Genomic DNA, 106,750 nt, shown 5'->3' on the forward strand with positions numbered 1-106,750 from the left:
TTAAAAGTCTGGAAAATCAGAAAACTACCCACAATCTTCAGTGCTGAACATTGCACAATAGCGTAGAATTCCTCTTGGAGTTTCAGATGGCTGTGTTGTGTTGTTGTTGCTGTTTATAAATTACCACAGGAGCCACCAGCTGTCATCATATAAATTTTATTGGCACTCTGCAAATATTAAATCAGCATGCTAAAATCAAGCCATGTGCAGTAACAGCTGATGCTCTGTTATGGAGAGCACATGCAAGAGAGAGGTATGCACTGTGTCTCCCGTGATTCTTACTGCTTACAAGCCCCTTGCTTCATGAGACTATTTTCCAGGATTCATTTCGAGCCCAATTGTGCCCCTTGATCGATGTGCAGAAGGGGTGCTGCCTGTGCACAGATACCTCCTGGGTTGAGAAATCAGCCTTCTCAACAGTACTCGTCTTCCTGGGTCCTTCTAAATTGTACAATTTGTTACTGCCACTTCTTTTCTGCAGCACCGTTGCGTTGCTCACTTCCTTGTAAACCTTGCTGATGTACATAGGAGACACTTCTTAACTCTAGAATGGGAGCAAAATTCTTCATGTCAGGAAGATCCATGTCATGAAGACGGAGGTCTGTGTTAATGACATGCTGTGCTGAAACAAAACCTGTCCTGGCCCAGAAGTTTTGCCAGTCACAATGTCACATACTGAGGATGAGGCAACAGATGTTAAAGTAAAGGAAAATGTCCCTCGGGCTCCACTTTCTCTCTGGTCTAATCAGCAGAAAAGTCAAAGGCAGGATAAGTTTTCTGATCTGTCTGCCTCAGTAGTAGGCATGGTGAAATCTACTGATCCCCCAGCCCAGATATGTTACATGGGGGCTAAGCTAGACCAGGCAGTAGTCTAATTTAGGGAGTTAATTTTCATCCAAGGCACTTCAGTGGTGTGAGGAGCTCTGCGCAGATAACGTCCAGCTGCAGATGTCCTAGCATTAGCTCTTGCAATGCCTTTCTCCCTCCAGGAGTTGCTGCCTGAAGTCCAGGCAGGGCAACAGACTGCTTGAACGCTTCCGTATCTATTGCAGTGCGAGTTGAGTTTGAAACAGCTGCAGCAGAGGGTTAAGCAGAGGTACTGCCTTGTTCTGAAGGGCAGCTTAGGTACATGCCTGCTCTGTTTGAACACCCTGACTGCAGGCTGCAGCCACCAGCAGAAGATCAGACGAAATGGCTGGTAATAGCAATACCCTAAACCAAGAAAATGAAAATGCCTCAGGAAAGGCCTTAGAGAAACATAAGGCTGGCCCTGACTTTTCTTATTATAGTATTCATTTTAGTTTTTGGTCCATTCTTTGTTTTTCAAGTTGAAGTGCATTTTGCTTCATGCCACGGAGCATGAAGCACTAAACAGGATGATTTTGTTCTCAGTGTGGACGATCAACATTTTTATCAATATTGCAGCGGGCCAACTACAGAGTCTTCTCATCCCCATTCTTTCTTATCTGAGCAGAGGGAGTGTGCGCAGCTGTCAGGGAGACATTTCAGAGGAGCTGAAGTTGGTGGCTGCATACCAGATATTCAAGGAGTTAGGTTTAGCAAAACAGCAAATGCAAAATATTTATAATTCAGTATCAACGTTTCCTGTTTCCACTGGCAAGCTGCCTGATGGAGGACCTGAGGTAGCCTCAACCCCACACCTCTTCACATGCACCATCCTGCACCGCACACGCTCCCGGACATGATGTGATTGTGCAGCAGTACAGACTGGCAGGGAGCTTCTCTCTTGAGTAGGGAATCTCGTCATCTTGCTATTGCGGCAAGGAGCTAGTACATTTAGGAGAAAGTACTGCAAGAGATTTCACCAGTCAGTAAAACACGCTAAAGCTTGTTAGCTGACAGCCATGAGGTTAGCTGTGAATATTTCGTAAATGGTGAATGAAGTACCAAGCACAGCATCAAGTACTGAGTGCAACTTCAGAGACTTTTCCCTGGAATACATGGTTGCGCAGAATTCGATAAGAGTTTGATTTAACTCTAGCGTTTGATGTAATTACAGGCATTAAAGCTGGTTGCATAAAATCCTTATTTAAGAAAATAGCCTGTACTGAAGATTTGTTTTGCTTAAGCAGTTAGAATAAACAGCACTTCAATTATTTTCAAGGTAAAGCACACTCATTTGGAAGAGAGGCAGTAGGTCAAATAAAATGGCAGAAGCACACAAACTCCACTTGGGATTGAGCTCAGTTTTCAGAGAGCTCTGCAACTATGGCTTAGTCTTGTTCTGTAAGATAGGTTTGCACAAGGAGTGCTCTGAAACAGAAGAGATCACATTAACAGCACTTCCATTGTAAGCACAGTTACACTGGAAAAGCTTTCGTTACAGAAAGCATGCAACCTCTGAATGGACACAACTTAGTTGAAGTCATGCAGGTTTGCTGCTGTAACGGCATTACTACTGGAAGCATCCATACAGTGATATGGATCACACCCCTCACCCTTCTGACCCACATCATTATACTAGTAGAGGCCATCATAGTTGTGCTGGGAGCACAAAATCCTGTTAGCCCCTGGGCACAACTTATTCCTAACACAGAATTTTTAAAGGCTGAGAAATCTGATCCAATTAACACATTCTTGATTTTGCAGAATACTGTGCTAATTACATGCAACCAGTCATTGCTGGGTTAATTAAACATTCATCCAACAGACCTACAGCACTAATCTAATTAGCAATTACTACAGCTGTCATTACCTCTTTTCACCTACATTTAAGCTGTGCAAATTCACACTAAGAATCTGGTCCTGCGAACTCCTTGCATGAATAGCTTTCTTTGACTGCAATAATGCTTCAGCACACAGAATGAGCTTTAAAAATTAGGCTGAATACTTTACAGTCCACAATACAGCTTCAGTTCTGCCATCCTTATGTGCAAAAGTCACAGTTTAGCAGTCAGTCATGTCAAAATTACTGGAAGATTTTTCTTTTTAATTGACTTGTGATCTTACTGGGAGTGTATGTAGGTCCTACCTTCAAGTGGTTGTCTGCAAGTGTCAAACCTAAAACATACTTGCATTTCAGAAAAAAAGAAAATGTAGACAAACATTCTTATATATTCACACAGCTTTAAAACATCAGTGGTTAGAAGCCTCAGAAGATTCAGCTTTTTCAGATTAAAAAATAAAGTTGAGAATAAAGAGAAAAAAGTTGGGAACTTTGATGCTTTGTGTGCTTTTATTCCTTCGGCTTTGATTAGAAATGAACACTAATAATCACACACAATAACTCACAAAGGTTTGATAAGGTGCCAAGGTTTGAACCTTCTGGTAAGGCAGGGAGTTGTTTCTTAGCTTTTCCACTTGCATACAGCATGCTTTAACAAAGCACCAGTCATTAGGGCTGACTGTGCAATCGGACATGCCCGGTGAGGAGGAATTGGTACTGAAAAAAGCATGAGCTGTAAAGAATTACTTTGTTCTCTGAAACTATACGGTTGCTAGCTGGTGGTACTTCGCCTATTAGAAAAGCTTTTCTTTCCTTGGTCGTAACCTGAGCCCATTCATGCTCAGTGCAGCCTAACACATGAAGGTAAATTTCTGAATCTGGGTGCTAGTTCATTGCACTAGCATCCTGAGAATATCGATCAGCATTATAAAGCTAGAATAAATATTAAGTTAAAATAAGTATTTCCTTTATTGCATTCAATACAGGGATGATAAGACCTTGACAGCTTGTTACTTGGAATGACATCATATATCATGCCAAAACATACAAACAGCCTTACACAGTTTGCACATCAGTCCTTAGTGTAAAAGGATAGAGAGAAGGCTTTCTTTAGTTTTAGTATACAACTTTTATTACTTAAAAACAGGTTTATATCTAATGAAAGATAACTATATACTAATCTTCAGTTTGCTCACTGCAGGTGACCTGCAGAAGCAAACAGCTATTGCAGCAGTTCAGGTCCAGTAACAGAATTATCATTCAGATGCAATTTTCGGTAAATATTAAACATGGGCCTTGCACTCCAAAGCCATGCTGAACATATTTTTTGACAGGATATTAAGACACTTCTGATCACAGTGCAGTTCAAATACAAGGAATCATTTACACAACCCTTGAATTGACCAGCTATATCAATACTGATTTCCAATACCCCAAAAAAGAGCTGTGGATAGTTTAACAACAGGGGCCCAGGTCTGAGAGTTTGGTAATAGCCATGGAGCCGATTCCTAGAGGACTGAAGGAGCTGGGTTAGACGTAGGCTGAAGTCGAGTTGCTGGAAGCTGATCACTGTCTGGTGTGCCAGGCCTGCAAGACAAATTCAGGGAGAAGCAGCTGGAGAGAGCAGAGAAGCCAGCAGTTCGGCTAACAGCCACTGGTGCTGTGTTGGCTGGCACTAGACTCAGGCCTTTCCTAACAGAGAGTTTTCTCGGCTGTTCCTATAAAGCTATACAGGTATTGCCATGCTGATAAAATCCTTCTGCAGATTTTCTATCACACCAATGCCTTTTCTGCTTCAGTTTGGGTGTTGAGAACATTACTTAAACTTTATCTTGGTGTCACTGACAATGTTAAAATTCATCAGACTGGAAAACATGCATTGTCTTTCCACAGTAAATTTAAATAATAACAATAACAATCCATTCATTTATGATGTTTTCTGTGGGAGTATACCATTTTTTATATTTTTTTTCTTCTTCTACTATGTAACATTTCCAATTAAAAAACCAAGTAGAGCAAATGCAGGCATGTAGGAGAAGAGTAAGTGGTTTCTATGGCAAAATATCCTTCACAACCACTATCTAAGTGTGTAAATTGTGAGGTATATTAGTTTTCACGGGGAACTGAACTCCAGCTGGGAGCAATCAGAATGACCTTAACTAGTCACAGCTCTCTATATGCCTTACGACCATTTATATTTTACACTCTCCAGCCACTGTCTTGATGTAAAAGTAGACCTGTTTTTGCAAGGAAGAGACTAAAGCCTCATCTGTGTTGCCAATAGAGCTATACTGGCAGTCCCTGCAAGCAAAGGCAATGTAAACCAGCCAATACATCAGGGCTTTGCACAGATAAATCATGCTAGTTCTTCAGCTGTTGTTTACTAGCATCCTATAAACAGTGATAGGAAGGGTGGAAAATTTTTTAAAGTTTTCCCTTGTTAAAGTAAGAACTCTACACATAAGCCCAGTAATCTCGTCTCCATTTCTTTAACAGCTGCAAGGAAACATCTGTTACACTTTAGGTAAAGTTATTGTTGAAGCAGAGAAGCAGTTCAAGTAGAAAGTCTACATCTTTAATATTTTTGTTTGCCAGTGTGATGAAAGCTTTAGTTCTTTGGTTTTTTCATTGGCAAATTCTTATGATCAAGGAATTAAGAAGTACTTTGCACAGGTTAATTGTGCTCATGTACATTTGCATGCAAGTCTGACCATAGAGACACAATCGCAGGGTCTTTAATCTTCTGAGTCTCACATTTACACTCTTCTACAATCATGACTTCTTTGACCACTGGGACAGAACTGGTGCAGTTGAGATCCAGGCGCTTCATGGAGAACTTGCTGGGCAAGCAATGGGAACAAAAGGTATAAAGACGATCTTCTGGACCAGGAACATGAAAGGAACTACATTTTCCAAAACACAGATTATTCTGTACCGTCACCTTCTCACAGCTCTCATGAGTAACACCCTGAAACAGAAAGCAGTTTGAAGTTCCTGGTACATGAATGGACCATGGACTTTGCTAGAAGGCATGAAGGAAAAAAAAGCCCCCAGATACTTTATTTTTTCTTCTCAGAACATTTACTTTAAATATGTTTATTTTTTATGTCAAGCAAGTGGTAAAACATAAGAGCTTTTAAAAGCAAACTTTAGCGCTCCTATGGGCAATTCTTAGATTGAACAACAAAGGCAAAATCTGCTTCAATCAGAGCCTTTATGAGCTGAGAGGGGAAAATCCAATAGGTGGTTTTTTCATATTTACCTTTTAGTTGCTCTTTGAGTTCTACATTTCTGACATGGTTAAGCAGTCTTACCCACTTAGCAGGACTTAAAACATCATTTTGGCGCAACGTTCTTGTATATAAACCACAAGCTGGAATCAATTGTAATCCTGAAGCTTTGTCTCCATGTAGAAGAGGCATAATGTTCTTTAGCAGTTTTTTTTTTAATGAAAATCTTATAAGTGCAACGGAAGTTCTGTAATCTCTTGGTTTGCAAGAACAACAGTTTCTTGTATCAGGAGAGCCTATGTCAACTCCCAAGCCATAAAAAGCTAGACTGAAGTTAGCACTTTTATATTGGCATAACTGCAGCCATCCTGGAGAAAGCTTGCCATATTACACGGCACAAAAAGTAAAATGGTACAAGTTTCTAGACCACATTTATAGTTACATATGTCTGCCAGTGAAATAAATTTAGTGAGGGATGTGAAAAAACGTGGTCCTTGATGGACTGATTATAGAAACACTGAGAATAGATGTTGCCTTATGAGGAATATAGCACTTTTATCTATACTATTTGCTTGTCTTGATGTTACAATATGACAGAATGGCTTCATCTGTGCATGGGACAATTTACCAGTTCTCCAGCACTCTTAGCACAGAATTAGATATATGCATCAGTCTTCCAATTAATATAGCAGAAAGGAATCCTTGCTTAGCTGTAAGAAAACAACAAGCTTCTCCTGTAAATACTTGCCCCGGGACTCTTTTGGTATATACGCATATGTGTATATGTATATACATATATATATCTAGGTAATTCATGTATACAAACTGTTTAGATGTATATTCATTGAATAGATAATTACTCACCACTGCCCTGCCTGCTCAGGCTAGGTCAGAACATCTTTGCATAAAAAGAATAAATAACTCTCTGAAAATTGAATGTGTGGCTTTCCAGTGCTGCAATTTAGCAGTTTGCCTCATCAGACTAAAGCTTTTTCAGCCTTTTTCAGCGGTGTTTTTCAGCAGCTTACCGTGTGTGAGCGTTCTGAAGTGGCCCTGTGACTTAGTAAATGAACTAACCCATGTGTCTTTAGGTGCTGATTACATGAGGCAGCGGAAAGGACATGTTTATTGGTCTTGGACACCTGTTCTTACCTGGGAAAAAGGCAGGGTTCTGCAGTTTTCTTGGTGCATTTCATTGGTCTTGATTGGCAGGACAACCTCTTCAGATGCTGAATTTTTCTTTAACATGAAGTGGTCCCAAAATTTCTTGGCATCTTTTCTATAGGGAGGTTCAGCCTCCCTCTTGCTGGAAGAGTGGGATGGAGAGAAGTTTTCCACAGGAGAGATCTCTCTGGGTGCTGCCCAGGTTCTCAGATCTTGGTCTGCATGGAGTTCTGCATTGGGAAGGATGAATCTGGACATTTTTTTCTCCTCTTGCTTCTCACTTTCAGATGCCATCTGTGGAATTGCTACAAAAAAGCTTGGTTCTCCCAGGGTTTCCTCAACACCTACTGGGTTTTCCCCCACCAGTGCATGGAAACTCTGACTGTCAGGCAGATTTTTGTCCAGATAGAAAAGGTGCTGAAATGGCCTTCTGCTTTTCCGTTGCGGTGAATCTCCCTGTGGCTCTGTGGCTCCAAAACATGAGAGCACTAACAGCTGAAGAAGCAGCAGTGACATGATCCTGTAAAGTGCAACGCTGTAGACCTGCTGCTATTGCAGTGAACGTAGTGTGCTAGCTTTATACAAGAGCCTGGTGTCAGCTTATGGCTGCTGTCTGTGTGCAGAGGAGGGGAGGGCTCAGGGGAGACCCTGGTGTGGCTAATTGCATTCATTTACTGTAGATTACAATTATGATAGGGGAGTTTGTGCTAATGAAACTCTGCTTTCAATCTGGATTATGTGTATTAGAAGTTCCTATCTAAAATCTATTAACCCAGGATGTCGTGGGGGACAGAAGGAGTCAACAGGAGGAAATGTTTGGATAAGCTGTCTAGCTTAAGGCCTAGGAATTAAGGAAACATTTGAGGTTGTGTATTAGCATGTTCAGTGTGGTCTTCCTTGTTTATTTTGACTTTCCATTCCACAAAGCCAGAGACTGTCAAAACAGGGAGTGTTATTTCATCACAACAGGAAAAGGCAAGCTAATTAAAGTTTGCTAAAACATGAAGCTGGATCTGGAGACATCAAATCAGCCCACGTTTTTGAAAGTTGAGTCTAATTTTTGATTTGGGATATGACCCAAGGCCTGCAGCAGCACCACTGGAAACTGGCAGACTGATGCTCACACACCCAGAGGAATCTGGCAGAGAGCACTAGCCCTCGCTTCACCTCCTTCACAGCAGGTTTGCAGCTGCTGGAGTGCAGGCATATCACTAGCCCAGAATAAAAAGTCCCAGGGTGAAGAAACTCTGCGCCCCAGATTCTCAAAGATTAACTAACACTGCTACATCCTGTTCAGGCACCAAAGCCACTAGAGCATCCTATAAAGTTGGTAAACAAAAAGAGGATTTAAGCAAAACATGTTAGAACTGACATATTTTATGATTCTAGACATCAATGCCTCAACAGAAATACCTGAAGACTCCTAAACTGGAGGCATCTTTTGCAAAATCATCATGCTATGCAACATGTAAGAAAAAAAATCTGATAGAACATCATACAGAGGAAAGTTTTGGGAGAAGGAAAAGATATTTTCAATAAATGTCACAAACATTGATGCTGAAAGTACTAAAAGGTATTTGCCATTTGATAATTTACCATTAGGTACTCTAATCTCTACACACTCGTGTTTCTACCAGGAAGAGTCTATCAATAGACTCTTAAGTTTGTAGCTAATCTGTTCATTAGTCTTGAAAACTCAGGTGGTCTGTACTAGATGTATGGAGTTACTTGACTTTCATTCCCAGGGAATTAGTTTATTGCCTGATAATCGAAGTAAACTATTTGACTAGCAACATCCTTGTGGGGCACTGACTTACAGCTTTAGCACAAAGTTAGTGGAGATCTAGAGCTTTTCCTTACTGCATAATTCGCTCGAGTTAAAATTTATTCTAATCTTGAGGTCCATCCTGAGACAGAAGTGCATGGAGCTCCAGCAAGAATGGGGTTCACACACCAACATTAGAGTGTATTTGTGCCTTGACCTCAGTGGGATGATCTCATTAAGGGAAGCACAGCCCTCAAGCACAAGCTTTATTGCTCTGTAATTTCAGCCGAGAGCAATTTAATTCTGCCACTGGTTTGGTGCCTTTCTGAAGTGTCAAGGGTGCCCCGGGAGGGCAGATTCTCCCACAATCATCAGGAGTGAAATCATAGAAAATACCGGCATCTGCAACAAGATCGGCTCTGAGGTGTGCCTGCAAAAAGTCCTTGCATCGTATTTACACAAGCATGTGCAGCGTTAGGCTGGAGCAACAATGAGTCAAGAGGATTAATCTGATGGTAGATAGTTAATTAAGTAGCCTAGAAGTGCAATTTGAATCCTCACATCCTATCTTTATTGGCCAGCAAGTTGAACTGAAGCAGCTGACCTTTGGAACTACAATTCCTTGTATCGGGTGCATGTTGGTACTAGTCATTCAAAATTGTTCAGCAAAGATAAGGACATTACATTTTGAGTTTTCCTTTTTTTTTTCCTCTTTATTTTAGTTGCTCAGAGAGTTACAAGACTGGGCTGATACTCAGACCTATGTATTATATTGTATTATATTGACACAAAAGAGTCTGACACATTAGGCAATGTTTTTCAAACACAAGATTTGACTGTTTGAAGCAATGTATATTTTTGCAGCTCTTTGCTTCAGAATTTAAAAATATAATGCTAACTTAAACAATTTAAAGATGATTCCTTCTGGATTATAGCAACACAACAGAAGTGTTCTTTCTGTTTGCTTTTATCTGTTTCAGTTATTTTTCACTACCTTTGCCAGGAAGTGCCTTTGCTCTAAGTCTAGACCAATGGTACACCAGCTCTTTCTATTTAAAAGTTCCAGCTGTGGTCTTGATCCCGTAATGTCTGTATTTAACTGTATCCATATAAGCAAAATTGCATTAAATTACTCACGTGTATGTTTACAGAATTGAAAACTAAGTGCCTGAAAGACCCAATTTACCTCCCTTCAAAGCCTGCTTAAAAAATCCCACCACCTTCAAGGTAAAAGAGGAAAGGCTTTGAGTCTCAGTTAAATTTTACCCCAATCTGCCCTGAAAGAAAGAAACATCTGTGTGTGTGTGAAGGTGTATTCTGCCCTTCTTATCTGATGTGGCTGAAGCATGGTTTGGTGCCCAGATAGCATCTTAGTTTCTGCTGGAGGGTTCTCTTTGTAGCAAGAATATGAGCAAAATAATTTTATTACTGCTGTTTACAGAGGGTTCTTTCTGCAGCTCTTCACGAAGAATAAATCACATTGCAAGCAGCAAATATGGTGCAAATGATTTAAGGATGTCTCTGTCAATGCGCAGATAAAAATTAAGTAAATGGTAGTACGGGAATGATTGGGTTGCACAGACACTTCTATTTGAACTAAACTGGTATGGGTTATTGGCGCAGTGCAAATATTTAACAAGGAATGTATAATAACCTCAGTATTGGCATATATGTGTAGATGTTAAGCTGTTAGTGGTATATTTGCAGTGCAATGGCACTGAAAAAAAACTGCTCAAGATCAGGATCCAGTCATGGTACATACCGTTCTGTCCCATAACATACAGCAAGAAAAAAGGCCTGCCTTAGAGGGCTTCAGATGTAAAAGCACAAAATATTATTTACAGAAGGGTAGGAAAGAAGGCTGAAGCAAAGCAGTGTCAGCAAGTCACTCCACAAGTCACTCTGTGACCCAAAGGCAGAAAACAGAACTCTCTTCTCCTCTAGGTCAAGCTAGCTCTAGTTCCTGGGTTTTCTTGGAGGGTTTTACCTAAGATCTGATGAGAGCCAAAAGCAGCATGCCAGCTCTGGTTCTGTCAGGCCAGTCTAATACTGTTCCTTCATGCCTATGATAGTAAGCTGTGGCTGCTTTCGAAGAGACAAAGTTGGTAAGAAATGGGACGTGGTACATCTGGGCACACTTTGTTCTGCTAAGAAAAAAAGGAGGGTAATTGTCATAGGCGATTCCCTTCTGAGGGGAACAGAGGGCCCAATATGCCGACCGGACCCATCCCACAGGGAAGTCTGCTGCCTCCCTGGGGCCCGGGACAGAGACATCACTAGGAAGCTCCCTGGTTTGGTACGGCCTTCTGATTACTACCCGCTGCTGGTTATACAGGCTGGCAGTGATGAGGTTCCAGAGAGAAGTCCTGAAGCGATCAAAAGGGACTTCAGGGCACTGGGGTGACTGGTTCAAGGATCGGGAGCACAGGTAGTGTTTTCCTCAATCCCTGCAGTGGCAGGGAAGGATACTGAAAGGAACAGGAAAACACACCTGATCAACACGTGGCTCAGGGGCTGGTGCCATTGGAGGAATTTTGGGTTTTTTGATCATGGGGAGGTTTACACGGCACCGGGCCTGCTGGTGACAGACGGAGTTCAGCTGTCTCACAGGGGGAAAAGAATCATGGCTCATGAATTGGCAGGGCTCATTGAGAGGGCTTTAAACTAGGTTCGAAGGGGGAAGGGGATAAAACCAGGCTCACTAGAGATGAGCCTAGGGGTGGCGTGCCAATGCCGGGGGCGAAATCGATAGCCCAGCTCAAGTGCATCTACACCAATGCACGCAGCATGGGCGGCAAACAGGAGGAGCTGGAAGCCATTGTGCAGCAGGAGAGATATGACTTAGTTGCCATCACAGAAACATGGTGGTGCGACTCTCATGACTGGAGTGCTGCAATGGATGGCTATAGACTCTTCAGAAGGGACAGGCGAGGAAGGAGGGGCGGTGAGGTGGCCCTGTATGTTAGGGAGTGTTTTGATTGTCTAGAGCTCAACAATTGTGATGATGGTACAGTTGAGTGTCTATGGGTAAGGATGAGGGGGAAGGCCAACAAGGCAGATATCCTGCTGGGAGTCTGTTATAGACCACCCAACCAGGATGAAGGGGTGGATGAAGCGTTCTACAAGCAGCTGGCAGAAGTCTCTCAATCGCTAGCCCTTGTTCTCGTGGGGGACTTCAACTTCCCGGACGTCTGCTGGAAATACAACACGGCAGAGAGGAAGCAGTCTAGGAGGTTCCTGGAGTGTGTGGAAGACAACTTCCTGACACAGCTGGTAAGTGAGCCTACCAGGGGAGGTGCCTCGCTCAACCTGCTGTTTACTAACAGAGAAGGACTGGTGGGAGATGTGGTGGTTGGAGGCCGTCTTGGGCTTAGCGACCATGAAATGATAGAATTCTCCATTCTTGGTGAAGTAAGGAGGGGGGCCAGCAAAACCGCAACCATGGACTTCCGGAGGGCAGACTTTGGCCTGTTCAGGACGCTGGTTGAGAGAGTCCCTTGGGAGATGGTCCTGAAGGGCAAAGGGGTCCAGGAAGGCTGGACGATCTTCAAGAAGGAAGTCTTAAAGGCGCAGGAGCAGGCTGTCCCCGTACGCCGTAAGAAGAACGGGCGGGGAAGACGACTGGCCTGGCTGAACGGGGAGCTCTTGCTGGGACTCAGGAAAAAAAGAAGAGTTTACCGCTTGTGTAAGAAGGGGCAGGCGACTCAAGAAGAGTACAGGGATCTCGTTAGGTCGTGCAGAGAAGAAATGAGAAGGGCAAAATTTTGCCCAGCTAGAACGCAATCTGGCCACTGTCGTTAAAGACAACAAAAAAAGCTTTTACAAATAAATTAATGACAAGAAGAGAGCCAAGGAGAATCTCCATCCTTTATTGGATGCAGGGGGGAACATTGTCACTGAGGATGAGGAAAAGGCTGAGGTACTCAATGCCTTCTTTGCCTCAGTCTTTAACAGGCAGACCAGTTATCCTCAGGGTATTCAGCCCCCCGAGCTGGAAGACAGGGACGGCGAGCAGGATGAAACCCCCTTAATCCAAGATGAAGCAGTCAATGACCTGCTACGCCACCTGGACGCTCACAAGTCTATGGGGCCGGATGGGATCCACCCGAGAGTGCTGAGGGAGCTGGCGGAGGAGCTCACCAAGCCGCTCTCCATCATTTATCAGCAGTCCTGGTTAACAGGGGAGGTCCCGGACGACTGGAGGCTTGCCAGCGAGACGCCCATCTACAAGAAGGGCTGGAAGGAGGATCCTGGGAACTACAGGCCTGTCAGCCTGACCTCGGTGCCGGGGAAGATTATGGAGCGGTTCATCTTGAGGGCGCTCACAAGGCATGAGTGGGACAACCAGGGGATCAGGCCCAGCCAGCACAGGTTCATGAGAGGCAGGTCCTGCTTGACCAGCCTGATCTCCTTCTGTGACCAGGTGACCCGCCTAGTGGATGAGGGAAAGGCTGTGGATGTGGTCTACCTGGACTTCAGTAAGGCCTTTGACACCGTCTCCCACAGCATTCTCCTAGAGAAGCTGGCGGCTCACGGCTTAGACAGGTGGACTCTGCGCTGGGTCAAAAACTGGCTGGACGGCCGGGCCCAGAGAGTTGTGGTGAATGGAGTGAAATCCAGTTGGCGGCCGGTCACGAGTGGTGTTCCCCAGGGCTCAGTACTGGGGCCGGTCTTGTTTAATATCTTTATCAATGATCTGGATAAGGGGATTGAGTGCTCCCTCAGTAAGTTTGCAGACAACACCAAGTTGGGCGGGAGTGTTGATCTGCTCGAGGGTAGGAAGGCTCTGCAGAGGGACCTGGACAGGCTGGATCGATGGGCCCAGGCCAACTGTATGAGCTTCAACAAGGCCAAGTGCCGAGTCCTGCACTTCGGCCACAACAACCCCATGCAGCGCTACAGGCTTGGGGAAGAGTGGCTGGAAAGCTGCCTGTCGGAAAAGGACCTGGGGGTGTTGGTCGACAGCCGGCTGACCATGAGCCGGCAGTGTGCCCAGGCGGCCAAGAAGGCCAATGGCATCCTGGCCTGTATCAGAAATCGTGTGGCCAGCAGGAGTAGGGAAGTGATTGTGTCCCTGTACTCGGCCCTGGTGAGGCCGCACCTCGAATACTGTGTTCAGTTTTGGGCCCCTCACTACAAGAAGGACGTCGAGGTGCTGGAGCGTGTCCAGAGAAGGGCAACGAGGCTGGTGAGGGGTCTGGAGAACAAGTCTTACGAGGAGCGGCTGAGGGAACTGGGGTTGTTTAGCCTGGAGAAAAGGAGGCTGAGGGGAGACCTCATCGCTCTCTACAACTACCTGAAAGGAGGTTGTAGCGAGGTGGGTGTCAGTCTCTTCTCCCAAGTAACTACCGATAGGACGAGAGGAAATGGCCTCAAGTTGCGCCAGGGGAGGTTTAGATTGGATGTAAGGAAAAATTTCTTTACTGAAAGAGTGGTGAAACATTGGGACAGGCTGCCCAGGGAAGTGGTGGAGTCCCCATCCCTGGAGGTATTTAAAAGACGAGTAGATGAGGCGCTTAGGGACATGGTTTAGTGGGCATGGTGGTGTTGGGTCGACGGTTGGACTCGATGATCTTAGAGGTCTTTTCCAACCTCAATGATTCTATGATTCTATGATTCTATATTTACACATGGTCGAAATCTGTTTTGGAGTCAGCTGCCTGGATAGCGGTGCACAGGTAGTAGATCTATCCTCAGCCTCTCAGCTCAGCCAGGAGCCTGCCTGCATTACGGGAAGGCATCCCAGCTCAGATAGCAAATTTGGAGAATCATTCTGAAGTTAGAAATAGTATTTCTAAGTCTCTTTGTGGTGACATCAACTGCATAGACTAATAATTGACAACAGAGATTGGACTGGGCACATTATCATTATCTTCCAAATACAGCTAATCTCAGATTTCTACAAAAAGCAATGCTGTATCTTTTATAAAAACTTGTTTTCCTGCCTGATTACCCTTTCATATAAGCGTTGCACATGTTTTCACCGTATTTTGGTTGTTAAATCTTGTGGCTAAATGCAGTGGTGTCTTTCAAGCAGGCTTTGATTTGCCTTCATAGCAGCAATGTATTTGGGACATTCTGTTTTCACTAGAAATAGTCACTGTGAATGTTTGCCCATCCTTTTAAAACTGTCAGGTCTATAGATGACAAGTGCTATGCAAATGCAAAGTGGTATTATTCATTTGTTTCAGAGCCGTAGTTTATACAGTCATTATGGACATAAACTGAGTAATTAGTTACACTGCCAGTTGATGCCTAAAAATAATTCTTAGGCAGTGCTTGAATTACTTGCCTTCTGTTGAGCTAAATAGCCTCATCATAGCATGATTGATGATTAAATCATTAAAAATGGATTTTATGTATTATAACCCAATTCAATATCCTATCCTTTTCGAAACACATCCTATGTAGACAAACTCGTAGCCAGATATATCTTTTACAGAACCCATATGAAGACCTCAGAACTAATGAATTAGCACTATGCAGTTTATTCTCCAATTATTGTACTTATCAAAGCAAGCCATCTGTGGTCTTTGTTTTACTGAGTTTTGGGGAAACAGATCACATACAGGCCTCATGGGAAAGTAGTAGTTATGAAACCAAAAGGCTTTTTACAAGGTATGATATGAAAGAACGGACAATAAATGTATAGTTTTGTACCTTCAACAGTAGATACTGTACATCATGAATTCCCCCTTTTGCTATTCAGTTTCATGTCCTTTGTTGCATTGTTTCTTTCTTCACTCATTTTATACCTTCCTGTTCACATTTCTCTGATTCTTTTCTTTGTGCTGTAGCAACAGAACTGGAGTCTTAAGTTTCAAACTGCTGCCAAAATGTAGATGCTCACTCTTGAAAATGTTCGCATGTGTGACCAGCGGGGCTAGGATAAGTGTCCTTTCATGTGTATTGGCCCATGTTCTCATGACGGCAGGTATGTACCCATGATGTACTGGATGGCTTTCTTTCTATTACAATTCTCAGGCTGGTAGATTTTGGACAGGTGTCCACCTCCTGAAGCATCTCCTGAATGGTACTGGCACACATGTACTGCCTAATTGAGAGCGTACCCAATTCCAAACCCAGCCTGGGGAGTTATGTTGGTTATGTACTTGATTGCTTCAGCTTGTTAAGCTGTGGGACAGTGAGCCAGGGGAGAAAGAGTCTGGGCAAAGAGGCATTTCAGTCTTCAGGAAGACACATCTTTCTTAGATTGCCGTGAATAATTTGAGAGAGCAGTGGTGATTCACTGAGGAGTTTGACACCAAGAAAATTTTTGTAGCGTAATCCAAGGAAGAAGATGCAGATAAGGTTTCTTTTATTAAAGTAAAAATATATTTAGACTTATCTGAAAATTTCATCTGTATGAATAAAATTATATTCTTTTGCTTACTGTGCTTATATCCAGTACTTCAGATACCAGATTCCTATTCATTACGACTACTTCTGACCGAAAAAAATACATTATCTCAACACTATAAAAATAAATAAACAAACCCTATTGTGTTCTTGTCTTCTAACCTTATACTGCTTGTGTACTGATGTAGAGGACAGTAGTTAAGCAATGGAATTAGAGTAGCAGAGTTCTCCATATTACAAGCAGCATAGCTTCTTAAAGGGTAATAAGAGAGGAGAACTGTCATTTGCATCTCTTCCATGAAGATGACCGAGGTTACTGAGGGACAATGACTTTTTTTCACATTCTCCTTTAAGTCAAGAATCATATTAAAATTTTTTTTATGGGCTGACAGTCTTTCTTGAATTCATTCTTCCTCTTGTATATCTGTTTGCAGATCTGTAACTTTTCTTAAATTTACTTCTCAAAATTAACAGCATTTTCTCTTTTAAAAATGGTTTGCTCACAATACAAATGTTGTTATAGAATTAATTCAGGAATGTACTCATGGAGAAGAAGAAACAGAATTCAGAAAATGCATAGAGTAAACAGTAGGTATATTATGCTTAACTATAAGTACATTTCTACTATGCCCAACACTGTTTTTTATGACTAGGAAAAAAGCTTTTGTGAGATTATGAAACTGAAGAAATACGTATTCACCAAAATATGTTTCAGTTTTGTATTAACACACATTACAAAGTTAAACATAACAATATATATAGTGTTCTGGATACAAGAATTACAATAGCACCAGTCTTGTGATGTAAATAATGTAGAATCACAGTATTCACTGAATTATATATATAATTCCCTCAAAGCTATTATTACAATTTTAGAATGAGTGAATAAAGACTTCAGTAAGTTTCAGTGTGTACAAAAGAGAACTGGAAAACTTTCCTGATTTTTTTCAGATTAAAAACTTGTTCTCCGTGAAGTTAATAACAACACAAATGTTTTAGAATATTTTAGTTTGGAAGAAGTGCTCCTGTGGCCAGCTGCCTATCAATTTTTTTCATAACCAATAACCACAATCGTTTTTCATAACCATTGTCTTTGAGTCAACTACTTCTTTGTCAAATTTGTTTGAAATTAGTCAACAGATTTAAAAGATACTTGACAGAGAGAGAAGGTGGTTAAAAGCGACAGACACACAAAGAGCTCACATTGCCCATCCCTTTATAGAAAACTAGGATAACTGCTGGGTTATTTTGACTGAGCTGCTGTGTCTTGGTTCTGTTGCTCTTAAAAGGCATATGGATAGTTCTGGTGAAATAAATCCTCTGTTTATCCAGAAAGTGTGGCATCCATAGGTGAACACCAGAATTTACATGCTCCTTGTTCTTACTTTCAGCCTCTTGAAATTCCCCTGCTAATGCTGACCCTCTGAATACTGATTTTCCCCTGAGTTTACTCAGAGTCTAATTCAAAAGTATTGAAGACTGGAAAAATTCAGAATGTCTTCTCAGGATTTTAGGCCCTTTCTTTACTAAACCTCTTAAAGACAACAACTTCCTATGGCAACAGAAAAAGTGATTTATTTGTGCTTTCCCTTGTTTGAGTATGTCGTATTCTTTGAACTCCAGTATTCTAATAAAAGCTGTAAAAATCTGTGAAAAAATACTTCATTTTTAAGGACAGACAAATTAAAATTTATGAATAAATATTTGGAACAGCCTACTGTATTGAAAAACAATTCAGCAGCCTTTCAGGGCAGAAATATCCTTGCACTGCAATATAAGAATTTTAGCTTCATTAGTGTATTGTATTAGATCTAATGAAACCAGTAAACAAATACAGTTTGCACAACTAACAGTCTGTTGTGTACTGAAATCTTCATACTCTTCAATCACTTTAAAGTAGTTCAAATGAAATACAGAAAAGGGAAATTCTTCCCTCTTCTCACAAAAACAAACCTCTGAGATCACTGTTGTCTCAGACTAGGCATGAGTCTTTTATTAGTTACTGATCAAGTAACAAGCACCTTGGTCAAAATTCCCTCTCTGTTGATGCCATTCATTTATTAAGTAATTAGGAGAGGTATTTAAATAATCTCAACAGGTTTTATCAAGATAGCACCAATAAACTCAGTAGTTTTTATAAAAAGAAGGCCCTAAAGAAATAAAAGTTTCATGTCTAACCAAGCTCTCTTAGTTAATTTTCCCTGGAACTCCAGAACACAACAGCAAAAGATCCCAAGAGTGCTTTTTTAGATCCTAATTTTTTTTGCAGTGAAAACTATCGGAAATAAAAACAGGTCTAAATGGGTACTCAGAGGTGCTTGGTTTGGGGAATTCTTGAAACAACTAGCCTACCTATGTTGATCTAGAAAAGTCCTTAAGAAAAAGTGTTAGTGTCTAGCAAAAGTGTCTAGAAGCTTGGCAAAAAGATTACCATGACAAAAAAAAAATCCTGGAGATATTTTTGTCTGTATCTGTTGATACCAACAGTAAGGGTGATGAGGTTCTGTCCACAGTATTTTTCCTCCAATTCTGCAATGCACTCATGCTTATCTGCAACAGTCCTTTCAGAAAGGTTCTCTCCTTTATATAAAGACTGTCCAGCTACTCACATGCATATTCATTTAATGTGTCCCAGGCAAGGAGGAAGGATAAATAACCCGCGCATGCCAAAGGCAAGGAGGCAAGGAGCAATAATCCCTGGAACAGCATCCCTCAGCCCAGAGGGGAGAGGTGATTCTGCTGCATCGGTCCCTCACAGGACTGAGAAATTGCTGTGAGGAACCCCAGAAGGAGGTTTTGCACCTCTGGTGCAAATAGTGTACAGATGCAATTGATCCAGAGGCTGGCCGAACAGACAAGCTGACAGGGGACAAGGGGAGAATCGACCGCTGGCAGCAGGCAGGCAGATGGGAGGGATGACAGTTCGAAAGGTACAGGGCAAATTCACCCTACTCAGTGCCACACCAACTGTCACACACTCATCATGGGCAGAGGGAGGGTTTGAGAGGAGCTTTAATTTTTTTTTAGGAAGCTTATGACTTGTTTCTTTTTTTAATTTTAAGGCTGGCAGTAAGAAGGTCCTAAAGCAAGATTTTTGCCAGGTCAAATATAAATTTACTATCATGTTATGAAATGGTAACACTGCAACTGCATATATTTAAAATAAGTTAAAACTAAGTTATGGGCAGCTGTTTTTTCCTATTAAATGCTGATTTTTAAGCCTTTCTCAGAACTAAATCTGGATTTTTCATTATTATTTTAAAAAACCTCAAATCCCTAATAAGGACTTAGATTAATACTTTTCAAAAGCCATAGCTGCTTTAGTACAAAATATGTCTCACGATTACATTGGTTTATACACACATATAAATCCTATTGATGTTCATGTATCACTGAATATCCCAAGATAATATTCTAGGATTAAGCTTCAGTATTAATTTTTTTGTGTAAATCATCCTTTGATACAGCATTTGATTTACAGAGGTCCCATTATTTAATTACACTAAAAATTACAGCACCGTCCTGCAACTCCAAAAAACACTGAACAATTTTGGTTAGGAATGTGAAACAATATGCAGCTCTGTGTGAGCAGATCTACTAGGATCTGAAGCTGGCCTTGGGAGGTAGAAAAAGAAATACAAGGCTTTGCTCCTGTTGGTACTCTGCCACTAAATCCTGTTGTTGGTATTTTCGTAAGACACTGTACTAGGGCATCCACCAAAGAAGCCCCAGTCTCCTCACATAATGTCCCTCCCCTCATCACCCAAGAGGACCTGTTTTTAGCCAGCAGAGTCTGCCCTCATTTCCACCCGCAACAGTCATCGTCTTTTTGTGACTGCAGGGTGAAACTGCAGTTTTTATTGCAAACGAATTAAAGCAACCACCAATTCACAACCCCTCCTTAAGAGTGAAGCAAATCAACTGATGTGCTACTTTTTTTTTTTTTTTAAATAGGTATTTTTACACAGAAATGTGATTAAAGCCTTCAGGCCTAGCTCTTTGGTGTAAAAGTACATTAAAAGTCTGCATTTAGTCTGTGTAATACTGTAAAAAGTCTTTGGGGAGAGTTCACAACCTTAACCTGGACTTAATCTTTGCAACTGACCCCTATTCCTTGGTTAGAGTCCAATGCATCTGCATCTGCACCTCTGGCAGCATATAAAATAAACCTTGCTGATAATTAGGACAGTTTTCTAACTGCATACCCTCACATGTCTGCAGATAAATAAAACTGAAACAACATGAATGTCCACATGCTTTCACTGGGATCCTCCATTCTTTACAGCTTTCTTGAACATATATAGCTGTTCCGTTTGACCTTCCTGCAGTCAGTTGCTTGCCATTTTCCTCGCTTCTGCACCAATACACAATTTCTTCCTCTCTTTGGAAAGTGGTAGGAGCCTCTTCTCCAGTTTATGTAGGTTACAGGTTCTCCTCCATTCCACTCCCAATGTCCAGGATTGACTTGGTCATTCAAGCCTGTGTGAAATCGGTAAGACCAAATCAGTGATGTTTGTCATGTCTGGAGCCTGATGCCAACAGAAGCATGTTGTTCTGTCCCTTTGTTAAAAAATGCATACAACATTGTGCTGAGAGAAAAAGCCCATCTGGAAGAATACAAGTAAAATACAATTTAATATTTCATAAGGCAATTAGTGCCATCTGAATAAGAGAAAATATACTTTTCCTCATTATTGCCTATCTAAAATGTTTTCTCTCTTTCCATCTATTGCATGTCTATCACCTCCTAGGTTTCTCTTTTGATACTTAGATGCCAAGCAGAATGTTGTATTCGAATCTGGGCAGCCTCAGATGCCTTCAGATTCCCTCTGAAAATAATTACCCTGCAGATCTTTGCAGACCTTGTTTATATGTTGAAATTAACAGTTGTAAAATTAGATTGTGTTAATTAATACAAACTAAAACATGTCTTTTCACTTAGCCTCTGAGTTACTAAGAGGGTGGCACATTTTAGACATGACCTGTCTTCTTCACTGGAAGAGACCACGATCAGAAAATTGACACAATGGTCTTGTACTCTTTATTCTTATCAGAGGAGTTTATTTCTCTCAGGTTAACAATATCATGATACCATTAAACATGATCCCAAACTAACTGTAGTTTTTAAAGTTAATTTAGTATAGCTAGTAAATCCATCTCAGAAAATTACCAAGAGCTGAAAATTGCAGTTCACAATTGGAAAAAAAGAACTTAAAATGTGGACAGTGTAGCAGAAACAAGACAGGTTAGAAGAAAGCAATAGCACTAGTCCATGAGCTAAGGCAGTCGTTCACAGAAAGGGATCAGGAGGTACAGAGAAGGTCTGTCTGAGTTCTTTCCATTTCTCATGAAATGAAAGGTGCATAATAAGAAATAGACAGTTAAACCTAAAATGACGTGATGAAATCTTCTTTAGCTGAGCATCTAATTAATTCACAAGATTTCTGATACAAGATGATACCATTAAATTAGCAGTAACATAAATAATTATTTAAAGTAAAGTTAAAAAAAAAGTAAATTAAAGATAAATGAAGTAACAGTCAAAAGAAAGGTGAGATAAACAAAAGAGTAGGAGCTCCACCAGAACTTATTTTCCCAGCTAGTATTAAAACGGGGAAGGTTTCAAGGCAAAAATAACCCAGCAGTAGGCAACACAATGAACTCTTCTTTTTGATAAAGACATAAAATTAGCGAGGTAAATTACGGCTTTCAGTTTAAAGCCTTGCTCTGAAATAATAAAAGCAGCAGAAAGTTGAGGACAATGCCACATTTGAAAACGGGGCTGGAACTGCTGCAAGCAGTTTCTGCTTTCCAAGGTGCACAGGAACTGTAATCCTCAGAGGGGACAGGCAGCTGATGTACTTGCCTATCCAAAAGGGCTTCCTCCTACTGAAGTCCCACAGCCACTGCATGTGTTGTTCATTAGCCACACTTGCTAGACTCCCCAGGTATCTAGGCTCAAGGAAAGAGGACAGGGTAATTAGCATTCCACAGAGTGACAGACATCTCCCATCGACTTATCAACAAGGGGCACTGATTCTAGTATAAAGCATATAACTAATGTTTCACAGGAAAACCACTACTTAGTGGCATGAAAGAATAATTACATGAAGACAAAGTCTAAAATTCTGGATTACTTGGAGAGGAACCAAAGTCCTAGTCTGATTTTTCTAACAGAAGAATTAAATCAGCTGGACAACTGAAAGATGTGTATACAGGAAATGTGCACCTCATACTCACAAACTGTGTTTTAAACCATTGACACAATCATTGATACATTCCTTTCTTTAAAATAATTATCTGCCCACACTAAAATCCAAGCCATTGAAAGATACAGTTTCACCCATTTGGTAGTAGAGCAGACTACGTGCCCCTGTACTCGACACTGGTGAGGCCGCACCTTGAAATCTGTGTTCAGTTTTGGGCCCCTCACTACAAGAAGGACGTTGAGGTACTGGAGCGTGTCCAGAGAAGGGCAACAAAGCTGGTGAAGGGTCTGGAGCACAAGTCTTATGAGAAGCGGCTGAGGGAACTGGGGTTGTTTAGCCTGCAGAAAAGGAGGCTGAGGGGAGACCTCATCGCTCTCTACAACTACCTGAAAGGAGGTTGTAGCGAGGTGGGTGTCGGTCTCTTCTCCCAAGTAACTACCGATAGGACGAGAGGAAATGGCCTCAGGTTGCGCCAGGGGAGGTTTAGATTGGACATGAGGAAAAATTTCTTTACTGAAAGAGTGCTTAAACGTTGGAACAGGCTGCCCAGGGAAGTGGTTGAGTCCCCATCCCTGGAAGTATTTATAAGACATGTAGATGAGGTGCTGAGGGACATTGTTTAGTGGGCATGGTGGTGTTGGGTTGACGGTTGGACTCGATGATCTTAGAGGTCTTTTCCAACCTTAATGATTCTATGACTCTATGATTCTATGACTATATCTTTTTAAAATCGTGTTCTGACAAAACTAAAGCTTTGAATAACCCAGTTAACATCTTGGCCATGTTTCAAAACAGAACTAAGTGTGTGTCATTTAGGGGTCTGGCTTAGAGTGGTAGTGTGGTTCTGAGAGGTAATGTTGGGTTGTCTGCAGTGACTACACATTTAGTTCAGACCAGAGAGCAGTTGTGGTGTGTATTAACCAGACTATTTTAGAATGAAGCCCTGCTCTGTGTTTGTACTTAAAGTATGCCAACCCCAAAGGAGGACTTGCAAACCCTAGCCACTGAGTGGCCTTGCCACTGTGAAGTCTTCCAACTGGTACCAAGCATGCAAGCACCAGCAGGCTGCCCTTAAGCCATTTAGAGATCAGGCTAAATCCTGAAGCATTAAGAGACAAACGGTGTCCTTCACATTTGCCAGGAACTGTCAGCCATCAGTGGCTCCACTTTCTTATTTATCCATCTTTTTGCCTGCCTTGATATCGTGTCACCATTTTACCTGTCACACCTGCTGTTGCCTTCCCTCCAATGCTGAGCCTCTGTCATTTCTGTTGTCCCATATTTCTGACTGCCACTCAGTCTAACAGTGATGCCAACCCCACCCCTTCAGCCTCCCAGAACATCCTGGATGGTGCTTGATAGGGCCTAAGCAAACAACACTGCTCATCAGAACATGTTTTAAGAGAGCCAAAAAGTTTTCTAGCAGCAGAATAAGTCAATGGCATTATGACAATTTTGCTAATTTCATGACTGTTGCCCGACAACAGAGACAGACCAGTATTGCTCCAAAGGACGTAAAGACTGTCTTCTTTAAGAGCTGGGACAACAACCAGACCTCAAGGGTGGCATGGCAGACTTGAATCCGCTATGGACACCATGAACAGATCTTGGGGTGCAAGCCCACCACCAAGCCTGCTGCCCAGTTAGAGACCCATGCCTGGAGCTCCATTCTTGTTTGCTGCCTTGTATCTCTTCTAACAGTGCTGATCCTGTGGAAGTCATATCATAATGCCACACAAGATAGGGAAGCAGGCAAATTTTACATCAGGAGGAATTCAAAGTAGTAGCCCACAATATTCTACACAGTCCCTACTGCACAAAATCTGGACCATTCCTTTATCTGGGCATACAGGGGCACGGTATGGAACAAATTCGTTGTAATGTGGATGGGATGCTCCTGCTGCAATGGCCTCCTCCATTATCCCTGCAGTCAACCAAAGCAGCAGGGGATTTGCCCTCTGCTCCACCTTGGCACGGTGGGTCTGCCAAGGTCTGCAGGACAGCTGAGTGTTAGCCCTCACAGTCTCTGTAATCATGGCTGCCCTAGACCACCACACAGTAATGTAGGTCCCATCAAGGGCCCACTAAGTTCAGGGGCTGCCAGAGAACAAAGTGTAAAGGATCTTGTTGACATCTGTGTACGCTCTCCTCGGGTAGAGGTGTGGCAGGATGGCCTCAGAAACATTAATCATGACTTTACAAATGGCAGACTGTCCCAGCACAAAGTGGTTAGCAGCTGTCTGGTAGGGGTCAGGATTGTGCACCCACTTATGGTACAGGCTCCCAAAACTTCACCCTGTGAAGTTCCCAGCAGAGGCTTTGATTGTGCTCTCATGACAGTAAAGTTTCATGCATGGTGTTGGTGCCTGTATATCCCCAGGGTGACATGCTTCCATATCTCTGGGCCCATCTACCAGGCAGCAAATCTGCAGTGAACCAGGAACAAAGCTGTTACACTGACAAAAGCTCTTGGGAAGTTTTGTACTCCATCTTCTTCCTCAAACAAAAGGTCCAGGAAAGTAGGCTCAGTTAATGCAGGGTGTCCTCCCAGGGTAACTGATTCAGCGGCAGGATGCCATTCCCCCTCAGGACAGGCAGGATGCCTGTGGTTGGCCAGTGACCAAACTTGGGGCTAAGAAGAGATTTGGGCAGCAGTCTCTGTGGCATCACTACTAGCTGAGCAAGAACAAAAATACGGCTTTTTATCTGGCTTCTGCTTAAAGACAATCAAAGCCCTGGAACTAAGTCATTTACTTTAAGTAAACATAGCTTACTCCTGTTGTTTCAATTGTTTTAGAAAATGTGAAAACAAAAAGCATCAATGTGCATCAGTAACTGCTATATCATTTATGACATACAGGGGTGGTCTGAGCAATAACAGTTTCAGACTTTTACTTCAATCCAAGTACCAGGGAGAGACTTCAGTGCTGTGAAAGGAAAGCACTGCAATAATTATAACGTTATCTAATCTTTTCTCCATAGGAGTGCTTTCTAAATACAACCTGAGAAACACACATGACTGAAGAGAGAACAACAGTTCTAATTGTTACACCTAGTCAGGGGTTTTGATGTATTGTAGGGAAATGAGAACAGTCCTGAAGGAACATACCACTTACGATAATATTGCTAACTGTACCTCTAGGCAGAGCGCCAGACACAGGAAATGACAAGATAATGTTATTTATGGAGTTATGTAAATTTAGCACTTCCTAATTTAAATTACTCTAGAGAAGGGGTCATAATGCCTTATGGGGGGGGGGAGGGGAACCACACATCACTGATTTCTGTGTTAAATAAGTCCATTTGAAATTATTCCTGTGTGCTTTAAAATTTTTGCTATCAAGTCAAGAGCATCCATCATCTTAGAGCAGTTGCCCAAACTAAGGAAATATTTTAGGTAGCCATTGACCTTGAAGTATTATATACAAAACACTTAGCACAAAGACTTTGCTGATCTTACATTAAATTATCCAGTACATTTAAAGGAGCTTTGTACCATTCTGAGAAATTTAACTTCAGCAAAAGCACACTTGACTAGCTATGAAGGTCTCCACAGTACAGGAGGACATTTAATTTGAACTGCTGTAGTAAATCCATGTCCTATACTGACAGTGAAGGGGGGGAGTGACTGAGAGGCTCTGCTTATCCCAGGCTTTCATTTGATCACCTAGGGAGTAATCCTGGTGCCTTGAAATAGGTGTCTAGTGTTGCTTACGATGCCTCACGGTATTCAAAACATTCAGGCAAGGCTGGCAGACATGATGCAGAGCTTACAGGAGCCCTGCACTTCCAGAGTGGCAGTAGAAAGTCAGACAAGGTACTCTGGGCCTTTAAAATGACTCTAGGTACCTGAATCCCTATGCTGGAGTCACTAGCAATAATATAAGTTAAACCAGTCACTTACAGAACTGGCATAGCATTAGGAGAAGAGGGCAGCAGGGTCCATCCTGCTTTGCGCTAGGCAACACTGAGCCATCATGAAGGATCTAACCTATTATTTTAGATGTGGTTCTGCCTGTGATTCCCAAAGACTGAGGCCACATGCTGCTAATATACAAACACTGAACAAAATAATAGCCCCTGCCTTGCAAAGCCGGCAGTAAAGGAACTGAAATCTGACCATATTTCGCCTCTAATTAAATGTTCAACTTCAAGAAGATGAAGGTATAATCTGACTAACAGAGCAAAAGATGCAACTGTGGGTTCTGTCTATCCAGTGGAGAGTCCCTTCAGTGCCAGCAGCGAAACCATCTCACAACCAAGTGAGCCCGGCTGCACTGACCCTTGGGGAGGACATGTTCCTATGGGATAAACAAGAACTGTAACATAAATCACCAAAATTGCTGCTAAATCAGGCTGCTGTGGGATCACTCAGCCGTAATATCCCCCAGATGCTTCTCTTCATGTTGCCAAGGGCCTCTTCATGCATACAAAACAAAGCTAGAGAAATGAGTTCTTAAACTACCTTTCTCTCCAATGTATTGGAGAAGGATTAGAAATGGTGCAAGATTTTCACAGCAATTAGCTGAGATTTTTTCCACCCGCACTATCACCATGGCATACACAAACTTGCGTCAAGACAAGCACATTTTTGTGTCTGCTTCTATCCCTGCACATGGAAACTGAAGAAAAGATTGGTATGCCACCTGCAGCAGATGGATGCAATGTATGTCAAAGCTCATTAGAAGCCCAAATAGGTTTGCATAAGCCCGTGTACATATAGTTATGTCCAGATAGCAATTGCTTCCGCAATAAATTGATAGCATTGCTTTGATGGAATAGCTAGATCTCAAGTCCATCATTTCAGGATAACAGTGTTTTCTCTAAGAGGTTAGGAGGTTGGTTAGTTGGAGACTGTTACTGAAACAACTTTAACAATGCTTGTACTTTTTTCCTGTTCTATATAATAGAAAAAGTGTGGCAAGAAAATTGAATAGAAGTTTAAAATAATGCCATTTTTGTAGTAATAAAATTGATTCTTATTTTTCAGTGAAATTGGCTAATTTACTGAAAGTCAATTCTCATCTTTTCCTTTAATGTCTAATGTTTGTTTGATCTATTAAAAAACTGAAGATTGATTTCCATGCTGATTTTGTTTGCTTGTTGGAAATATCAGCTATTTAAATGTCAACAGTAGAAGAATTAATAACAGAAATACCACAATTGGTGCTGGTGGTGATTGCCGGTGGGGGGCTGGGCAAAAGCACAAAATAAAATTTATTAAGTTATCTTCTTGTACCACTTTTAAGTGTGTGCCTGGGGTCGTACTTTTGTAAATCAGTTCCCGATGGAGGCCAGGAGTACTCCATTTACCAGGATAAAGCTTCCTTAGTCTGCGGTAGTCTAACATTAATTGAATCATCACTGCCCTAGGATTCATTTGCTTGTGGATTCAGTGATATGCCTTGACTTTTTATGTAGGTGTTTAACACTGTCATTAATTTACCATTATTCAGTTTAACTTCTACATTGCACACTATAGCCTTCAGCAAGAAGTTACCGCCTACAAATAATATGGGTCACCAGGAACATGCTCTTTTAGGAAATGGGGAACACCTCCCAGCAGTGACATACGTTCCCAAGGGATCAAATGAATGTTGAAGCCTTCAGAAAAAAAACACTAGAATATTCACAACTTACAGCTTTGTTTGGATAAGTAATAAAATAAAAGCAGGTGATAGAAAACCATTTCAAGGAGCTGAAATTTTAAGTAAACCAGTTAACTGTGAAATTTGTGGTGAGCTCACAAAAGCAGGTAACATTTACGTTTTAGGAAAGAGTAACTTCCATCATCTGAGAGGTATTAGAACTAAGACTTCCCTTTTGCATGTTACCAAGACAATATAATCTGGCATAACTGAGTGGAATGAGTCAAGGTTTGTTAAGCATGCTTGTCCACGTTTCATGTTTCCTGCATGTCCTTCAACCACTTATTGAATATATTCTTTCTTTCATCTCCAACTCTTCCCTGTTTCAATTTTCATTTCATGGAGTAATGGAGAGGTCTGTTAAAGCCCCTCCTATTGTTCAGTTTGGTCTTCAACCTGGTGCTCAGTTCAGCACAAGGTACAGAACATGCATGATCCCAGGGCAAGCTCCATGTTACCATGGCTAGCATTTCTTCCGGTCCTAAGCTATCACTCCTAAAACCAAAATCACAAAACAGGCCTCCAAAGAGCAAGACTGGCGAATTTTCTATTTGTCTCCTACTTTGGGACAACTGTTATTATTGTTTATTAGCTTTTATTTATGCCTAAAAGTCAGAAATTTACTGTTAAATTGAATGTCAAAGTTTTCAAGCAGTTACAGAATCTGAAGAGCTGCATCTTCAGAAGAAATGGTGAGGCACACAAGAGCTGGCAACATTGTACTGGTGCTATATCGAGCGAAGGTAGAGCCAAGGAAGCGGTGGGTCAGAGAGGATGAATGACTGAGTCTTTGCTCTATTCCTCTGCTCCCAAACCAACTCTCCCATTAGGAAAGCATCCTCACTGCAGATGGACAGCTTCGGGAATTCATGTTGTGAATAAGGTAGCATCACCACCTGAAACATTATGAGACTAATAATATTTCTATCCTCCACTGGGTCTGAATCCCAGGGCTTGTTCTATTTTTGGGGAGCTGTGGAGCACAACCAAAGTGGGGTTTATCCAAATGAACTTGGCCTCGACAGCAGCATTCAGCTCAGGGCAACAGCAGTGCACAGCAAACATATTCACTTGGAGAAGTCTCTTACTGTTCTCTGCAAGCCCGAGCAGCAGTGTTCCAGGTGACCTTGTGATTCACTACCAGGAAGTAGCAGCTGCCCTCGTGATGACTCCATCCGGAGGGACATTTCTTTGTGCTTACCTCCTAAAATAAAAGAGGAAAAGGCAAAACAGACTCCTGCTCATAGTGATCTAGGTCTGTGCGCTAATAATCACACTGAAGGCTGGAAGTGCTACTTATGACCTTCCCAGAATTAAACTGAACATGAACTTTGGTGTGTATCAATGAAGTTACAGCATTGCTTAAAAGATGTAAAGAAATAAATGCCTGCCAGAGGAGCCTACAATTTATAATGAGTAGCTTTAAAGGTGACACGAGGTTTCAGCTCCAAAGACCTTCTTAAGAGAACACATTGGTTTGCACACCATTTTCTGACTCTTGCAGTCTGTGTAGGGAATGCAGTGCAACAAAATTCACCATGACATGTTATGTGGCAGAGGGGATGTATGTTTACAGAATACCTAAGTGAGCTAATTTTACTAACTCCCACTCATTCTCTCACAGACTTCATTCACTGACTGTCTCATGCCCACATCCCCGCAAGCACCAAGACATCAGTGCTCACGTAGTTTGTCCAGGAGCACCTGTGGGTGACAGAGAGGAAAGGCAATCCCAGCAATCAAGCCCTCATCATGTCTCTGGGAATCTTTTTGTCTGGTGACAGCAAACTTGACTCTGGACAACTCTTTTATTCCCTGTACAAGTCAGTAGTTGTTACAGGAAGGTCCTTTTCTTGACAGTCTCACTCATCGTAGACTCCATGCTCTGATTTAGATGCATATTCACAGTGACATTTTTACCTTGCTTTGGGAATTCCAGAATTTCCATATTATCCCATCACACTGAAATAACTTTTGAGTGCTTTCTTCATAATGCAAGAGCCCCTTTAAATCTGGTGTACAGGCCTTTGGAAAAGAGTAAAAGTCCTGGAAAGAGAAATGTCATTTGAACATTTGAAGGAAAATGATTACACAAAAGAAACAAGCTACATGAAACAGATTAAACAGGTCATATTAAAATTTTATGACATGAAAACTCTTCAAGGGCTGAGCTGTTAATTTATCAGTGTATTGGTTAAACTCAGCTTTGGAGTGGGAAGGGTTAGGCTGCAGATCTTAGAGGTGTTAAATCATTTTGGGAAACAGCATGACTGAAAACAGATGGTGAAAATGCCTGTGAAACAAAAGGTTTCATACCTGATGTCTTGAGCTTGGTTCAGATGCCAGTTCTGCCTTATCAGCTTGTGGGATTTCTGTCTTCCTAGAGGAGACGACATTTGTCTGTGATTGTGCTTGGTTAATTACTGACACTTGAGCCTTCTTGTTTGCTTTAGCTGATGAGGTGTCATCCTGTATTTTGAGTGATACCATCCCGTGATACTTCATTTTACAGTATCACACACACACAAGCAGAACAGGAGAGGGAAAGAGAGGGTTAGCACATGCAAGCAACTCTTAAATAAACTCTAGGAAAAAAAAAAAAAGGTCTTTATAATACAAATTTTTGCAAATCAAGGGGAAGTGACACCAAAGAAAAAGAAAGATACATAGAAAAATAAGTATTGGTCATAATGAATTATTAACAGTGATAAAGCCTGCAAAGAACAGAATCAGAAAGAAATCATAGAAATGTCTGAGCAATACTCATAATACTCTTACTTTGAAAACCACATCGGTTCCATTTCTAAATACAGATGAAGGATGAACCTGGAAAAGGTAGAACAGCAGAATGAGATGCGTATATTCATGCATTATAGAAACAAAAAGACTTTATGCAAGATTTACTACAAGATCTATGTTACAAATCATGCAGAACATATCTTGGGTTTAGTTCTTTTCTCTTTCAGAATGGAAACTGATCACCTCTGAAAACAGCCATTAAAAATCACACATTACAAGTGTGTTTATAAACAGATCCCATTAACTTGTAAGATCACAATAGCAGAATGTTACTAAACCACCTAGTTAGACTGATGTACCTTAAGCAGGAAAAGCAATGGGCAAGTTTTAAGTAACTGTTCCCTGTTTAAGGTAACAGTATTTTCAGCATTACAACTTCAGGAGCAGATGCACAGCTTCTATATATTGGCCAGGCTCCAGTGACTTCTTTCTTCTAGCTGACCCATAATTTAAACAAAAGATTACAAGCTGCATAATTGCTGAAGTTGCTTGATGCATGTTTCCTCCCCCAGCTCTGTTTTTCTTCCTTTCTTGCATACACGGATCTTCAAAATCAGGAATTTATTTTTCTTTCCCCCAAGTATTTTTAAATAGCTCTCAGGTCTGACTCAAAGCAAACTCAAGTGGTTTATGGTTATTGTATGGTCAGGTAGGATCACTACAAGAATATGACAACTGAATGAAGATATCAAATCCCAATGAATTCACAAATCAGCCCATCACTGCGCTACAGAAGTGTCTTACTATTCTGCCATTTCCAGTGACTCTCAGGCTGGTCCTTGACTGATTCGCCAAGTTGTGTTCCTCTCCATGCGGGTCCTCTCCATGTTCTCTCATCCCTTTGGAAGGAGACGGTGGGATCCCTTCCAAGGGAGCATTGCCAGGCCTGGGAGGTGATGAGGAGCCCGAGGAAACTGGAAACAGCGTGCCTCTCCCCAGGAAGTCATGCTTGCTTTGGCCAGAAGAATGGGAATAGCTGCACTGACCTGAAAGCACAAAAAATGGCAGATGGTCAGTTCTAACTGCATGAGCAGATAACTGGTCACGTTGACATGGGTACATAAACAGCTTGTCACTAAAAGTTGGATGATTCTTTCACTTGATGTTGTTGATTTGCTGTTTGTTCAGCCATCCTCATTTGTGGGGTTTGCTATGACTATGACTGCAACTACTACCTGTATATGTATGTTTTTATACGTAATGAATCTGTCTACCCACAGATCAGAATTTCAACCAAGCATCTGCTGAAAGTACCTGTTTTCATGCATAGATTGGGGTTTGGAGTGCTGGTTTTTTGGTCATGGATTGGCAGGTGTCTTTAACTAATGTTGATGATACTTCCATCATGCCCAGACAATTTTCTCTTCAGAAATCCAGGACACTATTGTTCCTACAAATTAGTTGTGTCAGTTAACTCCTGACTTACATTATGAATGTTAAAGAGAAAACAGATCTGAAATTTTAAAAGGAATTTTGTAAAATGAAGCCTAGCTCATTGCAACACAGGTATTTAAAATACTGTTTCACTAAGCACCAGAAGAAAAAACACTCTTCAGCTTCCAGAGGACTCAGCTGCTTTGCTAGTTATTTGTATTTTTCTACATTTTAGGCACACCACATTTGATCACTGAAAAACACAATAATAATGCAGACATAAAAGCCTAAACTCTGTAATGATCACTGCTGTGTGCTGTAATGTTGTGGACTGTGTTTGTTAAGCATTAGAAAATGTATTTCTAAGAGCTGGGTTTAGTAGTTAGGTTTATTTTTTGAGAGGAAAATAAATCTTTTTCAGAGATGTATAACAACTGTTATACAGTAACTGGGAAAAAAAATCTAATGGACCTAAACCCCATTTTTTTCCCACTTTAATAAATGAGAACTGAACTCATGTTGTTATGAAACAATATAAAAAAAAATCTTTCCTTGCACCCTTCTCATTTTGTACATGTTGCTTTCTCCATGCTGTGTTTCCTAAGAGGATGAATATGGTTGTGTGAGAGAATAAAGGGTCTGCAACTGTCAAGCCTGTTTAAAAAGAAATTAAGCATTTTGATCTGAAGGTGAGTGTTAGGAACAACTTGTGGTTGAAAATAAGTAGCTACTCAGCCAAGATTGTCCCACCTTCTTAACGATGAAGATCAAAAGAGAATACCTCCTTTTGAGTCCAAAATTTTCACTACAGCTTTTGTCCGGGTGCCAAGAACAGCATTCACAGGGGAGTTCAGAACTACTTCAAAGACTTCATCATCTTCCTCTAATCCATCATAGGTAATTGCTATATTCCACATCTTGGTTGACATTCCTAACAGAAATAAACATTTTAATTACTCTTTAAGTGCTATTTCAGTCAATCAGAGTGTCAAAGAAATATATTAATTAACATGTCTGCAGCTAGAATGAAGTAGCTGGTGTATGCTATTGTGCTCCTACCAACTGACTGGACTCCTGCTGTTCTCCTGAATAACATTAAGTTCGAATTTTTTCCTGGGCAATGATGATTCAGTTCAAGTGCATATACTGTAAGAAAAAGCTGCTGTAGATGTGGGAAATGACACTACAATACATAGATTCAGGTCTTCCATTGCAACTTTCAAGAGAAAATGTATCAGATGCTTTTTATCTTGAAAGTTTAATTTTAGAGATGGAACAGTTATTTAAAATACCTGCAAATGGATCAAAGACTATGTTAGATTCAAGTACAACCTTTTAGGCAGATTTTATACTTGGTTACAAAATTTTTACTTGGTTGCTTGCCTTTACTGGGTAACTTCAGGCTTGCATTATGGGAATGAGAAAAAATCATTTGGTTATTACCCAAAAGGCTACAAAATTTGTTGAGGAAAAGTCAGAGGCAGCAGGACAGAAACAGATCTCAATGTGCATGTTGCTGTCAACAAAACATCTTGGGAACTGTTTCTGCATCACAAAGTCAGTGCTAACATCCAAAATAATGAATATCAAAGATACATGTGCAACATTGTCAAAAAAAATCTCTCCATCCTTATGACACTTCGCATAACCTCTATTTCCTTCCTCCTTTCCAGTATGAATCCTCTAGCCAAGAGAAGATGTCAGTACAAACAGACCCATAAACTTGGATAGGGTCTTCTTCTGCTCCTTTGCATTGCAATTTATTGATTGCAGTCTAATGTGCCAATCAGTCCAGTCAATTAGCATAGTTGAGGTTTGTTTTTAAAATAAACCTACCAATCAGCCTTAAAAAATAATTAATAAATACTACTAATTAATACATATCAAACATCTTGAATTTAGAACTAAGAAACTGATGCCTTGAGTGTAAGAGTTTGGAGGGTCCTTCCCTAAGGTTAAGCCTAAGCAAAGGACTTTTGAAGAGTGCCGCCCAAAAAAGACTGTGTGAGGGAGCTCTGCTGGCTTCACTGAGAAGCTGGCCAGAAAAGGGCAACAGTGTGCATATCTCCTGTCCATGTTCACAGCTAATTTTCATGTGGCTTACCACCACATTCAGAAAGACAACAGCAGTAACTCCAAACTGTCCCATGCTTGGAGAATCTGCATGGACCAGCAAAAAAGGAAAATTCTAGTAAAGGGCCTTGCACTAAAAATCTCTTTGCAACAATCTCTAGCCATTTCAGTCCAGAGGCTGTTAAGCTTGACTGCATAGTAGATTAGAGGAAAGAGAGCTGGAATCGTGGGCAGCACAGTATGAAGGACTTTTTACACTGACCTCTCGAATCTTTCTTCCATCTTCTAATTTAAAACTAAAAAAAAAAAAAAAATAAAAAAATCTAATGCTAGATGAAGGGTCTCAGAGGGTGGCTCATTGGTTTCAGAGGTTTCATGTGTGTTCCAGAAACACTGGAAATCAGGGCAGATTTCCACCTCTCCACCCAGGTTTGGTTTTTTTTTTACTGCTGTCTGCTGGGTGTCCTTCTTTATCCACCTCTGAAAACTAACCAGCAGTTGCTCATTCTACACCTTTACATAAAATTTGCCTTTCTCAAGATGGGCTGTAGTGGCACATTTCCAGAATAATCAGATTTGTGACTCTAACTGAACTTAAAGCTACAAGTTTTCCTATGGGATAGCCAAGCAAAGCTGGGGTATATATGAGTTCATCCATGGGATGCAGTGCTATATAATCTCTGTAGCATGCAATGCCTTTTTTTCAAAATAAAAAGTTTAAGTCCTAAAGTAAAAATCCCCAGGCTTTGGCAGGAACTGACTTACTATATTCCCCATATCTGTTTTTCAAATGCAGGTAAGCACTTAGACTAATTTTTACCATCAAATACATGCCATTTATTTCAGCCTTTCACAGATGATATATTTTGCCTCCTCTGTAGTCACTGTGACTTTCTGCCATTGAAATCTTACTACTGGCAGTCTTGGGATAACCTCTGCTGGCATTGCAGGCAACATCCTGGGAGGCCTGTGTGGACCCCATTTTCTAAACTCAAATAAATCCTGGACTATGCCAACAGGATGTGTTCCAAAAAAACTCAGACTTGCATATGCAAAGGAAGTGATTACAATAGCAAATGGTTTTCATTCCCAGATAATCCATTTATATGGGCTGAATTTCTGAATGGTAAATTGTGAAACTCTCACCTAGACTGTTTTTTCCTTAGACCGAGGGAGACACCCAAAGCATAATAATAATAAATTGTGCAGAACAGAGGAAGCTTTTTTCAGTATCTTCACATTTGTATTCATTTTTACTATTGATTCTCACCCAGCAAAAAAAATTCAAGCTCCTTTTGATAATACAGTTGCTATCATTTCTTGCTATTTACAGCCTCAGCCAAGGTCAGACTGCTGTTACGATTACAGTGCAAGCAGAGATGAGGTCTGACAATTTCAGGCTCTTTTGCACCTTTCTGGTCTTGGATACCTTGCATAACTTAAGTTGTACTCAGTTTTGTCTAAATTTGACCCGCGTCCTGGTCAAATCTTTAAATCTTTAAAGCATCTCACAGCTCAGCTCAGGGTGAGTCCTCCTCAGCCTAGCTGTGAGGAGATTAGGAGACATCATTTCAGCACTTTTGGTATTTTAACTGACATAAAGGGACCATACACCATCTCACCCTAAGTAATAAGGATACTAATTCACAAAGGAAGCCCACTGCACTTCCAGAAAATGAGCCCAAGTGTCTTTAATCCTCTTCAGCTCCTCTAGCTACAGATATGTAATAGGCTTCATTTTCCAAAATGAGAGTTTACACTTTCAAAATCAGTGAATTAATTTTAAAATTATTCAGTGCACTGGTTCATACCTGGATCAAACTGAACAAGCTTGGAGGGAGTCACTGTAAAGTCCTTTCCCAGCATAGCAGATATTTCGTTGACCTGAGAAGAAATCAAACAGTAAATGCCATGCTGTGACATATTTCACCGAACTGCTGCATTCTGCTGTGTGCTGAAGCTACTGTGTGCCTCTCCATGGAGTCTCAAAAAGACATGCCAACCCATACATGTGCTTAGGCTGAAAAAAAAGATAAAGGCCTAAAGAATAAACCTTGTGATGTGCAACTGTCATTCTGTCCTTGCTTACGGTTTAAATCTCATAATAAAAAAAATTTGCTCATCTTAAAATTTTGCCTCATCCCCTCGCAAATTGCTATTTGACAGCATCACATAACACTGCTGTTCACCATGCCTTGGGGACCCAGCCATACCTGGCTCCTGGACAGGCACATCATGGCGTCCTGGAAGAGCAGCAGCAGCCTGGCCACGTTTGACCATTTAGCCCTTTGTGAGGTCTTGGAGGAAGCATTTGCATGCAGAGCTGTCTGTCAGCCCCACAGGCTCATTGGGGTAGGCATGAACCCGTACATACCTAAGTATGGGGACTCCACCGACTCCCTGAATTTTCACAGGAGACCGACAGAAGACACCAGTTTCCACACTGCGTTCTTGACGCTGGGATCAATTTCACTGGTCTTTTTAGCTGAGTGACAACCAGAGTAGAGTCACGGGAGTCCGTGAAGGATAGGGCAGGATAGCCCCTGACAAAGTCAATAACAAAATTCCCACTAACTTCAGTGGAAGAAAAATCAAAACTATGTTTTCAATTAGGGCTATAGTCCTGGGAAACTGAGAGGGAAACTTAGTATTTTTCTAGCAAAGGCAGCTGGTAAAATCCTGGAATTTCCGTTTTACAAGGAAAGATAAAATTTATGAAGGCAAGTTGCACAAAACCTGTTTTACAAAATTGTAACCTGCAGCTTTCAGTCTAATTTTCTGACATAAGACAGAAGCTGTTACTGAAGATATAAGGGGTTCCTTGGGCTATTTCCTAGGCTGATGGCAGTGGTGGGGGAGCAAATGGGGGAGGCTGCCATGATTGTGGAGTCGAAGCTCCCATAGCTTCTGGGCTCCGCCAGCCTGAGCAGGGAAATGAGAAGTCCCAAGGCCCCAGGTTGCCCAAAGCCTGAATTTTAAAGTGGCAAATCCTGGAAACGCAGCTTCTGAGCACAGTGACAGAGGAAACTGCCTGCTCTGTCACAGAAGGTCATCAAAACTGAAATACTGCAGTTTTGATTAATCAGCATTTCTACTTAAAAATCAGAAAGTTTTGTCAGAAGTTTTTCAACCACCTGTACTAGAAAGGACAATGTACCAGTAAGTCTGGTTTGAATTGCATGGCCTCTTTGCTGACTACTGAAATACCTTTTAAGTCTGAGGAAGAAATGAATGGGCTCCACTATTTATTATTAAGTTTCACTTAGGAGCTTGTCTTTTAGCTTTACCTTCACTGCAATAAAGGCAGACTCCGCAGAGTGTCCTGCCCTGGTGATTTTCAGAGACACCACTCCCACGCTCTCACACACTTCATATTCAGTCTGTTGCATTTCAATCCGAGACCACCGTAGCTCCAGCCTGTGGGAGAGGGGGGAAAGCCGGTGTGAAGCAAAGCCACCTCCCCTGCTGCCCCCACCCCCTGCTGCTCCGAGGTTCAGTGAGGAGCCATTTCTGTCCTGACTGCTGATTTAGCCAATACACATACTGAGTCTTTGTTTCCAAATCAACACATTTGTGTGATTTGGCTGATTAGAAAGTGCGAGAGGCGGTTAATAAATCTTCCGGTGGAGCCCTGGTCTACCCCAAACCAAGCCTGAACCTTGTTTCAGAACCAGAGGCGTTCTGCAGCACCTTTGAGAAGAGCAGAGTTTGTTCATAACACCAAATAGGCCAAGACAAGCTATCACTGTTTCTTCCTACTTCCCTTTATCCCTGTTGTTTTATTTTACTCTCACTGCCCAGTATTTTCTCAGCAATATCCTCCTTTCTTCCCACCTTCCTTCATCTGTCCTCTAACTCTCCTCCTCTACAGTATAGGGCACGCTCCAGGACTTCACCGCCTCTGTGCGAGTGTCCTCCCCACTCCCCTTACTTTAATACTCTGTGTACTTCGCTCTTCAGCCATAGAAGTGGCTGAGTCCAGGTGTCTCATACACTGAATATTAGAATTGTTTATAGGGGATGTGACCAAGCCTCGGAGGATCGCACGCTGCACAGGGTAGCCAATAAAGATCTAGCCTTTTTAAAAAGTGTGATAAAAATTAGTGAGAGTCAGAGAGGAATGAAAGAGAGCAAAAAGAAGGAAAATGAGCCGTGCTACTTACAAAACAATTTGACCTTTTCTAAAACAAACTTCTAGACCTTTCAGGGTTGATTAGCTCTAACACCTCCTGTCGTATATTCTCTGATACTTATGGTGTGGGCAACCCATTCAGAAGCTGATTTGCTTTCTTTTTGCTAAAGAGGATGCATGTGCCAGATGTAGTCCAGCAGCATTCAGATAAAAGCTGGGATTCAATCTGAATAATATCAACGTGCAAATCAAACTTGTATTTTGAACCAGTGACCATTAGGTGACAAATTCTTTTAAAAAAACCCAAAACTCTCACAAGCTTTTAAATCCAATATTAAAAATATTACTTTTTCCTTAAAAGCCAAATTCCCCTTTGTTCTGAGGTCCCATGCAGCTAACCGAGAAATTCTACTTCTCTGAAACTCCTGTTTTCCATACAAAAAGTGGCTTCTCTTTGCTCTCTTCGTAAAGCTATGATGTTACGCATTTCTATTTATGTACAAGAACCCATACTTTCCCACGAGGAGTGGCAGCGTTTTGATGGCGGTTTTAATATCAGTGCACCTGTGAGCCGGCACAGTGCGGCTGGGAAGTGCTCAGGCTGGCTGTGTTCAGATGTGTTTGTGTCTGGGGACATCTTTTGGCATAGCGCGTAACTGCCGAAACGCTGTCTCCAGCTCTGCTCAGTCCCCGTCCTCTCTCTAGCGTGCAGGGAAGTGCTCTGCAGAGGAGCTTGGCCCTTGGAGCCAGGTCTCTGCTCCTTTTCCCTTGCCATGAGTCCTGGTTTGTGAGTAGCCACTTTAGCCCAGGAAAATAGCGTTAATTATTTTTCTCAGTTACTTCAGATTAAATAAATTGAACATTCAGCCCTATTTTCAGAAATAAAGAGAAACGTTAGTCCTGCTGTAGAGCTACTCCCACTTTTGGCCTTTATCATGAAAGCACAGTCCAGATGATACCCCACTCTAATTTTTGTACATTAGGCTTATCATATGTCACAAGGAAATTTTGATAATATGCCTAATATAAATTTTGGCAGTGGATGACAAAGAAGATGCTGTGTGCCTTCCACCTTCTTTCAGTGCTCTTTTGCAGAAGTATGGCTCTCATAGCTTTTACTGCTTGAGACCATCCCCTCCATCGTGATCTCAAGCTTGTAAAAAAAGTGTTGCCGTCAGCACAGGGCAAGAGTGACCTCCAGCTGCAGGACCATATACATGAAGCAACGGTCCTGTCCCTCAGCACCTGGTATCTCAGATCTCCAAATGCCCAACCACCACTTAGAGTAAACTCCATTATGTTTTTCTGTGGGGCCCCGAAGGCCCTTGAGAACTGTGCCCCAGTCTAACCTGGAGCTAGCCCTTTGTATTTCGCCTCCCTGAGGGGAAGAAACCTTCTCGACTCTTCAAGAAAAGAAATGGCAGTTTGAGTCACATCTATCTTCACGTCTGCGCGGCTTCAAGCCCTGCACTAGTTCATTCGCCCCAGGGGGTAGTGCGCGGAGTGCGCCACAGCACACACCACCGAGGGTCGGAGCTACCTTTGGGGCACTGCGGAGTTTCCACTGGCATCTGTGACTTGAAACTCCAAGTTGTCTGAATTCACTTCCCGCAATGGATTGATGACATAAAGAATGATTTTGCTGTTTAAATCCTTTTGGCTAAACCCTTCCTGAATAAATCCACCTGGGAAAGAAGAGGAACATTCAGGTGAATCAAAAGACTGTTAATGAGAACCGCGGAGCTCATATAGACTGTTTTCAACTTTTCTTTTTGTTGAACACTTAGAAAATTTGAACTTACAGAAACCTGGTTTTATAGCTAAACAGCAACATCCCAGCTTGTTATAAGCCCCAGCCAATTTCTTCCCATGTGCCATGTTTATCAAATGGCCAAGTTCAATATTCATCTTTTTTTTTTCTTGACACAAACAAAAAATAGTTTCTCAATGGCAGCTATTAACAATCACCTCAAACTCCTTGAGGATTCATGGTGAACGTGAAACTCAGGTTTTAGTGTAAAAGCCTTCTTACTACATTCAAACCTTGCCCAAAGTTTGCTAAGAAATTTTTATTTCCTCTATCAAGCAAACATTAACAGGGTAGGTTTTGGAATCTGGTCTGGTATGTCCCAAAACACAGAGATTATAGAAGACAGCACCTGTTGTTATATTTTTCAGGTAGCCATAATGAGGACCTTGTAAAATCTTAAAAATTATTTTGTCATCTTCTGTATTGGGGTCAGATGCCTTCAGGGACCTGGCAGTAATATAGATCCCGTAATTGCCATTCTTCAGCAGTTCCACATCAGAAAAGCAATGGAGATGAATAATTTTTGGTGCCATTTTGTCCAAATGATCCACCTAAATCAAAGTTAGAGAAATGTATATTCATTTTACAGCATCAGGATATTCTCAGGATATTTTGCTAAAAGCACAGTAGCCTGCTGTGGCAATAGCCACTTTGACTCACAGTCTGCTCCAGAAGGAGTCTGATCTCCAGTTAGATACTACTTCCCATGAGAGGTTTCCAGGCCCAGATTGCCCAGTCGCTTGCTGCATGCAGTGGGATACAGCAAACACTTGGGAGGGCAACAAAAATTCTGTGTACCTCTGCCCTGATATGCCACACTCCCCATAGTCCTTCTCCTTTTTGATGTAATTTTCTTCATAGCAAATGAAAACTCCAGCAAAGGTTTCTCACCTCTGTTTTACAATAACAAGCATGGAAACCTAAGGATTATGATGATCACAGTCATAGACCTGGCCAATTCTGTGCCACCTTTCACAACTTCTGATGAATCTTCTAGCACTCCGCAACGGTTGTTGCTGTTTCCATATCTCATCTTCCGCTGAAATGGCACTCCTCGCTCATCATATAACTTCAAACTTTGTCATCAGGAAAAGTTAGGGGCCTCTTCCTTAGTATCAGTGTTTTGAAACATACATAACTTTGACATACAATGCAACCAGGCCTGCTTTGCATACTGAAACATGCCAGATAGATACATACAAGAAGTCATAGCAAAGCCATCTGAGCGTATGACACAAAGGGAAGAACTTGAAAATGAGGGAAATGGGAAGTGAACAGAAAGATCCTGGTAAAGGAAGGAAGAATCAGAGCAGGCATCTTACAAAGACTCCCAGAAAGAAGACAGGTTGTCCAGTTGTGAGAGCAAAGTGGCTGTAATTCAAGATTCCTGTGACATGAAGATCAATAGTCATCCTAGTATCCCTCACATGCAAACCAGTGGGCCAGGTACCAAGTGGGAAAGCAGGAGGAAGTTCATTCCTCCCCGTAGCTGGTCTGAACTTCAGGGTTGAGATTTCTATGTAAAATATTTTAGCAAGTATAAGTATAAAAGTATATACTTGCTTGTATTTATATAAGCAGGATGTCTTTCTTCTCTTAAATACAGTCTCTCTCTTTGCACTCTATAAAATTCTTTGCCTGAGTAATGCATTGTGGCAAGTAGTTAATTTTCCAGGTTAATTATTCACAGAGCACAGAAAGCAAACATTTCAGCTGATAAATACCTCAGTTAAATCATAGACTGCAGCAAGTACCAGTTCTCATCAAAATTACTACATTTTCCACTTTATCATGCTATATATCTCTCTTAAGTAGGCCTGTGGTCACACTTGCCTGAATGGTGAATGCCACTGGCTCGCTCTGCACCCTCCCATTCACGATGAAGCCTTGATTAGTCCTATCTGTCGCAACAAATGTAAATCTGTCAGTCCGGGAATCCCCACCTCGGTGTTTGTATGCAACATCCCTGTTGTCCACATCTTGCTGGGTGAAATTGTACTGCAGTAGTACAGCCCCTCGATAATAGAGATGACCGTACTGGGGGAGCTGATCCAAGAGGAAGGTAAGGTTTTCTTTGGCAGTGTCTGGGTCTGAAAGCCGCAGGACATCAGAAGAAAGGACTGCCATAGCACCTTCCACTAATCTTAACCCCGTGTTCCTAGACAGAGTGGGCAAAGCTTGGTCGACTGCCTCCAAGGAGATCACGAATGTCCCATGCTTAGTTCTCAGTCCATTGCTGATGATGAATCTGGCAAAGAGAGGCAAGGTAGTCTTCAGCATGTGTTCTTGATTCACCATGTACTGAAATGAAATGATAATACACACCTTTACTACAGGACTTGCCTGTGTTGATACTGTAAAAGTAGTAGACCTGGTCTGAGCTCAAACCCAGACTGTGGGTGGGGTGGATGTATAACTTAAAAACATGGAAGCAGATGGCCAGGTATATGGCAAGAGTTACAATGCATCTGCAGGAATCTGAGTAGATGCCAGAGGAATGGCTTTGAGGATGTACACATCAGTCTCAGCAGTCATAACAGCTGATTTAATCTTCTAGCTCAGATACAGATGGAGCAGATCTAAAATGGCGGGCTGGCCGGGGGTTTATTGCACCCTCTGGCATACATACACGTTTGTACACAACCTTAAGTATATCTTCACTTGGTTACCTGACAGCGGCAACTGCCAGTGAAAAGTGCTGGCTTTGTCTATAACTTACAGGAAGAGGTGTGTAAAGTGCATGGACAATGTTATTTTTCTGTTCACTGTTACAAGCCTTTTGTACCAAATAGCCCCAAAACTATCTAAAAAAGCAAGCTGGAAAAAGATCCATCCTCATCTCAATTTACGGGTTTGTTTAGGCACTAACTGTATTTGTAAATTTCTGTATATTCAGAGGAACTGATTTATGTTTCTTTACAAAACTCAAGTAAGGTTTCACTGAAATACTGAGATTCTGTGGGAGATATTGGGCAGAACTATACAAGTTGCTAGGGTAATTTTAAAAACGTAGATGTCCATACCATGTATTTATCAAAGGGTCAGATCTGCAAAGTTCCTATTCCATGCTGGGAATTTCTATTAATAGCAGCATAGTTTCTTATAGTTCTCTCTCAAGCAGTAATATATCTTTAGATATACTAAAGATTTGATTATGCTCTACAGTTAATTTTCCTTTCCTAAAGAAGAGAAAGATAAAGGTGCCCAAGGCTGGAGAAAAAATGTGTTGGAAGCCTACCAGCTGGGTATGGGCTTTTGCCATACAAGTGACAGCATGTTCTGCAGAAATTTATTATCAAATTTAGTTGTGGATAAAACCAAAGAGAAAAACAATCTTTTAGCCTTCAAAATTCATCCTAGCCTTCACTGTCAAGATTATTACTTAAGTATTTTTTATGAAAGCAATTACACTGGACTTTGTCATGCCTGTAACAAAAGCTTTTGAGGTTATATGAAACTAAAAATTGCTTTGAAAATGTCTCACGATCCTTTGTGTCCCATCACCATATAGTATGTAAGAGTTACCTTTCTTTCTACAGAAGTTTCTGTGGTTATGCAAAAGCATCTTGGAGAGTGGTTTTCACCCAGGTTTGTTCTGCCTGAGCCAGAACAGAGTCTGCTTTGCAAAGAAGTTTGCTTGTGGTAGACTATTCATATTCCCTGACCTTCCTTTTTCTCCCACCCTCCAATGCCCAGCACTTTGAATGCACATACGGTTACACTTACGCAGTTGATCTTGTATGATGGGCTGGTTGTTTCAGACAATATGAGGGCCAGCCTAGCTGGCTGCTTTCCACCTAGCGTGCTTCTACCATACATAAGTGAAATGGGGACTGGTTGACATTTCGACTAACTGCCTCCTCTTGCTTTCTTGACTGCAGACCTCAAAGAAGTATTTAATTAATTACAGGGTCAGAATCTGGCCTATTGTTGCGTGCCTTGAATGTAAGTGACCTTCAGTAGGTCATGGAGTAGCTTACTGTGTCACACAGACTGTCCATCTAAAACTCCTCACTGCCTTCACCAAAGCTGGATGATTAGGGCTTGATCAACTTGTAAGCTGGCAGTATGCCATGAAACAGATGGGAATGAGCGTAGGCAGACCAGGGACTATATAGCAGTTAGAAATATGTTTACTGAGGATGGTATTCCCAGCTGGGAACTTAGAGACATCTGTCTGCACTGACCTAATGCTATTGTGCCAATGGTAAAGGGGTTGTGCGATTAGTAATCCAGCTGAAATCAAATACAGAACTAAAATAATGATGATAAGTACTATGCTAAGGAAAAAAAAGGTGAAACACATTCAGTCACGACCTTAACCACGTCTCAAAAAGTCTGGAAGACTGCAGCGGAAGTGAGTTTCCTCTGGTTCTTTTGATGGCTGTAAAATCATTTGGATGATGTCTCAAACAATATTTAAGTGAAAGACTTAGATAATTCAGTTCATGAAATGGAAGATTCATCCGGTCTTCTACAGAATACAGATAGGAGCAAACCTCCTGGTTATATACATCAGACTGAAATTTACAATGCAAATGTCATACACCACTTGATTTCACAGGTGATGAAGCTGCCTGTGTCCAAGATGTCCTTTTTTCTGCACTTTGGGAGATTTTGGTTGTTTATGGCTGCTTCATCTTTTCCTTAGGAATGGAGAGCAGCCAATATTCTCCTCACTCTGATGAAATTTAGGGGACAACTCTCAGGCACAGTTAGGAGGACATGTTGCATGGTTTGATTTCACCATTACCAACATTTCATGCTTTCTGCAGTTTGATGGCAACAGAGTTGGCTGTAGGACCTAGCATCTGTCATGGCATTTAAAAGATAAAAATGGAATCATAAACAGTGCCAGCTCATTACAAAATCAAGCCAGCATGTCAAAATGGAGGACATTAGCATGTTCTTTTAGTATCCTGCTGCCAGCATCTGATGTCAGGTTGCTAATCACTTGAAGTCATCTGTCCAAACAAGCACTGCCAAATCTTTCTTCCAGGCCAGCAGCACCAAACAATACAGGCAAATTTATGTCTGAAGGAAGTACTTCAGTGGAAAGTAAAAACCTCATCAGTTAATCCCCTCCCTATAATTACCCATATAATTAATGTAACCATTCCTTGTTTAAATAATAATAATATTCTGCCACAATATTTATATGTCTACACAAAACCAAATTCTTTTCCAAATTATAACATCAAGGAACACCAATTATTGTGATTAAAATAGTTATTGAATATCAATATTTATTAAAGCATCATAACCGTACTTTTATAAGGCTGACTTTCTAGTTTGGTTCTTAGCCATTGGCCTAAACAGAAGACATTGGGTTTATCCACATGCACTGTTTCCCTAGAATTGTTTGGTCTGCTTTCATTAGAGTGGTATAGAAGTCATATTGATGCAAGCCACTCCTACACTGCCCAACCTAGCGGTGGTATGACTGCAACCTTACTTGTCTAAGCTAATTCTAGTTTTGGTCATAGTGTTTCACAACTGAGAAACATAAAGCCAGAGAATATTTGTTCACTTTTTCTGTTATGACTACAAGTGCATCAGACAAATCTAACTAGAATTTCCACCACATTGAATTTAGTGGAAGGGATAGTTTAAAATGTTTCAACTGAGGAAAGTCCCAAAATTACTTTTGGCTTAACTCTAGATAATGTCACCTGAGCTGCCCCGGTGTCATAGGGAGGTTTATTTGATGTCTCCATGCCCCACTTGCTTGACTTCCCTGCAAAAAAGCTCTCAAACTGGACGATGCAACATGTCCTTGAATCTTCATCATGCACCATGGAAAATGTCATTCAGATCAGGAATCTATTCATAAGAGAGTGTAAAAAGGGGTCTTTTCTGAATTGCAACTCTTAGGAGCTAAACTCTTCTGTTTTCTTAGACACCAATGAAAAAACAATAAGCTTTTTTGTGTGTGTGTAAAATTGGAATTTTACAGAAAGTCCATTTTCTGTCACAAGCTGTTTTCAGAGGCAATTGCCAATGCTAGCAAGAAGTTAGTGCTCTTCTTTTAGAAACCTTTTCCTTATTTCTGAGCTTTTTTTTTTCCTGAATTTGCTTTCTTTTACAAAACTGTACCGGAGACTTTGAGCAACAATACATCTACTTTGTCTTTACCTGATGGTAACTCATTACATCATTCCACTCTATAACCAAGGGAGGTTCATTTAAGAACAAAATAAGGAAATATTCACTTTAGGAGTGCACCTAGTCTAAGCTGATCTAAGAGGAATGTTCAGAACCAGGTGAAAGTAAACTTAAATATCACTAGGCTGCTGAAATGGGCCTATAGGTAACCACGTTTACCCCAAAAATCCAATTGTCTACATGAATTTCTGAGCTATTTTGGTGTCAGAATAGATAAGTAGACTGGTTTTCAGTATGTTCAAGAGCTACTTATGGATTCAAAAAGCCTGGAACCAAATGAATGTGATAAGTAAGAATAGACAAGAAAGCAGTTCTTTAATACCTGGATGGACCAGTATTTACCAGCTGTAGCAAGAAACCAAAGGAAAATTCCACAATGTACGTTCTTAGTCCTTTTCCCCCACTTAAACCTTAACAGCTGTGTATGATTGGGTGCTATAATAATATTGAGGCTAGTATCATTGAGTGAATGTGTCTCTGGCTACAGTTTCAGCATCAATTAGAAAATCTATTACCAAAGCAGCCACAACTACATGTATTATAGTAGAAATATCTTTGCTGAGAATTTCCACAGAGCTTCCATCTCTTTTTAATAATTTGTTTTGGGTTTTTTGTTTGGTTTGTGTTGTGGTTTTTTTTTGAATACCCAAGAAGTCCAAGGGGAAAAGTTTGGAGGGGGGAGGAGGTGTTCTTCCTTACCTGAATGTATCTTCAGGAGCAACTGCCTTTGTGTTGTGAACATAGCAGACTATCTGTCTTGCTATATCCATTTGACTGAAGCTCGTAATGGGGATGCCAGGATAGCCAATATACTCTATTTGTCCATACTGGGGTGGGGAGGTTATCACATAGAGGAGCTCCTCTGGCTTGTCAGTACCATCCAGTGCAAGGAGGACATTGGTTGTAATGTAGCCCCGATCCCCTTTTGGCACTCTAAGAGGTTTTATGAAAACAGCAATGTCTCCTGCAGGATAGACAAAACAACACTAAAATATTCATATTGAATTGCAAGTTGATCTCATGCATTATTTAACCACATGCAAGTCAGTGAAAAAGCAGGAGAAAAATCATAGGACTGTAGGATTATAGGGAAATTCAGGCTGGAAGGGACTTCAGGATGTCTTTAGTCCAACCTTCTACCCAAAGCAGGGTCAGCCATGAGATCAGCCATAACCAGGTTGCTCAGGGCTTTATCCCATCAGGGCTTGAAAGCTGCCAAGGATGGAGACAGCACAACCTCTCTGAACCCTTGTTCCAATCTTAGCAGCGTCAGGTTAACTTGGTCTAATTTAGGTTTCTAATAGGGATGCAATAAAGGAAGCGAGACTGTAAGACTAGAGCGTAAACCCGGGAGGCAGAGCTGTTCTTGAACAGTGTTTTGCCTACCTTATTATATTCTTGCCATTTGTCTGTGCTTTGATTTACTCAGACACAAAGCTAGTTTCAGAAGGATATTTTCAACTCTGTTTGAAAAGTAGCTGGGAGTCCTGGGAGGCAAGGTGCAACACATTGCCTTAGGCAGAGCCTTTTTGAATCCCAGGACCACTTCTTCACCAGCAGGAACATCAGGGCTCTGGCCAGCAGTGAAATCCAAGCAGACGGACTTTCAGGATCTGCAGGGAGACTTGCCAAGGGCCCATATAGCACTCAGGGAAGGATCAGGACATGTTCTCAGATCACCTTTGTTTCAGAAGCAGGCACTGTAAAATGTCAAGTCGGGCAGATCTTTACCTTTTTCCATGTCCTTGATATTTATGTAGAAGTCCACAGCTGGGGATCTGTTGTACCCATCCCACAGGTAAAATGTGAAGCTGTCTTGGTTCTTGGACCCTATAGCTCCTGTATGGACATATCTCACAAGGTTCATATCCAGTTCTTCCTGAGTGCATTTCATTCCAGTTTGGAGAGTCATCCAGCCTTGCCCTACCTAGAAAGAACAAACATCCTTCATTAAACAGACAGTCTCCCTTGCATCCTCCCCAGTTAATTGTGTTTCTTTGCAGTTATGCAGACTGTTAGTGGCAGCTACCTGGCTTCCCTTCTAAGATATAGACTTATATCATACTCTTTCCTCACAGTATGTTTTGAAGGGCAGTAAATAGCTGGAGTTGTTCCCAAGCAGCTATAAGGCTGGAGAAGATACAGTGATCATGAATAAAATGGAGTAAGTGGAGTTTAGCCACTTCTACTCCAGGAAATAAATTTCTGCACACTTCTCAATGAGACACCAACAAGATGAAAATGAAGTTGTTCCTGACCCAGCTTATGTTTTCTATTTCTTAATTTCACAAAGCTGCTCTGGTTCTATCCGAAACCATATCTAAAAGGATATCAGAAATGAACCTATGGGGAACTTCAGGGAAACACAGAAATTTAAAGCCCCAGAGGTCCTCTGATGGAAAAATGTGAATTGCCCAATAATATTTCCTGCTTTTCTGAAGATAGCATAGTACCTTATATTGGACTGATCTGTGTATTTGACATTTAGCCTGCAGTAACTGTGTCACTAGCTTTGGAGCAAAGGTTATCAAGGACAGAGACCTCAAATACACGCAGGTACCCTATATGTTCAAACTGTCAGACTCCAGCCAGTAGCTGTCTCTAGCCCCAGTGTGTGGGACCCCTTTAATTCACAAGTCTCATGTGATCCACAGATTCTTGCAGGGATCCGGCATCAAAATACTTTCCACGCTCAAAGGTCTTAGAAACTGATTTCTTTCTATTATATATGCATGCAATTAAAAAGAGACATTTTTTCTGTTTGTTCCTGTGGCTTATCTTTGGTCAATAGATGGTCATCTTTCCTTCCATTTCTAATCTTATTTTCTGCCTTTCCTCTTGCTATGTCCTTTCCATCTCCTCCTTTTTTTCCCTTCCTTCCCCTCATCTTTTTCTTCTAACTCATGATTTATTACTCACTCTTTCATGCAGATCTCTGTCCATTCTTTCTGAACCCTGAAGTAACTAAAGTAATGACTTTCTTGTCACTTTTTTTTGATCAAGGACTTCCCCCTCCCGAGCTTTGATGCTTGGTTTTCCCCCTCCGTGGGCTGCTTCTCCCAGCACCTCTCTTCCTTGTCACCTCAGGTAATCTGCCATGCTTTTCACCCTCCCTCTCCTCCTGTTGAGGACCTGGCCTTTAGTGTCAGAGCCTCTGGGACAGCATCATTGTTTGGTTCAACTCTTTCAGCAATCAAACTGGCCACAGCCATCTACTTCAAAACATGACAGACATTTGGGAGAAAAGGAAGATGAACTTCATTCTACCCTAAAAAGAGAGAGTTCTTTGCATGCCTGCTTTTTGTTGAAGTACAAAGACTAACCTTGAGCTGCAGCTGGCCATTTTCTGGAAGTCTTTCAAAGAAGTAGTAAATTCTTTCCCTGGGGGTATCTTTATCTTTCGCTGACAGAACAGCACTAGAAATGATTCGAGTTTCACCCATGTTCACCTCTATATCATCCTTCCTGCAAAAATTAAAAGTCATGTGTTGATGCAATAAAAGAAAAGTAACCTTTCCAACACGTAATTTCTCTGCCAGGAATATGGCTTACCCAGATGTTGACAGAAATGACAACTGCAGAAAGAATGGAAGGAGGGTGCCTATTTCAGTTCAAAACAGAAAAAAAGCAAACAGGGTAGACCAGCTTCTCCTTACAAAGGTGAAAAACAACAAAGATAGATACCTACAAAAACCTGGGATTTACCACGTCTGTCTTCTTCCCCTGGGCCCTATTCCGCTTACCTTCATACAATTTATAAGAAGAGGACAATGTAAACAAATAGGCTGTATTATATGTTACTGCCACTACAGACCATAGCAATACTGGCTCTAATGAACTGATTATTCATTAGAGAAAAGACTGTCTTTCAAATGACTAGTCTGTCACTGCTCACCTTAATCTTTAAGAGACACTAAGAAGACATAACTGGCTGCTTCTCTATGCTCCCCATTGCAGAATTTTCCTGGGTTCTTGATTCAGAAAAGTAGGTTAAGGCCACCTGTTCCTTGGCTGAAATGGCCATCACTAGCCACAAATAAAATTTGAAGCAGCTCTGGGGAAAAAAATCCCACATAGTTTGAAATTCATGCAGAGTCTTGCTCCAGGATGATTCTCGGATCGTGTCTCCTCTGTTTCCGTTCTCAGCTAGTAACCATCCTCCAGTTTGCCTCTGCACACCCTGCTTTATCATTTTTCTGTTAACTGTCTTACGTTTTTGCAATGTAGCACCCGAACAGTATTATTAGACTATACAAAAGTTGCAAGGAGGTTGAAGGGGATTCAGCCTATTCAGTCACCCCAGGGGTGGGACCTGCTCAAGCTAATCTGCCCAGGGGCCTTGGAGCAGGTTGGAAAAGGACAGACTCCTTAGGCATTTGGGCAGCTAAGCTCTGGCTGGATGCAACTGAGCATGTGCAAGCCATGCTATTTCAAAGGCCAAATACAGATAGATTTTTACAAGAATTGCTAAAGACATATTCTTCATATAACAGCCCTTTCCTTTGCCAAGCTGCAAGTGCCTGCTCCAAAGCAGAGTGACAACTGAGATTTCCAAAGAAGTTGTCACAATTATTTAGTGATTTTGGAAAATACATTTATTACTCTCAGAAAGAGTGGAGATTTTTTTTCCTGGAGTTTCATATTCAAACTGATATGGATATGAGGCACAGAAATTTCATGTTTGGCAAAATGAGAAGCAAAGAAAATGGAGTCATATGACAAAGTACATTAAGTCATATTAATGACAGATCAAGCAACCTTAATGATTTGCTCATACCAGCAATAAATGTGCTGGGACTATGCAAACAGAAAGACCAGGTGTCTGACCCAAAGTCTGTATGAGCCAGGAAGAGAAAATTCAAATGAAAAAATAAGTGAAGATAAACACGTTTAGCTACACCCTGAATGCTGTCTAATCCCAACTCATTTTTCTGCATAGCAGTTAGTTGGTTAAGTCCTTCTAGCACCCATATGTCTCATCTTGAGAAGAAGCTTTCAAGGGGAGTGTCTGAGGGCCTTACATTCCCCAAAGGCACTCCTCGCTACAGGATGCAATCCAAGAGGTGACAGATTGAGTTTTTGGCAATCACTGTGACTAAGAGCCACTGTTTGCCAGCCAAAAACATCCCATCCCAGATTTTTCAGTCTGTTGACCATAGCTGACAGAGAGCTGAAACTCCATGGGGTGGAAAGGTGCCCCCAGATCAAAAGGTGAGAAAAAGCTTACATGTATTGTCAAATGTTCATCTGTAAAACACTGCAGCGGCATAAGGGAGCTCCTACTCCACAGCAAAGACATGGTGACTGAATGTGGCAGCTAAACCACTTCAATGCCAAACTGAACATGTTTGCTTAAATCACTACTGCTTAACTGCTGGCAGCACACTGCATCTCAGTGGAAGAGTAACAGGCAAGAAGCAGTAACTTCTTACAATGAAACAGTTATTTTGCAAGTAGATGGCTCACTATGTGCTACTGTTCACCACAGGAACGGCAAATGGTGAGATCTAACATCACCAGACAAGGCAGCAACAGTTTTTGGATTCAGCTGGGCAAAGCTAAACACACTTGACTTCTTGCACTCCATCACCTTCCTTCAGAGAGAAAGGGTGGAAAATGACATATCAATCTTCACCATGTGAGGAACAAATAGGCAATTATCAGTAATTATCAGTACATGATATGAATACGTAAACTATACCCTTTATTCTAACTAGAAATGGACTTTCTCTCTTGTTAGCATTATGTGGTCCTTGATAATCTTTCAACTAGAACACTAGTATTTGTTAATGCAGGAAGCTCTACATGGTAAACAACACATTCAAAATTCTCTGCAATGGGAAATGTAGGTCTGATCTGAAGGTAGGCCAAATATCCTGAGGGATCAGAAATTCCCACTTTAGTGGCAGCCTGCTTAGCAGGCTGTGGGTCATTTCCGAAATGCAAACTTTAGAGGTTTGGAGCTATAGCCCCAAAACTTTCAGGTCCCCAGGTCCCCATCTGCCTGGCTGGGGCTGGAAAGCAGCCAGGAGGAGGGAGGCCCTGATGCTCTGTGGCAGGTTGTCGGCTAAAAAATGGGGATCCCAAGGGACAAGCTTCTTGTTAAAATGTCCGGGAGGTTCAGCTCTCTTGCAGCCAGCTGCCTATCTGCAAATGGTCTGCCAGGCAATTTCTGAACACATCTAATTCATTTATGACTCCTAGTTTTAAACTGTAGGGGAAGTTAGTATGTACCTTTTCAGAAGTTGAATTATGGTGGAGCAGTGGAGTTTTATAATAGAAAAGAGAAGAATCATTAAGCTGAAAGGCTTTCCCCCATGAGGCAAGGAGGCATCAACTTTGTGGATTCCCTCATGCCAAAATCCAGAGCTTCTTTCACAGAGGTGTTTTAGACAGGCGGTTGCCCCAGGGAAGGGGAAAGCAAAGTAACTGCAGTCAATACCATGGTGGTCAGTGGCCAGCAGAGGTGTGCAAAGATCAGGGCTCTCTGCAAACATCTTGAAGTAAGTTGTGAAAGACAAAACAAGCATGTCGTGTGTCCCCGTTCCCCCCCTCCCCCCCCCGTTTTTTTCTCTATTCTTTTAATATTGAGCAACATTAAAGCATGCCCTTCTTTCATTAAAAATATTGTTGTTAAACAGGCTGATAGAGACCCACATGGAAACATCTGTATTGACATTAATCTGTGACTAGCTGTGGCATCCTCTCCCCATCAGTCATTGATTTGCTGTTTTGATCACTTTTGGATCATTTTGTCTGAACTCATCCCTCTGTCAGAGACAGGAACATGTGGCTTACTTGCTCAGCACTGGTTTCTCGTCATTAACTGGAATGACCTTTACTGAAATGGTTCTGAGGACTTTATGTTTCCCATCTGATAGCTGGATTTTAAAGCTGTCAGTGAGGTTTTCCGAATTGTCATGCATGTACAACAGCTTCATTCCTATGCAGGGGGCAGGGGGAAGAAAAAAAAAGGGGGGGGTGGTGGAGAGAGAGAAATGGAAAGAACAAATAAATCTGACTTCTGCAAAATCTCTCACATCATTTTACTCTGCTTCTGTCACCCTTCTTCCACCTCCCCTCCCCGTATGCCCTGGTCACAGCAAGCTTGTTTCATCTACCAGAACATGAGCTTGGTGAGCCACTGCTGTTCATTAATCTAACAACATACTATTGACTCAAAGACACCAGCCTGACCTGAGTACGGAGTGACTCCCTTCACAAAAGGGTCTCTGTCAGTCTGAAAAAGGCACATTTCTTCTCCTCTCCTCATTCCAATTCATTTTAACAGGGACCATAGAAAGGGTGACACTATCAGGCAACACTTTTCCGTGCCTTAAATAATCCTCAGGCAGCTTTAAACAAGGCTTGGGAAGGACAGCTGGCCTTGTGGCTATGACCATGGACAATCAGAAGATCTGGGCTGGAGGTGGCTTGGTCACCGTTGTGGACAGGAAAAGAGAAAAGCCAAGCAATTGGAAAAGAGTCAAAAATAGGACTTGGGAAGGCTGAGGAATTTGGGGTGGGGACATGATATTTCTGAAGGTTCATATTAGACAGGCAGAGAGAAGAAAAATCTTTCTGTGGGTTTTGAGGGCTGAACTGCAGGATTGAATTCATATCCCTCTTTATATTGATAGATCCCATATTTCACTAAATGGCCACAGTCTGGAAGAATCCACCGTATTCTTGGCAGTGTTAAATACACTTTTTGATTACATGTACTTGAAAGAGCTTTGCTGATTCAAAGCAGGTTAACTGATCATGCTAAGCTATAGAGCCCCAGTTCATACCTTTATCATTAGGCATATGAAGGTATGATGAAGATATGTGTTGCGGCCTTTCAATATATAAAGGAGGCTTATAGGAAAGGTGGAGAGAGACTTTTTACCAATGCCTGTAGTGACAGGACAAGGGGCAAGGGTTTTAAACTGAAAGAGGGTAGGTTTAGATTGGACATAAGGAAAAAATATTTTACAGTAAGGGTGGTGAGACGCTGGAACAGGTTGCCCAGAGAAGCTGCGGATGCCCCATCCCTGGAAGTGTACAACATCAGGTTGGATGGGGCTTTGAGCAACCTGATGTAGGGAAAGATATCCCTGCCCATGGCAGGGGAGTTAGACTAGATGATCCTTAAAGTTCCCTTCCAACCCAAACTGTTCTATGATTCTATGATTCTGCGATCATTTAGAGCAATATTTAACCCTATGATCAGTTAACATGTTTTTAAATCAGTGTCTTTGTCTCTGTTCTAGGTGCTATCAAACTTTTTGAAATCTGTTTGCTGTTATATTACAATATTCCCTCTATTTTTTCAGGGCAGATGGCCTCCCTAGTCAAATTACTACCCTTTCAGACAGGTAGGCCTCTCAGAGTGATTCTATTGACAGTTCCTAAAATCAATAGACAACATTAGCATTAAATATGTTAACTTCTATTCCTAAACATTGTCTTGGAAATACACATAAGGCAGGTGAATAAATAAGTGGTGAAGGTTCTTACTGTGCCACCTTGCCTCATTAAAGGAATGAAAGACCAATGTCAGAAGAATGCTGCACCTACCATTCTTCAGTAGCTCCATGGAAAAGTCATGAACAAGCAACCCATGGCTGTGGTGGTTGTGGTTAATTAACTGTTTATAGTGTAGAATATCATTACCATGAACTCCATTAATAAGGAACCCATACCAGGGCCTCTGCACAACCCCAAATACCAAATGATCTTGAGGTACATCCAGATCAACCGCATTGATAACAGAGAGATCCAGCTCTTTCATCTCCCCCTCTTGAACCTGAACATGAAAGAAAAAAATGTCCAATTCTTTTACATAAAAAGAAATTACAGAATTTTAGCATAGTTTCCTAAGTAGGGTATTTTTGTGTATGAGTCTATCTCTTTGTTTCTTCCACCCCTTTCCCAGTAGCTGTTGAACCAGCTACTGATTTCAACCAGTTTAAGAGACATAGAGTAGTAAATGGTTAATGATGAAAAGAGAAGGTGAGATAAGGAGTTCGCATCTGCCCCAATTAATAGAAAGTTAATAGTTAAGTAAGCAAACTTCGTATTAAGTGCTAGGGAATGCACAGAGGAGAAAGCCTTTAAATAGATAAATATGTATAAAAATATGGATGCATATAAATTCATACACATACATGCACTTTCTACTTTACAGTAAGATAAGCTTACACTGCCCTAGCATGGTAGTCACAGAATTATTATTTATATTAAAAGCAGTCTTCAGAGGGGAGAGGCTATGCCAGGAACATAAAAAAAAACCTCTTCAAAAAAATTATAAAAGCTCTTGAGAAACCAGAAGAAGCATAAAGATCCTTCTGCTTTCTCAATGACTTATTTGTTTAAAGGTTTTGAACAAGATTGTTAAAGATTGTTTACGTGGGATTTAACTGGGCTGTTATGTGAACTAGGCTGAACGACACAAAGTAAGGGAAAGATGCAGAGGAACAGCTGTCAGAGCAATGTTCCTATTTATATTAAAAAGTGTTTTCTGGTATAAAATAATTCCATGACAGGTATTTTGATTCTTTCCTTACGGTAATATTCCTTGCTATGAATTCTGGGACTTCATCATTGGTTGGGTTGATCAGCACGAAAAATGGAGTCTCTGCCGAACGATGCAGCCCATCAGTGACATAAAGTACAAAGTGGTCTGCTGTTGGCTCCATTCGCATGTGCCTGGCTTGTACATAATTTATGTTCAGGGCTTTCAGGTGCTTCAGCTGAAATGAAGCTAGAGATTTTAAAGAAATTATGAGTTAGCACAATCTCGTCCTGCCTTCTGGTCTCACGTATCATAAAAAAATCTGAAACTATGTCTTTCTTCAAAGAACAAATAACTTGGATTTTATAAGTTCTCAGTCATTTTTTGGCTGAAAGAGTTACACTGCACATGTTACCACAGGACACATGCCCTTCCCCTGAAACAAAAATGCATCCTTCTGCTTCTTGTGGGACTGCGTAACTTCATACTTCTCAGTTCAGTCTGCAGAACTGAGCCCAAATAAAAAGACCCAAATAACAGGTAGGAAAAGATCTGGGATCTAAGTAATTACATTGATTGTTATTTGACTGACAGACCAGGAAAATGGGACCAAAAGGCTCAGTGCTTCTGGGCGTCCGACTGGAGACACCGGTAAAAGCTGGTAGCATTACAGATCGTGCCATAATCTGTTCTGCTGAGGATGAAACTGCCTTACAATGTTTAAAGGTAGACAAGGGAAGAGATCCAAGTCAACCACCACCTCCATCGCTTTTGTAACTTTGCGTTGGAAACTAACATGGGACCCAGGTTTTTCAAATTCTCTGCTACAGCATTTAATTGAGAGAAGTAGAGGTGAAGGGAAGTGCGGGAGCCTTGCATGGGAGAGTGAAGGGGGAGGCAGAGAGAGCAGATTAATGTCTCATATCACCAATTCTAATAGATTGCAGCTGGAATGCATAAAACAAGGATTGGCTTGTTTACTTCAAGTGCCAATTCTTTACATTTGCAGAGCTGCCGTCTCCCTTTGAACTCCTCCCACACAGTCCCACTGCTCTTCATTTGCCAGCACCTGCCTTCCTCAATAAGCCCGTATTAATGCACACACCTGCAGCTACTTAACCAGAGCCCACCTCACAGCCCTTCACAAGCCCTCTGTATTTCATCTGCTTGATTACCATACCTCGTTAAGACTTACCTATACTGATACCAATGTTGCTCTTCTCAAACCCAGGAGAAGGCAGTATATTTTCAATATAACCAAACTGGGGAGGAGAAACCAAGACAAACTCTAAGTCATCTGCAGTGGTGTCAGGGTCAGTGGCAAACAAGTGGTTGGTAGTAAGGGCTGCTGAGGAGCCCTCCTCCACCACAAACCTTGCACCTGCACACAAACAATATGACAAGCATTATTGCTTATTTATCTCATTTTACTGTTGTTTTTGGTAACAAGAATGGAAATAATAACTAAGGGCAAAAAGACAACAAATACTGAGTTACTGAGGGCTTTTGGTTTAGGGTTTTTTCCTCTGCTTACACCATCAACTCTACTTTTGCCATCATGTAAGTAGAGAGGAATGGGATCGTGAAATTTTTTTACTGGTAAGTTATTACGTATGGTTTATGTGCTGCTGAAAATCAGTTGTTATCTCTGTTTGTCAGAGCATTAACTACACAAGAGCTGTTACGAATTGCTCACAATGAACAATTTTTCATGCATCACTGCTTAATTTACGTGCTGGGACAATGCTTCATTTCCAGAATGTTACTTGGGTGAGAGCCTGCAAATTACAAAACTACTCATGCATATGCTTAAATATTCTCTGAGGTACAGAACATGTATGTGATGCTTACAAAAAAATGATACTGAAAAAGATAAGCATACAGAAAGCATACCTTTAACATGTATACTACAGACCTCATCCAAAGCCCAGGAAGTCAATGGAAATTTCACACATTGGGCTGTTGTTGGACTAAATGTACATTACTAACACTATTTCCATTGTAACTGAGTATTTCTGATCCTGAAGAGTACTAGTGAAAATGTGGCTTCACGTCTATTAATTTGATCCATTACATATATAGCCTAGATTTGTCTTTATTCACTAGCAGAATTAAATATAGGTAATAAAAGATTCCCTCCCTTCATAGAAGAGCTGGAGTCTAAATTTCTGTTGTATACTTTACGTGCAAAGGTAGATAGATATTTACATTTATGTTTTTGCATTGTATAAACCTGACAATTGTCTGGACCTAAGCTCAGTTCAGGGACAAGATATCGATCACTTTTGCTCAGACATAGCTTACATGTGCAGCAATGGACATGTATAGCTGCAGGGGAGCAGATCTGAGCACTCTTATCTCTAACCACATGATTTAAACATGCAGCTGAAGAGCCACAAGCAGTTATTCATACTTGCACCTGCAGCTGAATTTGGTGGTTACACTGTACTAGCAAAAGAAAAAAATATTGATGGAAATTCTGATCCAAAACTTTTGTATGCTGATCTCAGCTGACTCTTTCTGATACTAAAAACAAACAAAAAAACAGACAAACGCCCTGAGTCTTTAGCCATTACAGTACTGCATAGCCCACATTATAATGCTATAGTGAGAGGAAGCTTTCACCAGTTGCAATTGATGGAGGCTGGTTGTCCACTGGAAGTACAGTGATGTTAAGGTCATACACTGGAAATGGATCGTGAAGCGGAACTGGAGGAGGAAGAGGTCCATCATAACAGCAGTCTTTCACATCTAGGCCAGCCTCACCATCAGAGACAACGAAGGTTAAGATCTCAATGGAAGGAGTCAGGCCAATCTCCCCACCTGGAAAAAATGTTGCAGTTCAGAAGAAATGTTTTACCAAAACTTCATGAAGAATAATTTTGTTTCCTGCAAGGACAGTCTGCAGTATTCAAAGTCAGAAGAAAACAACAGCAAAATTACTAGAATTCTTCATTCTGGCTGGTGGGGGTGCTGTTTGGTTAGGGATTTGGTTTGTTGTTTGTAATTAATTTTAACCAGCTTACTTCTATTCTAGAATAAAAGGGTGTAGAAAAGTATATAACGAAGTTAGTATTACTAATAGTTATAATATTATTATTGCAATGTTATAATATTCTATTGTAATTGTAATAAAATGGCTCATAGTCCTCATGATTTTGTTCTTTGTGCACTAAGGCATGTGCAAAATGTACCTGTGTGCAGAAAAAGTTTTTTTCTGCATTCCTTCTCAAAGAATGTAGGAAAAGATCTTTCTTTTATTTATGTACTCTCTGTATGACAAGTGGTAATACCCATGCTCTTCCAGAAGAAAACATTTTTGCATGCCAAGAAATGCATGTATTCATATATGCCTCTTATCCCTACAAAATGGACTATAACAAGGGCTGTGCTTTGTTACTATACTGTATATTACACCTATATGTAATCACATTCAAAATGTGGGCTGATACAGCACAGGACTGGGAACTGCCACCCCTTGCAAGAAGCACCTGTGGCTGAGTGTATTCCAGTTCTCAGCACTTCTGGTGGCCTGTGCCTTGCATTGCTGCAAGGTATTACTAATAAGCTGCCTGCAAAGGAAAGGCAGTGACTCCCACTCTCTCTTGTGATACCTACTGGCAGCACATTTAACGTGTAGAAATTTGGGAATGAAAAACCCAGGCACTGCACCCTTGAAGGTCAGCTTCTGCCCTTCATTGTGTTCTCTGCAAAACACTCTCATTGAAATAATGTTCCTGATATCTTGAGGATGCTGAAGAAAAGTTTGTTATGGGTGGCCATAATCAAGTACTTCCTTCTCTTCTGAAATACCAGCTGTTCATTTTAGACAGTGCCAAGCCTGAAAATATCACATATATTCTCCATGCTAGTACAAAATTACAGACTAATTACACAGAAAACGAGAGCCTTTGAAAAAAGAAGACTAAAGCTGTCATCAGAGATGTAGAAAAAAGAACCCCTTTAATGCTAATGAAAGGTCGAAATTAAGTAGGAAAGGGGGTTAACTGGCCCTTGGTTTCTGTGAGTAGTTAAAAAAAATTTGGATTTTAAAAGTAAAACCACAAAATAACATCTTTTTAGCACTGTGGTTCTCTTGAAGACAATCTGAACATTATTTATCTTGTGGTACAGAAAGACTATAAACTGTCCAAAAGTGGATATCCATCTAGATTGGAGAGGCAAGCAAGAGGTATCTCAGGTTGTTAGCAGTTTTCTATTAAAACTCAGCATCCTCATTTACAGCATTACATTATTTTGTCTAAACAAGAATATGGAAAAAGTTCAAAGTTGTTTTTTAATGTCATGAAACAAATAAAGAGACTCTATTTTGTACCTAATTTAATACTAATTTTACCAAAAAAGCCCAAGATATTTTATCAGCAACAGTGAAAGAGATCCTCCGGGATTACGATGCTTTCATGTACTTGTTCTAATATAATTTTCAGTTCAAACAGGGATTTGGAGAACACATTAAAACATTTGGTAGTTGTATATCATCAGCCCTCTTTCAAAGCCAGCTTACTTTTTTCCCTAGTCACAACACATGGTTTCTCAGCAGTTCCTGCTGAGCTTCTGCAAAGATTATATGGATTCAGGTTAAGATTTTCTGCCAAAAACTCTCTGACCACCTTCCAGTCTAATTCTGCCCTTAACTCACTTACTAGTGTGCTTATATGTGACTAAACCAGAGATGACATCAGCTTGGGAGAAACGATCCACAGCAATACCAGCTTTCCTCACTACCCCGTGGTAGGGCTGGCGAGCCAGCATAAACATCAGTTTCATGTCATCACTGTCTGCATCTGTGGCATAAATGTACTCCGAGGAGAGGACCACTTCTTCACCCTCCAGGCAGTGGAGCACAGGAACAAGGCCTGTTCGCATAACAGGTGGCTCATCATTCACAGGCAACACCTAATCAGAAAAATAATTTGAGATCTTTTATTTTTCCTTTCAGTGGAAACCCATTGTTTTAATACATTTCTTTCCAGCCCAAACTAGCAGTATGGTGTCAGCGTCAGAGTACATCGAGCTGTCTCTATCAACGAAATGAAACCAGCTGAATTAGAGTCACTCTTAAAATTCAAAGACAAAAGTAAACCAAACTAGATAATTATAGCTTGAGAAAGAAAATTCACTCCCCATATTTAAGTACAGAGAGAATAATTCCAGACAGAAGAACCCAAGCTAGAGCAAGCACAAATGCCTTTCAGCTAGTACAAGCCAAATCTCCTCTCAAATTTGTCACATAAACCTGAAAACTAGGGTCGAAATGGAAGCCTAACAAGTCCATTATCTTCTGATTTCCAAGGGAATGCGAAGACTTTCAGAAGTCAAGCTTTGCAGTCTTCTACACAGGCAATTGCTCTCAGAAATATGCAACACACTGACCTTGACCTGCAGGATGAACTCTACAAAGTGGATGCCATCTGTGGCTGCAAAGAGGACATCATCAGTGACAGTCTCAGAGCCATCATGCCGATACCTGTGAAAAAAAAAAGAGCTACACAGATTTCACACAGAAAAAGAAGCTGTGCTTTCTGGTCATGCCAGACAATGTGGATCCCCTCCAACATAAAAAGCCGATCCCTGTGCAAGGGTGTCCATCTAAGACTGCTGATTCCGGATCAGAGTGTCATCAGAGGGCTTGTGGGGTCTCCCACAAGAAGAAAACCCCCAAGATAAACCAGACATCAGCTGGGAAAATTGTTTCGCTGAGGCCTTGTCATCTATGTTCTGGCTGCTTGTGAGGTGTCTACCAACCACACATGTCCTTGCTGCAGTAGGTGCCCTCTTTGACTAACAGATGGAAACAGAGTCAGGGAACTCTAATTCTGCGTGCATGTAGAAAGTCGAGTCTTGTTCTTGCCACAAATAAAGTAGCAAAATTTTCATCTCTAGGTTAATCAGTGTTAATACAAGTTTTCTTGTAAACTAACCAAGTTTAATAAACACACAACTTCCTTAAAAGAAAAAAGCTGGCAACATTGCCTTCTTCACAGGAACTGCATGGCTGAATACAGAATTTGCCTCCTCATCTGCACGGGGCAGTGCTTTATAGAGAAACCTATCTACATCAAACATGGTCGCTAGCTCCCACTTCCTGGCCACACAACAGCTCAGTTTCCACAGTGACCATTGCAGTCCCGACTCTCAGCCAGCAATCTTGGCCTGGAGCAGCTCTGCCAGAGCTGTGCTATGGTGAGTATGGCTAGCTGTAGCCTCTGCACCTCGCACCACTTCACTGCAGGGCATTCACTCCGGCTGAGAGACTCAGCCACTGCAAGAGGAAAAGACATCCACTCTTCTAACCTGACTGCCAGGGTACGCAGGTCCCCACAGGAAAGCCTGTCACCTTCATTCATGGGAATGCCATCCAGCTCCACCACTCCGTGCTGAGGCTGTCTCTGCAGGAGGAGGAGGAGACGCTCCTGTTTCGTGTCCACGTCAGAGATGAGAATGTGTCCCTCTGTGACAGGGCTCAGGCCACCCTCTTCCACTCTCAAATGGCTTGTTAAAACCTGCATGGAAGAGAAATGCTGAACCCTCTTTTCTACTGCACCTCCAAACATACACCAAACAGGGCAGTTTCAATTTGCTCTGGTATGAGGACGTGTGACACCTTAAAAACCGAAATGCCAAAGGCTGTACTCTTTTCTGCTGCGTCAGGAAAACCTAAGGAATTTACTAATAGTAGGCCCTAATACGTGCAGCCCAGTCCTGATCCCATTCACGGAGGCTCCTGGCCTTCATAGGCAATAGGCAGCACAAAGAGGAGGGATGCAGTTTTGCTAACCAGAATGTGACATACGTATTTTTGTACAGCCACTCAGACTCTGAAGGTAGCCCTCAGCTTATTTCACACAAAAACTCACCCTGCACACTCACCAGACTTTGCCTTCCACTTCAGTCCCAATGCAGGCTACGTGCAAGACACTGAAACCCTGATCCCATGGAAGACTTATTTTTTTATTTCAGTCAGATCAGGACATCTCTCTGCATTTCTGTTTCTACCCAAAGCCATTTCCAAGTCCTTCCCTCTCACCTTCACCACCACCCTACCTCTGGGGCTTGATTGTCCACAGGAAGAATTGTAATATTGAAGCAGATCCCATACAAAGTGCCACCATGCTGATTGCTGACGGAAAAAATAAACTGGACTTGCTGAGGTTCAGGCCCGATGTCCTGCAGTGGTGGCATGTAGGCAACTTTCATATAGTTCACAGCATGCTGCAAAAAGAGAAGAGGGGTGCATGTAAGAAGAGATAATGGGAGTAGCCATAATTCAGGACATTAGGGACCTTTCTCATTGCCTGATTAGATGTTTTCCGAACTGTCAAAATTAATTCCAGAAACTTTGCACGTACTCTTTAGCTACTGGCAATACTTTGATCAAATGCATCTTTAGCTACAAATCAGGTGAGTACAGGTTCAAATTTCCAAACCTGCAGCAAAAAATACAGACACGGTTTATAAGTGGTAACAGAGGCAATGGCCTTACCTTCTTGATGGAGCCCTTTAAGAATGCTGGTCCCAGGGCCTTTTCTAACTGTGACTTTAAAATAAACAATTCATCAAAGCATAGCTTTTAATGTAACATCTCCCATGGCAGCTGAATTTGCCCTCACCAGTATGAATGAACTGCACACCCTGCCTCCCCAGGTGAGGGCAGGCCGGTGAGAGAGGCTAAAATAATCACCAAAATCTTGCATCCAGATCATATTAGGCATGTGATTAAGGATTTGGAGGCTCAGAGCTCTCTTTGTGGTACTGCAATGATCACCATTATGCAACCTTAACCATACAGCAGGATATAAAACAGGGCACTTTACTGATATTCGTAAGACATCTGTCAAACTACAGAAGCGTGAAAACTGAACAACAAAATCCTGAAAAAGGCCTGTTCCAGCCTGTACCATATCTATTGGTGGAGACACTGAGAAGAAGCAGGAAACTGTCAAGGCCTCATTTCCGCATCTTGTGTATTTTTTCCTTCCTCTTAACGTCATGCTGGAGCCAAATTCAGCCTGCCCTGAGCAACTGCAGCCCCTGCTGGTTTCAAAAGGCAAGTTGTGTTTACATGTTGCAGAACTGAAGTATGATGGAAATTTGTTTAAAAGCTGGAATTGAATTAGCAAAGTTTTGAGCTTCTTCAGCAGAGCTCATGATAGTACTGCTCCTCATTTTTCACGTCTTGTTTTCCTGTCAAAAAGAAGCTTGTAACTTTTTAAAATTGTTTAGAACTGGTTATGGTATAAGATAACATAACAAACCTGAGTAAATGACTGCAGTGCAAGAGCAGCAGGATCCTTGACCAGCTTGGGGATGGTGTCCACCATAAATAGCTTCCCAGCATCTGAGTGGCTGTACAAAAATACGTATGTCACATCCTGGTTAGCAATACTGAAGAACAGCAAAAACAAAAGTCACATAGCTCAATCTTGCATTTCAAATTAACTTCCCACTCCCAACTGCATTGAAAGGAAAGCCATTTTTCTTTCTTCTATCCTCGTTATTCATTTAAACATTATCACAGAAAACTGACCACAAGAAATGTTTTTCAGGATGGTCTCGAAAAATCATTGCATACTTTATAAGCAAGCTCTGGGTTTGCTGCAAGTGTGTCTCTGCACACCCCAGGTATCATTTACACCACCTGCAAGTCTAGTCCATCACATTCTTATTACTTACACACCTGCATTTATCTTTACATAGAAAAATAAATTATTTCTGGTTTTCATGCATCTTATAAACTCCTGAAATGAACCAGTTTCCAGCAAGCCAGCTTTCCAACAGCAGTAACCAGCAAACTGGATAACCATGTGGCTATTTGACTGAAGAGGGGAACAGCCTAAACAACCTTCTTCCCCAGCTGTGTACTGATCCTCTGTTGCTTGAGGTCAAAATTGAAAGTGTTGATCTTCAACTTAAACCGTACAATGGCTGGATTTTAAACTTTTCTATTTAGCAGACTGTTGCCCATGGTGTCACGAATTTACCAAATGGTAAAACAGCATCAGTGTCATGTAAACTGCTAGTACACCCATTCATCCCATACCCCTATTGCCCCTATAACCTGTTCTACCTGCATTCTGCTCCACAGGTTCCTGGTCCAGGACTGGGAGTCCTTCACAGTGCCATGGCAATAATACATATCCCAGAAAAAGCTGTAGCCCCTCATCTTCTCAGTCTGGGGCAGTCCCAGGTCAGCCCCACTCTAACAGTTAGGAGAGGGGCTGTGACTTGTGCTCAAGACTGTACAGGATCCCACAGGCCAGTGTAAAATGCAAGTCCAACAAAAGGAGAGAAAAAATTTTAGGTGCTTTCCTCCTTCTTATTTCTTGCTAAACTATGCTTTTTTTTTATTACTCTCTCTATTAGTCTGTTGCTTTCAGCTCTGGCTCACCCTTAATCATCAACAGGAGAACTGCACCCAGCTATTGTCACCTGCACTTTAAGCAAACAGATGAAGAACCTGAGACACAAGCACACTGCTGCCACTGAGGCTGCAGGTCATTGCCCTGTCCCACCTGAAAGGTATGGCAGGTCACACCTACCCGTGCGTGCAAGAGAAAAATGGGGAAGTGGTTATGGTGTATGTTAGTTCCCTGTCTTGCTCTTCCACATCTATGAAGTGGAGATGTTTCTTAGTCAGGTGAGCAATCTCAGTCTCCTTAACAGCCAGGTGACGGGTCGCTCCCGGGGCTTCTCTGGGTAGCTGATCGTCCACAGGGATAATGTGCACCATCATCACCTGAAATCAGGAAGACAGTAAAATCAGCAGCCATTCCTCTCAATAAGAGTGTCCAAGCAGCTGTTTACAAACATGCACATACAGAAGTAAGTGGATCACTGGAATATGAGATATAGGATGTGGCTGTCATGCCATATCATGAACACACGAGTAATGGAGTTACACAACAGTTAAATGCAAAGCCTATGAATCTTAGTGGTTTCCCTTTAAACTAATAGCAAAGTTAAATTCAGTATGTTGGACTCCTGGGTGAAATAAACAGTATCTTCTCAGTTGACTTCAGAAGGGCTGTTTAGTTTGTTTGTACTGTCTCCAAATCTAATTTGTTTTCAACATTTCATTTTACAGTGTAGGAAAAAGTCTTTGCAATGGACTTGTCTCTCTGCAACCAGGCAGAGAGAATTAGCCTATGGAAAGCAAGAACAAGAGCTAGCTCTGAAGAACATTGTTTGTGCTGATGAGCGTGGTGACGGCAAACAGAAAAGATCTATACCAGTTTGATTTGAAAGTCTGTCAGAAGGTGTAAAATCATCAGCCACTTGAAGGAAAAATGCAGGACTCTGCCAAAGATGCTTCATTTTCATACCTGTGTCTCTGAGAGATTGGGAGGGTCATGGCTATCACACAGCACAAACTCAAGGGAATCTTCAAATACTTCTCCTCCCAAATGATGATAATAAATTATTCCATTAAATAGATCCCTCTGAAGAAAACTGCTGACAGAATACCCTGTTGAATTGAAGGATATATCTTCTATTGAACAATGCATGATTTTAATAATTCATAAAAGTTATCCATTAGCTGTGCAAGTAACTGGTGAAGCATAATGTCCTCTTTCTCACCCTAACTAGGGCAGGCCCTTTGAAATGTTATCTCACTGTCTTCCACGTTTCCTGAAGATCATCCACTTCTTTTCTATGTCACTTAAAGATTACTCAAAAAAATGAAGCAACACAGCAAATGGGCCTAAAGCCCTGTTCAGACAACAAAAGAGAATTTACAGGACTAGCAGCCTCTTCAGCCTAGCACAGGAATTTCTACATTCAGTTAAATGGAAGGAGAGCTTTCTTGCTCTTTTAGCACCATTAGCATCATCTAATAGCTTTGAAATTGTCAGGGATCCTTGCAGATAAAATAACTCCTGACTAGCCCAACTTTTCTGGAGGAGAAAAGTACAGTAAGGAAATAGAATGGAAGAATTACGGGATAAATTGTGTTCACAGGTATAGTTATCCTGGTGCAGAGACCAACACTAATTAATGATGGGGATTTACACTATAATGAAAGAAGTCCAGATTTGCCATGATTTGTCCTGAGCCAAAGTAAATTGTCTTATTGTAACATTTAATGTAGTTGAAAAATCAGGGGACAAATAAAAGCATGCTATTGTGGATGTGTTTCATTACCTATAAAGTTTTGTCCTGGTTTCTTCATGATTTCTCCAGCCTGTGGTGCCTTGGTAATATTGAATAGTATGTAATCATCACTGGAATCCATGTCAGAAGCATGAAGCATGGAGCCCTGAATCAGGATCGTCTGTCCCTCATGAACTTCAATGACCACATTGCTGATAAGAAATGGAGGGCTGTCATCTTTAGGGAGGATATTGATTGGAAACTTATGGCGAATACTGTGGGGGCCATCAAAAATCCTAAATACCACAAAGTCCTTAGTAGAATCACTGTCATCATGATGGTAGTGAACAACTCCAGCCTGAATGTCAGAGACTGTGAACATGAATCCTTTCCCTCCTGTCAAAACAGTGGAAGAATACGCATCAAAGACATGCAGTTCAGCCTGGAGGAGAATCCTTCCACCAATAAGAATGTTATTAACGGGGAGAGAAGGAGAATGCATTTCTAACTAGAAAAATCAAACATAACTTTACCTACTGGAAACAAGTTTGTAAAAGTTGGAATAGTTAATAAAAATGCAGAATTTGCATCTGTGGTAGCAGAGAAAATCCTCCAAATGTCCATTGCACTAAAAGACAACTAGAGATATCAAGGACTTTTAACTGCGACTGCTTCCACTTTAATTTCAACTTCTGCTTTCTTACCAGAACATTTTACAGGTATTTTAAGCATCAAAGAGAATATGCTTTATAATTACAGCTCAGCATTTCATTGCAAGTAAAAAATAACAAGTGGGTCTTTTTTTTTCTGCATATTGAGGTTACTGTCTATAATAAGACAATTTTACAACTCTGCTTCACTAGACATGTTATGCACACACACAAATATTCAGGCAGGTTAAAGGTTTCAACAACTGCAAGCTGGTGCTGGAAGAGATGATATCCCCAGGGCCTCCAAGGAAAATATTTTTGTGCCCTCCATGCTGTGTAACATCAGCAGAGACACACACCCAATCCCTTCGCTCCTTACTTCAAGAGAATTATGGACAAACTTTAGGATGGAGAAATAACTGCCTCACCACCAAACAAAAACCTGTTAAAGGTGACAGAAGGCAGGAAACAACACCATACCTACCTCCTTCTTTCAGGGCTTTCCTTTAGCTCTAGGACTGGCATTACCAAACCCAACAAAAAAGCATTCAAAACATTGGGTGGATTCACTGTTCCCTGCAGTTAATTGGAATCCCTCCACTGATTCAGTAGGCAGTGGCTCAGACCATTTGCCAGCAGCATTAGAGCATCTGGAGGGCTAAACCCGAGCTTTCCTTTAAAGTTGGAACATCAGTTGGTGCTTGCTAAACAAAAAAGACAATTGCCAAAAATTGTGGTGATGGTTTCCTTTGCACGTGCTTATGCAGACACATAAAAGGGAATAAGGCACGGCCACTGGAGAAGAAATATCCACCCCTGGCTGGCCTACGAGAGGCTGAGAGACCCCAGGGGGCTGCATGCAAGGATGGGACTGCCACCACGAGATGTGACCTGGGCTCTGTATGCACCTGCAGGCACAGCTGGTCCGCTGCTCCACAGCCTGCAGCCCACTCCTTGTCTGGCTGCACAGCCCTCCGTAACACCATTTCTGGGGCTGAGCCTATCTAACACTGCTGACGCCACAGAGTTTGTTTGTAGTATTACAGGAGGATGATCTTGGTGAAGTCCTTGGCAGTAGTTTCCTGAGATGAAACAGACTTCTGAATAGTTTCTGTTTTCACTAAATTCCAAATACCACTTTCCCTTTTTCTTTAAATACTTGCGTTATGTCTCTAGGTGATGCATTTTGCATAAATATATTTAACTATCAAAAAATCCAGCACTGATAGTGGCAGCATCTTTCCACCATGCCAACAGCAGAGTGACTTTTTTTACCTAACCATTTTCCCAAAGAGAGCAGCACTGTGCTGACTCATGAGATTCCAAAGCAAAATTAGTAATATTGACAATGCAGAAGGCTAACAAATTAGAAGTCTAATTTAATTGCCACTTTTTGAAATAAACCTTAAAGCTGCCAGCAAATAACAACCATATCCAAATGTTGTCTGTATTTTCCAACAAATCAAAATCACTCGGCATTCTTTAGCATCTTCAAGCAAAAATGTAAGTAGTGAAATATAGTGACTGCATTTTGCCTAGGTCATGCCAGCTCAATGAAAGCATAGCTGATTTCTTTAAAATTTCAGCTTTGGGATGTAAATGTATGTTAAGAAAGTAAAAGTTGCAATACCAAATTTTTCAGTACTCTTGTTTTAATCCCCATGTCTAACGTGGATGTAGCAGGGGAAGCCAGGGCAAGAGGGCAGAGCCAGGCTGGGTCACGGCTTCTGCCCATTAGTGTGCAGCCATGCCTGCTTCCCTCGGTGTGAGTCTTGCTCTTCGCACCGGAGGGGAAACCTGCAGAAGATGCATTCTCATGCCCTGGGTTTTCTTGTTTCCTTTGAGTGACACAGAGCAATATACGGGTATTCTGGCGTTTCTCTTTTTTTTGCAGTGGCATCGCAGCACTGTCTTTCGGGGAGTTACCCATCCTCATTTAGCCTTGGTGAGACAGGGCAGCATCAGGTCTGCTGCACGCCGTTGCTAGCTGCATTAGCTCACTTGGGCTGAATTCACCTCCAGTGGAGAAACTAAGAACCAATTTCATTTTCAAATGAAAGTGGTGTGTAGGCAAAATGCCAGACTTACAAGTCTCTCCCCTTTAAGGATATGGACAGCATAAACACACTATTTGCAAAAGTGTCTAAGCTATGCAACTGACTTTCTTTATGAGCTTGTAGATTTTTTGATTGCTTACTATGCATCCAGGTATTTTCTTTCACACCTTCATTCCCTTGTAAGCCTGTCTCTTATGCTGGCAGCCCTCAGCAGGGACCGACATACGACAGACTCTATAAACACCTTATTGACTGTCACATTATTGTAGCCAGTTGTCACTAGAGACCATAGTTCTAGGCCCTCAAGTTGAAACGATTTACCTCTCACTGTGAGCCGCCCATGCTGTAAGCCGTCAACGGTGACCAAGCGAACATTTTGGATGTCATCGTTGTCTACAATTTGGAAGTGTTGCCATGTGATCGGTCGGGATTGCCCTTCCAGGAGGTTGAGGCCTGCAAAGAGCAGAGCATTATTTCACCAAAGCGTCGGCAACATTCAAGGCTGTCAGCATCTAATCTTTATGAAGGTTTTTGCAGTCAGGAAAAAAAGCATGTTTAATTCCACCTACATACGTACCTGTGACAGACATTTCAAGGCCAGCTTAAACGCTCGAGATCAACTTTTATTCTGACATTGCCTTAGTCAACTGTCTTTAAGGAATTTTTTCAGAGAAATAACATATTCTGGTTCAAAATGATAGACTAGCTAGGCACATTTCTGGACATTTGCACAAACTGGAGCATTGCACTTGCAATCTCACAATGTCTGAAACTGGGCACTCAGCTTCCTTAGAGAGTCTGCATTTAAAAATATATATTGATCTTCATGACAGAGGGCAGTATCTCCTCTTTTTACTCAGACAGCCGTTTCAGGTGGGGTTTCTCTGGGAGACATGAGGCCTCCGCTCAGATCCTTCCCTTTTCTACTGCTCTTTCTCTGGTGTTAACTTCAAGACTTGTTTGATCTTATACCTTTGCCTTTTGATGATTAAATATCAATGTACATTTCACTTTAGATGGGAGAGCCTGTCCCCTCTCCAGTGCAGGCATTATAAATCTGTTTGAATTAGCCTTAACCCTGTAAGGTTTCCAGGCTTCAAATGGCTGGCGGTGTATCAGGACCTCTTTTTCTAGTTGTTCCGTTTTTGCAGACTTCCACTTTAAACGATACCAACAAGCCTTGGTCTTTCCCACAGACTAGCCTACTACTATTCCATCACATATTTGTCTTTATTATTTATACTATTTTATGTCCAGTTCGTTCTTGAAGAAAATGCTATATACAGAAATCCTGATTTTCCTGTAACTCCCTTTTTTCTTTTTCGTTCCAGTTAAAACTTAAGATTTTTTTCAAGTAGTTGTAACATGTTCCCCCCAAAATGGATAAAGGGAAAAACAGATTTACACTCCCTCAGTTTAATGATCCTTAAACTCTAGGTGTAAATCTGAATTTTAGAGCTTTGTCAAATATCTGTGTCGAAGTGTTATAAATTCTGTAGCAAAATAAACTGAGGAAAAGAGATCTCACCTGTATTCCATGAAACCCGAGGAGCATTTGTATCTGTTGTTCTGATAGAAAGATGCACAGTGATCGGTGAACTCCTTTCAAAGTAGAAGTCATGAACCTCAAACTCCACCTGTTGTGAAAACAAACTATTTACTGAAAAAAACCAGCCTGAAAACCAGCTGTACCTCAAAACACATATAGTGTGTTCTTACCTGAGAGAGCTTAAAGTCTTCTAATAATATGTTGACAAATGAAACTTGATTTAGCCTCTAAAAAGAGCTTTTGAGGTTCTGCACTAAATTAAGTATCTGCCTTTTGTGCTCTTCGCAGTGAATGCTGGGAAAGCTAGTTGGGAATGTGTGGAAATCAATGAGAAAGATAAGTATTTTCACTGTTGTTTGGGGTACAATTAACACAGCGATCAACATAGGGCTTTTTTAATAGTAGTAATAATAAGAGGGGGAAGGGGCACTTCCCACTCTTTTAACATATGTAAGACCAAAAAAGTTATGCAAGAAAAGATATGGACTGGCACAGAAAAAATAGTAAAAAAAAAAGAAAATGTCAAACTCCTGAATTGTGAAACTCTTGAATTGTCAAATTCTTGAACCTGTGATCAAACAATGCTGAAAACAGAACAAAGATGCACTTAAGGAGCAGACGGTTTGGTAGGATGACTGATCCTCATACTAAGGAAACAGAAAGAAAGAGGGTTCCTGTGACAGCCAAGGTTAAAAAAAGACAATCCTTGTCAGCATCAGGTGCCAAAGTTCCTGTTACTGTTCCTCTGCTTTCCAGGCCACCCTTTCTCCAGCTTACCTTGCTCTGATTTTCCGTCCCTTCAGTTTCATTACTTTAGTACCAACCATTTTGTTTTGTTTGGGTTATTTCTTAACTATCTTATCAGATAGTTATTTTATAACTATCAGCATATTTATATACTCCTTTACCTCATCTCTCTTCCTCTTATATCTCCTTTTTAAGACTACTGCTTATTTCTCACAGTGCTGACACACTGCTGAATTACACAAAATATCTAGCAGTACTGGTAACTGAAAAAATAAAGTAACACTGTACCCAAAGTAGGAGGCATTCACTGACAGCACTCTGTGACAGATCTGGAGGGAAAAACATCGCTAGCAGCCGACATGGAAAAGGTGGAAGTGGTGCTCTGTTAGCTCCCATAAAACATAAATGTATTCCTGCAGCCTTGGTCTCATAGATCAGCACCGCTTATTTACTCGCTTACTCCAGACCCTGCAGATACCAGCCTGCTTTCATCATTTGCATCATGTTCTCTGTGTTAGTGACGTGCTTTTAATCCTCCCAGCAGGAACTGTTGAGTCCCTTTTTGTTATCCCTATACCACTATTGACGCATTAGGTAGGGTGCGAGATCAAATGGCAATCCTGACATTTAGCTGGTCCGTCTTTCATGGCTTTAAATATGTCACCTGTCCACAGGTCACAGGGATCAGTACTGTCACATTGAGATAAAAGCTATGTGGAAAAGGCACCACTGATCCTTCCAAAGGCCTTTGGTTAGATCTACAAGTAGTGTTATTCCCCTATTCCTGTCATAAAAAAATAAAAAATAAATTAAAAAAAAAAAAAAGAAGAACCAAAACAATCCTGTTTAGATATTCGTAGTCAGAGGGGATAAAAATCTTTCAGTGCAAAGAAATTTTTAAGTAGTGAGCAACAAATATCTGATTTGTGTTAGACAGTTAAGCTGATGAGTCATAGGAGAAAGTGGCAAAAGATTTTACCTCTGCTCCTGCATTGCATATGGTTAGAGAAACACCTTTTTTTTTTCTGAAAAATATCCATTACAAATGAATGCATTTATTTACAGCTTAGTGAATCTTAAGGAGATGAAAACCAGCAAATGCTCATACATTACACTTACCTCATAATTCCTCCTCTCTGTGTGGCTGTTATTTGGAGGCTGATAAGCAATGAGCATGTCACTGAGATCTTTCCACGTGAAGGAGCCAACAGCTTTTGTATGGTCAGATAGATGAGTGATGAAGCCCCGTGGAGGTGGCTTGGTAATGTTGAATACAAGCAGGGACTTTGGAGTTTCATTGTCTTCAGCATCAACGGTTGTGGTTGTAATGGGGGTTAAAATAAATTGATCTACTTCCAGGATGAACTTTGCCATCGGGGCAGCTTTGGGTATTTGATTGGGAATAGCACCTTTAATCTGAACAGGGAGCCATGCATATTCAGTCTACAACAGGAAAAAATGAGACAACTGAAAGGTCAAAGTGAAGCAAACAAATTCAATTTCCATTACCTTCACATAGCTAATTGGGGTACGTGTTAAAGCAATAATTATTTTGAAAAGAAAAATTGAAACATTTTAATAAGAAAATGCCTGAAGTAAATATTTAGACCTCATGAAAAAGTCTTCCAGGTTCACTAGTCTTATTTGTGTCCTTCATTTTGGGCTGAAACAACTTGCTTAATTTGATGTGAGTTTGATGAATAACTTTACCTGACAGAAACATGCATGAGTCATTAATTATTATTAACTGAATATGTTCACACAGCTCTTAATTTGTTAATTACTATATATGTCGAAGTCAGTGCAGTTCATGCTCTATAAAAAAGGTGGAATTATGCCAGAATTAATTTTGTTCTCAGGCTAAACTTCTTATGCCTGCCAGTAAACAACCACAGGTGTTTCTCTGTAGCCATAATGGTCTAAGCATAGAGGCATGGAGATAATGCATTTCATTTGCCCAGCTGGCAACATCGTAAGAACTGAACAAACTTTCAGGATTGCTGTCTCTCTTCAAATGTGAAAAGGAGCAACGAATTTAAATTTTTTGAAAACCAGGAAGACAATCAGACATTGTAAGGTTGCGTAAAAGTCTACCTTGTGCAGAGTTTTGCTTCTGCTGTCTGTGAGATCCAACCTCACAGGAATATAGTCGGTGTCAGGCGAGGGAGGGTCAAGGTGCTGATATCGAATCCCCATCCTCAGAAATTCTTCACAGCTCATTTTTGTGTTGTGAACGACTCCCAGTTCCAGCATGCAGCTCCCGTTTCTGCACTGCTGGCCCAGGCTGTGCTCTGTAACCCAACAGAAGCAATAGTGAAACAGTTACCAGAGCAGAAACCGCCATCGGAAGCCCATCCATATAGCTAAACTAACCCTGATAAAAAGCCAGTGTGATGAGAACTGGGACTCCTTTCCTGACTTAACTTTTCCTACAGGTTTTTGTTTTCATCTGACATCTTCCAACTCCAACCTCCCTTGGTCTCTTGGGTAGGTGCTGCCTCCAACAACTCCCTGTGCTGTTTCTACCGAGTCTTGGCACTCCCAAAGCTGTCACATTGGTCCGCATGTCTCGGAGCCAAAAACAGACTCCAATCAGGGGGGATTACTGACCCAGATCTGTGATCTATGTTGTGCCCCACACAAACTTCATGTCCCTTTCAGTTTCCATGATAGCTCAAGCTGTTCATTAAACTTCACATGACCCACTCTTACCCAGCACGTCTGAAGCAACCCACTGCTGCAGACTTAATCTGCTGGGTCTCTTTGAACTGGCTAATACAAACAACTAAAGCACATCATACTAGGGCCTGGGAAGAAGCTTTGTGGCTGATCTCCACGAAGCTGCTCTTGCTGCACTTCCCCGGTGATGAGCTGGCCATGAGCAGGCAGGTGGGTTTCTGAAGAGGCTATGGAAATGGTGCAATCCAGATTTATCTTCCTGTCATAGTCAAAAGCGAGGATGTTCTTGTCAATCACCCTGGATAGACCATAGTACTCAGGCACCTCCAGGGCACGGGAGCGCATTTTGATGATGTTACAGTCTGGCTCAAGTAACTGCACATGGAGGGTGAATGTTTCTACAAACGTTTCAGTTTCTGTAAACCTGCAGGTGGTAGAAGGAAATTAATTAATTATGCATCTTCACATCTTCTGGCACTCTGTGAGTTTGGCATTGGCCTCAGCTTCTAAATTTAATTACTTGGACCCCTTTCTCTCACGTGCCCTCCAACCCCAAAGAGACCATGAGGTGCCAGACACTGCTGCCCACCTCCTCATACTTGTAAAAAGGGTGTTTGTGTGAAGGAAGAGCTTACTCGCTGTGTTTATACAAGACTTTGTGTCCCTATCAGCAGGACAACACAGAACATACAGTAGTCTGAAAGTACTGTTGTCACTTTCAACAATAAAAAGAAAAATCACTGGTTTTCTGTCATAAACAAGCAATACATAATATTTATTAATACTAACAAACACATTATTTGAGCATATCTGAAATACATTTTGGCAAATGTTTCTGTAAGCAAATGGTCACTTGTTGACTAATGATGCTGCTACTGGGTCTAAGTAGTTACGGTATGTGCAGCTTTTACCGTGAAAAATGAACTGCTTGCTCTTCCTGAGGGCAGCTGTTCTCCTGGTAACAATAAAGTGTGATCTCGCACCGCTGCCTACCTGTACAGCCTAAGCATGACCGTGTCTTCATCTAAGATTGGACAGCCATTGTGGGTATATTTGACTTCATTAGGAAGGAAGTGACAGTCAAAAACCTATGAAGGAGAAAGAATAGACAAGTACAACACCGTCAAGGATGTTAACTTCGCGGCTTCTGTTCCACTTCTCTCTGACTGTCAGGAATGCATCAGACTAAGGAGATTTTTATTCTGTAGTTTATTTCTATGAATAGGTATTCACCTGTTCTGTGGTCTACCAGTGAGAGCCAGAGCAACCACTTTAATGTCAGGTTGCTGGCACTCTACAAGGGAATGGGCATGTAAAAGTGGTTGTTTCAGGCTGCCAAGTCCCTCTTCCAGCGCAACAAATAGTTTGAGTGCACGCTCTCTACCACTGCAGCCTGTGGACTTATGGATGCATTTGTATTCAGCAGAACTGCAGTGGAACTGAAAAGCCTGCAGTATAATATTAGATTTATTAGCTTTTAAAGTTGCTCGTGGCGATAGCTTGATTATACAGTAAATCCTGCTTTATGGCGACTACCATTGGACTACAAAAGTATGATCCTGTGAAATTTCTCTGTTGGAAACTTTGCTAGCTCAGATTTGTTATGTGTTTTTGGAACACTGACTTTGTACCAGTAACCTTTTACCAGATCAGATGTCATCTCTGTGCCATACAACACCCAGCCCCAATGTCAGTGTATTCCCACAGCATAAAAGCAAACAGAATTTCTATATTGTGTCCACCAGCTCATTCAAAAGAGACTAATTCTTATGATACACCTGATACAGGTCAAATTTGCAAAGATGGCTGGCCACAGTTTAACCATCTAAGACAGACACTTGTTCCAGGCTGACTGTTTAATGGTTTGTTAACTTGCAAAAGTAAGGCCATGAGGAAAATTCCTGACCCAAATGGAAAAAAGATTGCTTTGGAGAGTTGCGACACACCCGTTCTTTGGAGCAGGGATTCAGATTCTGCAGCATAGGATTTTCATGTCCTCACATATGCCAATTTGCAAGTCTGGTAAGTTACAATTCCCATGTAGCTATATTTCTTTATAGAGTTTAACAGCTGAAAGTTCCTAGCATTGATAAGACCACGTCTATGTTCTCCTTGTGATAACAGGGAACCCCTACGTAGCCTATGTGTAAATGGAGGATACTCATGTTTCATATCTACGGGGAGACAGGGCATATTCTTGTCAGCATGAAGGCAAAAGCTAAGCATTTCATTTCCTGAGTGTCTCACTGTGAAACTAAACGCGGTTTTGATTCAGTTTTTATGGGTAGAATTCACGCATGATTAGTTCTTCTACGGACTAAAGTAAAATCTGTTCAGCATTCACTAATAGACCTGATGAGGCCATAACTAATAAGGATTAATATACATATGTGGCTGACTGACGAACCACATCTTTTTGCAGAAAGAAGAGGTCATTTCTTATGACCAGTCATTTCTTAAAATACAGCAAAAAAATAATGAAAATGAAGTGGCTTGCCTGAATTACCTACATCTTCCCAACCACTTTGGAAGATGGTGAAATGGAAGGGGGATTTTAGTGAGGTTCTGAAATGTTGACTGGAAGTGCAGCGCATAGGGAAAGTCTTTGGATGCTCTGACTTTCAGTGTAAAAATAAAGTAATACTTTAATTCCTAAATTAGTTGTTAAAGCGTAGGTAACTGAAGTGCATCATGACCACTTCATGGATTTACAGTAAAGGATATAAGAACTAGTGACCTTAGTTTCTTTCTAACCAGTACACAGAATTAGAACTTTCATCTCTCTATAATGAAAAAATAATTAGAGTTTATCAGCTTTCATTATTACTGGCAGTGTCCACTTCTGCTGAAGTTATTCTCAGATGCTCAAGCTATGTGTTAATTGTTCTGTATTCCTAGTGATTTTAAAAATATATTGCCTGCTTTTAACTTTCATCAAGAAGCACATATTGTACATTTTTTTTTTTAAATGTAGTGAGTTAATTGATTATCAGATACATATACATGGACTTACCACTCTTCCTATTGACTAAAATAATCTTGGAATAATCTGTAATATATGGTGTTATGGAAAGTATGATTTATTTTATTTGTTGGGACTGCTTAGAAAGGAAGGACAAGAATAGTTTCTGAAAAATAAAATTGCTCTCGTATGATGAAGGTTTTGACTATGTTGTGGCTGTTCTATTGTGTATTGTTTTCAAATGTCACAGAAATATGTGTTTTGGTTTTTTTCAATATTTAAAAACACCAATGTCTTTTTCTTATTTAATGTCTTTCTTTCTTAGTACAAGCTAACATAAAGGAAGGTGATTAATTAATTAGATAGTCCTAAGTGATATCCTACAAAAAAAAAAAAAAAAAAAGGTAGTTAGGTGGTGTGTTACCTTACAGTAAAAAAAAAAGTACATTATATACAAAAGCCACTCATATTACAGCTTCCAGTAGTTTAATGTTGTACACTGAAGATGAGATTATTTACTGATGTAAATCAGTGTAGAGCCCTCAAAGTCACTAGGGTTTTTGGTGACATGTAGGTCTGGTGTGCACCTGACAATGAGATACTGCTCAGATGATGCATCCCTGTTCATATCAGAGGGGGCTGCCTACAGCAGAGGAGATGGTTTATAATATCAAAGAATTAATTCCTTTCATTCTAAGACATCATTAGTTCCATCTCTTAATTGATAACAAGGGGATGGAAAATGAAGGACCTTTTCACAAAGGTCTGTTACCACTGACTGACAGTCATTTTATATATGTATAAGACACAATCTGCTTTGCAGAAAGAAACATCTGTTTTATGTTTCCTAATATGTTTTCCTTTTATATGAACAGGCAACTCTAATTGTCTATAAATTCACTGGGTAAGACAAAGGAGATCTAAATCTTTTCCTAATTACTGTCGAGCTTTGTTTTTTTCTACTTCAACTGCTTTTCAATTACAATTTATAATTAAATTGTCATACATTCCTAGGACATTACTCACTTCAATGGCAGTAAAACAGATCAGAACAGAGACATTTTCTGGCTGCAGAATTTCCTGGTAGAAAGAGTGTGAGTAGCTCGGGGGGGGGCTGGACTCCGGCACCTTTTTTTAGGAATGGTGAAAGCTCAGGCAGTACTTTTCAGTGTCTGGCTCAGGATTTTGTCATTTAAAACAGAAGCCCTCAACTTACAAATGCCCTCTTGTTCTTCCCCAGCAAGGAAACATGACTTGAGATAACCAGACTGCCTATCTCGCTGGCAGTTTCCCTGGGGAACCCCACGTGCTGGTGTCTCTGGCACTCCCACTTCCCCACGGCTGCGGAGAGGAGAAGGCACCTTTCCTAACGGGATGGCACTCAGGCCAGGAGCCATCCAGGGGAGGTATCCCAGGCACCGCCAGCAGCTGCAGCCCCTCCCAACCTGATACCCCAGGGCCACCTGCCCAGCAGAGCTCACCCCTCCAGATGACATGTACCTGCAGCCTCCAAGAGCCACACCTGGGCTCACACCAGGGCCATGAAAGGATGAGCACTTAATGGAGGTGGGATTGGGAGTGGGGAAAGGCAAGGACCCTAGGTATTTTGGAAAATAAGGTATGGTGAGTACACATCTCCTGGGGTCTCTGGACCCTGTGCTTGAAGCATGTCAGGTCACAAAGGACAAAGTGGCTTTTTCAAAATATCTGGGTCCTACTGCATTTAGAGGCTGAGGCAGAAATTGAAAGCCAAGTCACTCAGCCAGCCAGCCAGCTTGCCTACAGAAGAGGTTTGCCAGCAATGAGACATGTAAGTCTCTTTTTTTCTCCTCATGGGCCAAACTAGACTGGGGAAGTGGAGAAGAGGGCCTACGGTCAGAGCCCCTGTGCTGACAGAGAGCAAGCCCTGGGGAAGTCTCAGCAGAGGTACTGCACATCTTGGGGCCAGTCTCTAGAGAAGATCACATATTGCCCTGGTCATCGCCTCCTGTTTTCCCTGGTGTGCCTCTGCTCCTTCTGAGTGCTGGTTCAGCTGAAGTACTTGTCAGTGGTCTGCAAAAATAATGATGATGATGACCAAGCCTGAAGCTTTGAAAAATCTATTGAGATTGGTGCTCCTGCATCCACCTTCACAGAGACCACCAGAAACCTCAGAGAGCATGTTTAAAACAAGATACATATACAAACATATAGGATTGTATGCTGCATGGTACAATTAACAAAACTTTTTGAAAATAGACAAAACCTGTTTGGTTATAGTTCATTTTAAAACCATTCATCTTCTATCTCTACCGTTACATCTTCATGTCAATTACTTCCAACTCCTTCCTGCTATGATTCAGGTGGGGACATTTGTGAGGCAAATGAGTAGCAGAACGGTGATATGTGAAATACATTTCATTAATCCTACAAGCTTGAAATTTTAACAGAAAACATTTTTTTAACGTATTTGCCATCTGCTAGCAATTTAGCTGTTGCAGAGCAGAGCAAACAACGGTGTACACAATGTGCTTATTGTATGTGATGAATTTTTTCTTAATTGCTCCCTAAGTAGTGGCTTCATGACTAAAATGCAAAATGCTCTAGCAGGCTATGCATTACCCGAGGGGCACTGGTTACCCTCACGGTAGAAAAACAAGCAGCTGAGAGACAGGAGGATATCTCCTAACCGAAAGTTTTGGAATACCCATTCTCCGCTTGTGAAAGGAGACTTTGACCGAACTCCCTTTTATGCACTTGTGTTACTGAGCTCAGCTTTTGGATTTCAGGGGTGCAGTTCTCTGTCAGCTGGCTACTTTTAGCAAAAGGCTGAATCTCACAGGCCATTCAGTTTCATGCCATTTAGTCACTACCCAAAATAAAAAAAATCAACAAAGCAACTCTTCCTAGTTTCTCCCACACCTGCACACACATGGACACACAGACCAGCACAACGGAGCCCAAATACCTGTGGAGTTAGTTTCCCAACCCTCTGTGTTATTGGCTCATTAATCACAACTTCTACTTTGCAGACATCCTTCTCTCTGGGGATGGAAAATCTGAGGTCATCTTCTGACAGGAAGACAGACTGTCCCTTCATCACTTTCACCCCAAGGTTGACACTAATAAAGGAGGAGCGTACAACTCTTAGTACCACAGGCAGCAGTAGAAACAACCAGCTTTTCTCAAAGGGCTTCATATTATGAGGGGGTGCCAGCTCTTTTCCACCAGTGAAAATGTTCTTAACAAAAGAAGTCTTCTCTTTCTCCGCCAGCAGATTTTCACCGTACAATGAAGGACCAAAATGTTAGTCGCAGGTAAAAATGTACCACATGTTTTCTATTAAGATGTACCCCTTGACTGAAATTTGGACAGAGGCCTTTCAAAATATCCTTGGTGTTTTGTAAAATTCATTGGTCAAGCCTGACAAAAGGATGAATGTGTTCTCAGAGTAATTTTAAGGTTTGTTAACCCTGGAAAAAAAAGAAAGAAAATTGATATAAGGCATTGAGCAACTATTGGGGAAAAAAAATAACACAAAAAACTTCACCATTTCTTACAATTGCAGTTCATTTCAAGCAGCAGCTTGACTTCACCTTCGAATACTATTAAGTGCACACATGCTCAGAAAATTAGCTACGTACCAATGAGACTTCTCCCTCAATGGATCAGCTCTCAATATGAATTCCAGGCACCTTTGATCCATATGCACATACAAACACTTGCTGTGTAGGATCCTTTGTTACTGGCCTTTTTTACTTCTGGACCAAGTAGATATTAATAAAAGGGTATGAGCATCCAAGTAATTTGAAAGTGCAGGAGTAAGCATTCATCCAGATTAAATATACCTGAAAGTGGGATAAAGAGAGAGTGGCCTTTTGTTAAATCTATTTTTGTTTTGCCATTGAATGTTGGGGGGAAAATTCAGGCTTTAGTTGAAAACACCTTGCCAGTGCCTCTCTAATCTTCCTGCTATAGCATGTAACTATGCCAGGACGTCAACATAGAAACATATGATATGGCACGACAAAGCTGAATTTTTTCTTTTTCACAAAAAAAACATTAATCATTCTGAGGCAAATTCAGTGGAAATAAGGAACAAAAGATAATATGGAAGAAAATTTACACAAGATCCTCATGCCCTCAGTTACAGCGAATCTTCATCTTTCATGTTTATAAACTCGTAAGAAAAGCATAGTTCTTCTGACATTGAACAAGCACTATTGAAATCCTCATAAGACCCTAATTTCTAAAACCCTCCAAAGTAACTGAATCTATGGCCCAAAGAGTAGGCAATGGTATTGATTTAATTAAATTTTAGAAGATCATAAGAATTTCAAGCTAGTAAAGCACCAATATTCCTTCAGTTTCTTTTAAATTTTTAGTGCCCTGACTACTTATTTGCACAGTCTAATTTAACCACAACCCTCCCACCAACAGTGAGCTTTCCTGAAAGTTAATAAAAAACCAAATCCATGTATCTATTTTCTTCATACTTGTTAACAAATAAGTGTTCACTCTACTGTTTCCAGCAGGATGACCTTCTGAACAGCCTACAATTGTATGCACGTATCCACCCGGTTTTACACTTCACTGAAAAACTATCAGAGTTAAGAATTTCTTTAAAATTATTCACTTCCTAAAGTAACACAAGACAGATCCACTCACTTCAGCTAAGATTCAAGATTGAAGACATTGGTACTAACATATGTTTAAAGTTAGATGTACGTTGACTATGTAGTCTGGGCCGCAAAACTTAACTCTTGTTTTCTAGCTTTTTATCTCAAAATCTTTCCAGTTTGGTCCAAAATTATGCAGCTACATCAGTCTGAACAAAATCTGAGAGAAAATGTAGAATTCTAGCCAGTGGAAAGGGAATGAAATTCATGGTTGAAAGTTTTTTAACGTGTTCCAGAGACAAATCAAAATCTCAATTCATTTAAAAAAGTTTACTTACACAGACAGCTTTTACTAAAATCCAGATATGTAAATGTGCCCAAAGTACTTGCTAATTTTTGTTTCTTTCTAGTGGGATGGATATGCATAGCACTTCATTGAAATAAGCACATCTGAGACAGCACTCCACTTCCTAAAATTCACAGTTTTGAAACACAGTCTGCAATCCTATAAAGGACAACTTGGAAAGAGGGAGAGGAAAACAGATTACGCTTCAGCCTCCAAGTGAGAAAGTATGGTTTGCAGCAAGTGCACCCTTTTAACCTGAATATCTGACTGGCATTTATCACATAGTGCACAGATTGCTAGCATTTATCAAATATAATCTGTGTTTTCTTAAAATACCAGCTGCAAAGCATGGAGAGATGTTCTGAGTGAAAACTTTCTCTATTGCTGTGCCCTCTTCCTACTTCCTGCATCAAACAAAGTGAAGATAGGGCTGAGGGAAGTGAAATAACTTCCTTGGCATATGTCTCAAGAAGATGCTCTGCCTAACACCTCCTCTGACTTCAGGCATGCTGGGATCCTTGGCCAGCAGGAAGTTCTTGGTGCAGGGACTGCAACGGATTTTAAATGCTTTGACTCCAGCCCCTGATGAAGAAGCGATGCATGAGTAAGTCTCAGCTAGTTTTAGAGAAGACCCAGTTTCTCAAGCCATAGAAGGGCTTAGATAAGAAGAAAATAATTAGGAATTTTGGACTCTGACTAGGACCTGGCAAAGTGCTAAGAGGTAGTCAATGACTCTGAAGCATAGACCTGGTGGTTTACAGCTCATGACAATGCCAGTAACTTCGTGCTCCATAATACCAGACTGGGGCATTGATTTACAGTGCAAAATGCCTTTATTCACAGGGCACTAGGTACCTTATGAGAAATGATAAAATTAAAGCCTGGACAGTTTTGACTTTCTCCACTCCCACTCCCACTATCCCATCTGGATAGCTACCACAAAAACACTCCATAGTTCAGAGACAGCCTAATCACCAGTTCAGAAATGGCACTGGTCGGGAAGTGTATTGCTCTCTTTACATGTTACATATGTGCTTACAGGAAGGGAAAGACAGCTGTCCAACAGGCACTGACAGAGTTGTTCATGCAGAGACGTCTGCAGCTCAACTCTGATGAAGCTCAGGTCAATCTGTTTCTGGTGCCTGCCCCATAAACCCCAGCACTGGGTGCAGGTATAAACCTCAGGCATAGGCAGTGGTTTCTTTGCTGCCTTTTCTTACCCTGCATCAAACACTAAGAGCAGAAAGGCTCCAAGAGGAGCTCCAGGAGCATCCTGGCCAATTTCGTGGTGGTTGTGTGAGCCATTCTCTGCTACAAAATTGGTCCTATGTTGTCACTGTGTATTACAGTCTTGCTTTGACTGCTTTTGCTTGCAGACACTGCTCCTGTATACCTATACACGTTTGCCCCATATGTTCCAGCAATTGACCCCTGCTTGTCAGCTGCAAGTCTGTCTCCTTATGTGGCCAAGTGAAGATCTTGAGAAGTATAACCTCCCTTTCTCAATCATTTATCCAATGATAGCAAAATGAAATGACAAGAGATCCTTTCAGTACATAATGGCAATAAAATGAGAAGGGTTTGGAGTGAATGCCATCAGATTAGCATTCTCCCCTCTGTGTGAAGAAGGCCATTGCTTCAGCAAAGTCACCTGTGTGCTACACGGTACTTATGCTGAGCCACAGTGACAGCACACTGCTCTCCAGCAGCTCTACAACTGCTGGTGATGCTGCTGCCATATTTTGTGGCTGCTTTGGACTTCCTTACGGTCTCCTTACTTCTCTGCCCTTAATATCACAGCTGAGCCTGATTCATCCCTGCTATTCCTTGGCATGTCACCTGTGTATCCAGAATGAACAGATGACTGAGGCACTATTTAATTCCAAATGCACCGCAATATTTCAGATAAACTTAGAGGTTTGATGAAATAATGTTGTTCATGAACAACACATTAGGAGAATCAGTATTTTTAAACTAAGGTGTTTCCTCATTGACTTGCTAAGGGTCTGTCTATATGGCAAAACACCTGAACTAGCTCCAGGTGCACTGTGTGCCTACAAGCTTACAGGAAGCTACCAGCTTCGGTCCCAGAAGTAAAACAGCCATGTCAGTTCAGTGATATATCATATATTAGTTGTTATCTCTCAGTGGAGATGGAACACATGATTTATGAGGAGAGGCTGAGACAGCTGGGTTTGTTCAGCCTGAAGAAGAGAGGGCTTACTGCTGTTTTTAGACATCTAACAGAAAAGCACAGAGAGACTGGAGGTGTACAGTGAAGGGACAAGATGCAACCCACAAAATTCGCAACAAGGAACATTCACATTAGATATTAGGGGGAAAAAAAGCCACAGTGAGCATGGTCGGTGGAACAGGTTTCCCAGAGGGGCTCTGAAGTCTCCATTCTCAGAGATATTTAAAAAACAACTAATCAGGGCCTGAGTAGCCCGATGTAACTTTGAAGCTAGACTTGCCGTAAAAGCTGGCTGTGCTGAGAGCAAGGGGTGGGAGCAGTTACCTGCAGAGGTCTTTTACACCCTAAATCGTGTGATGACTCTAAGCTGAAATGACAGAGCTGTCTGGCTCCCAGGACCCAAGTTAATTACCTGGTGTATTTTTGCAAAACACTGCATTGTACCCCCAAAATTGTCCAGTAATTCCCATGAGATCCAATATAAAACCATACTGGTATGAAAAACGTGGTGACAAAGAAAGAGACCTCCTTTCCCATAATTAGAGGTAGACTGGCCAAGCTGACCCTGAGATTTGGGAGCTTGGAAAAGGAGTCCCAAAGACATGTCCAAGGCATTGTGCAAGGGACACTCAGCAAGGGGAACTCTGAGGAGCTCCTCATCTGCTGGCAGATCGCTGTCCCACTCTGCAGACGAGCCCAGGGGAGAAGGGGCCTCTGAAGAGGTTGTGGATGTGACTCTGTAGAGTTAACAGAGGGACACACCAGACTGGGGACAATGTAGGGGAGGGTTACTGAGAACTTCAGATGTGGTTTGTTAAAAATTTCCTCCAAATGCCAGAAGAACTAGTTTTCCCTCAGGGCTGCTGGTGTACATGTGAGAAATGATGCAATGGCTAATTACAAACATTAGCATTCTCACCAAATACAACTGGTTTTCAAGATTCTCAAAAAAAAAAAAAAAAAAAAAAAAGAGGAGGAAAGAAACACTGCAAAAAAAGGAACACAAAGACTGCTGTAGAGTTATCATCGTCACAAAATACCTGACAACACTTCCCAATTTGTCAAGTGTTCATTGGCTTCAGGTATCTGGAGAACTGTGTTAAGTCCCTAAGAGCATCCAGGAGTTATTGAAAGCTAGATGTTCTTCCAACAGCAGACTCTGGAGAAAACATCTGTGCAGGACCCCTCCAGTGGTACACATAGAAACTCTCAGTTGTGTGTCTCTAGATCCACGTCAAGTAGATCTGCTATTTTAGATAATTTTTAACATGTTTTTTTGTCATTACAACTCCTACATGAATGAAATTTACTTCAAAGAATGCAAATATTAATTCATTGGTGGGAAGGTTTCCAGCACCTCTTCTTTATTTAGAAGGTACAAAGGTACAGATTCCTGAGTCTGATTCTGAAGAGGGCTAATGTGATGTAAATAAAGACTAATCCCAATGATTTAGATAGCTACCTACCAGTGCAAAACAACTGAAAATAAGATCAGAAACAGCACCAGTAACTCTCAGTTGTAATACCTAAAACCTGACTAAAAAAATCGGTAATCACTCGTGACCTTGAGCCAAGTCTCAATGACACCCAAAGTCTTCAATGGGATTTGGATGAGACCTTAAGAGTTTCTCTCTGTGTGACAAAATCTCTGGTTGCCTGGGAGATTTTACTGAACAATTGGATCCAAAATTGCCCTCTTCTTTTGCAAAGCTTGAAGGGGATTATGGGGGATGATCGTTGTGCACTGGGATTTGGACTGATTTGTTTCAATGAAGAGCAGAAAAAATTTACAACAGAAAGAACACAGGAATTTTTTTTTAGAGGATGGGATTAAAGGAAACAAATAGCAGCCTTCCACGATTTCCAGGAAACAAGACGAATATTATTACAGCAATTAAAACTTAGCCCAGGGCAATGAAAGGATCCTGAGCTATTAAATTAGGGGGTTGTCACTTCAGAATGTGCAATTAACACATGCACCCCTTGGACTGTTTGCTATTTAATGTTTTTGTTCCATGCGCTACAAACAAGGATTATAGGTCACACAGAAACTAAGTATTCAGCAAGGTGTTTGCTGAGTTAAGGAATGGTAGATAACAGTTCCCTTCTTTTTTTCCTTTCTCAGTTTTAGTCTGTGAACAGAAGTCCTGTGCACTTTTTGACAAATCCTGTACACTTTTTAGCAAAGTAAGGAAACAAAAAGTGTTTCATTGCATGGTCAATGAATAGACCTTTCTTCATCAGGGAAAACAGCTGAAGGATGTTTAGATATATCCAGGTTATTAACATTTCTTTTTTCCTTTGTTTCTTTGTTGTATTAAAGCAGAATACTATAAGGTAGGAAAAAATATGTTTTTCTTCATTCTACCTTCTTTCATATTATAGATATTTTAACAGTGATTATCAGATTAAGACCTAATACAATTTCATTTTACAGAGATTATTTCTGACTTCAATGTTCATTCTCAACATGATATTGTCACTGCCACACACTAAGTTATGATTCACCCAAACTTAGGATATTAGGTAGTGGAAACTGAGTGCAGAAGTATCTCCATATGCTGACGGGCCAATACAAGACTGAAAGTATATTTGACATTACACAATGGCAGACAAGTAGTAGAGGAGAAAAATCTGAATATAACGCCATAAACGTTATTGCACTGTAATGCCAAGTCTTGCAGCTTAATGCAAGGCTGAAAACTGAATTATTCTCTTCCACAGGGTTCCTCTGTAGCCCTTGCTGAACCCTTATAATTTCCACTCCTTATGAGAGCCCCGCTTCTGCATCAACCAGAAGATGTAAGGCCAGAGGGGTTTCTTTCTAAGGAGCAGTGCTCCACTCTTTCCCATTAAAGAGAACTAAGCCGTAGAGGGGCAGGTGGGGGGGCTCAGACAGTGACGGACAAGAAAATGAAGGGAAAGAGGAAGACTTTCAATCCATCAAGAGCAGGGATACTTAACAGCTTGGCCCTCAACCACCACACAACATACTTTTAAAAAGGCAGAGCAGGTCAGAGTCCCAGAGACTAACAAAAAGGAGCTATTGATTGTGGTTGCCCCTTAAAGACCACCTTGAAGACAATGCATTGTTCCCTTTTAAGTGTTAAATAGATCTGCTTACATTGTTAGAAGTACTTTAAATTTTGAGATAGAGATCGAGATCGCATTGTTAGCAGATGCCTATTATACTGAAGACAACTGCAAAAGCACATAAAATAAAGTCTTGGCTTTTGTTTTAATAAAGATAAGAGACTAACAGCTAAACTGCATTTTCTGAACAGGTAAATATTCTCTCCTCAAAAGACCAATGAAAACGTCTTTGCTCTCTACTCTTTTAAGCCCAGAAAACTGTCTCACATAACAGAAGTTGAGAAGATAAAGGTGAAGTGATCTTTTCTTCTCTTAGTTACCCTTCATGTGTTTTTAAGATCATTACACACATAGGAACTGTCACCCTCTGACTACACATTCTCCACCAGACATGAATGCTGAGTTGGAACAGAATGTAATGCAGAAATTACTCTGAAAAAGAAATAATTATATCTTTTTGACAGCTGTCTGAGGAAGTCCATAAAACACTCCAGCTTCCAGTGAGGTTCTTCCACCGGTGCTATCCATAGGTTACTATCCTGCACATGACCCTCATCCTCCTGGGCCTCAGTACTCTCTGATTTCCCATCTTCCCTTTGGGAATATAAAGCTATAGGGGATAGCTGTTTGCAGGGAAAGTCAAGCCAGCCTGGGAGAAACACAGACTGAACCAACCTCTTTGCCATTTCCAGGACTAATTAACTTTTCAGAAGGTTTTAATATTTCCACTAAAAATTTTCTTTCGACCATTCAAATACAGCAAAAGGTTGGGTGTTTGGCAGTCAAAGGGAGTAGGCTACTTCTCAGTGCAAATGTTAACACAAACCACTATTTTTTTTACTGTCATTTGTTTGTAGTTTAGTGTCATATTGGTACTCTCCTAAGAGCATGACACAATTGTAAAGATCAGGAGCATATTTAATCTCTCTTCTTTTCTCATTTTCCTGTACAGGAAGGGAGAGAGGGATCCTGGAGATTCCCAGTCATGGTGGGAAGGGGCGAGATATAAACTAGGGGAAAACTAGTGAAAACAGTGAAGTAAAAGGACTGGATTAGCCATCCTTTTTATTTCATGTATAATCATATGCACTGCAGAGAGGGAATAAGATCTACTCTTCTTAAGAGAAGAGCAATCTGTAACAGCATGTGGGTAGCAGAATGGCTTCCCCTAATCCACCCAGACTCAAAAACAAAAATCAAAACTACCCCTAATAATGGAAACTGTGGATGGGTGAAGGGAGTATAGTGGATAAAGGAAATCTCCCAAGCCCATTGACTTTGAAAAGACATTTCTTTTTAGCAAGTAACTAGTAATGCATAGAAAAGAAACTAGTGAAACTCAGCAAGCAGCCTAGGATTAGTCAGTGACCATCATGCTTGTGTTACAAGGACAAAATTGTTAGCTTCACCTTGATCCATAACTTTGGCAAGTGAAGACAGAAATGACAACATTGCATTCAGTACCTAACATGACAATACAAGGCTTCCAGCTCTGGAGCCCCATGCTTTTCCATGACCTTTGCAAGCTATGGTCACATCTCATGCATGAGGTGCTAGATGAGCCTGACTTACGGCAGAGCAGCTCTGCAAGAGAGCAAACGCATCTCTGACCCACAAGTGTGAGGGTGTCAAAACCCATAGAAAAGGAGCAGAAAAAGCCTCCTGCACAAGGAATAGCAAGGTGAGGAGGCAGGGACAAGGATCCTGTGACCAGCTGTGCAGCAATGACATTGTTTCATTACACCATGAACTGCAAAGTCTGATACTTCTGCGAAAAAATCATTGGGCAGTGGTGGTGAAATGCAGTACCTCTGACATACTGCACCTCTCCATAGTGTTACGCATCTGCTCATGTACTCAGTAAGTCATATGTGATAACACCCAACCCTGCTCTACTTGGAAGTACAGAGCAATGAAATGACAGTGGACTTCCGTCTCTGGCAGACTCCCTCTTACAGGCAGAAACCTACCTGAAGTGCAGCGTGTGGTTTTGGTGTTTTTATTAATTATTGGTAATTTTATTAATTATTAAAGAATAATTTCTTTATGCACTGCTATTGGTTGGCTGGTTAATTGAGTGTGGGGGAGAAGGCTGAGCTTTGAGCTGATGAGCCTTGAGGATAATGGCAAAGGTTTTGAATTTCTGAGAAGGAAGACTTTGCAGACTGTTCTTCACAAAAACAAGCTCACTGAAGGGTGTGCTGCATCTCAGAGTGCTAAACAAAAGAAGACTTGCAATCTGCTGCATGTGCTACACAGAGGATTTTTTTGAATGCTTAAATTTTAACAGCTGGTAGATGGTATGGTTTACACTCTCCCACAAACACACTGGCTTGGTTCATCTCTTTGCGCCTTAGATATGTGAAACTTAGATGCTCATTTGAGCTTTTTGCCAGGATTACTGCTGTATTCTAGGAGCAAAAGATGTGCCTCCAAAGAGCAATTCCTTCCTGTTTATACAGCTATCTAAGGGAAAAAGGCTAGATTTAGCCCAGACACAAGCTTTGGTTTCCAGAGGTATGTGAGGGGACTCCACTGGGAGTTTGATGTTACCTACATACAAATCAAAAGTGATTTGAGGTTCTTCTGTGAAATCTGTAAGTTACGTAGATGTAGTATGATTGCCTTCAAATTATGTTTGATAAACAAGGAGTATGGACTAGATTAACTAATTACACATCTCATCAAAATTAATCTAGAGCCACTAAAAAAAACCCAAACCCATAGTTCCTCTTTTGTTAACAATTTTCATTGATAAAGGTATAACCTTATGCATTCATGACGCCTGCGTAGTGGGCGTTATGCTCATGTAGTTGCACAACGGTTTTAGACAACATTTGCAGGAAAATCAAACACAGTCTAGCTACAGTTTATCTTCACAGCAAGCTATTGGAGTTCTTTGAAATACTGTTGCAGTCTTCGCAATGATAGCAACTAGAAACGGAAATAACACATTTCATTAGGGAGTGTTTAACAACTTCCCAAATGGAGCCTATTCAGGTTTTTTTACCCAGCTGCACAAAAGGCAGCTGCATCATCCTGAGGATCTTGTGTTGCAAGCTGTAAGAGCATGGAGTTGTGCACGGACACCCTAGCTACCGTAATTGTAGCCCACACAGCCATTAGCATGAGATAAATTAATCTGTGTCCACAATTGACTGCCACAGAATCTCAAAAAATGAGAGAAGCAAAGTTAAAGTCATGATGACAAATGATCTGCTCAGTCTCTCTTTATGCTCAACAGGTACAGTCAAGCAGATTGAACTTTTAATGTATCATTATTTGACTAGCATGTGCTATTTTACCGTGATGTTTTTACGACACATACTGTTGTTGCCATCTAAATTCACTGTTAGATTGATGAAGTCAGTGATCATTTCTTTTCCCCATGAATAAATTAATTCCTGTTGTACTGTAACTAATATTATCGTAGACATGTATTATCAAGACCACTTGTACTGTAACTAATATTATCATAGAGTAATATTATCAGGACTACTTCAAGGACTGCAGAAAATGAATGTAATGAATGAAGAGGCATGAGGTACTTTTTCATTTAAAAAATCAAGTCATTGTCCAGGGACTTGTTTAATCATTTGTCCTTATACTTGCCAAATTCTTCTCAGAGCAGGGATCTGTGCTAGGAAAAATGTTCAAAATCTAAAGGTGCCCAGATCCAAACCACTTTATTCTCTAGGTCAAAACGATCTGCAGGCAGTCATGTTGCATGCAAAACAAACCTTAGGGAAGAATCATGAAGAAAATGCTGGCAGGCCCACGGCAGTAACACCCAAGTAAGAGAAAAGACGTGGGACAACTTCTACAGATGCGTGTGCTCTTTTACTGTGAAAGCAACTGGTGATTTACAGTGCCAATGCCTCCCACAGACACCTTGGACACATGTCAACAGCAGAGATGCATTTTGCCTAAGGTAATGTGCAGTCCTGAGTTAGCAGAGATGATGAACTAGTAGAATTCTCTAACTAGCAAAAACATAACTTGCAAAATCCCCTTTTAATCACCGTTTCAAGAAACTGTGTATAATTATCTACAGGATTTGATAGACTGAGTGACAGCAACTAATTTCTAAAAGGTGATGTTTTAGAGTTTTGTTCCAAATAAATGCATAGAAATCAGCAGGAAATATAAAAACTGCAAGCATGTATGTGTGTTCAGAAACACACATAAACGTTTACACATATATATGACCAATGAACATCTGTCTAATTCAGATTAATGTAGTCAGCTGTTTGAATGTACATGAAAATGAGAAAACCCTCACAGATCCCTACTGCAAAATAAAAGTCTACAATTTTAAAACATGCATTTAAAAAATAAGTTCTCCTAGCTAAATGAAATATATCCTTTAGAAAGACTTACTAATATTGAAAGTTTTCATGATGTTTTTCAGTGCTTTTTATCACATTTCTCTCTCCCAGTGAGACAATTTTAAGGAAAGAAATCTTTCTTAGTGCTTCAAAACTTTTATAAAAGATAAAACCACAAAGTTTTATTAGAGTTTATGGAAGAAAGCAAGCATAGTTGAGAAATCTATACCAACTTGAACACTAGGATAAACTAAGTTGCTTGGAATCCTTACCTTCCAAGTTAACTTCTACTAAACTACTGACAAGAACCATTGCCTGTTTTCCTCCAAAGTCAGAACTGAGCTTTCATCCATCCTGAGTACAAAAAACACTGTCCGACTGCTTTGCTGCAACATTCAGCAGCCCACTGAATGTTGCAAGCTGTTAAACACTATTACAACCACAAACACAACAGCATTCAGTGTATACAACAAACTTGAAGCAGATACTTACAGGTAGCAGTGTTTCTCCAGGAGGCTGAAGACGAGATCATACTAGAATAAAAGGAATAATGAATGTCACTGACCCAGTAATCTCTGGTTTAAAAGGCTGGCAGAAAAAGAAATCCAATGAGTGTGTGACAGAGAGAAAGACGCGGGGGGGGGGGGGGGGGGGAATGAAATTCCAGTCTTTCTAGTCAGCTTGGCTGTAGTTTCCTCCGTGCTAAAAATCCACAATAAACACTCTTTGCTTGCAAGACTGCTCCTGGCTGCAGAGTCCCAGAGTACAAACACTTTCGGGCTCACTATGGTAAGGGCATTCCGAGATGCCTTGGAGTGCTTACACTCAGCAATGCTTCTCTGGCAGCCAGCCCCAGATCTTCCTTTCCCCTTCTGCTATTTAAGTCTGTTGGGACTAAAAACTGAGCTCCTGTTAATAAGGTTTGCTGATTTTTTCTCCCCACTTCTGCTAGTTTATTTCCTTCAACTCTCTCTCTCTCATTTATGTATTAAAGATTCATAAAGAGGTGACCTAAAATCTTACCAGATCAATTAGTTTTCCCCCACAAGAAGGGAAAGAGTCTTTACTGAAATACAGACATGATTAATTTCCTTCATAAGATAATAGGGAAGCAGGTTTGATCTTATTTCAAGGTGGCTGATGAAATTAAAAATCAAGTGAATTATCAATTTAATAGTGATGCATAGTGCATACTTATAAATGTGATACTTTTTACAAGCTGAAATGTTCAGTTGACTGCTGTTCAAAATCTTGTTGCATGTTAAAATATTAAGTATTCAAATTAACATATATTCATTTTACTGACTAATTACAGTTGCAACAAAGGACAATCCAGGAGTATTCAAAAAAATTTTTTTTTTCATTCAGAACAGCAGGAAAGAGGAAGGGTATAGGCCAAATACCACCAATTATTTAATACCTCGTAGAATTCAAGATATCTTTCCAGCCTTCTGTCACAAGATTCACATCAGGTTTGCAGATTTGACTGACTGGTGGGAGTCTGAGCAAAATTTGCTACCAAACAGTGGCTTGTTGGTGCATCCCGAGGAGTAACCTTGACAGCCCACATTTTCAGAGCACAGAGGCCGTATCACAAAGTCACAATATGGGGACAGAATTACCAGGGACAGACCACCCTACGCTTGTCTCAGCACAGGGACCAAAAGCACTTTTAAGCATAGGGGACAAACAGATTTTCAGCCCAGCCACAGGGCATTGTTACAAGTGGAAAAGGGACAGCATGGGGAAGAGCTACTGACTCTCAGGTTCCCTGTGTAAGCAGGGGCCAAATCCAGCACAACTGTAACCCTGTAGCGTGTCGCCTCCCCTTGCCCCTTTTTGAACAAGCAAGATGACTTTGACCCTCATATGGAAACAAAACTGCACTATAAAAATGCAAAACTGAAGTCAATAGTATGAAAGAAAAGAACCAGCAGATGTTCCTGTGGCATGACTTAAAGGCGGATGAAGAAAACAGATGACTTAAAAATTAAAATGAACTCAAAGCTACACCATGTGTAATATGATACAATCTGGGCTATATTTGCTTATGAAAAAACACTAGGCAAAAAAAAAAAAAGATTTCCTTGAGGTACAATACTAGTATCAGAGTGGTATACTGTCCTTGGTTTCAGACCTGTAGTAATCCTCAGATTTTATCAAGTTTCAGAAAAACTTGGAATGAGTATTTATCTCCTCTGAGTCATGTAGATGGCTGTGGGTTAGCTTGTGTGTTTGTGTTTGTGCTTGCTGGAATGTAGCTTCTAATTCACAGTGATGAATGGCCTGTTTGTATTGCACAGTGGTCTGGTTAGGATCATCAATGTTAACTGTACTTACAGGCTGATTAAAAAAGTGGTGACTTATTTTAAAGTATAATGTCTCTGACCCATTAATCCATAACATAATTGCAGAAGTTCTTTTCAAACCAGTTTGATTACTCCAGCAATGAACTTGGCATCTCATTTCTTATTGTAGTCCTTACGTTTAATTTTTGCAAACTGTCAAGGTCACATTATCTAAAGGATAGACTAAAATTACCAGAGCTTTTCTTGAGAAATGCCAGAGCACTGAAAAGAAGACATGCCTTTTGTACACATACTCACTTTTTTAATTTCAATGTTTGTCCACACAGGAAAGACAATAGTTCAGTTTCCTCTGAATGAAACTTAAGCACCATATAAATTCCTTCTTAATTACTAGCTAAAATCATGCAGCCCAGACTGTTGATATGAAGGAAATCAGTCAACTGTTTTCTGTAAGCTTTCTTTAACAAGGTATAGTCATAATCAGTACAATTCCAGGCTTTTCTTTGGAAAAGAAAAAAAGTGTACCTGAGGCACAAAACAGGCAAGAATATACACACACAAATACCCACGCCCCCCCCCGGACCGCCCTCCCCCCCCCCCCCGTATCTCTTCTCTTTCATTTCGACTTGCATTGTTAAGTAATGGCCTAAACCACACATTGTCTGTCATCTGCACATTCAGTCAACACTCCTTTAAGGAGGATGAAGTTCTCAAAATAACAAAAGACTCCTGCTCATCCCAAACCTGAAGGCTGTATGCAGGAAGATCTGCTGAACTGGTTGCGGGGGGGGGGGGGGGGGGAAGATACAATTATTTCCCAGGTATTTACTACATGGCAGAAATTTTATTCTGTGAGCAACAGTACCTGGCTGCAGCAGTCCACTCTTCAGTCTCTAATGCAGGCCGAGGAGAACAGGGTGAAAGATCACGTTTAAAAGTGGAAGTATTAAATCTACCTTCTTCTCCTTCCCCAGCCTGTATATACTCTATCCATAAAGATTCACTGTCTTCCTGGCTACTGCAGTTGTGGGAATGCCCCTGATTGCACTAAGTTATGTTCTTCCTAAATGTAAAAATGTAAGATCAGCAATGCAAGGTCAGACAGTGAACAGGAAAACAAGGGTAGGTATGTTGACAGAGAGCTGCTCCTGCAAGGGGCTGTCAATCACCTAGGCTTGCATGGAGACTCGCCTAGTGGTTCCCATGATCAAGTTCATAAGAACATGATAATCATGTTCATGCCATCAAAAAACCAGCACACTTCCTGTAGAAGAAACAAGGATAATCTGGGACTACTGCATGCTCGTGGCTGGAGTCACTGGCTGGGGCTTCTTTGCAGCGCTGTGCACCGCCACCACAACTAGGAGGGTAATGCTGCTGCTCCAGCCTGTCGTCTTCATCCACAATAACCCAGAGTTTACAAGCAAGAAGTTAATAATGAAATTCACAATGAAACGGTCTGCTGGTTATTTCCCCTCTTTACCCAAAAGTATTTTCTGCAGCATTACCAAGCAAGTACTACACAAGATATTCCTTTGAGTTTTTTCATAGGAGACTGAGAATCTGTTGGTTATCAGGTACAGCCAAGCAAGAAGCATGCTTAATTTTCATGGTACAAAGCAATTAACGTCTATAACACAACAGAGGAGACGGTCCTTGCTGCAGGGAGTACATCCATTTCCTCTTCCACTTCTGAGACGCTGAAAAGCCTCATCCAAAACCAAGACACCAGAAAAAGCTTCTCTGCTTGGTTAAACCCTCACTCACCCACAGTCACTGAGTGGCAGTGATGCTCTGGAAAGGTTGCTGCAGTAGCAAACTGAATAGAGAGAGATGCCTACACAGACACTTTACAGCCTGCAGACGCCTTGTAACATGTGTCCTACATATCCTCATTGTTTGGAACATAGTCCTGCATGGTTTTGGTGACTGCATGAAGAACCCAATGGTTTGCGGCCTGGTAGTCGGGAGATCTGGATTCAGATGACACCTAACCCCTCACAAGCATGGACACGCAACAAAGCAGGCCTTGAGATTTAGTAGTACAGCTGTGTGAGTGAAGAGCATTGGTTTTGGCTGTATTCCACAAAACCATTCTTGTCCTTGAGAAAGAAAAAGACTGGAAATTACATTTTATCAGTGCTACTGAGTTTTATGTGACACAGGTTTAACTCTCCCTGTAATCAACAACAGGAATGTCAAGTGACACTCCAATCAGCGTGGCAAAGGTTTCTACGCTAATGAGCCCAAAATGATAAGGCATCACACTGTTGACCTTTTGTCCCTGATAAGTATCAGAAAACATTCTTTTCAAAGGACCATTGTCATAGAAACTTGCCAGCATTTTAAAGAATCTCTCAGACGCCTAACCTTTAGGGAGATATTTTCAGCTCCAGTGACAAACAATTGACCTCTTAATTTATGAACCATGACATTGCTGTGTTGTCCGAAAAAAAGAAACTGTGACCTAAAGGGAGTTTCAACCTACATACACTTCCACCAAAGTGATAGAAAGACAAGCTGTTAATCTTCAGGGAATGAAGGACGTTACCCAGAACCAATCCACTGACAACAGCCACTTACTGAATATGAGGAAGCCTGTATTTACCCTACTGCAAAGCCTCAAACCAGCAGAAAAATTACTGTTATTTACTTTAGATTGCATTTAAAGGTTTAGTTTGGGTTAAGTAGAAGGGAGAATCTCTCTGCAAGTACAGCTGCCTTTCAACTTAATTCTAACAGGTAATGAACATGGCAGAGACACGCCAGCATGTCAAAATGCTCGCCAGATTGAGCATAACATCTAAAATTAGAAATTCTGGATACTGGTTTCAGCTCAAAAGCTTTATTCCAGCTTCCTGGAAAGCATTTTGTGTCTCGTTTTCCTATCAAATGAAAACTCCACTCACTTCAGTCATGTTAAATGACCTGATCCATTGATGTCCCAGTTGTATCAAAGCTATCTGAAGGCATGATTGCTCTTAAGGAGTCAAGGTGTATGCTTGTAAAACACTGAGATTCTCAACTGGAACATATTATAGAGAATAACAATGCTATTTATTTCACATATCATAGAAAATGGTTTATTTATGTTTACTAAGATTACTCTCTAAAATAGTGTAGTCTTTTGATTAAAACAGTATAGTCTTCTGGCAAAGAACAAAGGAGAGAAAGAGAGCCAAGGTGCTATTTTTGCCTATGTTATAGCAAATAAAAGCTTTTTATAAAGCCAGAAATCTAGATTCTTTGAGTAATGCCAGCATTTCTACAAAATCTGACTTGTACCTGCAAAGCCTTCCTCTCCCAAACTGTCTAAAGCTGTGTCCTTAACATATGAGATTATTACAGGAAGTCTGGTACAGCACATAACTCATCTTTACAGTAAGCCCTGTGTGATCAAATGAGGACACATCACTTGCTTTTGCAGAGTTTCTTCTGAAATTATATGCCATATATCCTGGCACAAGTAACATTTCTCCTCATTTGGTGCAGATAGGCTCATTAGGAACTCTTTCCATATTTGTTTAAAATCACAGAATCACAGAATGGTTTGGGTTAGAAGGGACCATCAAAGATCATCTAGTCCAACCCAATATTCACTGCAATAACCTAAGTGTTCATCAAGAGTGTTAAGTCTCACAGACAATCACTGTAATAGAGTCTACTACAGGCCATATCCCCATTTTCAAATTCTCAGCAATGCAAATTTGAAAATGTTGCTGTGTGGTTCCCTTCTCTTCTCCATAAGAAAAATGGAGCACAGCTCTATAATGGTGCCCTGCAGGCAAGAGGGCTGGGAATTGTGATTGCTCATTAGGTATTCAGATACAATAGGAAAGGGCATGAGGAATAAAAATCAAGTGCATGCTGAATCCGTATGCAGTAATTGACATAATTTTTTTAAATCTTCTCTATTTTCAGTAATTGCAACTCAATATATGCACTACGTGTTTGTGAAAAAAAGTTGTCTGATATTTCAATTAAAAACAAACAAAGCATTGTGTCACAGGTGATAAATAAAGGAAATAACTATTAATTGAGCCTCCTGTAATGTCAAGCAATGAGTTTGAAAATAATCCTCTTCAGGTTCGGATACAGCTCCAGGGAATAAAGCCATGTGTTACAATGCAAGAAGTGTTAGCACTATAGCCTTTATTAATTTCACACAACTTTTAAAGAATTTACTCTAATGCATTAACCTCTTACATGAAGCACAGCTGTCAGGAGATCAAATGCACTGTGTCACTGCCAGCTGCTTCACTGGAAAATACATGGAGAGTATGTGTAATAGAAAAGCCCTTGATCACAAAGACAAACTATTCAAGTTTTTGACTGCAGAAGAGGCACTAAACATAAAGTTAAGAATGGCATTCTGGAAAATCTAATAAATAAAAAGCTCTGCAACAAGGCAGCACAAAAACATTTGCTTTGTGTCAAGCAGATCCAAAAGTCAGAATGTTGTCTGAAATGTAACTTTGAGACAAAGGTGAGTAGCATTTTCAGTAAAATGAGTAGCTTCATTGAAAAATCCATTCTTGATATTATTCTCCCTATTTTTAAACAGTTTGATTTTTCTCAAAATTCTTTGTATCTTGGGCTAGACCCTCAGTTGTTGCAGAGGAACAGTGAACGGACATCTTTAAGGACTTCAGCATCTTGGCAGCCCCTGCAGTCCTTGTCCTGAATACACCTAGAGCACACCACCACTTCTAAGTTTTCTTCAAGTTGTACAGCCATAAGGATCAGCATACATACTGCAAATCATAAAAACACCTCTTCATAGTCATGGCTTTCTTTTCAGAGATGTGAGAGGGACTAGGCACAGCTGGCCGCACAGGAGCAGAGCCCTCTCTCCATGCCCTCCAGGCAGCCTCACTGTGGGGTGCATGCCCACCGGGGTTGTGGGACTATGGACCGTCAGAGGTGGTCTGTCCCTCATTGGATCAGGATAGTAGAGATACATAACAATGTGGTAGGAAGAGAAACTCAGGCTACCACTGTTCTTGCAGAGCATCTTCTGCAGCGTTAAAAGGCATGCTTGCATGTTTAAGCTTCATGACAGAATTTCGATTCCAGAAATTGTAGCTACGAATAATTGTTCTTGTGCTTCCAGCATCTATAAAGGTATTGATTCTTCCCATTTCACTTCCAGGCTGCGGCTGTACACTGCTTATCTAGGGTAAAAAGATAGAGGTTGGGTTTTTCAAATCTTTAGGTAGCATAGTATGAAACGGTTGGCAGCAGTTAAGATGACCATCAACATTTCTAACTTCTGAGGGTGGAGACAGTCTGGTCTGTCACACAGGTGTCACACACGAGGCCCAGCATGAACCCTTTTCCATCCCTTCCTGAGACAACCAGTATGCTCACAGAGGGCAAAGACAGGTCTTGAACACCACAAAAGTAATGAATTTGGCACAGTTGGAGACAGGAACTTAATGAAGGCACTGGAGGAGCAACAATGTCCCCATAAAAGAGGAAATAATTAGATGCCAGCTTGTGAAGAGCTGGCCTATTCTTTAATGTACCTAACAAGGGATAGAAAAAGCAATTTTTTTCACATCAAGAAGTGCAGAAGAGCAAGGGTAAAGACTACATGTTCCAAATGTAGTCAGACACCACAGGCAAAAAAAAAAAAACATTACACGAAGGACTGTTGCCTGTTGGCAGTGTGCCCACTCCCTGTAACAATGCTCAAAACTAGGTTTCAAAATGCATGTTCAAAATGCCTATGTTTTCCCTCCCTTTCTTTAAAGTCTGTTCCTGCTCTAATCATTCCACCAAAACCCCCAGACCACACAGCCCCATTAATGCAGATGGGGAATTGTTCTCATAGTTAAACAACTATCCAATTTACTACAAACCAAAAGGCTTTTAGGAATATTACTTTATTGCCATTAAATAATATTAGTGCACTTAGAAAAAGTTCCTTAGTTGTTTTAATTGAGATCAATCAAAGTGAACTTAATGAGGCTCTGAACATTTTTACCCAGAGCCTTTGAAAACTGAGCCTTTTGGGGGGCAGGGCCTTTACTTTGGCTTACATGGATTTAGACCGCAACTGGCACAACTGGATTTTCATCTCAGTTAATGCTTCTAAAGTTTCATTGACTTTCTTTGTTTAGCTCACACTGCCACTGACTATGAAAGATCTGCAAAAAAAGTTTTCCCAACAATGTCATCTATTTTATTTCATTTTCTGCAGAAAGCTGCAAGTTCTGCAAAGGCAGAATGCTTCTCAGAAACCTAATCAGGTAGGACTAACACATAACTGATACCACTCCTGACCTCAACTAGTAGCTCCAGCAAACCCATACATTTTGGTATATTGAAATCATCCTGTGTTTATCCTTACCTGTGCCACACACAGCATCCAGACTGAAAACCAAGAATACTAATCTTCATAAAGAATTTCCCTTCCCTCTGAAGTCTACAATTTTACTTACAGCAATGCTTTAATAAGTGTAACAACATATTCTGAAACCATTGCAATCCCTAACTGTTCGGAAGGTATGCTGAAGTCTTTAAGCACAGGATGGTGCTTTAATCTGCTATAATCCTCTAAAAAGATTATTTTGCGAAGAATTTTCATATCTTGGCATTCAGCCAAGGTATTAAGATGACAGTTTAATTAGAGAAAATTGAAGGAGCCTTTTGAGATACAGGAATAAAAGAAACCCCACTTATATGGACCTAGAGCGGTCTTGGGGAAATCTAGGAAGGTGTGTTATTTTAATAACAACAGTGCCAGATCTGATCCTTGCTCGCAATGAATGAAATTATCAACTGGAAAAGTGAAGATCAGACTTCTCCAGAAAATCCCCACTTCACATGTGGGTATTCTTCTTATCTTTCTACTTCAACACCAAAGCGCAGCCGTGGCCCAAGCAGTATCCACTGTTGTCTGGGCAAATACAGACTCAAGGATGGGAAGTACACAGGAAGGTAGGAGAGAGTGGGCAGCCTAGGAGGTTTGAAAGATAAAGCCAAAAAGAAAAGCAGAGGAGTGCAGAACAAAGGCTACATTAGAAAAGGAGAGCCTGAAACCCAGGCACCAGGTATGGCCTACAGCTCCATCTCATACAGCCCAAGGCACAGCTTTGTTCTGGTATCCTTACTGAATAACATGCTAGCGTTAAGCTATGGTCTGTTGAGGCCAAAGAAACACTTCCCCAGCCTGACACAGATGTGCAGACAGATAAAACCCAGCAAGAATCTGATGAGAAATTATGCAAGTAATGCATAATTATGTCAAGTCAGTGGAAGCAAGGAATTATTTCTTCCTCTTTTTTTATTTTTAGAGTAGCTCTTAGGATGACAGTGGATAATACAAGGAGAAGGAGAAAGTTCTCAAACAAGAACTTCTAAATGCCTGAGAAAGGGTCTTGAATAAGTGTTTTGAGTTGTGCTAACTTCATGATCTTCCATCTCTAGAAAAGGAAATTGTGAAAAAAAATCACAAAACACCTAGACAAGTTACCAAGAGCAGAGACTTTTCTAAAAATTTAGCATGTAGTCACATCTGTAGCAGGTAGCATTCATTTTTTTCTAAAGAAACCAAATTCTTCCTTCTCTTCCTCTTTTATTGCTTTTTTCAGGTCTTTTTTTCCCCCAAGTCTTTAAATGACCACATGTAGCTCCATTTAAATTTCTCCTGGAAGTGCATAGTTTTCATTCTCAGTACGTTTCTTACTTAAGCCATTCCTGGATTTTTACTTTGTAAACTTGTTAGCTAATACCTTGGTCTCCTAAACCTCTGTGCTAAAATTTGGATGCTCAGATGCTTTCTCCTTGAATTGGATAAACATCTGCTGCTAGTTCTGGTTGCTTTTTTATTTCCTCTTTTTCAAAATTCCAACTAGACAAGGAGTCAAAAGTCATTCAGCTTCCTCCCTGCACTGGCCAGAGGGTGAGCCCAGTAAAAAAAAATTAAAGGAAATAAATGGACTTCATTTAAAACCTATTTCAGCTGAGGTTCTTTACAGAATACCAATGAATGATACTGTGAAATGTCCTTTCACTTGGAAGTTTGTCCAAACAGAATTTGACATTAGCCAGACTAGGTCTGAGTAAAAAAGCACAAAGGAAGTCTCTTGAGGACTGCAGTGTGTTGGCCAGAAACAGTGGTGTTTCCAGAGAGAGCTGGGTGTTGTGGAAGCACAGAAAATTGACAAAGTGTGACAAAGAAAATTGTCCCATTTTCTGACCTTCCCCTCCCAAAGGTCAAGGTTAGATTCAAATAGCAAGAGCACTAGATCACAGAAATTGAGCCAGCTGTGAAATTTCAAGGCCACCAACAAGCCTCATGGAATCATAGAACCATAGAATGGTTTGGGTTGGAAGGGACCTTTAAAGATATCTAGCTCAACCCCCCTGCCATGGGCAGGGACATCTTTTACTAGATCAGGTTGCTCAAAGTCTCATCCAACCTAATCTTGGTATGGATTTCACAGGATGGGTTGGGGGCACATCTCAAGTGTCGGTGTTAGACTGAAATATCCAATTACTTTATTCATCCACACATACAGACAGAAAGAAGAGGAAGTATCTCCCTGAGAGTCTGAGCAGGGTGATTAGAGACCTACTCAGCCTTAACAATGGTAGTGTGCAGGGACACAACTATGAAAGTAAGGGGTGTATGCACCTAAATTTGAATTGCCCATCTCAGTCCCTCACAGCTTTTGCAAATGGCACTTTCCAGACTGAGTTCAGAGTCAAACTGAATGATCTCAAAAAAAATAACCTACCTAAAGGTGAAAGCTGTTCAGTTATTTGGAGGCATCTGTGTCCACAAGCCCAAAGGAAGCTTTACCTGTAGGGCACCACCATGCTAAGCAAATACTTCCTGGCTGGTGCTGAATGAGTTCACTTGGCACCTGCTGATGTGCAGCCATGTCAGCATGGAGCTTTGCCTTGGAGGATATACCCTGCTTTAAGCAGAAATAATGAGCTGAGGCATTACACTGACACCACCAAGAGTTGCAGTGGCATCCATTTGTCCCCACCTCCCAGTAGCTTGTGACCACCCTTGTCCAGAGGTCACTGGCCCTGAAGCAGGGTCAGCAGAGGAGATGGCCTCGGTGCTCCTCAGCAACTTCAGCACAAGAACCAAGATAGCCGCCAGGCTATTTTCAGGGTGCAGCCAAAACAGCTGAGGGTTTAGAACTGAAAACCAGCATGAATTGAGCTTTTATTCAAGGCAGGCAGCTCTGCTTTAATCCATAAAACCAGGGCTTTGATCTGACAAGATTAAAATCTTTACCCAAAAAAAAAGAAGTTGTATTGTGAGCATATACAGAGCTTTCCAGTGGTTGATTATTAGCTCATTTCCAGAAAGATTTGTTCTTTAGCCATACAGACCAAAGACAGTGCCCAGGGAGATGGAAGTTCTGCAGAAACTGAAATTTTTATAGGTTTTGAGGAGAGAGAATCCTTTCCTCTACAGATGTCAGAACTGACAACTCTTACTTCCTAACAGTTTAGCCTGTCATCACCTGTAGCAAAATCATTGGATATTTAAGGAGACTTCAAAAACTGAAAAAGACATTTTGTTAAACACCCCTTTGATTAAAAAAAAAAGTTTTAATATCACGAAGGTGTAGGCTGCGCTTGAAATTGTTTGGGAAGAGCAGAAATTTAAATGTGCATCATAGGATCACCATTACAAAGTGTACCAAATGCCTCCTCACTAATGTTCAAAGTTTGAACCAAGACAAGCAAAAAGCCTCACCAGTGGAATTTACTGAACTTGGTCTTGCAACCAGTAGCTTTATTAAAACCAACCAATGCAGACAACAACAAAAACCCTACTAAGAGCCTAGCCAAAAACTGTAGTTTGATTCTTTTAAATCACAGACTCAGGTCATGTATGCAATTACATGGAAGGGAATTACACAGGCAGTATCAAAGGCCTCTTACCTGTGGTGACAGATATGATCTTGGCTCATGGTCTTTATAACATACTAAATTTCACTGCTTCGAGGCTCTTGTATTCTGTTAATTGCTTTTTCATCCTAAGACAAGGTAGAAAAAATGGTTTCTAAAAAAGTAATTGAAGTAAATTAAATTAAAAGCATAACCCAAGATAAGTTTGCTCTTTTTTTCTTTTTTTTTTTTTTAAAAAAAAAAACTCTTCTCTGTATTTCTGTGCATGCAACATGAGAGATTTGAGCATGGCTACTGTGTTGAGGAGGGGTGAGATATGTTCATAAGTGAGAAGATTCCCCAGCTGGAGCCATTTAAATGGAAGCCAAGTTTACAGGAAAAGCCATCCAAACGTTGCTCAAGCATCCTTCTCTTACTGACTGTTTAGACCAAATGCATGCATCTGTAGCATACATCCCCCCAACATTGACTTCAGAAGGAAGTAGCACTGTTGGGTGCCACTGTTGGAAGACACTTCATGGACTGCGTATATCCTGGGAAAGGCCAGATCATGGCTGCTAGGGCAGCACTCAGCTCATGCAAACCAGCATTGGACAGACCTACTCTCCCCACGTGTACTGCGTTGGCCCCAGCCCACGTGGCTGTACAATACCACAGTGGGAGACTCTGGACCTCAACTTGGGTGCACCAGCTTGGGTGCATAAGGAGCGGAAGCCTGGTGGTAAATATGAACATGGTGGGAGCTGGGGCAGACCCTAAGGAGCTTGAGGCTGAGGAGAAGGCTGCCAGCAGGAATCCCAGCCTTAGCAGACCTGGGCCCTGGGAACGTCTGCAAACAGCACTCCTTCCTCAGGCACAATCTGGGCTGGTCTGGCTTCTCAGTATGAAAGGAAACCGGTCTCCTGTGAACCGATAGGTCTGACTGGGGTGGGGGTGGAGGATAAGGAAACAACTGACAGTGTGTGTTTCTTTCCTTTTACCAAGCCTGCTCCCTTCATTCGCAACCCTGCCATAGCACTTTTACAGAGAATTAAGGTGTCAGCTAAACCTCATCCTTCAAACCCTTAGCTCAGATGCATAAGCAAGCATATGGCGTTTTGCTTGTGGCTGAAGAAAGCAATGACTTACATATGCTGTTATCTTGCTTATGCATCTGGTCTGAAAAGAATAATGTAAAACTGTGTGGCATTTGAACAAAAAACTATTGGAGGGAGAGGAGGGTCATTAGTACACATGAGGGAAACAATAATAACCTAGTAATTATTGTACATTAGCAAATTTTGGAGGGTTTCAGTATTTTTAACAAAAATGCATCCTTTACACTCTTGATCTCTCTCTACTCTCTCTCCCCAACATAGCTGACTTCCTCCCCAAAAGGGGGCTTGCAGAAGCAGAGAACTGCTTAGTCAAACTTTTCTAGCCTTCAGAGAACTACAGCCAATTATGTTTATAAGCCTCATCTAAAGTTTAAGGGAAAGTTCTTAACCAGACCTCAGTGTTCAATGTAAACTAAATGTCGACTTTAGTATTCAATATAAGCTATAGTTGGCCGCAAAATCCCCCTTACTTCCCCCACCTGCCTTTCCCTTTTTTCTCCAGCACTATGCAGGATGCTGACCAACACGATACCAAACAAAAGAAATTGTCTGAGTGAAAATGCAAATTTTTTTGTCTGTAATCTGTGCCTTTATTTCCAAAGCTGACCTGGGTTCCATGCAGAACAGCTGAGACACTTAACAGGAATGTTATAAACAGGGATGCAGGCAAGCCACAAAACCTCAGAGTGATGGTCAGGTTTGGGCTGGAAGACCATTTCCACTAAAGTCAGAGAGAGATGTGACAATGACATTAGTGGTTTTATCCTTTAGGACCAGGCTTTATCTGTTAGGATTCATAGATTTGGATTGAATATAGAGGAGACAATCATATCAAACAGATGACAGACCCTTAGCTTAGCCACTGTTTTCTTAAAATCTATGTATACACCAATAGCCTCAGCCAAAACACATTTTAGACTTCTATTTCCAGAGTTTTTATTTGGAAATAAATAAAAACCATAACAGAAAGGTTATGCACCATAACAGAAAGTTGCTGTGTTTCAAGCAAAAAGGAGAGGGGGAAGGTCTCACTGAAGTTACAATAAAAAAAATTCTTAACTCAAACTGATGTTCTGTCTCTTCTGTATTACCGTGTTCAGCCCACGTGTTTTCATTCCCAATCTTCATACAAGTCACAGGTGTAATCCTCTGGAGTTTCATTTCTATCAATTCTGAACCCATCTCCTGACAACTTTTAGCACCTTCCTCTTCGCAGGAGTCTTACACAGTG

General features: G+C 41.1%; 2 protein-coding genes across 2 annotated transcripts; both read right to left on the minus strand.

The window, feature by feature from the left end:
- Positions 1 to 5,360: 5,360 nt before the first annotated feature.
- Positions 5,361 to 7,596, minus strand: CER1 (cerberus 1, DAN family BMP antagonist). Its single transcript, XM_076363122.1, has 2 exons — positions 7,069 to 7,596; positions 5,361 to 5,654 (listed from the first exon to the last, which is right to left on the minus strand). Exons 1-2 carry the CDS (start codon positions 7,594 to 7,596, stop codon positions 5,361 to 5,363), a joined length of 822 nt encoding a protein of 273 aa, XP_076219237.1.
- Positions 7,597 to 20,158: 12,562 nt separating this feature from the next.
- FREM1 (FRAS1 related extracellular matrix 1) lies at positions 20,159 to 80,847 on the minus strand. The gene is made up of 36 exons (XM_076362126.1): positions 80,617 to 80,847; positions 75,701 to 75,795; positions 74,830 to 75,131; positions 74,123 to 74,319; positions 73,148 to 73,471; positions 71,261 to 71,369; positions 70,054 to 70,185; positions 67,077 to 67,421; positions 66,257 to 66,399; positions 65,474 to 65,670; positions 64,190 to 64,280; positions 62,979 to 63,146; positions 62,229 to 62,437; positions 61,308 to 61,401; positions 60,578 to 60,830; positions 58,539 to 58,736; positions 57,109 to 57,294; positions 55,966 to 56,162; positions 54,977 to 55,205; positions 53,213 to 53,357; positions 49,738 to 49,879; positions 48,146 to 48,341; positions 47,114 to 47,378; positions 42,083 to 42,497; positions 40,599 to 40,800; positions 39,980 to 40,124; positions 37,595 to 37,724; positions 36,119 to 36,191; positions 33,016 to 33,165; positions 31,605 to 31,846; positions 30,840 to 30,887; positions 30,378 to 30,560; positions 29,982 to 30,107; positions 29,150 to 29,265; positions 22,071 to 22,156; positions 20,159 to 20,683 (listed from the first exon to the last, which is right to left on the minus strand). Exons 1-36 carry the CDS (start codon positions 80,845 to 80,847, stop codon positions 20,484 to 20,486), a joined length of 6,564 nt encoding a protein of 2,187 aa, XP_076218241.1. The 3' UTR covers positions 20,159 to 20,483.
- Between the last annotated feature and the right edge of the window lie 25,903 nt (positions 80,848 to 106,750).

Source organism: Aptenodytes patagonicus, chromosome Z, assembly GCF_965638725.1.
Source record: "Aptenodytes patagonicus chromosome Z, bAptPat1.pri.cur, whole genome shotgun sequence".
Classification (NCBI taxonomy): domain Eukaryota; kingdom Metazoa; phylum Chordata; class Aves; order Sphenisciformes; family Spheniscidae; genus Aptenodytes; species Aptenodytes patagonicus.

Excerpts from the sequence above, each read along its gene's own strand:
- CER1 (XM_076363122.1), bottom strand. The coding sequence starts at position 7,596 with ATGTCACTGCTGCTTCTTCAGCTGTTAGTGCTCTCATGTTTTGGAGCC. Across the intron at positions 5,655-7,068 it reads GAACCCTGCCTTTTTCCCAG|GGTGTTACTCATGAGAGCTG; the intron begins GTAAGAACAGGT and ends TTTCTGTTTCAG.
- FREM1 (XM_076362126.1), bottom strand. The coding sequence starts at position 80,847 with ATGAAGCCCTTTGAGAAAAGCTGGTTGTTTCTACTGCTGCCTGTGGTA. Across the intron at positions 65,671-66,256 it reads CCAATCTCTCAGAGACACAG|GTGATGATGGTGCACATTAT; the intron begins GTATGAAAATGA and ends TCCTGATTTCAG. Across the intron at positions 60,831-61,307 it reads AGTTCATCCTGCAGGTCAAG|GTGTTGCCTGTGAATGATGA; the intron begins GTCAGTGTGTTG and ends TTTTCTGATTAG.